The sequence below is a fragment of the Oncorhynchus tshawytscha genome, linkage group LG13, assembly GCF_018296145.1.
Source record: "Oncorhynchus tshawytscha isolate Ot180627B linkage group LG13, Otsh_v2.0, whole genome shotgun sequence".
NCBI classification, from domain to species: Eukaryota; Metazoa; Chordata; class Actinopteri; order Salmoniformes; family Salmonidae; genus Oncorhynchus; species Oncorhynchus tshawytscha.
In genome coordinates, this window is record NC_056441.1 from 38,192,582 (window position 1) to 38,331,669 (window position 139,088).

The window sequence follows — 139,088 nt, forward strand, 5'->3', positions numbered from 1 at the left end:
TAGGGCAGCACTTCTATTTGTCTCAGTTTTAGGACTACCGATTTCCAGAGTTTCTCATTTCACGGAGTGAATAGCAGGCTCATCCTACTATTAGTACTGTCATGCCTCCGAACAAAGACAACAAATAATTTATGTACTTGCCCACATATCTGCTGGGCAAGTACATGAATTCTTGGAGAAGCAGAAAGTTTTCTATAAGGAAATGATACTTCAGCCGGAAAATAACTTTACAAGCTTCATATAGATGATCATGGAGTCGACCAACAAACGGCTGGACGACCTGACTAAAGATGTACAAGACATTAAAACAGGTTCACACAGAAGGATGTGGATGTATTGAAGACCACACAGGATACACTTTCCAGAAACTGTTCCTCTATGCGGAATGAAATCACCACAGTCAGGGAGGGCCTCCAGAACATGTCTGGGAAGGCTGATTACCCGGATGGACAATCGAGGAGAAATAATCTTGTAATAGATGGTATCCAGGAGAGCCAAAGTGAGACGTGGGCTGAATCAGAGGGCAAAGTTCAAAAGCTGTTTTCTGGGGAGCTACAATTGGATCAACAGGTTGAGCTGGAATGTGTTCACCGGTCTGGGAAACCAGGGGTCACAGGTGGTGCCAATGGTGATGCCAATGGAACCAGAACCAGGCCAATGGTAGTGAAATTCCTCCGGTTCAAGGATAAGCTTACAGTCCTTGAAAAAGGCAAATGCCTTAAAGGGTCCTTCGTCTTTATCAATGAGGATTTCTCAGATGCAGTCCGTCAAAGAAGGAAGGAACTAATACCAGCTATGAAGGCTGCAAGGGAACAAGGTGACATGTAGCATATTTGAGGTATGACAACCTGATTGTTCACCCTCCCTCCCAAGGAGTTCGGAGGAGCGACAGACACAAGAAATTCCAGTCCCCCCCCCAATTACCAGACCAAAGAAAGGTCTGGTAATTGCTCACTTGAATATATGCAGTTTAAGGAACAAAATTAATGAAATATGCTGTCTAGTGCAGTCAAACAATATTAATGTATTGGCAATATCAGAGACTCACATGGACTCTCCTTTTGAAGTCTGTGGATACAATTTGTTCAGGAGGGACAGAAATAGATCTGGGGGTGGAGTTGCAGTTTACATCCAGAGTCATATTCCAGCAATACAACGTACGGACTTAATGTTGAATGGATTAGAGACACTAGGGGTACAGGTGCATTGACCACATTTGAAACCTATACTAGTTGGTTGCTGCTATAGCCCACTAAATGCTGATGTGAAATATCTTGATGTAATTTGCAAAATGTTGGATAGGGTGTCTGATGAAAATAGGGAAATGTATTTTTGGGGAGATATGAATATTGATTTTTGTTTTTAACCTCAACTGTCCAATGAGAAAGAAACATATTTCTGTTGCCAATGTATGTAACCTGACCCAAGTTGTGACATTACCAACCAGAACGTTCACTAATAGGTCCGGTATCACATCATCAACTTGTATCGATCCAATTTTTACTAACATGGCTGAACATTGTTCTAAAGCTGTATCAGTGGCACTAGGTTCACTATTGTGATCATAACTTGGTTGCACTCATTAGGAAACCTAAAATACCAAAGGCTAAGGTAATCTACCGAAGGTCCTACAGAGGGTTCAATCAGGACTCATTTGTGGATGAGATTAAGAATGTGCAATGGTTAGAAGTGTGTAGTAAGGATGATCCTGAAATGTCACTAAGTTTGTTTATGAGTATAGCTGATAAGCAGGCCCCTTCAAGAAAATGCACTTTGAGCTGAGATGATGAGCTGAGAAATTGAATGATTCAACATTACAATGGCAAAAAAAGTAGCAGATAAATCTGGCACACTTTTGATAAGCAAAGTTATTGTAAATGAAGAAATCTTGTGACCAAGCTGAAGGAAAGAAGGAGGGATTCTATCAGCACAACATTGATGAAGTAAAGGTTGATGGGAAAAAAACTGTGGAGAACGTTGAACACTATTATGGGTAGGAATTATAACATGTCCACTTCTTTTGTTGAATCCAGAGGGTATATTTATTTCAAAACCACATGACATCGCAAACTACTTTAGTTAATATTTTACAGGCAAAGTGGACAAGTTGAGGAATGCTATGATTCCAAGTGATGGCTCCATGTCATATACCCTTATAGAATATTGTATCATGAAGGAGGGGCAATGCATGTTAGAATTTCATCAAGTAGAAAGAGAAAGAGGTATTTTAATTGTCTGTATTATCTACTAGTTGAATGTTTGTGAAGTGTTGATTTGTGGTTGTTTGTAATTTCTTGTTAATTGGTGTTGGACCCCAGGAAGATTAGCTAGCGTTACGGAGTTAGCTAATGGGGATCCTAATATAAACAAATTACAAAATGGCTACATGTGCACCACCAAGTCAGAACAGCAGGCAGAATTAAGAGGGGAAAATAGACCAAATTATTAGGGTGAGGCACATGGGCTACTAACCTGTTGCACCCTCTACTACCACTGTGATTATTATTATTTGACCCTGCTGGTCATCTATGAACGTTTGAACATCTTGGCCATGTATTGTTATAATCTCCACCTGGCACAGCCAGAAGAGGACTGGTCACCCCTCAGAGCCTGGTTCCTCTCTAGGTTTCTTCCTAGGGAGTTTTTCCTAGGCACTGTGCTTCTACATCGGTATTGCTTGCTGTTTGGGGTTTTAGGCTGGGTTTCTGTACAGCACTTTGTGACATCAGCTGATTATAAATACATTTGATTGATTGATTGATTGATGGCCTAGGGTAGTGTAGCAGTCTAAACTCAATCACATATATTGCTGCAGCATGGGTTCCCATCTTTCCCACTGTCTCTTCTCTAGCCAATAAGGCATAAAAAAAGACCACAAATATAACTTTTTTTAAAAGAGGGGGGGAGGGGACTATGGACTTGGATCAAAAATGAAACACAGAGACATTTTATCTTGGTGTTCAACCCTGGTCCATTCGTCACTGTCCTTGGCTGTTTGTCTTTCCATTACACACCATCTCTGACGACATATGTAGGGCAGAGTGCAGACGGTGATAAACGGACAGTGATAAACTGAATGAGAGATACAGGCGCTCAGCTACAGTAACATGGGTCTAAAGGTACAGATAAAGCGTGCTTATTCATTTATATAGCGCTTGTGAAGTGCTCATTCTTAGGATGTCATAGCGCTGCATCCGTATTCAACTGATCTGGGAGAGTCATACCAGACTGTATGCGGGCGTTTACCTCATGCTCTGTTCACTATTATTCTAGGTTATTTAGCAAAAACAACATTTTCTACCTGCAACTGAACTAGACAATTGTTTCTGGTGACTTTCAAAAGGCAAGATAGAGTGATATGATACCCTTCTGTAATAAATAGAAAAACCCTGTAGAAAATGAACGAAAATGAATTATTTAGGCTTTACTATTATTAGTTCAAGGCTATAATCTGCCATTTAAGAAATAAATGTTGAAACATACAGGCTGGCAGAAACGCTCAGCATTTCACCAACACATCAACAACAGCACTTCAACAGCATGCCTATAAATGTAGCAATTAAGCTGTATAAATATTAGACTATACAGTCATTCTACAGTGCCTTTGAATTCACTTTCAGAAACACGAGTTTGGCCAGTCTTTGGTTTGAGGATCACGCCGTGAGCTATACAAGCCTAGTTTGTTCATTTAGCCTAGCAGATGATCTTGTATTCCCATGCCGTAATCACAGTCCACACAAATCTATTTTGTAACAACAATATCATGTAATAAAATAGAATCAATTAGAAAATAATAGTTTCCCAAATGACAAAAGTTACAAGTGCCTATAGGCTTATACTGATGATATGCAGATGCTGTGTTAAACAACACCTTTTTAACAGTTGAACTTTCGCACGGTTCCAAACTTAGACTATCCTCTTCCTTTAACAATAGCCCGTATAGAAATCGAAATTGATCGGTTCGACTGCATGCTCTCAGATTTTTTTTAAACGAGGGACATCCATTTTCATCTTAGAAAAGGTACGATTTTCTCCAGGTATCCCTCATTAAAATTATAAATAGTGTTCAGTCCATAAAGGGAATCCTAATAAAATACACACACAATATGTATATATAATTAACCTGCATCACTGCGGTTTACAGCCCTAATCCAATAATTGCGTCACTTGATAACAATGATAACAATAATCAACAATACATTCCTCATTGCACTGTGTGGTTGTAGTTTAGGCATAATAATGTTATTCTCTAAAAACGTAGACCCGAATCAATAGTGGAGCTTTGCGTGCCCGAATTTGCGTGCCCGAATGCACTTTGACAGGCAAATATTTATAGCCCTACTATTTAGCTAATGAGTGGCCTAATTTCGAGCTAATATTTAGCTTCTTTGGCTACACAACTCTAACCTCTTTTTCAGCTATTCCCGTGCGCAATATGCTATAGCAGGGTGTCGAACTCATTCCGTGGGGGGCCTAGTGTCTGCAGCTTTCTGTTGTTTCTTTCAATTGAGCCCTAGATAACCAGGTATTACATGGTTGCAGAGGACAGACAGTGATGAGCACAGTGAAAAAGAAAATTCAAACGAAAAATGGAAATTGAAAGCAAACCACTTCAAATCAAATCAAAGTGTATTTGTCACGTGCGCCGAATACCACAGGTGTAGGTAGACATTACAGTGAAATGCTTACTTACAGGCTCTAACCAATAGTGCAAAAAAAGGTGTTAGGTGAACAATGGGTAAGTAAAGAAATAAAAACAACAGTAAAAAGACAGTGAAATTACAGTAGCGAGGCTATAAAAGTAGCGAGACACCGGTTAGTGAGGCTGATTGAGGTGGTATGTACATGTAGATATGGTTAAAGTGACCATGCATATATGATAAACAGAGAGTAGCAGCAGTGTAAAAAAAAAGGGGTTGGGGGGGGCATTTGATGACCTTATGGCTTGGGGGTAGAATCTGTTGAGAAGCCTTTTTGTCCTCGCAACGAGGCAAGCAATTACATGATGTAAAAGATGCACAGGCTCAACAGCTTTTGTTGTTGAATTTTAAATTTAATTGAAATAGGCCTATGAGTGTCTATATTATTTTTCATTAAGCTACATGTAGTCTACATTGAAGTGTTATTTGCAGTTGTCACTATGACAACGAACACACCTTGGAGCACTGAATGGTCTGTATTACTACATTATCAATAGGCCTACAGCGTGCAGTAGGATGCGTTGATCAGTTGATTGACAGGTGTAGGCTACTGTAGAACGGTAAACGTTTCTCTGGTGTGGATGCTCACCAACGTTTTATAGTTATGTATAATGTATTGGTATAGTTATCGTCCTTAAAGATTCAATTGGTAAATGCCTCCCTCTAGTGGACAACATGAATATGGTATGAATACAGCAGTGGTTCTCACCACGGATTGATTTGACCGCAACATTGATAGCCTAATAAAAAGTGATGCAATATTTCCTGCTATTTTGTTTTAATGATCATGTTGGAGGGGCAGGGTTACATGTTTTTGTTTCAAACACACGGGGAGGGCCAGTTAAAAATACATTTTCCATCCATTTCCATTTCAAATTAATTCAATTAAATCCAGTAGCCCTCAATATAAATAAGATTCACTCCCTAAATCTCCTCTTATGTAATCATGGAAAGTGTGCATGTTCAAGATAGCATGCAAAGGTTGCAGATCTGAGGAGATGTTCATAATTGCTATAATCTTGAACAGCATTGATCAATTTGCACTATGTCATTTTTATGTAATCTTAACTGCAATCCAGATCACTAGGCTGTGCTATTAAATGAAGCACTGCGATAACACATTGAGTTGCTGCATACTAGTGGTTGAGTGTTGGGCCAGTAACCGAAAGGGTTGCTGTCCCTTACCCTTTCCCTTACATACAAAATATCTGATATTGTATTCCCATTTGAACTTCGTTGTGCTTTTAAATGTTTGCAAGCGCAGCGATAACACATCTAGATGACAACAAAACCAAAAATAAATCATTGTTTTTCCATTGTAATTTGGTTGTGCTTTTATCCGGTTCTTTTTGTTCTGTTAATTATTTTTGGCCACCCATCCCATGAGAGTCAATGTCATTCCAGTTCACCTGAAAGTTCACCTGAGCACTGCTTGCTATGAATTATATCTGATATGGTATTTGCATGTTTAGGTAAACATACAAATAATGTCCCGGTTGGAACGCTGACAAGTAGAACGCATAAAAAACCCAAATCTGATTGGGTGGGCTTCCCAGTGTCTACACGGCTGCAATAGACTTCCTCACGGCTCATTATGCATTATGTTCTAGCCTTTTGGGGGCCTTAAGCTCTCAGTATAGTGATGTAAGTCTTTAGATGTTGTACATGTGAAATTGTGTAATTCCATCTTTATCCGCAAAGCTATATTCCATTTTGTGTGACTTGAGTGGTTTGTGCTGCACAGGCTGGACGGAGAACTACTAACTTCCTGTATTTCAACAAATTTTGCAATGGTGCAGAGACGACAAACAAACTCTCCCTCAATGTAAGCAAGATAAAGAAGATGATCGTGGACTACAGGAAAAGGTGGGCCAAACAGGCCCCCATTAGCATTGACGGGGCTGTAGTGGAGCTGGTCGAGAGTTTCAAGTTCCTTGGTCTCCACATCACCAACAAACTATCATGGTCCAAACACACCAAGACAGTCGCGAAGAGGGCACAACAACATATTTATCCCCTCAGGAGACAGAAAAGATTTGTCATGGGTCCCCAGATCCTCAAAAACTTCTACAGTTGCACCATCGAGAGCATCCTAAATGGTTGCATCACAGCCTGGTATGGTAACTGCTCGGCATCTGCCAGTAAGGCGCTACAGAGTGTAGTGCGTATGGCCCAGTACATCACTGGGGCCAAGCTTCCTGCCATCCAGGACCTACAGTTGAAGTCTGAAGTTTACATGCACCTTAGCCAATACATTTAAACTCTGTTTCACAATTCCTGACATTTAATCCCAGTAAAAATTCCCTGTTTTAGGTCAGTAAGGATCATCAATTTATTTTAAGAATTTGAAATGTCAGAATAATAGAACAGAGAATGATTTATTTCAGCTTTTATTTATTTCACCACATTCCCAGTGGGTCAGAAGGTTACATACACTCAATTAGTATTTGGTAGCATTGCTTTTAAATTGTTTAACTTGGGTCAAACTTTTTGGGTAGCATTCCACAAGCGTCCCACAATAAGTTGGGTGAATTTTGGCCCATTCCTCTTGACAGAGCTGGTGTATCTGAGTCAGGTTTGTAGGCCTCTTTGCTCACACACGCTTTTTCAGTTCTGCCCACAAATTGTCTATAGGATTCAGGTCAGGGCTTTGTGATGGCCACTCCAATACCTTGACTTTGTTGTCCTTAAGCCATTTTGCCACAACTTTGGAAGTATGCTTGGGGTCATTGTCCATTTGGAAGATTCATTTGCGACCAAGCTTTAACTGATGTCTTGAGATGCTGCTTCCATATATCTACATAATTTGATGCCATCTATTTTGTGAAGTGCACCAGACCCTCCTGCAGCAAAGCACCCCCACAACATGATACTGCCACTTCCGTGCTTCACGGTTGGGATGGTTTTCTTCAGCTTGCAAGCCTCCCCCTTTTTCCTCCAAACATAACGATGGTCATTATGGCCAAACAGTTCTATTTTTGTTTCATCAGACCAGAGGACATTTTTCCAAAAGGTACGATCTTTGTCCCCATGTGCAGTTGCAAACCGTAGTCTGTCTTTTTATGGCGATTTTGGAGCCGTGGCTTCTTCCTTGCTGAGTGGACTTTCAGGTTATGTTGATATAGGAATCGTTTTACTGTGGCAATAGATACTTTTGTACCTGTTTCCTCCAACATCGGTCCTTTGCTGTTGTTCTGGGATTGATTTGCACTTTTCGCACCAAGGTATGATCATCTCCACCCTGATCTGTCTTGTGATTGTCTCCAACCCCCACCAGGTGTTTCCCATTACCTCGTGTATTTATACCTGCATTTTCTGTTTGTCTGTTGCCAGTTCGTCTTGTCCCGTCTAGTCCTACCAGCATGTTCCCGTGTTTCCTGTGCTCTAGTTTTTGCGTTTTCTAGTCTTCCCAGCTCTGACCTTTCTGCCTGTCCTGACCCTGTTGTCCTGTACCTGCCTGATTCTGATTTGGATTACGACTCTTTGCCTGCCTTGACCTATAGATTACCTGCCCCTTGTATTGTAACAAACTCTGAGACTCTTACTATCTGCCACCTGTGTCTGCACCTGAATCTTAGCCTCCCATCTTAGCCTCACGGAGCCACCTTTGGAAGACATGAGGAGTTACTGCAAAGCCTTATGGATGAACTCCATACCCTGGCAGAATGCCATGACCATGTGTTCACTACATTACTGGAGCAATTCCGCAGATTCCCAACTAGGCAGCAAACCACAACAGTAATCCCCCCCCTCAGACTCTCAGCAACCCGCCACCAACCCCGGTGTCCCCAGAACCTCGCTTACCTCCTCTGGAGCGCTACGCTGGAGAGTCTGGAACCTGTCGGGCGTTTCTCTCCCAGTGCTCCCTCATCTTCGAGCTGCAGCCTTCTTCGTTCCCCTTGGACCGCTTGAAGATAGCGTACTTGATAACGCTGATGTCCTGGAGAGCCCTCGTCTGGGCTACGCCGGTGTGGGTGCAACAGTCCACTGTTTGCCTCAGTCTGGAGAATGTGTTAGATTCTCCGTTGTCCGGGAGAGAGGCTGCTCGTAAGCTGCTCCAACTATGTCAAGCCTCCAGTGGATTTTCACGTTGGCGACTGAGAGTGTCTGGAATCCGGAAGCCCTGTTTGACACGTTCCTTCACGGATTATCGGAGCTCGCAGCCTGGGAGCTGCCCATACACCTCGACTCACTCACAGCCTTCACCATCCAGATCGATGGGCGGCTATGGGAACGTAGGAAGGAGAGGGGGTCTGATCCCTGTCGCCCTCAAATTCCAGCTCGCCTCCGAGGAATCCTGGAAATCCGCAAAGTCTTCATTTCCGAGAGAATCCAGTGTCATCCTCGGAAATCACTGAGGACTGTCGACTCGCCTCCTCCGGAGCCCATGCAACTTGGCAGGGCTATATTGTCTCCTGCTGATCGCTTACGCAGACTGAATAGCAGTCTGTATTGTGGAGCTCCAGGACATTTCCTATCTACCTGCCCATTAAAAGACCAAGCTCATCAGTAGATATGAGTACACTGTTGAGTTGTATGGGGAGTTTCCAAACTCTCACTACTCGTAACCCCCTCTATGCTACCCTGTTGTGGGGAGACCAGTCCAAATCCATCCTGGTACTCATTGACTCGGACACTACCCTGGTGTCGGAGCTGGGTATCTCCACTCAACCCCTTTCCATCCCAATGGACGTCAGAGCACTAGATGGGCGAACTATTGGCAGAGTCACCCACAATACGGTTCCTATCAACCTGAAAGTGTCAGGCAACCACAGTAAGGCTATGCAGTTTCTGCTCCTCGAGTCTCCTATGTACCCATGGTTTTGGGGTTTTCATGGCTCTAGAGGCACAACCCCCTAACCAAGTGGGTTACGGGTTCCATCATGGGTTGGAGTCCATTTTGCCATGCACATAGTCTGAAGTCGGGCGCAACCTGTCCCGGGACGTTTCCTGGCGGGCTTGGGTAAAGCCTCGGATCTCTCCGCTGTTCCCGCGGAGTACTAGGACTTACAGGAGGTTTTCAACTCTGCCCGCCCCACATCTCTTCCTCCGCATTGGCCCTACAACTGTGCAATCAACCTTCTCACCGGCACCACACCGCCTCGGGGGGTGACATTATTCCCTGTCGGGTCCGGAGACCAAAGCGATGGAGGGGTACATTGAGGACTCCCTCGCTGCAGGGATTATACGTCCAACTGCCTCCCCCACCGGTAAAGGGTTCTTCTTTGTGGAGAAGAAAGACAAGACCCTGTGTCCGTGTATCAACTACCGGGGCCTTAATGACATTATGGTTCAAAACCGTTACCCGCTACCACTCATCAGCTTGGCTTTTGAGCTTCTCCAGCGGGCCGTCATCTTCTTGGACCTTCAGAATACATACCATCTGGTTCAGATACGGGAAGGAGGCGAGTGGTGGCTAGCGGGTACTACGAGTACTTGGTGATGCCGTTTGGACTGACCAAAGCTCCTGCAGTGTTCCAGGCCCTGGTCAATGACGTGCTCTGTGACATGTTGAACCAATTTGTGTTTGTCTACCTCGACTACATGCTCATTTATTCCCTGCCAGCTCAAGAGAACGTCCTCCATGTCCGACAGGTCCTCCAGCATCTCCTGGAGAACCAGCTTTTCGTGAAAGTGGCAAAATTTGAGTTCCATCGCTCCACCATCTCCTTCCTAGGATACATCATCGCTGCAGGGAATATTGATGGAACCTGACAAGGTGTGAGCAGTGGTGGATTGGCCTCAACTCACATCCAGAGTTTAGCTGCAACGTTTCCTGGGGTTTGCTCATTTCTACCGCTGTTTCATCCGGGGTTACAGCAACCTTGCTTTCCCCTCTCTGCACTCACCTCTCCTAAGGTTCCGTTCATATGGTCTCCAGCAGCTGATTGGCGTTCTCAGACCTCAAGCAGCGATTGACTACAGCTCCCATCTTAATCTATCCGGACCCGTACTGTCAGTTCATGGTGGAGGTCGACGCCTCAGACGTCAGAGTGGGGGCTGTCCTGTTCCAGCATTCTGCCCCGGACCAGTAGCTGCATCCCTGCGCCTTCCTTTCACATCGTCTTAACCCCGCTGAGAGGAAATGTGATGTGGGAAATCGAGAATTACTTGCATTTAAGATGGCGTTGGTGGAGTGGAGGCATTGGTTAGAAGGGGCAGAACATCAATTCTTGGTGTGGGCAGACCATGTCATCTACAAGACCCTACTAGGTAAAGTCCCCCCTTATCTCAGCTCGCTTGTCACCATAGCATCTCCCACCTGTAGCACACGCTCCAGCAGGTATATCTCTCTAGTCACCCCCAAAACCAATTCTTTCTTTGGCCGCCTCTCCTTCCAGTTCTTTGCTGCCAATGACTGGAACGAACTACAAAAATCTCTGAAACTGGAAACACTTATCTCCCTCACTAGCTTTAAGCACCAACTGTCAGAGCAGCTCACAGATTACTGCACCTGTACATAGCCCACCTATAATTTAGCCCAAACAACTACCTCTTTCCCTACTGCATTTATTTTGTTCATGTATTTATTTTGCTCCTTTGCACCCCATTATTTTTATTTCTACTTTGCACATTCTTCCACTGCAAATCTACCATTCCAGTGTTTTACTTGCTATATTGTATTTACTTTGCCACCATGGCCTTTTTTTGCCTTTACCTCCCTTATCTCACCTCATTTGCTCACATTGTATATAGACTTGTTTATACTGTATTATTGACTGTATGTTTGTTTTACTCCATGTGTAACTCTGTGTCGTTGTATGTGTCGAACTGCTTTGCTTTATCTTGGCCAGGTCGCAATTGTAAATGAGAACTTGTTCTCAACTTGCCTACCTGGTTAAATAAAGGTGAAATAAAAATAAAAATAAATAAGAACCTGGAATATTTCCGCAGCACCCAGCACCTCAACTCCAGGCAGGCGAGATGGGCCCTGTTATTCACTCGTTTCCATTTCACTATGTCCTACCGCCCGGGGTCCAAGAATGTGAAACCTGACACACTCTCACATCTGTACAGCCCTGCTCTTCCCAGAGCAAGAGGAAGAGGTCAGTGTACCATCTTCCCAGATGTTTTCAGTACCTGGAAGAGAATCCGGGCCACTCTTCTCAAGACCACCTCCAGGTATCGACAACAGGCGGACCGCCAACGGACCCCTGCTTCCCACTACCATCAGTGACCTTCAATTTGGAAAGTCGCCAAACCCTCCCCTAACCCGGATGACGCTAGGCCAATTGTGCGCCGCCCTATGGGACTCCCAATCACAGCCTGGGATCGAACCTGGGTCTGTAGTCATGCCTCTAGCACTGAGATGTATTGCCTGAGACCGCTCCACCACTCGGAAGCTAGAAAGATGCTTGAGTTTCCGACTTGGATGACCTTTTAAACCGATTTTCCCAGTCGGAGCTAGTTTATTTCCGAGTTCCCAGTTTTCTTGAGCGTGCTGAAGTCAGAGGTCGGAGTTATCCGAGTTCCCAGTTGTCTTGAATGCAGCGGGATCCCCAGATTTTTCCCAGTCGGAGTTTAAAAAATATATTTTTAGCTGTCAGTTGTCTCCAACGCACGGATATGAGATTAGGCTATCTAGCCAAAAAGCATGTTAAATTTGTCCGAAAATCTGGCTATCAGTCGTTTGGCTTTTGCTTGTGTCTATTTTAGCGACGTGTGCATCTGCATGCATGTGGATTTCCTTAATTAAGATGCTCGGCTAACTCATCGCAAGTGTGAGCTTTGCGACACAAAATCGGGAGTCTGTGTATTGGTTTGAGTTATGGGCCTAATCATATAATTACACATAGTATTGAATTAACGGGGATTCTATGTGGGCCTAGTCATAAAAATGTGTAAAAACGCAACAATTGTACTGAGTTACAGACGTTTATTTCCTAGTGAGCAGGGTTGAAAGTAAGGAGGTAAGGTCCTGTACAACTTCCCAGCAAAATAAAGTGGGGGTAAACCATACAGGTAAAACATGAACCCCACAATAATTAAATAAAGGTAAAAACTGTAGGCTATTACACCACTTTTTTTATCCCTACTATGACAGCGGCAATGATAATGAAAATGAGCGAATGGATTTGAAAACGGGTGGCATAGCCTGAACTCCAAAATCTGATGTGGTTCGATAAAAACACTGAAACGTTGCCAAGGCAGAGATGGGTGGCCGAGACCCGCGCGGATGTACAGGCCTACATTCTGGCCTAATAAATAATCACCAATGTCATCAGGCGTTTTGTGTAACAGGATGTCTCTTCACATTCACTGTTTGGAGGCTGGAAATATGTTGCCAGTGGAAGAACGTGCGCGGGTAGCCTAGTAAAAGAGCCCTTTCAAGTGATTATTTGACAATTACAGTACATATACCTTCGTTGACTGGAAACGTTTTGTATTTGGTGAAGCCGGCTATATTGTGGTAGGGTTATTTCTGTGAATACCCACCATAACGATGCACAAATCAGAGTGTCCAATCAATGCACAGACCCCTTGATGTTATGTCCCAAAGCTACTCTAGGGCGTGTCACTCACCTGTGTGCGACTGCGCATGCCGGAGAGAAAGTGAAGGGCGAGGATCAGCTGTCCGGTTGATGTCTGCAGGTTCTGAGGACCTTGCAGTGTTTTTCATGTCAAGATTCGTGACAAGTGAAACTTTGAATTTGGTGACTTGCCATTTATGTTTGGAATAGACGTAAAGATGGCGAAAAAGAGTAGTTCCAATAAGGCATTCAAAAGCTTGTTTTCTAAAAGCGAAGCCAAATTGACCGTGAAGAAGGAGAAAGATGAACGAGGAGGAAAAAAGTTCCAACTCTTCAAATTCAAGAAAAATACGAAACACGGCAAAGCTGAAGAGAAGCAAGTGGACTTCAGGTAGGCAGCTATATGCCAAATACTGGAAAAGTTCCAGGCTTCTTGTTGCAACAATGTGTCTTAGTTTTCTATTTGAACTGATGGTCGTGATACCATTAGAATGTTCTACTGTAGTCCACGGACTTTGAATAGCGCACTTTATTTATGTTGTGCGTGACTTGAAATGAATTCACACACTTTTGTTCTATTTGTGCATGCATCATCTCTTAACAGTGGGAACAGTTAAGCTAGTCTAACAATTAGGCAACAAATAGGCTCTCTGATTCAGAAGATACCGTTGCAAAAACAACAAGATGATCTACACCACACTGGATGGAAGTAGCAACCTGTATTAAGCATGCATCGAGAATCTGATTGAAACCATACACACACTGCAGGGCGTTACACGCTAGACAGGATGCAAGAGCCACCGCTTCAAACTATGCACATTGTATGCTCGTCTGAGGGTAGCCCGAACATTCAATATCTATGTTTCTGTCAACCATACAACATTCTCAATGGCTTTATTTAGGTATACCATATGGTAATGAAATTCCTTGACATTCAAGGTATACTAGAGTATGCACGTATGAATGAGCAGCAGATACTTTGACCCTAATTTACTGGTTGAACATGAGCAAACCGGTGAATGAGTAGCATAGCACATGACATAACAATCATGTGGTTTGTCCTTTTGGAAAGCAGCTGTTGACATCTGATTTTATAGGCTCCAATACACCAGTTCACCTTAATTGAAGCGTGCCAACTATACACCTCAATGCCTGGATCAACAGCAAGAGTAAACTTCTCCTTTTCATATAATATTTCATTCAAAGGCAGGAGGTTCAAACCAGTAAAACACGAGTTAGAGGTTTATTCAATGTTTGTTTTGGTGTTCACTTATTCCAGGCTATCAAGGGTAGTTGGCATGTTTGTGACTATTTAGTATAGGGTAGGGTGTCCACCCACCCTGCCCAGTGTGGGTGAAAATGTGCTTTGGTGATGATATGTAACTTCCTGAAGTTATAAAATACAATTTACCAAGACAAATATGATTACCATTTAAATCACTGAACACAACATGCACTTATTCATGGTTGTATCTGCCCAAGGCATCTAATTGAGCCAGGTGTCTTAATTCCTTAATGCACACAGCTTTTGCTCATTTGCATAGTTAATAATTTAATTCCAGCATTCACTTCCAGCATTTTAATACATTTCTTAATTTCCTTCACAGTGTTATCATTTACACACTCACGATTATTTTGTCTTAGTATGCCATAATACATTTTTTAACCAAAAATCCTTGACAGAATAATTATTCTCCTTTAACAAAAAAAAAAATATATATATATATATATATATATATATAAAAATTTAACGAGGCAAGTGAGTTAGGAACAAATCCTTATTTACAATGACGCCAAACCCAGATGATGCTGGGATTCAGCCTGGTTTCGAACCAGGGAGTGTAGTGAAGCATCTTGCACTGAGATGCAGTACCTTAGATCACCGTGCCACTTTGGAGACCTGTGCTTTTTCGGCGGTTCTTACTTTTGCCACTAGATGGTGATCGGACGATTATTAGGGGTCTGTAATCCCGAAGTTGTTGGATGTTTTTGTGGTTAGCTAGCAGTTCTCCGCTGTTAGCAGCCAATGTTAGCAGCCAATGGCTAGCATTTTCTTACTGGAAAAAAAAAAAATTATAATTGTTCCCATAATACTTTCGAGTCATTACCAAATAATTTAACTTAACAAATCAAGCATTAAACCTAGTAAACAATTCATTTAGACCCAGCGTTTTATTTGAAACAAGGGATTATTTGCTGATGTGATGCAATTTTCCCAATTTATTATTATTATTTTTTTGACCACGTTTTTTTTTCTCTTGCCTTTGTTGATTTATTCACCCTAATTCTGGCCATTGGACCATTGGTTTTCTTAGAGGATTATCGTCACAATTAACATTATTTTAGTTTTTGATTGGACACCCTATATATAGGGCATTCTAGTTAAATCACCTTTATTTCTTCAATAGGGAGTGGTGAAGGAAAAGGTTTGAGTACACGTCTCCATGAAAATGTAAACTCACTGTCTGAATCTCTTCAATGGTAGATAATCGTTGTAAAAAAATACATAAATAAAACTGACATTTATCCCGTATGTCAGTGTGGTTTGGCATGAGAATCCAACTCATAGAACTACATGAAAGACCTTTACAATAGCCAGTCAGCATTGCCAAAACCAAACAGGTTAAAATACTTCCACATATGGAGTACTTCATGGGAGTGTGGAGTGTGAACTGAATTTATCGCGTTGTGTGACGAGGCAACCTGCACCCAGCATAACCCTTTGTGCCAATTTTTAAAGATCAAATCGGCCTTGACACAACTCGAGACGCATCCCACTCCGTTCAGTCCTTGTGCATTAGCGTAGCTTATTCACAGCCATCCTTCTTCTAGCCAGAATTTGAGCTACAGTATCTGTATCTGAGGACTGTCTAAGGACTTATTTGTGTCTTAGCTAAGCGAAGGGACACGAAGAGGAACCTGTCATTCCAGGTGTCTTTCCTCTGCATTTCCTCTACATGTGATTGTTCCCGGGGGCATCTATGCTTGATGTCACTGTTGGCATCGTCTTAGTAAAAGTTATAATAGCATTCAGTTGAAGTGAAGCGAATTATGTATCTGACAAATATGTAGCTAGTGACGTTTATTTGAAACATTTACCGTTTTTAGAAAAAAAATTGTCTGCATATTAAGAATGTGCTGTCATATCGAGACATAAGATTACATTTTTTTTTTTAATCTTCAATTATTATTCTAATATCTGCCAGATTACAAATTCAGTGCAATATGATTCCTCTCTCTTAGATGTGAGTTTGGGCCTGGATTGTTGAGCGTTATTACTCAGCACAGGTGTCCCCGCCATACATTAGGCAGTATATACTTTTTGCTCTGTTGGTTTCATGATGCATCAACTGAAACCCAATATGAGAACGGTCATCCTACTTCAGCGTACAGTTTTCTCCACATGCAACTTCCTCTACGCTCCCCTCTTCATTTAGCAATGATTTAGCTTCATAGCTAAATCAATAGTGAAAACAACAACGCGTCACAATAACAGCGTCTTACCTTCTCCCATCTCTGCATGTTGCGTTACCTACTATTGTTTATGTTTAGCCTATTGTCAATAGTAGTTTACTCTATAAAATGTGCGTGTTTTACAACACTATTTATTGAAAAACAACTCAAACGTTGTGCAATAAGGTCTACAGCACCTTTACCAAGGTGTGGCCCAGGTCTCTCACATACTGTACACAATAACTAGGATCTACACAGGTATGCTTCATCCCTCAGGCTCTGGTTAAAACTCCCTAGACTCTAACAGCACTCTATAATATACATGCATGCTTGCACATGTGGGTCAATACCAATCTCCCCCTAGTTCTAGTTTCAGTTGTCAACCTTAATTAGGCAATATACGGTGCATTCGGAAAGTATTCAGACCCTTTGACGTTTCCCACATTTTCTTTTACAATACAACCTTATTCTAAAATGGATAAAATTGTGACGAAGTGAAAAGTCTTCTTTTTTTTCATGAAAGTGTCTTGGAGGTACCAAACTTTCTTTAACAATTATGGAGGCCACCGTGTTCTTGGGGACCTTCAATGCTGCAGTCATTACCCTTCCCCAGATCTGTGCCTCTACATAATCCTGTCTCGGAGCTCTATGAACAATTCCTTCGAGCTCATGGCTTGTTTGTTTTTTCTCTCTAACATGCACTGTGGACAGGTGTGATCCTTTCCAAGTCATGTCCAATAAATTAATGTCCAATCAAGTTGTAGAAACATCTCGAGGATGATCAATGGAAACAGGATGCACCTGCGCTCAATTTTGAGTCTCATAGCAAAGGGTCTGAATATTTATGTAAGTCGGGTATTTCTGTTTTTAATTTTGAATCAATCTGCAAACATGTCTAAACTGTTTTTCTTTTGTCATTTTGAGGTATTGTGTGTAGATTGATGAGGGGGGAAAAAATGTATTTCATCAATTTTAGAATAAGGCTGTAACATAACACAATTTGGAAAAATCAAAGGGGTCTGAATACTTTCCGAATGCACTATATGCGTGTGATTGTATTAACATTTCCACTTGGCATAACTCATCATTCGCGCAGCACTTTGACAATCTCAAATTGAACTTCTGACGAATAGTCCCTAAAGTGAGCCTTACAGTATATTAAATCATTTGAATAGGAAAAACCGGGTGGCCTGGCTAGCTGTGAATGACAGCCAACATCTCTATGCAAATCCAGCTCTGTTAAAGCACCCTGTCTAGTTGCACTGAGACGCTCCTCACTTTCTCCCTCCCTCTATATATTTCTGCTTGTGAATCTGAAGGAGGCACCTGTCACCTGCTCTTTAGGAATGCCCGGTTGAACTGCATCCAAATCATGTCTTAGATAAGAAGCTGCGTAAGTCTATGAGCCTTTTTCTATGAAGTCTTTGAAGCCTGACACAAGCAAGACGTTGAGCTTCTGTCCGTGTGTACACATGTCGCTAGTGAAGGATCTCGGAAGAGGACGTGACCTGTTCACAATGCATCAGCACTCCTCCCTCTGGGCTAGAGGGACACAATGTTTGTCTTCTCTGTGTGATGATGGATGGACAGAATGATTGACAGGCCGAGCACTTTAGATGACAGAGTAGATACCCGGAAGTGAGTTGCTGGGGTTTGTTTGTGTGTGTAGAAGCCACTGGACCGGTCTGATTCTCTTTTTTTAATAGCACCTGACAGTCTCTCCTAAACAGCAAACTTATACTGTATTTTTAGGGAGTAATGCTGTTCCCCTGAGGTAAAAATATGGAATTTGACCATTCCGTTGGATCATCCACCTCACGATCATTCAACCTCACTCCCTTCACATGCAATGCTTCGTCGTGACATTGTCGATGTCCGTCTATTGTAACAAAGAGATAGATAGATACGTTTTTCTGTAGCTTCATTTGCTTGCAGCTTACCTCAACCCTTTTTCATTTAGCAAAGTAAAGACATTCTACCTGTGTTGAAAGAGGCTTTTGTGGCGCTCCTTCTTTGGAGAGCTCTGCTGTGATGACAGCTGGTTATGGAGGAAGCCACTCTGTTTACAGCCACACACTGGACCCACTGGCAGCGTTATTGAGGAAGGGGCCATTTGTCATTCACTGTAATAATTATGTCAGTAGAAACGGGGGAAAAAAGAAACCCGATTCCGAGAGATTGTGCAGTACTGTGTTGATTTTTCTTTTTGCATGCTAAAGGGACATTTTGTCCGACTTCGGTGTTTTTGATTTTGTATCGGTGTATTCAAACTTCTGAGACCTTTCCGTACAAACTCCAACTCCACTTTATAGCGATTGTCAGGGTTTAGATTTTGGTTGGATCCTACAATCGCACGATAACAAGGTTATCACTTCAACCTTATGATTCCAATCATTCACCATGCACAGTTTCAAAGACAATGCAGAACTGCAGGGACACCCTTGTTGATGAGAACTTTTGCACAGGCAGAGGATAACTTTACATGCAGCTTTTCCAAGGAGAACATGCAGTGCTGTTAAGCCTGCTGTGCATTGGAAATATTCTGCATTCTCTACTTGTCGGATGAATTGATTTATGTACAGCATTAAAATGTTTCGTTTGTGCATTGACGTATACTTCAGTTGGAATGTGTAGACGCTATTTTCTCAAAAGTATGTAACCATGTGCTCAAGTGCTCAAGTGTGGATATGAACGATGCTCTCCAACTGTACTTCCAGTTTATGAGCCAGAACTATGCTGCTGATTAAAAACATGTCAGGTTTATTTACTCACTCCTCTTTCATACAGAGAAGTGGCTTTGGTATAGCCTGGTCCTAGATATGTTTCTGGCAAGACAGCACAAACAGACCTAGAACCATGCTACCCTTGATACTTTCGGCAACGCATACAAAACAAATAATAAGTAGAGAAGTACATTTCCTGAAAGAATTGTGATGTGCTTGCTAGCTTGATTCAAAGTATGTCTGGTTTTGAAATAAGTAGTGGTAGTGACTGGTTATAGTTTGAAAAGTAGGTATATGGATGGATGGGTTGGTTGGTTGATAGGATCGCCTGAACATGTGAAAGTTGGCTTGGTGTCTCTAGCTTGAACGACTGATAATTACTGTTAGTGGGCTCATTTATGCAAATTTGAATAGTTAATAATATTTTGAATCTGTTAGTAGTTTTAATGTGTGTTGCTGAAATGGTTTAAAAGAAGTAGCATTTGAAATGGAAGTGTTCATATGATTGGCATTGAATCCATGAAGTTGTGTGTAAATGAAAAGTTTTAGAAATTTGAAGTCAGGATAGGTTTTTAAGTCAGAACATTTTTACATTTGTTCTTTTTTTTTTTTACCACTGTACTCCTTTGGTTCTCATTCAAACCTATGTTAATTTATGCTCATTTAAAATGGTTCTAGTTCCAAAAGTATAAATAGTACCGAAAGGCTCTATGCAAGCAATATATGTTGAGTCAGTGTGCACATTTCGGCATCGGTTTAGAGTTGATCACCTAAGCGCTTCAAGAGGAGTAGCACGGTCAAATGATCCCCCAATGCAAGTCTATGGCCCTTTTTATTGTCATTGAAATGCATGGCAATGGTGGCTTATTTTAAAAATCTAGTACAAAAAGTATAGATGCTATCCAAAACATTTTCTCAAGCATTCTAAGTTGGAACGGTCTGCACAATTTAAACATTTTGTTTTGTGTTTCTAGCTTATACGGTTACAGTGCTGTTGCGTTTGCTCTAATATGAACATGTCTGCCCATTTTTAACTGATTAAAGGATGGAGGAATGAAAGAATCTATGAGTGTTTCCATCATCCTGCAGTTGGGTTTAGACTAGAGTTTCTACCTGGAATGGTTAGAAAGCAGTGTGAATATCTACCTCTCATGGTTGCCATTGACTGATGTAAATATTGCATATTTTAATTTGTTATATCAGTCTTTGACAAGCATTCTAAACACCCCAACGTGGGATGGTGTTGATAGCATGCCTTAAATGGTGAGAGGATCCATTTATTTACATTCTTTTTCTACCATTCAAGTCTATTGACTTGCATTTAGTTTTATGTAGATATGGTTGAAGTACGAAAAGTATAAATACTTTTCAAACATTTTCTCAAGCAACCTGAATACGGTCAGTCTGCACATTTTTAAAGTTGATTTAGCGTTAAATAGCTCAAGTGGTTTAAGTGCTAAAGCGAGTGGAATAATTGTAATAAGAAGTATATAAGAAATCTAGAAGTGTGCTTTGCCTTCAGCAAGCACAACAAATCAGGATGTGTTTGTGTGTTCACCAGTGCTGCTGAGACCAATGGATCTGGTGGTGATGCCCAGGGGAGGGATGCTGAAGACTGGCCTGATGTTAATCACACTAAGAAGACCAGATCTCTGACTGCTCCCAGGTCAAAGGTCAGTTGGACTCCTTGACCCCCGTCAGTTCTTTTGGAGATAACTGGGAACGTTTTTTTTTTATACCTTTTACTTATACAGGTTTTTCTCATTGAGATGACATCTCTTTTCCAAGAGAGACCTGGTCCAATAGCTGCAGGGGGAACAACATTTCAGACAAAACAACTTACATACACTAACACAACAATAAACAAAACTATAAACACACATACAGTACAACAAAAACATCTGTTTGGTCTTAGTGGTATGTATTTGGAAACAGTTTCAAATAGTAGGCTATATTTTCGTAAAATATTTTATAACTTTCCAGTGCTGAGCGATTAACTGACATTTTAGTTTTTTTTAATCAGTTATTAAACAACTAATTGACAGACGTCAGATCAATTGCTTGAATTTCATTTAGTTCAGGGTTTTTTTGTGAGCCAATGCCCTGTGCCCTTTTTATCTAGAGAGAAATCAAATAATTCACAAGAGAAATCAAGTCAAGAACTATGTGGGATGCTGGGCTGATGGTAGTTTTCATTGAGCAAATATTCAACCTAGTTCAGCGCAGAAACTTGGTAATTAACTACAATGTCCATAATCCTTTGTGGATTTTTCCGGCTCAGACAGAGACGGATCAGAGGATAAGGCGAAGCGAGAGGTTTCGCTCTCACCAAGATCATTCCAAAAACAAGTATGCCTTATCTACTTTGAGATTTAGTAAAATGATTTTGTCAGACAGCTCTGCAGCATACTTAGGCAGGCTAGCTAAATGGGATGACTCAAAACAGTACAGTATGGGCCTCTGGCAGTCTCTATGGGGGTGCCGCAGGGTTCAATTCTTGGGCCGACTCTCTTCTCTGTATACATCAATGATGTCGCTCTTGCTGCTGGTGAGTCTCTGATCCACCTCTACGCAGACGACACCATTCTGTATACTTCTGGCTCTTCTTTGGACACTGTGTTAACTAACCTCCAGAGGAGCTTCAATGCCATACAACTCTCCTTCCGTGGCCTCCAACTGCTCTTCAATACAAGTAAAACTAAATGCATGCTCTTCAACCGATCGCTGCCCGCACCTGCCCGCCCATCCAACATCACTACTCTGGACGGTTCTGACTTAGAATATGTGGACAACTACAAATACCTAGGTGTCTGGTTAGACTGTAAACTCTCCTTCCAGACTCACATCAAACATCTCCAATCCAAAGTTAAATCTAGAATTGGCTTCCTATTTCACAACAAAGTATCCTTCACTCATGCTGCCAAACACCCTCGTAAAACTGACCATCCTACCGATCCTCGACATCGGCGATGTCATTTACAAAATAGCCTCCAATACCCTACTCAATAAATTGGATGCAGTCTATCACAGTGCCATCCATTTTGTCACCAAAGACCCATATACTACCCACCACTGCGACCTGTACACTCTCATTGGCTGGCCCACACTTCATACTCGTCGCCAAACCCACTGGCTCCAGGTCATCTACAAGACCCTGCTAGGTAAAGTCCCACCTTATCTCAGCTCGTTGTTCACCATAGCAGCACCCACCTGTAGCACGCGCTCCAGCAGGTATATCTCTCTGGTCACCCCAAAAAACAATTATTCATTTGGCTGCCTCTCCTTCCAGTTCTCTGCTGCCAATGACTGGAACGAACTACAAAAATCTCTGAAACTGGAAACACTTATCTCCCTCACTAGCTTTAAGCACCAGCTGTCAGAGCAGCTCACAGATTACTGCACCTGTACATAGCCCATCTATAATTTAGCCCAAACAACTATCTCTTCCCCTACTGTATTTATTTATTTATTTTGCTCCTTTGCACCCCATTATTTCTATCTCTACTTTGCACATTCTTCCACTGCAAATCTACCATTCCAGTATTTTACTTTCTATATTGTATTTACTTTGCCACCATGGCCTTTTTGTTGCCTTTACCCCCCCTTATGTCACATCATTTGCTCACATTGTATATAGACTTATTTTTCTACTGTATTATTGACTGTATGTTTGTTTTACTCCATGTGTAACTCTGTGTTGTTGTATGTGTCGAACTGCTTTGCTTTATCTTGGCCAGGTCGCAATTGTAAATGAGAACTTGTTCTCAACTTGCCTACCTGGTGGGGTAAAAAAAGGGTAAAAAATGGAGAGCACAAAATGTTAGGTGGGCTGGCTGGCTGCTACTGCCTGGACAGAGATGATTACTTTAAGGAATACAAAATAGTCATCAAATAAAAACAAAGTCATATACACAATTGAAATACTTTATTATTTCATAGTCACTTCCTACCTTTTCTATTGACGTCTACCCAATGTGTACCTGACCGACACAATGGTATGTGTTTTAGCAATGGAATGTTCAACATTTTTGGCTTTGGAATTGCAATTAAAAGCTCTAAAATCATTGTAATGTCATTATTTCATAATGTATTTCATGTTTTTAAAAAATGTTCAAACCGAAAACCGTGATTATTTTTAATTATCAAACCCAAACCTAACTTCTAAATCAAATTTTATTGGTTACACACATAATTAGAAGATGTTATTGCGGGTGTAGTGAAATGCTTGTTTCTAGCTCCAACAGTGCAGTAATATCTAACAATTCACAACAACACACACATCTAAAAGTAAAATAATGGAATTAAGAAAAAGATACATATTAGGAAGAGCAATGTCAGAGTGGCATTGATTAAAAATACAGTAGAATAGACTACAGTGTGTATATACATATGAGATGAGTAAAGTAGTATGTAAACAGTATTAAAGTGACTAGTGTTCCATTATTAAAGTGGACATTTGGTCTCTAGTCATTGTCCACAGTGCTCAAAGAATCACACAGAGTTACAAATTCTATAAAAAGTATGTTTTTTTTGTGTGCAATGCCTTTACTTTTCAGCTTTCATGTGTATGGTATCCATTTTAATGTGCTTTACTGTAGTATGACTATAGCTCACTCCTAACTGGTCAGTGTCTGTTTGAGAATGCCTAATCTCATAAGGGCAACTTCTGCTTTTGTTGGTGTTAATGTGGTGTCTGTCATTTTTAATTGAGAAACCGTTGGGGTATTTTTCTTAGTTTTCTCAAGGCTTTTCAGAGCAGGAATATACTCTGGGGCTTGTTTGTGTTAGAAAATGCATATTGTCTTTTAAAGTTTAGTGTGTGTGTGGCCCTTTTTCTAACAGTAGCATGCCAGTCGGTGTCCCCCTCCTCTCCCTCTGGCAGTTCTCAGTGCAAACCATGGCCAAATAGTATACACCCACCCATGCAGACTCCTCACATTGTGATCTGTGTAGCACTTATTTAAAAAGGCTTAAGTAACTTGGGTAAACTATGACGTCATCAGGATCTGCTATTCCACAATAAAGGTTATTTTCAAATAATTTCCTATAAATAGTCTACTTTTTGAAACTATTTTCATACTTGTTTCCAAATACAGTATTTCAAATTCCCCTAGGACCAAACAGTGTAAATGTTTGTATTTAAATATTTGTATTTGAAAATACAATGTGTATTTCATTTTTTTTTCAAACATGGCAATACTCTCTACATGTATTTCCAAAATGTATAAAGTCTGCATATAAAATAGATGAGACAATGGACTGCTAGGGTGAGTTTCCATTGAATACAGTGTTCAATAGATATGTTGAAGTGTTTACATTACCCATTTAGGAAAATTGAGTGTTCATAAATGGGCAATAATTGACTAATATTTGCCACATTTGGGTAATTCTCATGTGCCAACTTATCGCCATGGTCATACGTGCACTCCTGTAGATCTGAAGTAATTGGATTGTTAAACTTGCCAGGCAACTAGAAAAGCAAGGTGAAGCAATTCATGTATTCTTGAAAGTCTGGACAATCCATTTTTTATTTATTTTGCAAGCAGGAGGCGTTTAGAATTAAGTGTGGAGTGGTGCTTTATAGTTATACAGTGACATCAGGTGTAACGAGTGAGTTGAGAGTCGGGCAGCAAGTTCAGGGAGTGAGTGTTTTAGTTGTAAACAATGAACACGTAACACAAACAACGCACCGATATGAAAACAGAGTCAATAACTCCTGAGGAAAGAACCAAGGGGAGTGACAGATATAGGGAAGATAATTAAGGAGGTGATGGAGTCCAGGTGAGTGTCATGAGGCGCAGGTGCGGGGATAATCAGCAGCCTGATGACCTAGAGGCCGGAGAGGGAGTATACGTGACAGTAACCCCTCCCTGACGAGCGGCTCCCACCGGAAGACAACGTCAAAGGGGACGAACCCGGGGATCAGGAGGTGACCGGTCACGACAAGCTGATGCTCGAGAACCTGTCGAGTCAGCTTGTGCGCGGGAACCAAACAGATCGTTTGAGGCATGAAAGCCCGACGATCCGGCTGAGGCAGGGAAGCCTGACGATCTGGTTGAGGCATGAGAGCCTGTAGCAGTTCCCGGACCCGACGTCATGACTCTGACACAAACATTTTTATTTAAATAAAAACACTCCCTGATGCTTCCCTTAGGTGAGGTGTTATTCTGTAACGAGTGCGCTGAGAGTCGGGAAGCAAGTTTAGGGAGTGAGTGTTTTAATAAATAAAAGACAATGAAAACGAAACACAAACAACGCACCAAAATGAAAACAGAGTCTATAACACCTTAGGAAAGAACCAATGGGAGTGACAGATATAGGGAAGATAATTAAGGAGGCGATGGAGTCCAGGGGAGTGTCATGAGGCCCTAGGTGCGCCAGACGATGGTGACAGGTGTGCGGGATAATCAGCAGCCTGATGACCTAGAGGCCGGAAAGGGAGTATACTTGACATCAGGTGCCCCGCTTACCTTCAAAAGTATTTGTCAATCATCATTTATTAGAAAAACACAGTTTCCATTATATTTTTTCTCAATAAAGAACGTTTGACAAAATAAAAATCCACCCATTCGAACATCATTTTTTTTTGCAATCTTTAGACAATGACTCATATCTGCTATTTCCATTGCGACATTACTTTTGTCGAATAAACCTTGGTCAATGGAAACCTGCCTAGTGACACACTATATATACAAAAGTATATGGATTAGTGGATTCGACTAGTTCAGCCACACCTGTTGCTGACAGGTATATTAAAAATATAGAGCACACAGCCATGCAATCTCCATAGACAAGAATTGTCAGTAGAATGGCCTTACTGAAGAGCTCAATTCAACGTGGCACCGTCACATGATGCCACCTTTCCAACAAGTCAGTTCGTCAAATTTCTGCTCTGTTAAAGCTGCCCTGATCAACTGTAAGTGCTGTTATTGTGAAGTGGGAACATCTCGGAGCGACAACAGCTCAGCCGCAAAGTGGTTGGCCACACAAGCTCACAGAATGTGACTGCCAAGTGCTGAAATGCGTAGCTCATAAAAATCGTCTGTCACTACTGAGTTCCAAACGGCCTCTGGACACAACATCAGCACAATAACAGTTCTTCAGGAGCTTTATGAAATGGGTTTCCATGGTCTAGCAGCCACACACAAGCCTAAGATCACCATGTGCTATGCCAAGCATTGGCTGGAGTGGTGTAAAGCTCGCTGCCTTTGGACTCTGGAGCAATGAATCACGCCTCACCATCTGGAAGTCTGACGGACAAATCTGGGTTTGGTGGATGCCAGGAGAACCCCACCTGCCCCAATGCATAGTGCCAACTGCAAAGTTTGGTGGAGGAGGAATAATGGTCTGGGGCTGTTTTTCATGATTCAGTTTATGCCCCTTAGTTCCAGAGAAGGAAAATCTTAACGCTACAGCATACAATGACATTTTAGATGATTCTGTGCTTCCAACTTTGTGGCAACAGTTTGGGTATGGACCTTTCCTGTTTCAGCATGACAATGCCCCCATGTACAAGGCGAGGTCCATACAGAAATGGTTTGTTGATCGGTGTAGAAGAACTTGACTGGCCTACACAGAGCCCTGACCTCAACCCCATCGAATACCTTTGGGATGAATTGGAACGCCGACTGCGAGCCAAACCTAATTGCCCAACATCAGTGCCCGACCTCACTAATGCTCTTGTGGCTGAATGGAAGCAAGTCCCCACAGCAATGTTCCAACATCGAGTGGAAAGCCTTCCCAGAAGATTGGAGGCTGTTTATAGCAGCAAAGGGGGGACCAGCTCCATATTAATGCCCATGATTTTGGAATGAGATGTTCGACGAGCAGGTGTCTACATACTTTTGGCCATATAGTGTATAATAGGTTAGTCCTTCCCTTGCCCAATAGAGGGAGCCAGAGTTACCATGCATGAGGTTTGCAGGCACCAAGCATACAATAGGTTTTGTTGTCAGTCATCATCAGTGATTCATTGTTCCTCAGAAGAGAGGTTAAACCTCAATTAAATTATGAAAACGAAAAACGTATTATATTTCTAGCACATTAGTGAACACTTCTCCAAAGTGTTCTAGAGAGTCTGGAGACATGGGAACTTTTTATATTTGGTGTAAACACTGTTTTCTGCTAGTGTTTGTGTGCATGTCTGAAAGCGTGTGGGTGTGTGTGTGTGTGTATTGCATTAGACTGAGACTTACCCAGAAAGACTCACAGCTGTAAACAATGCCAAAGGGGATGTATTGACTCAGGGGGTTGAATACTTATTTAATCAAGATATTTTAGTGTTCATTATTCTTTTTTTATACAAAATGTTTTTTTTAAATCCACTTTGACATTAGAGTATTTTGTGTAGATTGTTGACAAAGAAAATACAATTAAATCCCACTTTGATTTCACTTTAATACAACAAAATCTGGAAAAAGGCTACGGGTTTGAATACTTTCTGAAGGCAACTCATATGTATAGCCAAGACAGCTGCTATGGTAACATGGCATAACAACTATCATACATTAGTAGTTATCAAGACAGCATAAACAGATCTGGGACCAGGCTATAACATTTGTACCACCAGCACCCACCACCAGCATCAACCTTGGAGGGAGGGGCACACAAGTTAAGCTGCTTCTCTGCCAGTCGATGTTCACTTGTTTGCCCACATGTAAAAATACTACAGTTTACTATAGAATTCTGTAGTATATTGTAGAATAGTATACTACACATTGTAGTATCCCTCGATCATGTGTATTAATACTTACTATATAGAATGTTGCAGTATACGGTAGAATACTATAGTAAATACTACAGTATTATCTGCAACAACAAAAAAACTAGTAATTACTACAGTAATGTATGTCTGCAAAAACAGTACTTTTTTAAAACTTTATTAAATACTATAGTATTTCATTAGCAAATACCCTGCCCATTCCCCAATTTATGCCACCCTACAGAAACCTACATGCCTAGTATTTTTTTTTTTTACCTTTATTTAACTAGGCAAGTCAGTTAAGAACAAATTCTTATTTTCAATGATGGCCTAGGAACAGTGGGTTAACTGCCTGTTCAGGGGCAGAACGACAGATTTGTACCTTGTCAGCTCAGGGATTCGAACTTGCAGCCTTTCGGTTACTAGTCCAACGCTCTAACCACTAGGCTACCCTGACCATATTGTGTTCCATATAGGTTATAACAAGAGCTCTGATCTCTGTTCATATCCCAGTCCTATCTATCTAAAGCTTATGGAAAATTTGCTCCTTTAGTATTTCTCCAGTAGATTTCCTCAAGGAGAAAGACTCTACTTCTATATTCAGTATACTACAATGAATACTACAGTAAAGACTATAGTAAATACTATAGCATATAAATATAGTAGGACTATATATATAAATATAGAATATAGAATATAAATATAGAAATATAGAAGGCCTGCAGGCCTTCTTCAGTGATGACCCTTTAGCACATAAAAAAGGGGATCATGAATGTAAGGGAATTGTTGTCAACCTGTTGGCAAAGTTATATTTTTAATCCCTTTCACTCTCACATTTTGAGAAGACGTAACAATTTGATATCTGATAGTCCATAACTAAAATAATATGATTATGTATGCCTGTAGTAAAATGGAACCAGTTATACCTCCAACCAGAGCCTTCATAAGTCATATGATTTATCAAAGGAGTTATACATTCATTCATCCATTCAACAGCCAGAAGGCTCACAATGTTTTGTAGGAATCATATCACAGATAAACATACACCTAATGGGTTATCTAGCCAACTAATAATAATAGCTACCCTCTCTCTTTCTTCTGGCTGTCAGGATAGAAGCTACAAATCCAATAATTTTAGCTCTAATACCTAATAACAAATACTCTTCAAATGGTAAATTAGAGAATTTTATTTTGTACAGTCATCAAAGAAAACACAAACACAAAAAAGACGACAATCTAAATCAAGTCCTTTTTGTGTGACTGATTGACTGCAGCTTGAACAATAGTCAACAGGCTAGCTACCATTAGTTAGCTCACAGACTTTGGTAGCTAGCAATTTAACTAACATTATCTGAGGAGACACAATAGTGGCCTAGAAATACAATGACATTGCTAAAGTAGGCAAGTAATTAGTAGAAAACAACTTTGCCATCGTTATCATGTTGTCAAATTTACTATTTACGTTTGTAAAAAAAAAGGCTAACATTAGCTAGTTAAAAGCCGGTCCTGTCACTCAATCTTAGATAGCTAAAGTTATGCTCCATCTAAAGTCAATCTGACTATTACAGTGATGACAAAATGATTTGCCTCCTTTTAGAAATTTTATTGTTTTTTCCAAGTAACTATAATGCACTTTAGACTAAATCTTCATCAGAACATTGCAGCTCAGAGAATGTCATTGAGTAGCTAGTAGAACGTTCATTCGGGCATCTGTCCTCAAGAGAACATTCAAAACAATAACAAATCATGCAACTGTGGAAATGGGAGAACCATCTCACTCCATCAATCAGGCCTTCATGGTAGAGTGGCCATGACGGAAGCCACTCCTCAATAAAAATCACATGACAGCCCGCTTGAAGTTTACCAAAAAGCACCTTACGATTCTCAGACCATGAGAAACAAGATTCTCTGGTCTGATGAATCCAAGATTGAACTCTTTGGCCTGAATGCCAAGAGTCACATCTGGAGGAAACCTGGAACTATACCTGTGGTGGAAGAATCATGGTGTGGGGATGTTTTTCAGCAGCAGGGACTGGGAGACTATTCAGGATCAAGGTAAAGATGAACGGCGCAAAGTACAGCGAGATCCTTGATGAAAACCTGCTCAGGACCTCCAGACTGGGGTGAAGATTCACCTTCCAACAGGACAACGACCTTTAGCACACAGCCAAGACAACGCAGCAGTGCCTTCGGGACAAGTCCCTGAATGTCCTTGAGTGGCCCAGATTTGAACCCGATCGAACATCTCTGGAGAGACTTGAAAATAGCTGTGCAACGGCGCTACTCATCCAACTTGACAGAGCTTGAGAGGATCTGCAGAGAATAATGTGAGAAACTCCCCAAATACAGGTGTGCCAAGCTTGTAACGTCATACCCAAGAAAACTCAAGGCTGTAATCCCTGCCAAAGGTGCTTCAACAAAGTACTGAGTAAAGGGTCTGAATACTTATGTAAATATTTTAAAAAATGTAATTGTATATTTTTGCAAAGTTTAACATAACAATGTGGGAAAAAGTTAAAGGGTCTGAATACTTTCCGAATGCAGGGATGAGATACCGAATGTCATTTTTGGTGAGTTTGGACATTTACAAGCGAATGTGAACGAGACATTGTGCAAATTAACTAAGTTTTGGATGCATCCTTGTCTGAAGGAAGAACAGTACTGGCTCTGAAGCAGCATGTGTACACGCTGTGCCTGTGTGGAGTCTGGGGTCGCTAGGGCAATGGGCCTGCCTGCTCTTCTTGAAGAAAAGGGGGGAGAAGAAGATGGGCCGAGAACAGACAAGAGAAAAACACAAGGAAATCAAGATAGTGGCATTAATTACAAATAATTAACCCAATCCACCTTTGACTTCTCAAACATGGCAGAAAGCTAACACAATATGGTGCCCCGTCACCTTGTTTTTTTCAGCCACTTACTTAGATAACGCCACCCAAAAGTTTAACTTGCTAGTTACTGCAGAATTCAGCATTTTTCATGCAGAAAAATAAATAAAACGCTTAATATCTTGCTGCGTTTTGTAAACGCAGATGTAAAATGCTTCTTATTGTCATTTCTGCTCTGCATTACACATTTTGTGCTTCAGTTGCGCTTCTCCACCCAGATGAGAATTCACAAACGGTATTCTATCAGCAGACCGCACTCTGACTGTGTAGCTACTTTTCTCCGGTACTCTTCTTGGTGTAAACAACCTACTTTTCTCTGTAAAATACAAGATTAACTTTAAGCAAAACATTAGGAAATGTAGCTGGCTGTGTGACTGGCTCAGCTGTTCTGGGGAACTACGTTAAACTTCATAATGTAAAATAATGTGAAATGAAGAACGCGATCTGCTTTATCTCGTATTGCACAAGTTGACTGTATGCATTTACATAAACATGAGCTACAAATATTAAAATGTATTGAACAACTTCAAAGAAATAGTTTCAACGATATTAATGGTATTGAAAAACCATCCCGTGGCTATTTCCAAATACCCCGGTATACCTCCCAAGCCCATAACATTCAACATCATATTTATTCAGATAAATTCAGTTATCATATTTGCATTTCACATTTTCTTATACCTGTGGGCTACCACAAAAAAAGGGGGGACGAATCTGAGAAATGCATAATCTAACTAACAATTCCAAAAAAACTACTGTCTTATACACAGTGTAAGGGGATAAAGAATATGTACATAAGGATATATGAATGAGTGATGGTACAGAGCAGCATAGGCAAGATACAGTAGATGATATCGAGTACAGTATATACATATGAGATAAGTATGTAAACCAAGTGGCATAGTTAAAGTGGCTAGTGATACATGTATTACATAAGGATGCAGTCGATGATATAGAGTACAGTATCAACGTATGCATATGAGATGAACAATGTAGGGTAAGTAACATTATATAAGGTAGCATTGTTTAAAGTGGCTAGTGATATATTTACATCATTTCCCATCAATTCCCATGATTAAAGTGGCTGGAGTAGAGTCAGTGTCATTGACAGTGTGTTGGCAGTAGCCACTCAATGTTAGTGGTGGCTGTTTAACAGTCTGATGGCCTTGAGATAGAAGCTGTTTTTCAGTCTCTCGGTCCCAGCTTTGATGCACCTGTACTGACCTCGCCTTCTGGATGACAGCGGGGTGAACAGGCAGTGGCTCGGGTGGTTGATGTCCTTGATGATCTTTATGGCCTTCCTGTAGCATCGGGTGGTGTAGGTGTCCTGGAGGGCAGGTAGTTTGCCCCCGGTGATGCGTTGTGCAGACCTCACTACCCTCTGGAGAGCCTTACGGTTGAGGGCGGTGCAGTTGCCATACCAGGCGGTGATACAGCCCGCCAGGATGCTCTCGATTGTGCATCTGTAGAAGTTTGTGAGTGCTTTTGGTGACAAGCCGAATTTCTTCAGCCTCCTGAGGTTGAAGAGGCGCTGCTGCGCCTTCCTCACGATGCTGTCTGTGTGAGTGGACCAATTCAGTTTGTCTGTGATGTGTATGCCGAGGAACTTAAAACTTGCTACCCTCTCCACTACTGTTCCATCGATGTGGATGGGGGTGTTCCCTCTGCTGTTTCCTGAAGTCCACAATCATCTCCTTAGTTTTGTTGACGTTGAGTGTGAGGTTATTTTCCTGACACCACACTCCGAGGGCCCTCACCTCCTCCCTGTAGGCCGTCTCGTCGTTGTTGGTAATCAAGCCTACCACTGTTGTGTCGTCCGCAAACTTGATGATTGAGTTGGAGGCGTGCATGGCCACGCAGTCGTGGGTGAACAGGGAGTACAGGAGGGCTCAGAACGCACCCTTGTGGGGCCCCAGTGTTGAGGATCAGCGGGGAGGAGATGTTGTTGCCTACCCTCACCACCTGGGGGCGGCCCGTCAGGAAGTCCAGTACCCAGTTGCACAGGGCGGGGATCAAGCCTACCACTGTTGTGTCGTCCGCAAACTTGATGATTGAGTTGAGGCGTGCATGGCCACGCAGTCGTGGGTGAACAGGGAGTACAGGAGAGGGCTCAGAACGCACCCTTGTGGGGCCCCAGTGTTGAGGATCAGCGGGGAGGAGATGTTGTTGCCTACCCTCACCACCTGGGGGCGGCCCGTCAGGAAGTCCAGTACCCAGTTGCACAAGCATTTCGCTACACTCGCATTAACATCTGCTAACCATGTGTATGTGACAAATAAAATTTGATTTGAATGCCGAGCTGTAGTCGATGAACAGCATTCTCACATAGGTATTCCTCTTGTCCAGATGGGTTAGGGCAGTGTGCAGTGTGGTTGAGATTGCATCGTCTGTGGACCTATTTGGGCGGTAAGCAAATTGGAGTGGGTCAAGTGTGTCAGGTAGGGTGGAGGTGATGTGGTCCTTGACTAGTCTCTCAAAGCACTTCATGATGACGGATGTGAGTGCTACGGGGCGGTAGTCGTTTAGCTCAGTTACCTTAGCTTTCTTGGGAACAGGAACAATGGTGGCCCTCTTGAAGCATGTGGGAACAGCAGACTGGTATAGGGATTGATTGAATATGTCCGTAAACACACCGGCCAGCTGGTCTGCGCATGCTCTGAGGGCGCGGCTGGGGATGCCGTCTGGGCCTGCAGCCTTGCGAGGGTTAACACGTTTAAATGTCTTACTCACTTCGGCTGCAGTGAAGGAGATAATGAGGAGATAATGAGCAGCATCAAAAGTTGTGTAAGATTTTGTATGCAAGGAAAATAAACAAACTTTTTTTTCCACATTTAGTGTGTGTGTGTGTGTGTGTCTTTGTGTCATAACACATAGTTGCTCCATCCATATACTGTAGATTGACTCAGGTTTCACTACCATTGTCATCTTCTGCGTTTCGCTCAGAGGAATTCTTTTCAACTCTGCCCAGATTCAAGTCTGACAGACTGCCTAATGGAAAGCTTTGCATTCCATTCTCCATTGTCATCAAGGTTCAACAAAGGCACACTCACCAGAATAACATACCTATGTCTTATCAAACATAATCATAGGAAAACGGTGTCCAGACAGATAGGATATGGTTTGTATTAGTAGCTACCAAACACTTTGTGGCTCTCCTCCCAATCATTCACACCTCATCCCCACTATCTGACACACCACTGGGGATCGAAATCATTCTCCTATTACCACACTCAGGTTTAAGTATCTCTGGAATTGATGTTGTTTAAACTAAGGGTGGAGTACACTTTGAAGTATGCCTTGGAAGGGTGTCTCCGTGCTCCCCTTTTCACTGAAGTGTAGACAGATGAACGCCGATGAACAAACACTGGCAGGATGCTATAACTTCTGTTCTATACATACCAGCGATTCTTACCTTTTTGTTGTCAGTGGAGCGTTGTAAGCTCTGAGTAATTGGGGTTTGGTTCTTATGAAATCGAGAGATTATTCGCATGCAAATCATACAGTGAGCCTATTGGCTCTACGAAACAGTTGATAGCTTCGGAATGAACATTTCATACTCCAAGTAATGTTCGGTCTCTCTTTTCTCTCCCCAATCTCTTTCTCCCTCCCATCTTTTTCTGCCTCTATCGTTCTCTTTTAGCATGTTGTCCCCCCTCTCCCTCCCCCTGTCTCACTCACTATCCCTCCCTCTGCCTTTCCGTCTATCGCTCGCAAACAGGCCAAGGACCTCAGCTACTCAGAGATGGACCTCCGTGCCAAGCCCAAGAGGTTCGGCACTTTCACCTTCGGTTTGAAGAGGAGTAAGAAGAAGAGTGACAGGGATCTATCCCAGAGTGTCGTGGTCCTCCACAGCCCCAATCCAGAGGTCAAAGGGCAAGAGGAGGAGGAGGCTTTGGACCTCAGCCTCTGGGATATCGGCCAGGGCGGCACTCTGAACAAGAGCGTAAGGTTCGCTATGTCTCAGCGTGACATAAACAATACGACACGGGTCACCTCCTATCCTCCTGCCACTGTCCCCAACGTATCGCAGGCCCAGGAGCCCCTGATGGACAGTCCGAAGACTGTCACCAACCAATCAAAATCCCAGGAATCCCTGATGGATAAGATTATTCCTTTTGAAGTGGGTCAGGCTACAGGAAAAGCCCCTTTAGCTATGCCTGAGATGGTGTGGGATGAGACCTCAGAGGAAGAGGAGAGCCCGGATGTTCAGTGTGACAACCCTTATGCCTCAACAGACCATACTGACACAACTTATATGGATGTTGATCGCTTTAACCCAACTCCTCCCTCTTTCCCATCTATCCCACCACCCTGCTATCCATCTCGCCCACCTACACCCTTTTGCTCTCCTCCTACTACAGTTTACACCACAAACCAGAGAGATGACATTTCCCACTCCCCATTACCCAGCTCTGACCCTGTGAGTAGTGGTCTTTCTGATTCTGTCTTTCATGTTACTGAATTCTCACTTACCAAAGCTGAGTCCTGTGTTACCTTCTCCATTGGCCAACCTGTTGTTGCTGAAAATATCAGCACTGTTACCCCTAATACTGATCCCGCTCCCATTGCTTTGGACCCCAATAGAGAAACCTCTGTGACTGAAACAGACACACCTGTCCCTGTGGTTAAAACCGAGACCTTTGCGCTCAACCCTGATACTTTGGCGGACGACACTGACACCCCTATTCTCATCACTGTCAGCTCTTCTCTTATCACGATCAACTCTGTTACTGATGTGGACACCCTTGCTGACACTGTTACTACCATTGGCACCACCTCCATCAATGACACCTCTGTCTCTACCACGGGTACATCTATGCCTGAAACGGTCAACTCCGTCACCTCTGAAGAGGTCAGCACCGCTATTCCTCATCTTGGCCCCTCTCCCGCTGAAATGGTCATCCCCGTTCCAAGCACTGACAAATCTACAGCTGAAATGCTAGCCTCCATTGCAAGCACGGTCTACTCCATTACCGGCACTGTCCCCAACACTGACACGTCCTCTGCCAACAAAGAGGCATATGGAACTCTGTATGAATCGCTATTTCCTCAAAGTTTCACATCGGAACACAAATCTGCCATATCAGACCCTCACTCTACTGAGGGAGGTCTTGACACCAACCTAAACATGATTTATGACACTGACCCACACCTGTCCTTGGATAACCCCTTTGACTTATTTATACCTGAACCAGTTAAACAGGAGTCTGAAACTGTCATTGATCACACTGAAGCTAGTGTCAGTGGCACCACCCAATCAACTCCATTACGGTTTGCCACTGACGCCGCTGTCGCCGACATGGACATACCTGCCACTGTAGACTCCAAAATGGATGCCAGCCATCCTGACACAGACACCACTGCTTCCCCTAAAACTAACCTCACTGTTAGTGACTCAAAACCAGTATTTGAAGATTTTTATGACCCAGACATGGAGACATCTGACATTACGATCGACTCTCCACCTCATAATATGGACACTTCTCTTGAAAGAAAGGATCCCGCTGTTCCTCAAATAGACACTCCCGACCCTAACACAGATATCTCCCTCACTGAGCCTGAGAATTCCAGTTCTCTTGAGTCCACACAGGGGGAATCCTTTGTCACAAAACCAGTCAACATTGACGCTTCCGGCTCCTCTACAATCTCTGAAACGATGGCAACTGCGACCGGTCAAGAAGCAGAAGTAGAGATTATGGAAGCTGAAAATATTCTGAACTGTGAAAAATCAAATGACGTGTCCACAATTGCTACTGAGGAAGTTCATGAAGCAGAGATGATGAAAGAGGCCAACATCATAGATTCTAATAGACAGATTGAGGAACATATGCCCTGTGATGCAGACGTTGTCAGGGCAAGCTCACATTATGTGACCATACCAGAGAACAGCAGTGCCATGGAGGTCACTATATCAATGGTCCATTACAGCATCCTGGACGATGACATGGAGGAGAGTGGAGATGAAAAGGTAAAAGCGGAGGAAGAGAAAGGCACGGGCAGACAGTGGAGGAATGGTAATGAAACCACCAAAATGGGATGGAGTGTGGCGTCGCAGAAAGAAACTGAAGAAATGTTCGAAACGAGGGATAGAGGTCAAGAGAGTGAAGCCCACAAAGAGAAGAGAAACATTGAGTGCCAAGACGAGAGTGACCCGGCGAGCCTAGTGCAGGTGGAGGAGAGAAAAGCGAGAGAAGTCTGGCCACTGGTGAAGGAAAAGAGGGAGGAGGGGGTGGAACCAGCCCTGCCGGTTCAGCAGGTGCACACGCTCATGGAATGTGAGTCGCCAGCCCTACCTTTCACCACAGAGCAGCATGGAGAGGAGGGGTCAGGGAGTAACCGGAGTGTGGTTACGCATGCTTGCCTGGGAACAGAGGCCTGCACTTGTACAAATGCACAGACCCCATGCCAGGAAGAGCCACAGGAGGGAGTGAACGAGTCCCGCAGCGCTGAGCATAAACACTCTAACAACAGAGGGCGAGAGGACACACTCAAAACACACAACACACTCACACACATTGCCGACGGAGAGGAGAGGATTTTAGACACACATACAACAGAGATAGTGGACTTAGTCACTCGTACTGTCGAGGACACGGGTGCACCGAGCACACCCTCTTTCACTGACCAGAAAACAAACGTAGACACTGTCGCACACAGTGCAGATGGTGAGAACAGACTCCCACTTGACACAGACAGAGAAGAGACATCGACAGACACATTCGCACAAAGCGCTGAGTCCGAGTCCAACACATACACTGCAAAGGGAGAACACAAAGGGACACTCAGTACTGAGTGGATAGACAGCATTTTTACTCAGGACACAGACGGAGCCAGTGGAGAGCCAGTGTCAGAGCAGGTGGCAGTGAATCCTCCAGTCTCAGGAGACCGAATCCTCGAGAGACTTCGGAAGAGAGCCAGCGGTCTTGTCACTGAGGACACAGAGAGACCCGGTGCAGAGGCAGAGCAGGTGGAAGTGAAGCTGTCAGTCACTGCAGACACATTCCTCAACTCACAGAAGAACAGAGTCAACTGCCTCAGCCAGCCAGAAGGGTAAGTGATTCCATTTCATCTGATGTCCTTACTCTGATTTCTAACTTTTCTTGATGTGTGTGTTTTGAAATGGAGGCAGTTTCATGTGATCGTTTTATACTAAATGAGTGAGTGTGTGCGCAGATTGAACACGTGTGTCTGAGTGTGAGGGGAACGTGGAGACTCGACAACAATAGGACTGAATAATTGATCTGTCATTTCTGCTGTGCAGTAAAATTGTATGTGTATGGTATGGTAGTAGGTGGAATAGAGGACAAGATGGTGATGTCCGTTTTCTCTGCAATGTGTCTGGAATGTTGTTTATTGGAAATGCAAACACTTATCTTATACTGTTGTGATTTATGGTAACAAGCTATAATAACGAATTGAATTTACAGTTGAAGTCAGAAGTTTACATACACCTGAGCCAAATACATTTAAACTCAGTTTTTCACAATTCCTGACATTTTATCAGAGTAAAAGTTCCCTGTCTTAGGTCAGTTAGAATCACCACTTTACTTTAAGAATGTGAGATGGCAGAATAATAGTAGAGAGAATGATTTATTTCAGCTTTTATTTCTTTCATCACATTCCCAGTGGGTCAGAAGGTTACATGCACTCAATTAGTATTTGGTAGCATTGCCTTTAAGTTGTTTAACTTGGGTCAAACGTTTTGGGTAGCCTTCCACAAGCTTCTCACAATAAGTTGGGTGAATGTTGGCCTATTCCTCCTGACAGAGCTGGTGTAACTGAATCAGGTTTGTAGGCCTCCTTGCTCGCACATGCTTTTTCAGTTCAGCCCACAAATTTTTTATGGGATTGAGGTCAGGGCTTTGTGATGGCCACTCCAATACCTTGACTTTGTTGGCCATTTTGCCACAACTTTGGAAGTATGCTTGGAATCATTGTTAATTTGGAAGACCCATTTGCGACCAAGTTTTAACTTCTTGACTGATGTCTTGAGATGTTTCTTCAATATATCCACATAATTTTACTTCCTCATGATGCCATCTATTTTGTGAAGTGCACCAGTCCCTCCTGCAGCAAAGCACGTTTGGGATGGTGTTCTTTGGCTTGCAAGCTTCCCCCTATTTCCTCCAAACATAACGTTGGTCATTATGGCCAAACTGTTCTATTATTGTTTCATCAGACCAGAGAACATTTCTCTAAAAAGTACAATCTTTATCCCCATGTGCAGTTGCAAACCTGGCTTTTTTACGGTGGTTTGGAGCAGTGGCTTCTTCCTTGCTGAGCGGCCTTTCAGGTTATGTTGATATAGAACTTGTTTTACTGTGGATATAGATACCTTTGTACCTGTTTCCTCCAGCATCTTCACAAGGTCCTTTGCTGTTGTTCTAGGATTGACAGAACGCATCTCCTTCCTGAGCGGTATGACGGCTGCGAGGTCCCATGGTGTTTATATTTGCGTACTATTATTTGTACAGAAGAATGTGATACTTTCAGGTGTTTGGAAATTGCTCCCAAGGATGAACCAGACTTGTGGAGGTCTACATGTTCTTTTCTGAGGTCTTGGCTGATTTGTTTTGATTTTCCCATGATGTCAAGCAAAGAGGCACTGAGTTTGAAGGTAGGCCTTGAAATACATCCACAGGTACACCTCCAATTTACTCAAATGATGTCAATTAGCCTATCAGAAGCTTCTAAAGCCATGACATCATTTTCTGGAATTTTCCAAGCTATTTAAAGGCACAGTCAACTTAGTGTTTTTAAACTTCTGACCCACTGGAATTGTGATATAGTGAAATAATCTGTCTGTAAACAATTGTTAGACAAATTACTTGTGTCACGCACAAAGTAGATGTCTTAACTGACTTGCCAAAACTATAGTTTGTTAACAAGAAATTAGTGGATTCGTTTAAAATCGTGTTTTAATGACTCCAATCTAAGTGTATGTAAAACTTCCGACTTCAACTGTATACAGAACTTTCCGACCTATGTACAGACAGACAGGCATGACCAAGGTCTACTTTAGCGTCCTGATACATGACATGTGGCTCTAAGTAACTAAGTAACTTGGCCACCTGAACCATAAACATTACGTAATCATTTCTCAGGTGAAACAACTACAATATTTACCAGGTATTTAATTTACCTGTTCATTTTTTTATCTGTCACCTTCTGGAATATTTCTTATTTGTGGACATTTCTTCATTGACAATGGCATCCTTTTTTGTTGTTGTCTCCAAGCCAGACTGTGGAAGTGCTGATTAGCCTCACCCGTCCGACCACGTATTTGTGGTGACTGCTCTCTGCACCCTCTCAGTGGGATGGGCTATGAGGAGTCATAGTAAAAGAACTTCTGGTGGCTTTAAAACATTGTGTGTGTGTGTGTGTGTGTGTGTGTGTGTGTGTGTGTGTGTGTGTGTGTGTGTGTGTGTGTGTGTGTGTGTGTGTGTGTGTGTGTGTGTGTGTGTGTGTGAGAGAACACTCTTTGTGTAGCCAAGCATGAAATACATAAGAACGTAGCCTATTGTTTTCATTCTTTAAGATAGGTACACTATGTTTATTGTTTCCGCCTACATGGTCTACCTGATTGTCAGGCCTTTTGTACGATCATGGAATCTTGGACCTATGCCTTTTTTCTTGGAACACCGTAAAGTACCCAGTAGACCCACACAGGAAAGTTTATATAGCCAAGCCACACTGTTATCTGTTCATCTGAAAACATACAGTACAGCAGGGACATTTTCCACATGGCATTATTCTTTGGAAGTACTGTATGTGTATATATATATATATATATATATATACTTTTCTTAAAATGAAATGTTGATAAAAGTTATAAGGAAAGAAGTGGAGGGCCCTCAACTACGTGAGTCAAGGTGCAACCAAAACATTTTATCGTCATTGAAATGGAAACGGCGCAAGGCTTGCTCACCATTTTTCACTATGAAAAACTTCTAAAATGTATTTAGTCATTTTAAAATAATCGGAAAACTAAGGATCTCAATAAATAACACAAAGATACAGTACCAGTCAAAAGTTTGGCCACACACATTCAAGGATATTTCTTTATTTTGACTGTTTTCTACATTGCAGAATAATAGTGAAGATGTCAAAACTATGAAATTACACAAATGGAATCATGTAGTAACCAAAAAAGTGTTAAAACAAATCAGAATACATTTTATATTTTATATTCTTCTAGGCAGAGTTGTAAAGAAAAAAGCCATATCACAGACTGGCCAATAAAAGATTAAGATGGGCAGAAGAACACAGACACTGGACAGAGGAACTCTGCCTTGAAGGCCAGCATCCCGGAGTCGCCTCTTCACTATTGACGTTGAGAAGGGTGTTTTGGGGGTACTATTTAATGAAGCTGCCAGTTGAGGACTTGTGAGGCGTCTGTATCTCAAACTGTATCTCAAAATTAGACTTTTAAAATGATAAACTTGGATTAGCTAACACAACATGCCATTGGAACACAGGAGTGAGGGTTGCTGATAATGGGCTTCTGTATGCCTATGTAGATATTCCATAAAAAACTCTGCAGTTTCCAGCTACAATAGTCATTTGCAACATTAATAATGTCTACACTGGATCAATTAGATGTTATTTTAATGGACAAAAAAGTAGCTTTTCTTTCAAAAACAAGGACACTTCTTGTTTGAGGAAGTGGAAAAGGGGGAGGAGGGGGTGGAGGAGAAAGAAGGGGATGAAGAGGGAGCTGAGGCGAAGAAGAGACTACATAAGTGACCTCAAACTTTTGAACGGTAGTGTATGCTGAGCACTTGTTGACTGCTTTTCCTTCACTCTGCGGTCCAACTCATCCCAAACCATCTCAATTGGGTTGAGGTCGGGTGATTGTGGAGGCCAGGTCATCTGATGCAGCACTCCATCACTCTCCTTCTTGGTTAAATAGCCCTTACACAGCCTGGAGGTGTGTTGGATCATTGTCCTGTTGAAAAACAAATTATAGTCCAAACCAGATGGGATGGCGTATCGCTGCAGAATGCTGTGGTAGCCATGCTGGTTAAGTGTGCCTTGAATTCAAAATAAATCACTGACTGTGTCACCAGCAAAACACAATTACACCTCCTCCATGCTTCACGGTGGGAACCACATGTGCGGAGATCATCCGTTCACCTACTCTTATGTCTCACGGCGGTTGAAAACACAAATTTCACATTTGGACTCATCAGAACAGTGGACAGATTTCCACCGGTCTAATGTCCGTTGCTCTTGTTTTTTGGCCAAAGCAAGTCTCTTTGTTGGTGTCCTTTGGTAGTGGTTTCTTTGCAGTAATTTTACCATGAAGGGCTGATTCATGCAGTCTCCTCTGAACAGTTGATGTTGAGATGTGTATGTTACCTGAACTCTGAAGGATTTATTTGGGCTGCAATCTGAGGTGCAGTTAACTCTAATGAAGCTATCCTCTGCTGAGGTAACTCTGGGTCTTCCTTTCATGTGGCGGTCGTCATGAGAGCCAGTTTCATCATAGCGCTTGATGGTTATTGTGACTGCACTTGAAGAAATGTTCAAAGTTCTTGACATTTTCCGCATTGACTGACCTTCATGTCTTAAAGTAATGATGGACTGTCATTTCTCTTTGCTTATTTGAGCTGTTCTTGCCATTAATATAGGCTTTCTTCAGTATACCAAACCTACCTTGTCACAACACAACTGATTGGTTCAAACGCATTAAGAGGGAAAGAAATTCCTCACGGCCTTTTAACAAGGCACACCTGTTAATTGAAATGCATTCCAGGTGACTACCTCGTGAAAATAGTAAAAATAAAGAAAAACCCTGGAATGAGTAGGTGTGTCCAAACTTTTGACTGGTACTGAATGTCAAATCAGACAATGCCAAATTCCAGTCTGAAGGATGCTTCAGAATTAATTTCTCTGTCATTAGGTGCGTGTTTGGTCACACTAACTTCTTATTAGTATCAGAGAGGGAAACCAATGCATGTACGTGTTTCTTAGAGTTGTACATTGCAGGAATGGGGTCAAAATATTTAACCGTTCAAACACTGAAGACAAATTCATATAAAGACAACATAATCACATGCCACATATTTCCAGGCTCTAGCATTTTGCCCCATTCTAAATGGGTTTAGACATGACACTTCTGACTGAGTATAGAGAGATATGCCCTGGAAGAGGTGGTCTTCACTGATATATCCCTTAAACCAAGTACACTACACTTTGAAAAAGATTTGAAATAACAATGTAACTGGGAGTTAAAAAGGTTAGGTAGTCAAATGCTTCTGGGTCAAATGCTTCTGCAGTTTAAATACTTCTGGGTCAAAGTTATACAATTCATTTAGAAGTGCATGAATTTAAATATTCAATGCTTTCGACCAATTATGTTACTTAATAACGATGATAGCACCTTGAATCTCTCAATCAAAATCCGAGAAGATTACAACAAATGTTGACTAAGATGGCAACCACCTCACTCTCTCCTATTTAATCAGAGAATACAGATACTATTAAAATTTATAACATTAAAATTATCGACAGCAAGAATTAATTGATCTAGTCAAGGAACAATTGAGGCCTGGGCAAATATATTTGACTCTGTAAAGAACAGCTAAAGCCCCACACATACAAAACCAGTTTATTTTATTTATTTATACAGTGGGGAGAACAAGTATTTGATACACTGCCGATTTTGCAGGTTTTCCTACTTACAAAGCATGTAGAGGTCTGTAATTTTTATCATAGGTACACTTCAACTGTGAGAGATGGAATCTAAAACAAAAATTCAGAAAATCACATTGTATGATTTTTAAGTAATTACTTTGCATTTTATTGCATGACAGAAGTATTTGATCACCTACCAACCAGTAAGAATTCCGGCTCTCACGGACCTGTTAGTTTTTCTTTAAGAAGCCCTCCTGTTCTCCACTCATTACCTGTATTAACTGTACCTGTTTGAACTCGTTACCTGTGTAAAAGACACCTGTCCACACACTCAATCAAACAGACTCCAACCTCTCCACAATGGCCAAGACCAGAGAGCTGTGTAAGGACATCAGGGATAAAATTGTAGACCTGCACAAGGCTGGGATGGGCTACAGGACAATAGGCAGGCAGCTTCTCCCCACTGTATGTACTGTTGAAGTTGCAAGTTTACATACACTTAGGTTGGAGTCATTAAACTCATTTTTCAACCACTCCCCAATTTTCTTGTTAACAAACCATAGTTTTGGCAAGTCGGTTAGAACATCTACTTTGTGCATGACACGTCATTTTTCCAACAATTGTTTACAGACAGACTGTTTCACTTATATTTTACTGTATCACAATTCCAGTGGGTCAGAAGTTTACATAAACTAAGTTGACTGTGCCTTTTAAACAGCTTGGAAAATGACAGGAAATTACAGTGGGACAAAAAGGTATTTAGTCAGCCACCAATTGTGCAAGTTCTCCCACTTAAAAAGATGAGTGAGGCCTGTAATTTTCATCATAGGTACACTTCAACTATGACAGACAAAATGAGAAAAAAAATCCAGAAAATCACATTGTAGGATTTTTTATGAATTTATTTGCAAATTATGGCTTAAGGACAACAAAGTCAAGGTATTGGCGTGGCCATCACAAAGCCCTGACCTCAATCCTATAGAAAATGTGTGGGCAGAACTGAAAAAGCATGTGCGAGCATGGAGGCTTACAAAACTGACTCAGTTACACCAGCTCTGTCAGGAGGAATGGGCCAAAATTCACCCAACTTATTGTGGGAAGCTTGTGAAATGCTACCTAAAACATTTGACCCAAGTTAAACAATTTAAAGGCAATGCTACCAAATACTAATTGAGTGTATGTACATTTCTGACCCACTGGGAATGTGATGAAAGAAATATAAGCTGAAATAAATCATTCTCTGTACTATTATTCTGACATTTCACATTCTTAAAATAAAGTGGTGATCCTAACTGACCTAAGACAGGGGATTTTTACTAGGATTAAATGTCAGGAATTGTGAAAAACTGAGTTTAAATGTATTTGGCTAAGGTGTATGTAAACTTCCAACTTCAACTGTGTGTGCGTGTGCGTGTGTGTACGTACGTACATACATACATTCATGCATACATACACTGTTCGTTCAGAAAGTATTCAGACCCCTTGACTTCCACATTTTGTTACGTTACAGCCTTATTTTCTCATCAATCTACACACAGTACCCCATAATGACAGTGAAAACTGTTTTTTTATGTTTGCAAATAATAATTAACTGTCAGGGAGGTGACCAAGAACAGAGCTCCAGAGTTCCTCTGTCCTTCTGGAAGGTTCTCCCATCTCTACAGCACTCCACCAATCAGGCCTTTACGGCCAGACAGAAGCCACTGCTCAGTAAAAGGCACATGACAGCCCGCTTGGTGTTTGCCAAAAGGCCCCTAAAGACTCTCAGACCATGAGAAACAAGATTCTCTGGTCTGATGATACCAAGATCGAACTCTTTGGAATGAATTCCAAGCGTCACGTCTGGAGGAAACCTGGCACTACCCCTATGGTGAAGCATGGTGGTGGCCGCATCATGCTGTGGGGATGTTTTTCAGCGGCAGGAACTGGGAGGTTAGTCAGGATTGAGGGAAATATGAACAGAGCAAAGTACAGAGATCCTTGAAGAAAACCTGTTCCAGAGCGCTCAGGACCTCAGACTGGCGTGAAGGTTCACCTTCCAACAGGACAACAACCCTAAGCGCACAACCAAGACAACACAAGAGTGGCTTCAGGACAAGTCTCTGAATGTCCTTGAGTGGCTCAGCCAGAGCCTGGACTTGAACCTGATTGACATCTCTGGAGAGACCTGAAAATGCCTGACTGCGCTTGAGAGGATATGCAGAGAAGACTGGGAGAAACTCCCCAAAGACAGGTGTGCCAAGCTTGTAGCGTCATACCCAAGAAGACTAAGCTGCAATCACATCCAAAGGTGCTTCAACAAAGGGTCTGAATAATTATGTCAATCTTTTATTTCAGTTTTTTTTTACATGTCATACATTTGTTTCTTTCAAGGTCGAGGGGTGGGAGGGGGACTGAAAAGCAACTTTGGTTGCTGTGTAGGATGGGAAGGGATGGGGAATGCATCAGGGTTATTTTTTTATATGCATTTCTTAAAAATAAAAATGTAACCCCCCTCTGAATAGAAAAATGTCCAAACCAAATCAAAAGTTAGTCAAACATGCCACATAGGTTCTTGAAGCCTCTAAAAACCATGTGGGAAACTGTTTAGGGTGAAAAACCCTTCAGCATTGCAGTTCTTGACACACTCAAACCAGTGCCCCTGGCACCTACTACCTATTTCCATTCAAATGCATTAAATATTTTCTCTTGCCCATTCATCCTCTGAATGGCACACATATACAACATATGTCTCAGTTGTCTCGTAGGTTTAACAATCTTTTAACCTGTCTAATGCCCTTCATCTACACTGATTGAAGTGGATTTAACAGGTGACATCAATAAGGGATCATAGCTTTCAACTGGACTCACCTGGTCAGTCTATGTCATGGAGAGAGCTGCTGTTTAGTACACTCAGTGTAGACCAGGACCATAGTGTTTTTTAGCAGATCTTGTATTATTCTTCAGAATTTATCAAAGGGCCAGTATGAAATTAAGAATGGGGCCGGATCGGGCCCGCAGGCCACCAGTTGAATAGCCCTTCTGTAAGTAGTGTTGTCTTTTTGTTGTTGTCTTTCCCAGCGGTGCAGCGATCTAAGGCACTGCATCTCAGTGCTAGAGGCATCATTACAGACCCTGGTTTGATCCCGGGCTGTATCACAACCGGCTGTCATCGGGATTCCCATAGGACGGCGCACAATTGGTCGGGTTAGGGGAGGGTTTGGCCGGGGCAGGGAGTCATTGTAAAATAAGAATTTGTCCTTAACTGACTTACCTAGTTAAATAAAGGTTAAATAAAAAATAAACATATCAGCTGTTGTTTCCTGCTGCCCCACAAGATGGTGGCATATACATATGGTTGAGTTAAGAATGGAGTGGGCCACTTACTTATTACAATATCACTAAGAGATATCTCTATACTATATTTAAGGGTGAAAAATAGAAAGAATCAGCTTGTGTGAATGTAGGCAGTTTCTAGAAAGTCACACAGGAAACAAAATGGTTTGCTAGCCTCTGCTTTAATCAAATCAATTTTTTTTGTCAAATGCACCGAATACCTTGAAATGCTTACCTACAAACCCTTAACCAACAATGCAGTTAAGAAAATACAGTTAAGAAAATATACAAATAAAAAAAGTAACACATTAAAATAACAATAATGAGACTATATACAGGGGGTACTAGTACCGAGTCAGTGTGCAGGGTTACAGATTAGTCGAGGTAATTTGTACATGTAGGTAGGGTGAAGTGACTATGCATAGATAATAAACAGCGAGTAGCAGCAGTGTAAAAACAAAAGGAGGTAGAAGCTGTTATGGAGCCTTTTGCACCTAGACTTGTCCAACATCTCTTTTATGAACCAGGAAGTGCTGTCATAATCTGCCAATAGAGAAAACTTCCACCTCTTGTATGAGATTGGAGCTCTGATGGACAGACATGTTAACACTAGGTGGAAGCTAAGCTAAAGGGAATAACCCTCAATGTGTTAAGTGTTTTGGACTCGGAGGCCACCTTGCTACAGGGATTCGGGAGGGCCAAATGTCTGCTGACACTGTGTCATCTGGTGCTGTCATTGGCGCCATCCATTCTTTGTCTACGAACCTACTTAGATTTTCTATGACATTCCATTTTCTTTCATGAATACCAGGATGGAAGCAATAATCAGAAAAATGCCAAAGGTAGACTTTCAAGAAAAGTCAAAAATTGACAACAAATGCACATTTAAGGACATAGCTTGATTAGCATACTGCGCCCCATACATTATAGTTTTACCCATGGGCAATGATAGGTGTTCACCACATGAGGGCAACACTTTCAAAAGAGATATATCAAACCAACATTTCTTTACCTGTAATTAAAAAAGACCATTTTGGCCTGTGATGAATACCTCCGTTATAGGAGGCACACCCCCGCAGGCCTCGCCACTAAAACATGTTAGAAAAACAGTCAGCCGTGAGTGACAAGTGAAAGAGATTCTCCGGTACTTTGGTATACTTATTAGCCAGTAGATTTGAATGTAGTAATCACGTGCCAAAAGTGGTCCCCGAAATAGATGATATGTGCCCCACGTCATTGCTCTCTCTCTCTGCTGCGTCCACTGAGCCATTGGGCCCGCCCTGTAACCTCATTGGATAACGCTGGGCAGGCCACTTGCTAGCTGTCACTCAAATGCGCAGGGCGGCAACTCATTGGCTAGAACTCGAATTGCTAGGGGTTGGCCCACTTAGGGGAAAATTTAGGGAAAATTGCACGGCACAGCTTTAAGAAAACAATTTCTTTCAAATGAAGGATTTCGTGGCTAATTGAGGTAAAATGGTAATTCCGCTCATAGATTATGCATGTGTAAACTACACATTGACACATCAACCCAAAGCAGGATGTTTAAAAAATACATTTTTAATCGCCAAAATACCGGAGATTGTACATCAGTAATGCCGGCAAAATTAATTATCTTATGGGAACTATACATCCCAGTGTGTTTAGCTACAGGAGTAGCCTGATTTTAACATCTCTTAGTGATTGATGCATTGCTATTAAAATGTAAGAACAAGCAAAGAGTGTGTGTGGATATTCGTATTCTTCCTTAGACCGCAAAGCCTTCCTCCACCTTACCCTTCAGACAGCATAGAGGGGGGAAAAAAAGAGTTACAAAAAAATAAGTTGATGAGTCGTGTACACATTTTAGATGGCGTTTTAGCAGTTCAATGAAATTCTTCTGTTACTGGCTCCTAACAATGCAGTCTAATGTCAAACAATTCTAATGGAGAAAAAGAAAAGAGGAGAAAAGAACTGACGGACAAATCCCATGAACAACCCAAATAGCACTGTAGCAGTATCAAAATGCAATCTATACATATGTACACCAGGGGAATTTACACAAGAGAAACTACACTGAACAAAAATATAAACATAAAGTGTAATATTTCATGAGCTAAAATAAAAGTTTCCAGAAATGTTCCATCCACTCAAAAAAGCTTATTTCTCTTACATTTTGTTCACACATTTGTTCACATGAGCATTTTTCCTTTGACAAAATAATCTACCTACCTGACAGGTGTGGCATATCGAAAAGCTGATTAAACAGAATGATCATTACACAGGTGCACCTTGTACTGGGGACAGTAAAAAGCCACTCTAAAATGTGCAGTTTGTCACACAACACAATGCCATAAATGTCTAAAGTTTTGAGGGAGTGTGCAATAGGCATGCTGACTGCAGGAATGTCCACCAGAGCTGTTGCCAGAGAATGAAATGTTCATTTCTCTACCATAAGCAGCCTCCAACATCATTTTAGAGAATTTGGCGGTACGTCCAACCGGCCTCACAACCGCAGACCATGTGTAAGGCGTTGTGTGGGTGAGCGGTTTGTCAACGGCATGAACAGAGAGCCCCATGGTTGCGGTGGGGTTATGGTATGGGCAGGCTTAAGCTACGGACAACAAACACAATTACATTTTGTCGATTAGCTATTTGAATGCACAGAGATACCGTGATGATATCCAGAGGCCCATTGTCATGTCATTCATCCGCTGCCATCTACTCATGTTTCAGTATGATAATGCACGGCACCATGTCGCAAGGATCTGTACACAATTCATGGAAGCTGAAAATGTCCCAGTTCTTCCATGGCCCATTGAGCATGTTTGGGATGTGAATGATGGCATGGTCTAGTTCCCGCCAATATTCAGCAACTTCACACAGCCATTGAAGAGGAGTGGGATAACATTTCCCTGGCCACAGTCAACAACCTGATTAACTCTATGTGAAAGAGATGTCGCGCTGCATGAAGCAAATGATGGTCAACAGATACTGACTGGTTCTGATCCACGTCCCTACTTCTTAAAAAAGATATATGTGACCAACAGATGCATATCTGTATTCCCAGTAATGTGAAATCTAGAGATTAGGGCCTAATTCATTTATTTCAATGACTGATATCCTTATATGAACTGTAACTCAGTAAAATCTTAGGTGGTGATATATTCCCGACAGGATGCTCTCAATGGTGCATCTGTAGAAGTTCATGAGTGTCTTAGGGGCCATGCCAAATTTCTTCAGCCACAGGAGGTTGTAGAGGCACTGTTGCACTTCTTCACCACAGTGCCGGTGTGGTGAGACCATTTCAGGTCATCAGTGATGTGTACACCAAGGAACTTCAAGCTTTTGATCCTATCTACTGCGTCCCCGTCGATGACGATGCAGGCATGCTCCCTCTTCTGTCTCCTGTAGTCCACAATAAGATCCTTCCTTTTTATTGACGTTGAGGGACAGGTTATTTTCCTGGGATCACTCCGCCAGCACAGCTGTGTCAGCATGTGTGTGTGTGAATTCCCAATTTCTCATGTTGGAGCAGATTATTGTGAGTTTGTGTTGATTTGACGTTTTAAAGGGCCACTGCACTTCCTGATTCGGCCTTATTTTAGATTTGGTTCTTTAAGAAATGCTAGCAGCCATGATTGAATTCAAACGGGAGTTGATTTCGGGGTGTGGTTTGATGCGGGTGTCTCTTGTGTGTGTTCGCAGGTACGAAGAGTTAACCAAATGATTAACCAAGTTAGCTTCAGCCGGCTGATGTGTGACTGTGGCGAAGTTGACCTATTGGCCTTTTAAAATGTAGTCCCATGTACATTGTGTAATTTCCTGATGGTCCCTAACTCGCCCCATAGGGATGTCAAACCAAATTGATCATGGGTATTACGATCAGGTCGCGTGCAGCTGCGCTCTGAACTGATGATTACTTGGGTGCTGCCAGCTGAGGGCATGTGTGCAGGATTCAAATAAACCCAACCCATAGGAAACTGTTATGTTCCCCTTCATTCCATGACATACAATCTTTTCCTATCATCTCACAAATCTTAGTTTTGGACGAGACTGACTTTATGACCAAAATGATCTTATTTACACATGATACTAAACTTTGACACTGGAATAAATATTTGATTCATACCAATGACACATAGGCCGTTTCAAAAAAAATTAAAAACGAGAAGTTGCTTTTTAGGGGCAGTCGCTCTTTAACGCTGCATGTTCCAGCAGGGGTGCGGTGGTATGTGGTAGCTAAGCCCTTCTGTCTTCCCCGGGGCCAGGTGTTGTGATGAGTTGATCTACCTGCTGAAACGGACGGATGGAGTAGTGCCATAGCACACTACCAAGAAAAACACCGGAAAGAAGTTGGATAAAGAAATAGTTTAGAAAAAGAAATGCACTTGCTACGCTGTTGTAGTGATGTGCTGTCAAATCTTTCCAAAATGGTAGTATGAAATCAGGGAGGAGTTGTGAGGATAGATGAACTCCATTTAACGTCGGTAAACATTTGTTGTCAACTCATAAAAGGACTGCTGTTTAGTCTGGAACACATAGATAGGACACTTATATCTGACTTGGCACCCCACTTGTTTCTCTAGTAGTGTGCATATTGTACACTTTATGTTGAATCTGTCTATTTGTACCTGTCCCTGGAGAGAGACCCTACATGTTTGAACAAACCCAACACATTTTTGTTATGGACACGAAATCAAATGCTTCGTCTGATCGTAAGTCTGTGGTTCTCATGGTTCAGTGGGTTAGAGCAGGGGAGTGCAACCCTTTGAGTCCCCAGGACCAGGTTTGATTTGGATTCCCACATGACTAGTCTGTAGATTGTCTGTCTGTAGAGCATCTACAGATGGACTATCCAATTAAAGTGTTACCGCTTCTGCTGAAAGCATATTAATCATACTTCAAAACATAGTAATTATGCAACAGTGACCTATGAGGAATGCATGTCTGGCATCTGTTTTGATTTGAGGTACAGCACCAGTCAAAGGTTCAGACACACCTACTCATTCCAGGGGTTTTCTTTATTTTTACAATTTTCTACATTGTAGAATAATGGTGAAGACGTCAAAACTATGAAATATGGAATCATGTAGTAACCAGAAAAGTGTTAAACAAATCTAAATATATTTTATATTTGAGATTCTTCAAAGTAGCCACCCTTAGCCTTGATGACAGCTTTGCACACTCTTGGAATTCTCTCAACCAGCTTCATGAGGTAGTCACCTGGAATGCATTTCAGTTAACAACAGGTGTGTCTTGTTAAAAGTTATATAATAAGTTATATATATATAATAAGCCAAGAGAAACGACAGTCAATCATTACTTTAAGATATGAAGGTCAGTCAATCCGGAAAATGTCAAGAACTTTGAACGTTTCTTCAAATGCAGTCGCAAAAACCATCAAGTGCTATGATGGAACTGGCTCTCATGAGCACCGCCACAGGAAATGAAAATCCAGAGTTACCTCTGCTGCAGAGGATACGTTCATTAGAGTTACCAGCCTCAAATAAATGCTTCACAGAGTTCAAGTAATAGACACATATCAACATCAACTGTTCAGCGGAGACTGTGTGAATCAGCCCTTCTTGGTCAAATTGCTGCAAAGAAACCACTAATAAAGGACACCAATAATAAGAAGATACTTGTTTGGGCAAAGAAACACGCGCAATGGACTTAGACCGGTGTAAATCTGTCCTTTGTTCTGATGAGTCCAAATTTAGATTTTTGGTTCCAACCGCTGTGTCTTTGTGAGACAGAGTAATTGAATGGATGATCTCTGCATGTGCAGTTCCCACTGTGAAGCATGGAGGAGGATGTGTGATGGTTTGGGGGTGCTTTGCTGGTGACACCGTCAGTGATTTATTTAGAATTCAAGCCACACTTAACCAGCATGGCTACCACAGCATTCTGCAGCGATACGCCATCCCATCTTGGTTTCACTTAGTGGTACTATCATTTGTTTTTCAACAGTACAGTGACCCAACACACCTCCAGGCTGTGTAAGGGCTATTTGACCAAGAAGGAGAGTGATGGAGGGCTGCATCAGATGACCTGGCCTCCACAATCACTTGACCTCAACCCAATTGAGATGGTTTGGGATGAGTTAGACCACAGAGTGAAGGAAAAGCAGCCAACAAGTGCTCGGCATATGTGGAAACTCCTTCAAGACAGTTGGAAAAGCATTCCATGTGATGCTGGTTGAGAGAATGCCAAGAGTGTGCAAAGCTGTCATCAAGGGTGGCTAGAATCTGAAATATATTTTGATTTAACACTTATTTTGGTTACTACATGATTCCATATGTGTTATTTCATAGTTTTGATGTCTTCAGTATTATTCTACAATTTAGAACATTTTGAAAAATAAAGAAAAACCTTTGAATGACTAGGTGTGTCCAAACGTTTGACTGGCACTGTATGAGAGAGCTCAGGTTGTACACCAACAGGTTTGTGGAAAGGTTATCACAACACAGTGCTATTTTCTGATCTTTTGACCTCTAGTGCTTCTTGAAACCCCCCTCCCCCCATTCCTTCCGTGAAGAGTAGGTAGGGCACTTTAGTTCATGCCACCTCCCAACACAGAGAGCTGTAACAGAACAGTAATCACTATAGCTGTTAACGCTTATTTGAGTCATGTGTGGAATAGTACTGAGATTCAAAAGTGACTGGACCTGTAATGCTTTGTTTGGAGTTCATTTTGAAGGCATTTTTGAAGGCGATGGCGAAATAGTGATTCATTTCAAATGAATTTGTCACGTAAACCTGTGACATTCAAGCTCAAAGGTGATTTAACAAATGGTTACATCCACAGTAGTATCACAGTAGGTTTGGCCTGGCATCATTTTAAAACCTGTTGACTTAAAGTAACCTTTAGCTTTCAGCAACTCTTCGTACACATTGTAAACACAAACTAATCTCTGGTTAAACATTGTTGCAATGTGTGTAAGTTTATTATTTTTATTTTTTTGTCCCAGTATACATTTTAGGTTGGACAGTCTGAAAGAAAATTGGCCCACCACACAACGTATAATATATATTGGTCTTAATAGTAATGTACTAACTATACACAAGAAGATGTATACAGTTTTTGGGCCATCATTGTTACATTTCCCAATCAATGACACAAAACCACACTGCTGGTGAAGCATGTAGCCTAGCTTCTGTTAACTTTTTTACAGTACACCCAATTCTGCATACCTAAAGTTCACCTCTATGATTTTCATAGCTCGCCTAGATAATCACCACCTCTTGACTAAACAGTCCTTAACACACTGCCATGATTGGTCAATGACTATTATTAACTTGTGCCATTCTGTTTGTCTCCTACCTGTTAGGTCTCTGGATGCTTCAGCTGTTCTCAGTACTGCTTTAAAAGACTCTGAGGGCTCTGATTCAGAAATTCAGCAGATAGTGGCTTATCTGGAGTCAGACAGCGAGATGAAATTATTCCGTTCCACTCTCATCATAAGACCCTCTCCCACCCACAAGGGCATGGAGGAATCAAAACAGGACTTCCGTAAAGTCTCCCAGGTCACCGACAATGACACCACAGACCACACTGAATACAGTGTGGACTACAGTACAAGCACTATCACTGACCCCAATAGAACTGAAAGTGACCTAGGTCCAGTCGTACCAGAATACAAATGGAGAAACCAGGATGAGGGGGCGCAAACCACTTTTGACCCCACAGGGGTGTCCTGGCGCTCTGACTCTCAGTCGAATGAGTCAAGAGTGTCCACGTACAATGGATTGTACTCCTCCCTGTCCCCCTCCCTCCCTGTGTACAGACAACACCTCACCGGCCCCGGGCCGCCATTCCAGGAACCTGGCCTGTCCTCCCACTCCTCGAACATGCCCGGTTCCCCCGGCAACGGTCACTGGCTGAGCGACAGGAGCGAAGTTCAGCTGAGCCATGAGAGTAGCGAGCCAGAAACAGGCAGGGGGAGGAGGAGGGAGTGGGAAGAGGAGGAGGAGCTAGCCACTGCACCTGCAGGACAGAGAGAGAGAGGGGTAGAGCAAAAGAGTAGGGCGGGAGAGTCCGTGGCAAAGAAGATAAAATCAGGCTGTGATCCACAGTCGCTCCCAGTCTCAAACTTCTCCTCGGCGGGTCAGTCTATTGAAGACGTGGACTACAGCAGAGACAGCAGTGACTTCTTCTCTGGGGTGTACAAGGCCACACTCGTGGAGCTGCTCCCTGACCCCTCCTCCTCAGACCCTTCCCCCTCCTCCTCTCCCTTGACCCCTGACCCAGGCAACCCCTATCACGGTGACATGGAATGCCTGGTGGACACCCTGAAGAGCATGAACCCTATCCCGGTCCAGAGGCAGAGGAGCCTGCGTGGGACGACTGCCCCCTCCATCTTCTCCTCCCTTTCCCCTATCGTGGAGGATGCCCCCTGCTCCACCCCCACCACCACCAAATCTCCCCAGGTGCCCGCTGGGTCTTCGCTGGAGGTCCCTAACAACCGTTACATCCTTCCTGCAGACCTGGGCCTCAAACGGGGCTCCCCCAAAGAGATGCGCTCCCCTCTGGAGTTGATGAAGCTCCAGCAGCTCCAACAGAAGCAGGAGCAGCAGGCTGGGGACCACCATTTGAACCGTGGAAGCCTCAACCTCCCACTCCGAGCCTCGGCTCTTAACAGCATCATCGTGAGGAAGAGCTCCTTGGGCAGTGACTCGTCCTCAGAGCACTCGCCGTCCCCCATACTAAACGGAGGGAGCAACAACCAGTCTCCAAGCCCCTCGCGCCTGGACAACTCATTCCTCTTCTCCAGCTATCGTTCAGCATCGATTGATCAGCCACAGGAGAATGGCAATGCCCATAGCCTAGGCCAGCGGCCCTCTCTTTTCCGTACGAGCTCCCTACCGGACATAGGGCCTAACCAGGACCGCATGAGCTCAGGGGTTGGTATGGGCATGGCCGGTGGGCCTGGGACCAGACTTGGATTTGAATCTGGAGCTGGAACCGGAACTGACCCTTCTACCCCCTTCCGCTACGAACGTTTCTCCTCCCTGATGTCTGGCTCCTTAACCGGAAACAACACCGACACCAACTCTCGAATGAGCAGGCCCCCTCCCCTCCCTAGCTTCACCTCTACCCTCGGAAGCCTCGTCAGTCCCACAAGCTCATCTCTGGACATCCACAGGTCGTTCGACAATTCTAACAACTCCCAGTCCAAGCTCAGCCCGGGACTGGGTGGTATGGGCTCTGTGGGCTCTATTGGTCTGGGTCTGCAGAGGAGCTTCAGTAACGAAGGCCTGAACTCACCACTGTTCAACACGGGGTCTGTCCATGGAGGATCTCACTTCAGTCCAGAGCCAGAGAAGAACCTGGTGCAGAAGTATAGAGCTTTCCCCGACGCCTATGTGAGTACTTTTAGTTGGAAAAGGTTTCAGGAAGATTGTGTGAATACTGGGATCATGGGGATGGTAAAAGGAGTGTGATAGAATTCATGACAAAGAGTCATTTGGGAAGGGGTCTAGTACAGGGGGAATAGGGGCATTTAATAGGACTGCAATTGGATTGGATTTGTCTTGCACACGTATTTCACCATTGGCCTCATGACACATTTTTTTTTAGATGTTTAGTGAGAGATTGTGAGAACACAGTGTGAGAGGAGAAGAATATAGGAGGGATTGGAAAAAATGGAACTCAGCCTAAGTTTTCAGGATGTTTTACACGCCTACCGAGCATTTTTGTCTTTGGTTTACATGGACGTTTTGAAGAACAGATGAGTTTAGGAAGGGATTTACGTGACAATCTGATTTGAGAAAAAGTGCAAATTACCATTGTAGGTTCCTGATTTTTCTACCTTTTCACTTGACGAGTTGCACCGCGGTGACGCTGATGCCCTTTGCGGATGAAAGGGTGAGGGCGGTGAAATGGTACCGGAGGCTGATGAAACGCAATGGATCCCATGGCTAGAAGCATTACATCAGCCACAGTATCCGTGCTCCCGTCTCATGTAGCTACTAGCTCCTCCCATCTTGCATTCGTAATACACATTTTCGGCTCTCTAATAAATACAGTCACAGCAAACAATACAGATGAGCAACAAAAAAAAAACGGGACAAGACAGCATCTCTGACGGGACATGGCAGGAGTTACAACATCCCACAAGGCCACATCCTTATGTTCCCTCTAATGACATTGTCAGGCATATACATCAGCCACACAGGTGCGTGTACATACTGACATTAGGAGATACTGAGCACCGCTCGTCCAGTGGGGAGCTTTATCTTTCACCATTCGACCCGAGACGTTGACACTTATCCTATGCAAACTGTGTTTTGCAGAGTTGGCACAGTGCAAGCGCGTTCTGTTTGTGTGCCGGTCCGGATATCTAATAACCCTGCCTCCCCTCAGGCCACAGGTAGACCTGAGCAGCTCATGTTTCTGTCACTGAGACTATTATTGACCCTTTCACCGTGTGATTTGGCTCCTCAATGGAACTGGCTCTCTGACCTCCATTATATCGGTAGAATCCTTGCATACATCTGATTGTGAGATCCACGTGTGGGACTCAAGTTGACATTAATCTATGATTTATGCAAGAGTTTCTGGGCATGCATAGCCTAGATCTCAGCTAAGAATTCGGGACAGAAGTCACACGGGCAGTTCAGTAACCTGTAATGCTGGTGGCTATCTGACCTACATGAATGCTACGTCACCAGAACAGGTACAATGAGTGGCCTGTTATCATCTGGGTGTTGCCAGGCATGTGTTTTGGAGACTGTTTTCACTGCCCACTGTTGGCTTTTACAGCCTCATCCTGCTTTCCTTTTGCCAACAGAGAGGAAAAGGGAGTGAGTGATAGAGAGAGAAACAAGCAAAGGGAGAGTGAGACATCAAGAGAAGGAGAGCTAGAGATGGGGAGCGTGAAAGGGTGAAAGAGAAAGTCCAACACACGCAGAGACATACCTATCAGAACACAACGGTTGGAGTTTAGGAGGGGGAATTTGAATATACAGGAATTTACATGATCTTAATAAGATGCGTCTATGGCAACAGGCCTTGGACACACTGTACATCTATGTCTGTACATCTATGACATGAATGAAAGCTACCCATCCAGATAGTATTAGGGGCATAATTCATCTTGGCACAGTGTTCTCGGCAGCACTTATCCACCCAGCGATCGAATCCTGCTTGGGCTGACACTCCTCGTCTTTTCATCTTTCGTTTACCTCAACTTTGACCTTTGCTTACTGGTGGATCTGACAGAGCTGAGTCGACATCCTGGCCCAGGAGAGGAGGGAGGGTGGTGGAAGGGGGGAGGGGGGACGATTAAGTCTTCTCTGTCTTCCCCCCCGCTGTTCTGTTCATCTCGCTCTTACACAAGTCTGTGCGCAGTCTGAACGTATCGTGCTGAGACGGCGCGATGTAATCTGTAAGCACATTTCCAGCCTGCGGTGCTTGGCTGGAGGTTGACACTTGGGAGGTGGAGAGGCGTGGGTACATGATGGGCTGTGACAATGCCAGTATCGCAAAACACCAAGCAGACCAAACTCTTTAGTCCTTTAAAAACCTGCTGTGTGTAAAATATTGTGAGCTATAGCTTGGAAAATAAATACATGTGACGCTGGATGACAACACAATGATGTTTGTTTCCAATGTTAGGGCTGTTTTCATAAAGAAGTCACATCTGCTTTGTGTTTTGTTTCCTTGCCACGATACTAAAGAGTATCGCCACACTGGTATCGTCCTGGACCTTTTATTTAACTAGGCAAGTCAGTTAAAAACAAATTCTTATTTACAATGACGGCCTACCAAAAGGCAAAAGGCCTCCTGCGGGGACAGGGGATGGGATTAAAAAATAATCATAAAGTAAATATAGAACTAAACACACTTCACGACAAGAGACAACACTACCTAAAGAGAGGCTTAAGACCACAACATAGCAAGGTGGCAACACATGACATCACAGCGTGGTAGCAACACAACATGACAACAACATGGTAGAAACACAACATGGGAGCAGCACAATATGGTAGCAGCACAAAACATGGTACAAAAATGATTGCACACCGACAACAGCACAAAGGGCAAGAAGGTAGAGACAACAATGCATCACGCAAAGCAGTCAACTGTCAGTAAGAGTGTCCATGATTGAGTCTTTGAATAAATCGATTGAGTTAAAACTGTCCAGTTTGAGTGTTTGTTGCAGCTCGTTCCAGTCTATCAGCAGCAGCGAACTGAAAAGTCAAGTGATCCAGGGATGTGTGCTTTGGGGACCTTTTAACAGAATGTGACTGGCAGAACGGGTGTTGTATGTGGAGGATGAGGGCTGCAGTAGATATCTCAGATAGGGGGGAGTGAGGCCTAAGAGGGTTTTAGAAATTTGCATCAACCAGTGGGTCTTGCGGCAGGTATACTGAGATGACCAGTTTCCAGAGGGGTATAGAATGCAGTGATGTGTCCTATAAGGGGCATTGGTGGCAAATCTGATGGCCGAATGGTAAAGAACATCTAGCCGCTCGAGACATCTAGCACCCTAACCTCCGATCTAAAAATAAATTACGACTCTGTAATCTAGTATGGGCAGGATGGTCATTTGAATTAGAGTTAGTTTGGCAGCTGGGGTGAAAGAGGAGCGATTACAATAGTCTAGATTTAATTTTAGCCTGCAGCTTTGATATGTGCTGAGAGAAGGACAGTGTACCGTCTAGCCATACTCCCAAGTACTTGTATGAGGTGACTACCTCAAGCTCTAAACCCTCAGAGGTAGTAATCACACCTTTGGGGAGAGGGGCATTCTTCTTACCAAACCACATTACCTTTGTTTGGGAGGTGTTCAGGACAAGATTAATGGCAGAGAAAGCTTGTTGGACACTAAGAAAGCTTTGTTGTAGAGCATTTAACACAAAATCCAGGGAGATGCCAGCTGAGTATAAGACTGGATCTGCATATACAGTGGGGCAAAAAAGTATTTAGTCAGCCACCAATTGTGCAAGTTCTCCCACTTAAAAAGATGAGAGAGGCCTGGAATTTTCATCATAGGTAAACTTCAACTATGACAGACAAAATGAGAAAGAAAATCACATTGTAGAATTTTTTATGAATTTATTTGCAAATTATGGTGGAAAATAAGTATTAATCCAGTTATAATATATAAAAAACATGTTTTACTATTTGTGTCGTTATTGCTTGAATTCAGGCTTGGCTGCACAGCTTTCATTGGGGGAAAGAATGCTTCTGTACTCTGCCCGTCCCCTGTACAGCTTTCATTGGGGAAAGAATGCTTCCGTACTCTGCCCGTCCTCTGCACAGCTTTCATTGGGGAAAGAATGCTTCTGTACTCTGCCCGTCCTCTGCACAGCTTTCATTGGGGAAAGAATGCTTCTGTACTCTGCCCGTCCTCTGCACAGCTTTCATTGGGGAAAGAATGCTTCTGTACTCTGCCCGTCCTCTGCACAGCTTTCATTGGGGAAAGAATGCTTCTGTACTCTGCCCGTCCCCGGCTTGTGTGAATTTTTGGTAAAAATGTCACTTTGCCATGTGGACCTATGCCTGGCATTTCAATCAACATCACATACTGATGTCTCACTACTATTGTGTGGGTTATAGTCATTATCTAACTCTTATGCACTGAGATTACAAAACATGAAGAACACTTTCCTAATATTGAGTTGCACCCCCTCTGCCCTGAGGACAGCCTAAATTTGTCGGGGCATGGACTCTACAAGGTGTCAAAAGCGTTCCACAGGGATGCTGCCCCATGTTGACTCCAATGCTTCCCACAATTGTGTCAAGTTGTCTGGATGTCCTTTGGGTGGTGGACTTGAAACAGAAGGGTAACTGAGCGTGAAAAACCGATGCGTCTGGCACCTACTATCAAATCAAATTGTATTTTTCACATCCCCTGAATACAACAGGTATTACAGTGAAATGCTTACTTACAAGCCCTTAAAGCAACAGTGCAGAAAAATAGGTGTTAAGTAAAAATAAAAAAAAGTCACAAGTAATTATAGAGCAGCAGTGAAATAACAAAGGTGAGGCTATATTCAGGGGTACCGGTAGAGAGTCAATGTGTGGGGGAACCAGTTAGTTGAGGTAATACGTACATGTAGGTAGAGTTAAAGTGACTATGCATTGATAATAAACAGAGTGTAGCAGCAGTGTAAAAGAGAGGTTTGGGTAGGTCTTTGATTAGCTGTTCAGGAGTCTTATGGCTCGGGGATAGAAGCTGTTAAGAAGTCTTTTGGACCTAGACTTGGCGCTCCGGTACCTCTTGCCGTACGGTAGCAGAGAGAACAGTCTATGACTAGGGTGGCTGGAGTCTTTCTCTGACACCGCATGGTATAGAGGTCCTAGATGGCAGGAAGCTTGGCCCACTGATATACTGGGCCGTACGCACTACCCTCTGTAGTGCCCTGCGGTTGGAGGCAGAGCAGTTGCAATACCAGGCAGTGAGGGAACCAGTCCGGATGCTCTCGATGGTGCAGCTGTAGAACTGTTTGAGGATCTGAGGATACATGCCAAATATTTTCAGTCTCCTGGGGGGAATAGGCTTTGTCGTACCCTCTCCACGACTGTCTTGGTGTGTTTGGACCATGAGAGTTTGTTGGTGATGTGGACACAAAGGAACTTAAAGCTCTCAACCTGCTCCACTACAGCCCTATCGATGAGAATGGGGGCGTGCTCAGTCCTCCTTTTCCTGTAGTCCACAATCATCTTCTTTGTCTTGATCACGATGAGGGAGAGGTTGTTGTCCTGGCACCACATGGCCAGGTCTCTGACCTCCTCCCTATAGGCTGTCTCATCGTTGTCGGTGATTAGGCCTACCACTGTTGTGTCATCGGCAAACTTAATGATGGTGTTGGAGTCGTGCCTGGCCATGCAGTCATGAGTGAACAGGGAGTGCAGGAGGGGACTGAGCACGTACCCTTGAGGGGCCCCCGTGTTGAGTATCAGCAAGGCTGATGTGTTGTTACCTACCCTTACCACCTGGGGGCAGCCCTTCTGCGAGTCCAGGATCCAGTTGCAGAAGGAGGTGTTTAGTCCCAGGGTCCTTAGCTTAGTGATGAGCTTTGAGGGCACTATGGTGTTGAACGCTGAGCTGTAGTCAATGAATAGCATTCTCACGTAGGTGTTTCTATTGTCCAGGTGGGAAAGAGCAGTGTGGATTGCAATAGAGATTCCATCATCTGTTGATCTTTTGGGGCGGTATGCAAATTGGAGTGGGTCTAGGGTTTCTGTGATAATGGTGTTGATGTCAGCCGTGACCAGCCTATCAAAGCACTTCATGGCTACAGACGTGAGTGCTACATGTCAGTAGTCATTTAGACAGGTTACCTTAGTGTTTGTAATACCAACATGTTGGGTGGTCTGCTTGAAACATGTTGGTATTACAGACTTAGTCAGGGACAGGTTGAAAATGTCAGTGAAGACACGTGCCAGTTGGTCAGCACATGCTCGGAGTACACGTCCTGTCCGTCTGGTCCTGCGGCCTTGTGAATGTTGACCTGTTTAAAGGTATTGCTCAAACCGGCTGTGGAGTGTGTGATCACACAGTCGTCCAGAACAGCTGTGGCTCTCATGCATGTTTCAGTGTTACTTGCCTTGAAGCGAGCATATAAGTAATTTAGCTCATCTGGTAGGCTTGTGTCACTGGGCAGCTCGTGGCTGTGCTTCCCTTTATAGTCTGTAATACTTTGCAAGCCCTGCCACATCCGACAAGCGCCAGAGCCGGTGTAGTACGATTCAATCTTAGTCCTGTATTGCCTGCTTGAAAGTGGCAGCTCTTCCATTTAGCTCAGTGCGGATGTTGCCTGTAAACCATGGCATCTGGTGTGGGTATGTACGTACAGTCACTGTGGGGATGACGTCATCGATGCACTTACTGATGTGGTGTACTCTTACATGCCATCGGAAGAATTCCTGAATATGTTCCAGTCTGTGTTAGCCAAACAGTCCTGTAGCTTAGCATCTGCTTCATCTCACCACTTTTTTATTGACCAGGTCACTGGTGCTCCCTGTTGTAGTTTTTGCTTGTAAGCAGGAATTAGGAGGATATAATTATGGTCTTGATTTGCCAAATGGAGGGAGAGAGAGAACTTTTGTATGCGTCTCTGTGTGTGGAGTTAAGGAGGTCTAGAGTTTTTTTCCCTCTGGTTGAACATTGAACATGCTGGTAGAAATGAGGTAAAATGGATTTAAGTTTCCCTGCATTAAAGTCCCCAGCCAATCGGAGCGCTGCCTCTCGATGAGCGTTTTCCTGTTTGCTTTTGGCTGTATATATTATACTCCGTTCAAAGGCACTGATCTTTTGTCTTGCCCATTCACCTTCTGAATGGCACACATACACACACAAGCCATATCTCAAGGCTTACAAATCCTTCTTTAACCTGCCTCCTCCCCTTCATCTACACTGATTGAAGTGGATTTAACAGGTGACACCAATAAGGGATTATAGAGTTCACCTGGATTCACCTGGACAGTCTGTCATGTAAAGCGCCATCTGCGTTATGAATTATGCAGGTCAATTGTCTTTAGCATGGACTAGTGTCCTTTACAACCATTTTCCTGTCGCAAACTGAAAAGGCACACTCCGCACGTAAACAACCTGGATAAATACCGCAGTACTCAATCACCTTTGACAAAAGGACCTTGGCAGCGCTGTGTCATCAAATGATGATCCCTCTATTGTTGGATGTGCTCACTTCGTCTCTCAGCATTTTCAGTCAGTTTTTTCCTACCCCCAAAGACAACAGAGATACACGTTGTGTGTTTAATGACTGTACACGTTGACTTACGGCTTACACAACGCACCTGCAGCATTTTGAATACGTTCCGGTACCGGACTGTTTTGACTATGGCTCACTGAGTCTGGTAAGGCATCTCCCTCTGCAAGCGAAGATGCATGAAAAAAAAGAGCATGAACCTTTCTTGCCTTATAATCTTCAATTGCACTTAATGACATTATTTCATTCATGTTGGCACGTCTCTTTTAACGCTGCTGCTACTCTCGGTTTATCACATATGCATAGTCACTTTAACTATACATTCATGTACATACTACCTCAATTGGGCCGACCATCCAGTGCCCTCGCACATTGGCTAACCGGGCTATCGCCATTGTTTCCCACCCGCCAACCCCTCTTTTTCCCTGTGAAATGGCAATGGCAAAGCCAAGGTAGTATCGGAGGTCTTTTAAGCTGTGGCTCAATCCTCCCCTCAGCTCATTTTCAAGTGAGCGGGTGGGACACAGTCGACCGGTGTCCCGTTACTGTTTCGAATGCTCAAGCTGAATGAAGTCGAGGGCCACTTTGTTATAGTTCAAGACTCATTTAGCCACAAACGTTTCAGGGTGCCGTGTTAAGGCAGCAAGTCTTACTAGACAGTCATGCCAGGATAAGCAATGTGTGGATTGGAGCAGCAACAGATTCTGTTCATGACCTGAATATGATATGAAAGTCCCGCCTACTTCCTGGATCATGTCCCATGCTATTTTTGAATGGCCTTCAAGATTGTCTTCAAATTTATGAAGATGCGCTCACTTCCAGTTGTATTCAGGGATTCATTTACTTCTGCCTGATGCCTTTCATTAAGGTTTTCGATAGTGGTTTCTTTTCGTAACCAAAAGCCTCCGTAGATGACATTGGGTAGAAGTAAATGAATCCACTAATACGAATCGAATTGTACATATCTTAATTGACCGTATTTTCATGAATTTGATGATATGATTTTGAAGGCCATTCAAAAACAGGATTGGATATGATCCAGGAAGTAGGAAGGACTTTCATACCATATTTGATCTTTGATTATAGAGTGTAAAGCGATCTAGAGGATAAGTTCCTATTTCCTATGAGCTCCTACTGCAAAGAGTCAAGCAGACATTTGATACCCTAATGACTTGCACATAAAGACACGCACACACACACACACACACAAAACAAACACAAACTCTCTACCTGTCCACCCAGAAAGGTGAAGGACTATACAGACCGCAGTGTGGACACATTCTATTGCATTCCAGCTACATGCCACTAGTACATGTCATTGAGAAACAGGTGTAACCAAGGAATGTCAAGGTCTGGTGAGATGAGAACAAATTACACAAGAATGTGTCTTTCTCACTTCCTTCTAGGTTGTTGTGCTTTCAAAATGGCCACTCCCCTCTCCTCGTCTTCCTCAGAACCAGTTCTCCTAGATGGAGGAATACTGAAATTGTCTCTTACTGGCTGAAATAACGTGAAATAGATCAACAGTAGTAAATCACTGCAAAGGGTATTCCCACTTTTGAATGGTTAATTGTGTGGACAAAAATACACACACACACACACACACACACACACACACACACACACACACACACACACACACACAGTAGTTTGTTTTTGTCTGTCTCATGCCTCTCAATGTGAAGTTGATGTTTGCATTCTCTCAGGGAGTAATGGGACATGGGTGGCCTTGTGTGTGTTCATCAGTAATTGCAAAACAGGTTGGTTGACAGGGTGGCTGGGGTTTTTAGATTTAACATTTCTGTAGTTGTTTGGGTACTGTTGCTGCAGTAGTTGAGATATTTTGAGGTTTGGCATGTTAACTATTTAGATTCCAATCTAAATTTAGATTCCAAGTTAACTATTTAGATTCCAGTGTTGTCCAAGACAAGTTAAACATGACATACTGTAGAAAGTCGTGCAATCACTGTAGTGATGCACTGTTACATTAAAAAAAAAAATCATTTAGCAGACGCTTTTATCCAGAGCAACTTACCGCATTCATCTTAAAAGATTGATAGGTGAGATAACTATGTGCTATTTATAGTGGTTTGATAAAGTATGAAATGACTAGATGGCTGTTTTCTCTGTGTGTCTGCAGCTCACCAAGGAGAAAGAACATGGAAAGCTCAACCCTCGGCCAGGAAAGGTGAGTGTCTGTCTGACTGTGAAACAACTTCACCTCTATCCCTCATCTATCATCTTTGTCCTACAGTATACAATGTGTCCTGAAGTAAAGGTCAATGTCCCATTGCAAACAACTACACCTCTATCCCTCATCTATCGTCTTTGTCCTACAGTATACAATGTGTCCTGAAGTAAAGGTCAATGTCCCATTGCAACCTTTTTTTAGATGTAGTGAAGGATGACTGCTCACCAGGTTAGCCACCATATTAGCTGTTTTTCACCAGGTTAGCCGTTAGGATTAATGAGGATAATTCAAAGTGAATTAATGGCTTCACACTTCACCGTACCCCAAAGTGACAGTTAGTTGCCGAAGGCAAGTAATTAAGGATGAGGAGAGGGATCTCATGTAGAGCATGGTAAAGCTGAGGAAATGAGATGAGTACGATTCCATTCAGATTCACTCAGCCAAACATCATTCTCTATTTAGGCTGTTGAACATTTGGATCAATCAATTAGATCTGTGTGGAAGTGGAAAGAAAGCCATTGTCTTTTTTCCAATGCACACTTAGTGGTTTGGACAATATTACTGAAAGCCCAGTTCATTCACTATAGTCCTAACATACTACAAGAGTAGGGGTTCCCAACCGAAGGGTCGCAACCCCAGCATAGGGTCGCCAAAGCTTGCAGTGCTTTATTTGAGAGAAAATCAAATCATAATCAGTGCATAATTTGTAAATCGGAAGGTTCCGGAACAAAAAGTGAACAAAAGAGGGGGGTGACCTGGGCAGCTCTGAGGTACCGGAAGCAGAAAGCATTGCATGCATATCATCGCATTTGCGTAGTGGAATAGAGCTGTAGAGGCGAGGCATTTCAGTAGCCTAGGGTCCGGGGAAAATGTGCTCTTTTTCTAAACTCATTTCATGACTGGAGACTTTGGCAGAATCTTTTTTAATAGTGTACAAATGATCGAAATGACAGGCTACTCTGACAATCTGAGATCAATAAAAACATCAATAGCCCAGGCCTAGGTGTATGCAGTCATATTGTAGGCTACAATATGAACAGGAAATGATGGTCCTAAAAATGCTTTCCAGTTTCATGATTTATTTACCCAATGATGAGCAGCTCACTCACTGGTGATGACCGACGCGTTTATGCCAAAAGCCTATCTCTTTCTTGTTTCACAAAGAGGCAACTCGAATGAACTTTGATCGCTTTTCCTCAAAAACATTGGGCGTACTTGATCGGCATGTTTTAGTTTTATTGTTGGTTATGGTTTCAAGTCTCTCGTTATTAGCCATTCACAATTACTTCCTCTTTGGCAGAAGTTACATCCATGACTTGCCAATGCTTTTGTGCTCCAGTCAAACGATCCTGTGCTCAAACAATTACTGTGGTATTTAAATTACCGTGGTGGGGTTACTAAGTAACACTAGCTACATACCTGCCCTATTTGCCTTTTGCCATTAAGATTATGAAACTAGATAAATGTCAAGCTTGCTCCTACATGCTCCAATTAGCTTTTCTCCGTCAACATGGAATTCGTCATGGCACCGACGGACTTGCTTGACATTTAGCTCCGACAGGTTCTGATTTAAAGAAGCCTGGCTGTGATACACAATAGCATACGGTACCTTGCCTGAACGTTCACATGGCTAACAACACAAAGCGGCTGTAGCTAAGTTGCGTCACACTCTTGTTGCTGTTTGCTGCCTGCAGTGATGGAAGAAAAGAGCTGGCTAGAGTTAGCCTGGTCATGTGATTAGCTTGTTCCTGTAATATACAGTAAGAAGTGGCGGGCGCTCCACAAATGTGAGTCAACTGTGCAAACCAAAAAATGACATCATCGTTGAAAAGAAACGGGGACGCAAACCTCGCTCACCATGTTGTTTTATTTGAGCGACCTATCAAAAGCTTGACATTCCCTTTTTTTACAATGGCCTTGATCAGAACGTTTTAATGTGCGTCAGAGATATTGGCTAAAGCACAAACAGATCTAGCATCCATGCTAGGATAGAGGATGGAGCACGGTACAGTATCCGTGTGCTCTTTTAAGTTGAGCATCTCTAATGAAATGGTGCTGTCTTTTCCAGATGTTCATCTTTGACCAGCCAGGAATGTGTGGCCAGCGGATTGAGGTGCGGAGTGATGTCATTGATGCCACACCCTGGCAACTACAGGAGACTATCTCGATCAGGGTTGTCAGGGGAGGGTAAGTATTCAAATGCACGCACGCACGCTCACTCACTCACTGTTGTAGTTAGAACTGCTCATGGACATTAGACTTGAAGGGATGCACACACCCACACATGGGTATATGACATGCAGGGACACACACACACACACACACACACACACACACACACACAAAAGTTGTGAACAGATCGACAATGGATGTAATCACCTGTTCCAAAGCACCTTATGTGTCCTGTAAAAAAGACAGAGCCACAGAGAGATGGTGTCATTGGTGCCTATATTTTACTGCCTCCAGCAGCAAACAAAACCAAAGGTCACACTTTTTCCTCGTGTCACATGTCACTTCCACATATTTGGCCCAACCTCAAAGCAAGAAACAATATTTAAACTATCCTGTCAAGGTTATTAAAGTATCTCCAATGCTGCCAAATCATGTAGATCTTGAATGCCCCCCTATCACCCGCTGAGATACACAGAACTGAACACCAATGTCTGAAATTGGACACGCTTTAAGCAGTAATCCACATACACACACACACACACACACACACACACACACATCCACATACACACACACACACACACACACACACACACACACACACACACACACACACACACACACACACACACACTAATCCATAGAATTATGATCAAGATAATTGCAGTATGATCTCAACCAAATACCTAGAAGTAATACACACTATAGTCCTTTTATTAATCCAGAGAGGGAATGGACGATTTATTCCAGGAAATGGAGCAAAGTCATGCAGTCCAACACCTGCACTGGGTGCGAGCACTGCAGCGGGAATCTTGTACGTCTCTCACACACATCCCTTTCTCTGTGCTGCTGTGACTTTTTGAGGAGATCTCTGGAGAGGGGACTAAGATCTTGGCATGCTCTATTGCAATATTTGCATATCTGTCTACCTGTCTCTCCCTCTTGTTATAATTTGCCTACTCTAAAAAAATAAATGAAAATAGTCTCTCACAACCTATTACTGTACACTCTCTTAGAATAAAATGTTCTATCCAGACTTGGGTCATCAGTTGAATGGTGTTTCCTCTGACACATCGGTGCGGCCGGCTTCCGGATTAAGCGGGCGGGGTGTTAAGAAGCGCGGTTTGGAGCCTTCAGCGGTCTTAAGGCACTGCATTGCCCCGCTTGAGGCGTCGCTACAGCCCCGCGTTTGTTCCCAGGCTGTGTCACAGCCGGCCGTGACTGGGAAAACCATGAGGCGGCACACAATTGGCCCAGGGTCATCTGGGTTATGGGGAGGGTTTGGCCGGCCGGGATTTCCTTGTCCCATCACGCTCTAGCAACTCCTTGTGGCGGGCCGGGCGCCTGCAAGCTGATTTCGGTTGCCAGTTGTACAGTGTTTCCTCCGACACATTGGTGCGGCTGGCTTCTGGGTTAAGCGAGCAGTGTGTCAAGAAGCAGTGCGACTTGGCGGGGTCGTGTTTTGTAGGATACATGGCTCTTGACCTTTGCCTCTCCTGAGTCCGTACGGGAGTTGCAACGATGGGACAAGACTGTAACTACCAATTGGATATCACGAAAAAGGTGTAAAAGTAAACAAAAATATATTTTTTTAATAATAAAGAAGCATGGTTTGGCGGGTCATGTGGTGGGTCATGTTTCGGAGGACACGTGACCCGACCTTTGTCTCTCCCGAGCCCGTTGGGGAGTTGCAGCGATGAGACAAGATTGGAATTCACGAAATTGTAGCGAAAAAGGGCCCCAAAAAAAGGTACTATCCAGACCCTAAAAGGGTTATTCGACTCTCCTCATGTCTTCCATGTAGAATTATTGATTATGAATGAATCAATATAGGTCATGCATTGTGTTCAAATGAATCTTGTTCAGACCATGGACCCTTACTTTTCATTTTCCTGTCTTTCCATTCCTCTCTGCAGCTGGGTCTTGTACGAGAAGCCCAACTTCAAAGGGGAGAAGATAGCTCTGGACGAGGGGGACATAGAGCTCACCTACCCCTTCGACGCCCCTGAGGAGGGAGGGGAACAACAACAGAAGCAAAATGGAGTGGACGGACAGAAGGAGGGAGGAGAAGAAGTTGTGGAGGCCAAGCCGGCCAGGAGGTTCATCATAGGATCAGTACGAAGAGCAGTCAGGGTAAGAAGAAGAAGTCACAGATTACTATTATGATAAGCCATAGAGCATTGTTTCTCAAACCAGGCCTTTTTGAGTAGCCGCTAATTCCAAAGGCTTTAGGCATGTTAGGTTCTAAATTCTTATACGAATCCAGTCAGACAGGAAGCTCAGGCTAGATTTTTTTACGCGCAAACTGGATGTTGCAGCTGTATAGCACACATACAATTCACACAAGCATGTATTTATGCGTTACGATTAGACAGATTCTTTGTTGCTGGGTAAGAACTGAGTCTGTTCTTCCTATTGGTATTATCATGGCCATTGAGATGGTCCCCTCTAGCCCCGCCTTCCCAGAGGTTTCTTCTCCAACTGTTGTCCTGCCCTCAATGTTGTACTCCACGCCTCTCCCTGCCCCTGCCCAGCCTGACCTTACCAGGAACTGAGACTCAACTGTGGCCCTTCACTTACCTCCTTAGAAATATTAACATAAAACAATAACATATCTGGACATACAGACACTTTCTGTACTTCCCTTGTCGTTGCATTAACACTTTCCAGCTCCAACATCATAGCCAATAACAATTACTACTAATAAGCGGATTATGCAATTATAAATGAACTCATTATGCAACTAAAATGGGCTCAAGCCAAATAGTCTCAAACGGGTTGATGGATGCCACAAGGCAAGAGTTATGTCACTCTGATTAGGTGTGGTTCAGTAGATGTGTTGACAGACTCTGGCACTCTTACGGATTGCTGTCTCGAAATGCCGTCCTCTTTGTTAGAGCCTGTATCACAAATGCCCTTCTCTCTGTGAAACTAGTACCCTCTAGTGTCAAAGTACCATACTTGACATTTCTCTCTGCCCCCGCAGGACTACAGTGTGCCAGAGATCAGTCTGTTCCCAGAGGAGAATGCCGAGGGGAAGAAGGTGACCTTCAGAGACACGTCAGATGACGCCAGGATATTCGGCTTCCCCATCAAAGCCAACTCCATCATCATCAACGCTGGACTGTGAGTAAACAGAGTCGGCTCGGCCAACTACTTTTTTAGGAGGAAAAGGATCAACCTTTTTATGAAAGTAGATGATTATATTTTTTTATATGGTTTGTTTTGTCGAACATAATGACATGGTTTTGTGAGGTCGAGCTTCTGTTATGATATCCCTGTTCTGATTTGGATGTTCTCTCTTCAGATGGCTGGTGTACCCGCAGCCTTTTTTCCAGGGCGTACCACGTGTCCTGGAGGTGGGGGGGTTCCCCAACCCTGCAGCCTGGGGCGTGGAACAACCCTACGTGGGCTCAGTGCACCCGCTCAAAATCGTAAGTATCCCCTCCACCTCCGGAACACCTTTCACCTTTCTAGAATTGCACAGACAATCAGGGCAATGTACACGGTTTAGAATTACATTTAGTAGAATACACATTCCCATGCAACGTCATTTTACAGGGGAACAAGGTAAATGCATTGCATTACAGATGACATTTGTTAAGATTTCATTTAATACATTTTTACAGGGTGAACCGAGAGTGGAGAAACCCAGTGAGCCAAAGGTAAGAGATACAGCAATGCCATGGCCATGATACGGAAATTAAGGAACGAGTCAATCAAACAATCAACTCAATTTAACTACACAAACTACACAAAGCTTTTCCCCTGTTGCTTCCAGCTGGTGCTGTATGACAAGCCTTACTTCACTGGGAAGAAGAGGACGATCTACACCAACATGAGAGACTTCATGACCAGACTGGATAGACAGCAGACTGCCTTCATGTACAGCCCTGGATCCATCCAAGTACAGGGAGGCTGGTGAGTAAAGTGTGTGTGTGTGTGTGTGTGTGTCTTACTTCCTGCATCTCATCCTCTGTCTCCCTGTACTTGTAGCTGGGTTGGCTATGAGAAGGAGGGTTTCCGAGGCCACCAGTATCTGTTGGAGGAGGGAGACTACCACGACTGGAGGGTGTGGGGGGGCTGCGATTCCGAGCTGCGCTCCGTCAGAGTCATACGAGCGGTGAGTGGGCCATACCATCACGTTACACCCCCATCTCTGTCAGGACCTTGTATCCAGCTGCTGCAAGAATGATCATGTCCTAAATGGCATGTTTATCATACACTGGGGAAAGTTGTGCTCGCTTATTGATGTCACTTGTTAAAACCACTTCAATCAGTATAGATGAAGGGTATGAGACGGGTTGACACTGGAACCGCTGGGTGTCGATGGACCCCTCCCTTCAAGCTAATGAGTCATTCTGACTGCAGTGTAACATTGTGACATTTAGAATTTGTATTTTATTTCAAATAACACAGTAGCATTTTCATTAGTTTGTTACTGTAGGCTATATGTAACAAACGCACTCCATGAATAAACTGGATTGAACGCGGATTGAACTATGAAACAGAACGCATATGTGTTTGAACATGGTATAGCAGCTTATTTTTATAACGACAAAATCAAATCAAATACCCCAACCACCAAGAAGCGTGGTCAAACGATGAAAACATCAGTAGCCTAAACATTATAAGCACCAAGTGGCCTTGATCAATAGTGAAATTCGGCACAAAATAAATAATGGCATTATAATAAATGGAAGTGTTGATATGACTGCAAGTCAAAAATAGTCAAATATTGTCAGCGCGTGCTTACGTTGTGTGCGTCTTCACGCAAAGGCATCAGTTGGATTTCGTTTAGCTGTTATCCCTTGTCCTAACAGTTGACGCAATTTTCATAACTTTCATTTGCGTTCAGTGTTCCCCTGTGGATGGGGGCATTGTCATCCTACGGAGGCATAGCCATGGTAGCCAAAACAATTCCATTTTTTATACATGACCCAAAGCATGATGGGATGTTAATTTCTTAATGAACTCAGGAACAACACCTGTGTAGAAGCACCACAAAAAAAGGCAACTCTAAAATGTGCAGTTTTGTCACAACCCAATGCCACAGATGTCTCGAGTTGAGGGAGCGTGCAGTTGGCATGCAGGAATGTCCACCGGAGCTGTTGCCAGAGAATTTCATGTACATTTCTCTACCATAATCCACCTCCAACGTCATTCTAGAGAATTTAGCAGTACGTCCAACCGGCCTCACAACCGCAGACCACATCTAACCACACTAGTCCAGGACCTCCAAAGCCGGCTTCTTCTCCTGCGGGATCATCTGAGACCAGCCACCTGGACAGCTGATGAAACTGAGGAGTATTTATGTCTATGTCTAATAAAGCTAACTCAGTGAAATTGTTAAGTAAATGCGGGATACAAAGAAAATATAAACGCAACAATTTTACGTGTTTCCATTATTTTGGCAGTGACCTGTATTATATCTAGATGACCCAGGCACAGGGACATACTCAGGTTAGGCTTTTGGATTGGGGTTAAGATTAATATCTAGAATTAACTTGTCCCCTGTTGCCATAGAGCAGCGTGGCCATTCACTCAAAAACAAATGTAGTTCCATTGAACTAATCAGTGTGAAATACTTTTGACCAGAAACGGAACAACAGATGGCATCTATTAGGACAGTGAAACACACCACATCAAGACCTCACTGTGTCTGTGGGCGCCAGCGCGCTTACTGTAGCTATTCCTTCCCTGCTGGTTAAGTTCAGGATGTAGCTGGTCCTAGAGACAACTGTGCCTAAAGTCAACTCCTACCTGGAGCCACAGCATGTGACCTCTGACCCCTCTGTCCCCTTGTAGGACCTGACGGAGCCCATGCTGGTGATGTATGAGCAGCCAGACGAGGAGGAGGAGGTGGTGGAGCAGGAGAACACCTTTGAGGTGACCAACGCCATTCCTGACGTGGAGCTGTTTGGTTACCACACCACCACGCGCTCCATACAGGTCCTCAGTGGAGCGTAAGTACACACGCTTGTGACGAGCAGCGTTATAGTCTCACGGGGCATAGTCTCACGGGGTATAGTCTCACGGGGTATAGTCTCACGGGGCATAGTCTCACGGGGCATAGTCTAGTCTCACGGGGCATAGTCTCACGGGGCATAGTCTCACGGGGCATAGTCTCACGGGGTATAGTCTCACGGGGTATAGTCTCACGGGGTATAGTCTCACGGGGTATAGTCTCATGGGGTATAGTCTCACGGGGCATAGTCTCACGGGGTATAGTCTATTGTTATATACAAGGGTGAACGTATAATACATTTATTCCCGGTATTGGACCTCCTGTATTTTTTTATGGGCCTAATCATAAGAATTCCTTATAGAACCTCTATTAATTCAATGGGATCTCTGTGGGTTCTAGTCCTAAAGATTTGTCCTTTTAACTTTTAGAATGTATCACCTTTTTATTGTGGCGTGAACACAGCCAGTCATGATGTCTCATCTGATTTGTCAAACAATCACGTCAAAGGGCTTCTTTAACTAGGATACCCCGCGCATCATATGGCATCATATTTCCAGCCTTCAACCAGTGGTGAATGTAAAGAGACATCCTGTTACACAAAACAGCACAACGGGCAATGACACTGGTGACTGTCATTAGGCCAGGATGTATAAGTCCACTGCCGTCCACACGCGTCTCTGTGTCATTAGCTCATCTCTGCCGTGGCAAAATGTCCGCGCTCTCGTCGACCACATCGCATTTTGGATCGTGCAGTTTTCTTGTCGTTTTCTTTTCATTATTATGATCTAGGCTTATGTTTAACCGGTACAGCGTACCCCCGCTACGTATTTTGCCGGGAAGTTCCACCGGATCGTACCGCCTTACTTTCACCCCTGCTTTATATAGTAATAGCATAGTAATGATGGATATAATGCTTGTGTGTCAGAGGACTGATAAGTTAATAAGAATATGATCATCACTAGAGCCAATATAGATATGGCTCTGGTAATAACTTGATCCTGGCTGATAAGTTAAGAAGAATATGATCATATTTGATAATACCTGGATTTTTTATTGCATTATATGCATAATAAATTAAACACAAGGTCCCTCCAACAGTGATTGGAGGATGTTAGAGTATTAGTGGAGGTTTGACGCCGTTGTTCTCTCCTTCAGATGGATCGCCTACTCTCACGTGGACTTCTCTGGTGACCAGTATATCCTGGAGAAAGGTTTCTACAGTAACTCTGCTGACTGGGGCTCTTCAGACAACCGCATCTGCTCTGTCCAGCCCATCCTACAGGTGAGTAGGAGCCTGGAGACTCTTTTCTACCGGAGTTGACAGTGGAGAGACGGAAACAGACAGGAAAATGAACTGAGAGAACACCCGCTGCTCCTTCAATGTTGCAATGTTTTGATCGCTTTGTCAGCCTGAGGGGAATATGAAAAGAATGTTTGACATTTTGATGTTTACTCCGTGCACTCAGTTGTCGTGTGTCTGTTTCAGGCTCCGAGTGAAAACCAGGGCAACGTCAGAAGAGAGGTGAGACATCTTGTGCAATCGTATATCCTTCTGCAGTCACGCGATCTCTTTTCACTTGAACTATGTCTACGGTAAATGTGACCGATGGTTTAACGCTTTCTTCCTTCGCTGTCTCTGTCCTCCTCAGGTGATGCTGTACACGGAGCCAGATTTCCAGGGTGAATGCCATCTGTGTGACAAGAACCAGGAGTCCCTCTCTGACAAGCTCATCGCCAAGTCCTTCAGGGTGGTGGGAGGAAGGTGGGACGAGACCAACACACACACACAGAGCTAACATTCTGGCAGTAACCAAAGAGAGGAAAGCATGAAGGAGAATTTAGGAGGTTACACAGGCTTAGTGCACTCTTAGAATTAAAGGTGCTATCTAGAACCAAAAATGGTTATTTGGTTGTCCCCATAGGAGAACCCTTTGAGGATCTCCTTTTTGTTCCAGGTAGAATCCTTTTGGGTTCCATAAAGAACCCTTTCCACAGAGGGTTATACATGATCCCAAAAGAGTTCTACCTGGAACCAAAAAGGGTTCCACCTAGAACTAAAGAGTTCTCCAATGGGGACAGACGCAGAATCCTTTAGTAACCCTTTTTTTCTAAGAGTGTGGAGATTCATCTTGTTGTTGTTGCCCCGGATAAACGCCTCATTCATCTTGTCATGGGCTTGATGAGTAGTTGACAAGTAGAATCCGGTGTGCTTCGTCGGCTGCCACAACAAAAATGTGTACTCTTGGGGGTACTCGATGACCAGAGTTGAGAAACAGTGGGATGGAGGACTTATAAGAGATGAGCCATCACGGAATTATTACTCTGACAAGTTTATTGCCAAGTAAGCTGGTGGGAGGAAGGTGGGACAGAACCAACACATGCATGCAGACACACACACCAAGTGTAGTTGACAAAGGTCTGAGAGGGACAAATGGAGAATTAGGAGCAATGGAAGGATACACAGGCTTAGAGGAGATGTAGAGGATGGTATGGAGTGATGAAGGGCCTAGAGATGATAACTGTACTGATGAGCATGTGGGGTTAGTAAATGGGTTTTAAATGGGTTTTGTGTGCACCTCTGTGTCCCAGTTGGGTGGTGTACGAGGGCCGTGAGTATTCAGGGAACCTGTACATCCTGTCAGAAGGAGACTACCCCAACTTCACCAGCATGGGCTGTCCTCCGAACTGTGTCATACGCTCGCTGAAGACTGTCCCACTGGTAAGAACAATCCTCATATACTTGTCCCACTCGTATATAGACTGGCCTTTTCACCTCCCTCTCACCATCACATTTCACTTTGTCTGTCTGTGTCTCACCATTTTATTTTCAATCACTTAATGAATCAATTTGTTCATCATAGTATTTCGGTATGTTTGGCTTAATGCTCCCAGCCTTCTCTCTCTCCCCCTCCTCTTCCCCATACCATTACTCCTCTCAACCCCATAGCCTGACCCACTGTAACACTGCTCCAGGCTATTCAACCTAATGTAGGTGTATATCGGAGGGGTTGGTGGGGGAGGGGGAAGCAGAAGACATCCCGTGTGGACTAATAAAGTCTATCTTAACACTGTATATCTTAATCCCCTTGTTTCCCCAGGTATTCTCAGTGCCCTCCATCTCTCTGTTTGGTCTGGAGTGTTTGGAGGGCAGGGAGATCACAGTGGACACAGAGGTGGTCAATATGCTGGAGGAGGGCTACAACAACCATCTACTCTCTGTCCGAGTCAACCGAGGCTGGTGAGTGTTGCGCGTGTGTGTATTATTCTGAGTGTTGACATTTTGTGATCTTGTTTAACTCTCTCACCCTATACCTCACTTGCGCTCTTTGCAGCTGGGTCCTGTGTGAGCACAGTAACTACAGGGGGCGCCAGTTCCTATTAGAACCCATTGAAATCACCAACTGGCCCAAGTTCAGTCAGCTTCTCACCATTGGCTCAATGTACCCAGTACTACAGGTTCGTATCCCACTCTACTTCTTTACTTCATTCTGGTTATAATATACACTGTAAGAAACATCCTGACTAAATCACTGCCATTGTGAGTCAGTTGAACATTTTCTACATAGGGGCCTAATTTATTATAAGCCTTATAATAAGACATCATAAAATCTCATGCTTTCTTATACAACGTTATGAATCCCTTACGACACTTCTATTTGCTTTGACATCTGACTGTTTCCATTCCCTGCAGAAGCGGCGCTTCTTCCGCATCAAGAGCAAGGAGCGAGGTCACTTCCTGTCCATCCAGGGCGGCGTGGAGGAAATGAAGTCGGGACGCGTGGTGGTGATCGAGCAGGTGGAGGGCATGAGCGACATCTGGTTCTACCAGGAGGGCCTCATCAAGAACAAGGTATTGCTTTGCAAGGAATAAAGTACAAATGTTCTTTATTCTTATGATCATTTTCTTTCACCTTTACTGAGGAACCCCTGGGACTCCCTCGCGCAACCCCATGGGTTCCCGGATTACAGTTCTGAAGAGCTGCATTTTTGCTGTTTAAAAAATACAAATAAATGTGATTTGATACCATCCTGGCACTTGATTGATACATTTATCAATCACAATTATTGATTGATTGACCATAGAGGGCTCACACCTGTTTGTCCAGGTAAACATTAGTCTCTGATTAAAAGGCAAAGATGAGCACTGGCATACACTGTAGCCCTTGAGGACCGGAGTTTCCCACCCCTGGTCTTAGATTCACATATCCATTGACTGTTGAACAATCTGCTAGTCCTATAGTAATCCAAATAAAAATGGAAGCTTATTGTGTCTTTCTACTAAAACAAAGAGAGTTGACCAGAGTTCTACATTTTCTTATGTCCATCTTTCTCTAGTTGGCTCCTACTATGAGCCTGCAGGTGATGGGGAATGTGGAGGCGGGGGCGAAGGTGGTGCTGTGGTCAGAAGCCCGGCAGCCTGTCCAGACCTGGTCAGCCCAGATGAGAGGCACCATCCCCAGCCTTACCTTCCCTGGTATGGTGTTGGACATCAAGGGTGAGACACTACTGTCATCTTAGGAGGGAAATGATAGGAACTACACCCATGATTTGTGCTTTCATGCAACCCACCCCCCATGTTCTCTAAAACAAATTGGGGCACTGGGGAAATGTTTGGTCTTGTGAGCGGAAATTTGAACCGTGTTAGTATTTTGTGCAACTTCCAGTGCATTTACAGTGAACACTGAGGCTGTACCCTTACAGTTTAAGACAGTAGCCAATAGGCTATTGTGGCTATTTGAGCATAATGTGGGCCTACCAACAAAACCAATGTCTACTTGCATGTGACTTTTAATAACGTTTTTACATTATGAAGGGCTTGACATTAATTCATAATTTTTTACTTGGTCTATAACATTATGGGCCAAACAGGTGACTGTAAATTTCATTGTGTTGTGTTGTGTTGTGTTGTATGATGCAAGAAACCACACAATATAAAAGTCATTCTAATTATTAACATACAGAGAATTAGACAGTGTAGGCTGCCCATTGGCTTATTTGCACAAGCCTGTCTCAAAATACAACACTGCCACTTTTAATTAAGCTTTTTACGTGACTAGCTTTTCAAAGACAGCTTGAACTGTAGCCTACACATTTTGTGCTCTTGTAGGAAGCATTAACTCCCCATTGCTGACCTATACTTATCTATACTGAACAAAATTAGACCTTTTCCGTTCATGATTTAGAGAGTACCCTGACTAAAGCTGAGCAGAATTTACAATAAGAAGCATATTAGACCTGTGTTTCCTTTTCTGCGTGAAAAACACAAACGCGACCCCTTTGGCATATGGTTTACATCATTTTTATCCTCATCCAACTATTCAATCCTTGACCACTTGTGCCCTGTGGATGGGGGCATTGTCATCCTATGGTGGCATAGCCATGGTAGCCAAAATAAATACATGTCTGCAAGAACACAGTGGCCTCCATCATTCTTAAATGGAAGAGGTCTGGAACCACCAAAACTCTTCCTAGGGCTGGCTCGCCCGGCCAAACTGTGCAAACCGGGGAGGAGGGCCTTAGTCAGGAAGGTGACCAAGAACCTGATGGTCACTCTGACAGAGCTCCAGAGTTCCTGTGTGGAGATGGTTGTCCTTCTGGAAGGTTCTCCCATCTCTGCAGCACTCCACCAATCAGGCTTTTATGGTAGAGTGGCCAGACAGAAGCCAGTCCACAGTAAAAGGCACATGACAGCCTGCTTGGAGTTTGCCAAAAGGCACTTAAAGGCCTCTCAGACCATGAGGAAACAAAAACGATTTCATCAATTTTAGAATTAGGCTGTAACATAACAAAATGTGGAAATAGTCAAGGGGTCTGAATACTTCCCCGAATGCACTGAACAAAAATATAAATGCAACATATAAAGTTTTGGTTTCATGAGCTGAAATGAAAGATACCAGAATTTTTCCGAAAGCTCAAAGGCTTATTTCTCTCAAATATTGTGAACAAATTTGTTTACATCCCTGTTGGTGAGCATTTCTACTTTGCCAAGATAATCCATCCACCTGACAGTTGTGGGATATCAAGTAGCTGATTAAACAGCATGATCATTACACAGGTGCACCTGGTGCAGTATTGTCACACAACACAATGCCACAGATGTCTCAAGTTTTGAGGGAGCGGCTTGAGCGGCAGCTTAGAGGGAACATTGATACCCCCGTATTTATGGGATGTGATGGGCACATATATAGGAAGTAAAGGCTACTGATAAGATATAGATGTATTAAATAGGCATTGTTGATTCAAGAAATAATCACATCACTTATTGATAAGCATGCTATAAATTAATGATATAATTGTATCTCTCAGGTGGCAAGCAGTACGACAGAGACCATGTGGTGATTTTACCAGAGAGTGAGGAGAGGCCTTGCCAACAGTGGGAGTTGGAGCTGCTATAACCTTCCAATAACCTTCCCTCAACCCACACCCTTCACCCGCTCCTCCAATACAATACATTGCAATATCACCAAGCCCTCAGAACTCCTGCTCTTCAGTCTGTTGAGATGGACATTAGGAAGCACCACATAATTTATCCTTGTCATCACCAGGCAACTTCAAGATGATCTGAGAACGTCTTCATTGTAGTTAAAGGGATTTTCTTTCATTCCGTGAAAAATCCTACGAGGATGATAATTTTTTGCCTCGACGCGAGGGCCGCAGCATACGAACGACTCGACAATAAACAACCAGCGCCTTTTGAATCAACTGGAGAGGATGGGAAGGATAATGCTCCCCTCCCCCCCTCCTCCTCCTTAAATATGTATATTTGGATTATTCTATTTACAGACATTCAACCCTATCAGATTCTTCCTTGACTTGGATGGTATGACCCGGCTTACCCACACACAGTAGTGGACTTAACCATTCACTTGAACTCACCAATGATTATTGGGAAGGTCCAAGTTACATCTACTAAATGGTACATTATCTGTGGCTATATGCAGTATATTAAAGATGGATTCATAAAGGAAGCCACATCTATGCACATTATTTTCTGAATTGACTTAAGATTTTTTTTGTATTTTGTTTGACTATGCAGTGTACTACGTTTTGGGAAAACATTGGATGGGAAGTGTATTCGTGATGCAGTATAATACATACACAATACATATAATAATGTATGATGCAGTATAATGACCCTGTGGGCTTTTATGCAGTTCTTCTCTAATGCTACAAGTATGTTCATCAAGTTGGTGTTTCTATTCCACTATGGTATTACGCCTGTATTTGCATAGATATTAATCATACATTGCCATTCACTGTCAACATACAGGTTGCTCTATTTGTTATATAACATCAAATGCCTTGCTTCTCTGTGCATTCTTTTATACCAAAAATATGTGAATGGAAATAAACGTGTTTTTAAAATATCAAGTTTAAATATGAAATAAAACATATCAATTGTTGAAGTGTTGTTCATCTGAAATGTGTCTTGTTCTTTCGTAGATCTTCAATTATAGATGCTGTCATGTATTCTGTGTCATCCAGTGCTTTCACATGTTATTATAATACAGAACGGTGAGGGGTGAGCAGTGGTACGGTGTCTGACCGTCATCTAGATTGGCTATCAGGATCCACACAGACGTCATCTAGACTGAGCAAGCTGTCCTGAATACCATGGTGATGTGCGTACAAGATACAGGACTGTTAAGAGCGAGACAAGTCAACTGATAGTATAGTATGTGACCCTACTCTGTACAGAACATACTATGCATAAGTACATACTTGTAGATCCAGGTTAAATGCATCGGATTTATTCGACATCAAATCCTTCACAGAATGGCACATCTCAAGCCTGCATTTATACATACAGTACAATGAACTAAATGGCAATAGAGGTAAGACATAATGATACTGGATACATTTTAAAATGGTGACTTTTATATCCGGCAAGCTAAAGTGGAACAATCGTGCATCATATCCGTCCAACTGATACACACCGAAACGTCCCATTGTTGACAGTGGACACACACAGTAAAACCCACATATCTCATTTCACTCTGCTCCAGGAACAGAGTACAGACAATATCCTAGGCACAAGGTGGACACAGTAAGGAAAAGAGAGTGGAACTTTCCAAGTTCCTCACCAAACCAGGTAAGCATTGTATTTGTAATGGAAACCCAGCTGCCTCTTTGTCTAGTAAATGTACTTATCAGTAATAATGTGTAAATGTATGTATCAGTAATAATGTGTAAATGTATGTATCAGTAATAATGTGTAAATGTATGTATCAGTAATAATGTGTAAATGTATGTATCAGTAATAATGTGTAAATGTATGTATCAGTAATAATGTGTAAATGTATGTATCAGTAATAATGTGTAAATGTATGTATCCGTAATGATGTGCAAATGTATGTATCAGAAATAATATGTAAATGTCATTGTAAATCACCAGCTTGTTTCATGTGGCTGTAAATATGCGTCTCTTTACTTTGGAGCCGCCGCCAACGCACCATCCCCTCTGTGTCGCTCTCTCCCTCTGTCTCCCTCTCTCATTTCAAGTCCAATAATCTTTGACTGAGTCACGTGGAAATACAGAGAGAAGTAGAATGTTGTCTCTCTCGCTCTCTGTAATGTTAAACGGGAGGAACAAGGTCAGAGCTGTTGAATGGATATCTGATCCTAGGGGGTTTCACATGTCCTGGGTGTTGCATGGCTTCTTTGTTGGACTCTGTCCATTCTAAACATGAAGGTTTCAGTCCCTCTTGTTTAAGTTAAGAGGCAACGCCAAGATTCAGGCGCTACAAGTTAAGTTAATAAACATATAGGACAGAAGGGTCAAATCAGATGTTTTCTGTTTTAGTATTGTCCTGAATTCACCTGAAATGTATTTGGGCTTCGTTTTACCTGGATTGTCTTCAGAATTTGATACATGTTCTTTCTTCTTTACAATTCTCTCACAAAGGAGAGTCTTTTGATTCGATTCAGTCAAAACCGGACAATTCGTTTCTGTGTTAAAGGTTGAGGAAAACATTCCTTGCCCTGCACAAAACCTCACCCTCATAAGTGTCCAAAGGCGGCGTTTACCTTTGCAAGAAGGAACTTACCCCGGACACCCGGATAACAGATCTGATTGAATAGGCCAGGGTTTCCCATACTTGGTGCACGTTTTGGTTTTAGCTCTGGCACTACACAGCTGATTCACATAGTCAACTCATCATCAAGCTTGGATCATCTGTGGGTCCTGAGGATGGAGTTTGGGAAGCGCTGGAATAGACTCCTAGATTGTGAGCTGGTTTGGTATGTTGAATGGTGAGGTTAGTTATCTTGTGGCTTATCTTGTAGATTCTTCGATTAAACTCAGCTGTTCATAATGCCATTCATGACACCTTCCTTTACCGCAATCAAAGTATTCCCTGCTTAAAGATACCATATGTATATGAAAACAAACCAGCCCTCCTATTACTGTTATGGACCGTTATTAGTTATCATTTTTATGGTCAACTATGTCAAGTCAAATGTATTTTTAAGGCCCTTTTGACATCAGCAGATGTTCAAGGGTCTCTTGGCCTTAACCAGATAGCCCAGATGTCTCCTCAGCTAGGAATGTTAGACATTTCCTAGTTATCTACGCGAGTTGCCATAGATATCTGACGGACCAATGGCAATGACCTGCGTGTGGGTCCTGAGCTCTCATTGGTTCAAAAATAGGATTTTTGCAAGAGGAATTTGAGTGGAAGAGAAGGAGGCGGGTGCAGTAAGGGAAGTATTGTTGTTGTAAGGGCAGTTTAGCTACTTGCTCACCTTTCGTCCTGACTACTGGTTGTCTTTGTCACAGGTAGGAACTAGTACTATTATTATTTATCTGAGTGTGTATATTAGTGACCATATTGCCAAATTACAAAAATGTGAGTGACTTTAGAGTGGTTTCTGTTTTTTGGGCAGGCATCCTTTATGAATTTCAGACTTTTATGTTGTGGGCTAAGTTCAAGTTTTATTGCCACATACACAAGTATAGTGAAATGCAAGCTCTATCAAACAGTGCAGTAATCAATATCAAAATACTATAACAAATACAAATATATATAAAGAAAAGCCAAGAAATAAGAAAGAGGACATTGGTTACACTTTCTATGAACCACCTGTATATAAGGCATATTTGATGCATTTATAGTGCCTTCTACACTACAAAGCATTTTAGACTTAATAAACCTTAATTACAGGTGGTGATTGTGTAAAACACACTTCTATAAAGGCTATCAATGCATTCAAATGTATTTAACAAATGCATTTCATTTGACTTCTGATGGCTCATGGCTCATGATCAAATCTGAGTTTTCAGCAATGACACGTTCCCTCATTCCTCACATGTCTTCATTCATGCATGAAACAGTGGTGTAGTTGTATTAAATGGTCTCTCTCGCTTCCTCTTTCGTAGGTGAAATTCAGACATGGACATGGAGTACTTGCCCTCCTACGTGAGTGTTAGGAATCTCTGTCCCCTTTGTCTATCCATCTTTCATCTCTTCTTTATCTCTCGACATCTCTGCATCTTAGTTTCGTCACTTTTTCATTCGCCTTACCTGTCCTACCGCCTCTTTTTCCTGCACGATGGTTGACGATTGTACGTTTAGAATTCTTACAATCCTCCATTGTGAAAGGGAAGCGTGTGAAACCTTCAGGATAATGCCCGCCCAGGCAAAATGCACATTTGCCTGTTTCACTCCCCTCTCTCTCCCTCACAGTCCTCATCTTGTCACTGTTTTGCTGAGCTCTCTCTCACTCCCCTTTCTCACTCCCCTTTCTCACCCCCCTTTCTCACTCCCCTTTCTCACCCCCCCACCCTCTCATCTGTCTCCTTGTCCTTCCACTTAACTATTTTCTTCACCCTCTTCCATTTTGTCCCCTTTCCAATGCCTTTTCTCTGTCTTACCCTACCCCTCTATCTGTCTATTTCCCCTATCGTCGCCCTCTATCCTCTCCTCCATTGGCCTTGCCCTTCCTCTCTCACTCATTCTTTCGCTGGTCCTCTCCTAGGAGATGTCCTGGGGTACCTTGGGTACTGTAAGGCCCTTCCTTAACTTCCATGCTAAGAGAGATGCTCTGAACATTCAGACAGCTCTGGAACAGAAAGGTACAGCCTCAGTCATCATAACTCATAATGATTATAAAGTATATGGGCTTCAAGGCTCGTTTTGTTCTACCCTTGGGTATTCAAAAATGATTTGCATTATTTTATTTTAAAAATTCTTAACAAGATCTCCTTTCCGGCCTGATTACAGATGCACCTACTCTGATAAAAATCCTGACCAACCGCAGCAATGCTCAAAGACAAATCATCGCTCAGATCTTCAAAACCATCACCGAGAAGGTAACTAGTAACTACAATACTGGGACATGGTTACCCACTTCAAATCCTAAATTCAGCCATTACAGCTAAAAATTCCGAAATGACCATAGTTCAGACACACTGACTATGTGTTGTCCCCCTGAACCAGGAGCTGTCCTCTGGGCTGAAGAAGGCCCTGTCTGGGGAGTTGGAGAATTTGCTGTTGGCCTTGATGATGACCCCACTGCAGTTTGAGGCCTATCGTCTGAGACAATCCATGGAGGTGAGGGATGGTGGGACAGATGGAGACAGGAGAAAGAGGGTGGAAGGGAGGGATAGAGAGAGAGAGAGAGAGAGAGAGAGAGAGAGACTTTTTAAATAAAACAAATACCTTTATTTGTCCAATAATTTACATCACTTTAGTACACTCTTTACTACACTGTAACAGTAATAAACAGTTCAAACCAAGCCACTCCTCGTCGTCCACTGTACATAGAACCCGACACCTCTACAAGGTCCCCCAGATGGTTCACCACAGTAAGCATTATCCAGTGTCAGCTGAGCTCTGTGATCCTTACATCCCACCCGCTGCATCTCATACTTTCTGGTCTTCAACACTGCCATTTTTAACTGCACCAAAAAATCTAGGACATCCTGCTCTGGCCCACTGTAGCCACCCAGTAAGTCTAGGACATCTTGCTCTGGCCCACTGTAGCCACCCAGTAAGTCTAGGACATCCTACTCTGGCCCACTGTACCAACCCAGTAAGTCTAGGACATCCTGCTCTGGCCCACTGTACCAACCCAGTAAGTCTAGGACATCCTGCTCTGGCCCACTGTACCAACCCAGTAAGTCTAGGACATCCTGCTCTGGCCCACTGAAGCCCACCAGTAAATCTAGGACATCCTGTTCTGCCCCACTGTAGCCACCCAGTAAGTCTAGGACATCCTGCTCTGGCCCACTGAAGCCCACCAGTAAATCTAGGACATCCTGCTCTGGCCCATTGTAGCCCCCCAGTAAGTCTAGGACATCCTGCTCTGGCCCATTGTAGCCCCCCAGTAAGTCTAGGACATCCTGCTCTGCCCCACTGTATCCCCCAGTAAGTCTAGGACATCCTGCTCTGCCCCACTGTAGCCCCCCAGTAAGTCTAGGACATCCTGCTCTGCCCCACTGTGGCCCCCAGTAAGTCTAGGACATCCTGCTCTGGCCCACTGTAGCCCCCAGTAAGTCTAGGACATCCTGCTCTGCCCCACTGTGGCCCCCAGTAAATCTAGGACATCCTGCTCTGGCCCACTGTAGCCACCCAGTAAGTCTAGGACATCCTGCTCTGGACCCACTGAAGTACCAACCCAGTAAGTCTAGGACATCCTGCTCTGGCCCACTGTAGCCACCCAGTAAGTCTAGGACATCCTGCTCTGGCCCACTGTAGCCACCCAGTAAGTCTAGGACATCCTGCTCTGGCCCACTGTAGCCACCCAGTAAGTCTAGGACATCCTGCTCTGGCCCACTGTAGCCACCCAGTAAGTCTAGGACATCCTGCTCTGGCCCACTGTACCAACCCAGTAAGTCTAGGACATCCTGCTCTGCCCCAATGTATCCCCGCAGTAAGTCTAGGACATCCTGCTCTGCCCCACTGTAGCCCCCAGTAAGTCTAGGACATCCTGCTCTGGCCCAGTGTAGCCCCCAGTAAGTCTGGGACATCCTTCTCTGGCCCACTGTAGCCCCCAGTAAGTCTAGGACATCCTGCTCTGGCCCACTGTAGCCCCCAGTAAGTCTAGGACATCCTGCTCTGGCCCACTGTAGCCCCCAGTAAGTCTAGGACATTCTGCTCTGGCCCACTGTAGCCCCCAGTAAGTCTAGGACATCCTGCTCTGCCCCACTGTGGCACCCCAGTAAGTCTAGGACATCCTGCTCTGGCCCACTGTAGCTCCCCAGTAAGTCTAGGACATCCTGCACTGGCCCACTGTAGCCCCCCAGTAAGTCTAGGACATCCTGCTCTGGCCCACTGTAGCCCCCGAGTAAGTCTAGGACATCCTGCACTGGCCCACTGTAGCCTCCGAGTAAGTCTAGGACATCCTGCACTGGCCCACTGTAGCCCCCGAGTAAGTCTAGGACATCCTCCACTGGCCCACTGTGGCCCCCCAGTAAGTCTAGGATATCTTGCTCTGCCCCACTGTATCCCCCCAGTAAGTCTAGGACATCCTGCTCTACCCCACTGTAGCCCCCAGTAAGTCTAGGATATCTTGCTCTGGCCCACGGTGGCCCCCAGTAACTCTAGGACATCTTGCTCTGCCCCACTGTCCCAGTAAGTCTAGGATATCTTGTTCTGGCCCACTGTGGCCCCCAGTAAGTCTAGGACATCCTGCTCTGCCCCACTGTATCCCCCAGTAAGTCTAGGACATCTTGCTCTGCCCCACTGCATCCCCCAGTAAGTCTAGGACATCTTGCTCTGCCCCACTGTATCCCCCAGTAAGTCTAGGACATCCTGCTCTGCCCCACTGTATGCCCCCCCCCCAGTAAGTCTAGGACATCCTGCTCTGGCCCACTGTAGCCCCCCAGTAAGTCTAGGATATCTTGCTCTGGCCCACTGTGGCCCCCAGTAAGTCTAGGATATCTTGCTCTGGCCCACTGTCGCCCCCAAGTAAGTCTAGGACGTCCTGCCCTGGCCCACTGTCGCCCCCAAGTAAGTCTCGGATATCTTGCTCTGGCCCATGTCCCCATAACCAACCCTTCCCTCTTCTCCCAGTTCACCTCAAACAATAGAAAAGCCATGCTAACCTCCTCCACATCTCCCTCCCTCTTGACAAACACTGCCACATCATCAGCATAAGCCAGCACTTAACTGAACCCTACCAACTGTCCCCGGAACTGCCATCCCTTACAGCCTCTCCCTCAGCCTACACAGCAGTGGTTATATAGCTAGACAGTAGAGCTGACTCGAGACTGGACACACCTGTCTAATCCCTCTTCTAACTGGGACTGGCTGGCTCAGCCCACCCCCCACATTTACCATAACTGAAGCCCCAGAGGACAATGATCTAAACCCACTACCCAGGCCAAACGCTTTCATGTTCCTAAACAGATAGGCATGCCACACTTTCAAAAATGTTATCTTCATCAATAGAAATGAGTCCAAGATCCTGATCATACATCCCAGTGAAGTCTGTGAGGGAGGGCAGGTGCATGGAACATTGATCAGACATACTGTAAATGTGCAGATGAGCAACATACAGTAATTGAAATGAGAAAGTGTATTTTTATTATATCCAGGGCATTGGCACAGATGAGGAGGGTTTGCTAGAGATTCTGTGCACCAGGTCACCCAAGGCGCTTGCCAACATCACCTCCACCTACAAGGAGCGTAAGTTACAACACTTCAAGGATATTATAAAAGACACCATTATCTATATCGCTGCAATCCCTTCATAACACCGCAATGGCAGAATTGCTCTTCCATCAATACCATTCTAATGAAGTCATCACCAAAGTATTCAGAGGCCAAATAATGTCCCCATAACTTGTGTGTGTTTAGAGTATAATAAGGATCTGGAGACAGACCTGAAGGGTGAGACCAGTGGGGACTTTGCCAAACTCGTCCTGGCCTTACTCAAGGTAAACCTTTGTCCCTCTCCTCTCCCGGACAGAAATCCTCTTCACTGGAGCCTTGTTATAAGACACCAACATGTTACACTTATTAGAACATCCTCTGAAAGATTGTCTGATAAATGACTAAATTGTACATTTTAACCCTTGTGTAGTCTTATCATTCTGTATACTCCCCTTGTCCTAAGGGTAAAAAAATTAACCCGCCTTCAATAAACCCCTAAAATAAAGCAGCTTAATTGAATTTAACCCCCAAATCTATTTTGCATGAAAAGACAACCGGTCATTCATCACAAACTTTGCGAATACCTGGGTTTTACCTCTCCACAATGCAGAAAGACTGCATTTAATCAGTGGACACCACTTGTTTTTATTACAACACACCTGTCATAATTGTTTTCTTTACTAAAGTAGAGGTTTATTATTATTGCTAAAGGTACTGCATAGGTGTAAACTTTTAACAAGATATAGCACTTGTACAGCATAAGAAAGTAGCAGAAATGTACAGAAAGTAGTTTTGAATGCATTTTATTGAAGGGAAACAATAACAGTCTTGAACTTTTTTGGCAATATAGTGATATATTCTTATATACTGTGCAATGAGGAATTCAACTCCCATTTTTTTAACCATTGCCCCCACCCACAAGGTGTATAAACAACAACAATAAATAAGAATAAAATAATAGATACAAAACAAAAATGTGAAGAACATTAATCAATCAACTCTAATTAGCACATGTAGGACAGTATGCAAGTGTGTGTGCATGGACTTTGCAGATGTATTTCTCACAGTGCAGCACATAGTATTTGTTTTACAGCCCTTCTTTGGGGGACAGAATTGGCATCTCCTCCTCTTGCCTGCCCCAGCCGCAGCCTCAGGTGGATAAGGACAAGATTCAGCCCCCTGAACAGCTTTCACAAGCGCTGCAGAGGATGCTCTGCGGGGGAGGTGCTCCCTTCTTTGAATGTGTGGGGTTATAAGTACCTGTCCCAGCTGCTTCAGGAACACCCTCCACTTGTTCCACTTATCAGGCATCCAGGTAGGGTTGATATTGTTTCATATCATGAAGGCATTGCATGAGGACACATCAATGATATAATGGAAGATGACCACCAGGGGCCAGCGGGCAGTCCTTCAGCTGTAAGTTCCAATCATCTTGTCCAGGTTGTCCACACCTCCTTTGTTGTGGTTGTAGGCCAGGATTATGTCTGGCTTCCTCTTCTCACAATCACTGATCTCAGCCGTTTAGTGCAGTGTGCCCAGGACGACCACATTCTTTTTTCTTTTTAGGGCATTAAGATACTAGAGTGGTGGTGGGGGTGAAGGCAAACTTTGATGAGAAAGCCTCTCTCCCCCTTGTTGCAAGGAGTGCAGGGGGGAGCTCAGGTTTGTTTTTTAGTACTGTGCCAACCATGGTGATCTTCCTCTTCAGGTGCTGCTGGTTGTGTGCGTTTTGTTTTTTGTGTGTTTTTGTGGTGTGCAAATGATTTTATAACTGCTCTAAGACAATCTTTGTACCCTGGTGGTGTACAGCTTTCATGGAAATATGAACAAAGGCAATGTTTCACATTTTTTAATGTTGGGGTCACTCTAGGAAAAGCAATCAAATTTCAAGTTGAAAAATATAATTTTCGGGGTTCTCTCTGCTTTTAAACACAGTGGCTGGTCATTTTTGACCCATAAATCTTCTTAGGGCTGCAATCCCGTTAATGGGATCGATATGACAACAGCCAGTGAAAATGCAGGGCGCCAAATTCAAAACAACAGAAATCTCATAATTAAAATTCCTCAAACATACATGTATCTTATACCGTTTTAAAGGTAATCTTGTTGTTAATCCCACCACAGTTTCCGATTTCAAATAGGCTTTACAGCTAAAGCACCACAAACGATTGTTAGGTCAGAGCCAAGCCACAGAAAAACCCTGCCATTTTTCCAGCTGAAGAGAGGAGTCACAAAAAGCACAAATAGAGATAAAATTAATCACTAACCTTTGATCATCTTCATCAGATGACACTCAAAGGACTTCATGTTACACAATACATGTATGTTTTGTTTGATAAAGTTCATATTTATATTTTAAAAAATCTCAGTATAAATTGGCGCATTACGTTCACAAGTTCCAAAAACATCCGGTGATATTGCAGAGAGCCACATCATTTTACAGAAATACTCATTATAAATGTCAATAAATACAATTGTTAGACATGAACATATAGATATACCTCTCCTTAATGCAACCGCTGTGTCAGATTTCAAAAAAACCTTACGGAAAATCCAAACCATGCAATAATCTGAGACGGCGATCAGAAAATAAATAAAATTATCCGCCATGTTGGAGTCAACAGAAATCAGAAATCACATTATAAATATTCCCTTACTTTTGACGATCTTCATCAGAATGCACTCCCAGGAATCGCAGTTCCACAATAATTGCTTGATTTGTTCAATAATGTTCGATAATATTTATGTCTAAGTAGCTACTTTTGTTAGCGCGCTTAGTACCCAAATCCAAACGCTCGTGCAGGTCCATACGAACGTCGGACGAAAAGTTATATTACAGGTTGAAGAAACTTGTCAAACTAAGTATAGAATCAATCTTTAGGATGTTGTTATCTTAAATCTTCAATAAAGTTCCAACCGGAGAATTCCTATGTCTGTAAAGAAGCCATGGAACGCAGGTCGCTATCATGTGAAATGCGCGTGACCAGGAACTGGCTCTCTGCCAGACCACTGACTCAAAGAGCTCCCATCTGGGCTCTACAACACAGTATAAACTTCATTCAAGTTTCTAAAGACGGTTGACATCTAATGGAAGCCCTAGGAAGAGCAACTTTGTCCATATCCCACTGTGTATTCAATAGGGGCTGTGTTGAAAATCGACCAACCTCAGATTTCCCACTTCCTGTTTGGATTTCTTCTCAGGTTTTTGCCTGCCATATGAGTTCTGTTATACTCGCAGACATCATTCAAACTGTTTTAGAAACGTCAGAATGTTTTCTATTCAATACTAATAATACTATGCATATACGATGTATTAGCAACTGGGACTGAGGAGCAGGCCGTTTACTCTGGGCACCTTTCATCCAAGCTACTCAATACTGCCCCTGCAGCCATAAGAAGTTAAGACAACACAAAGGTTAAATAGGCAAATAATAGAATTAAAAATGTTTAAAAATACTGATCTTGATCCCACTCTCTTCCTCTCTATTCCTCTACTGCTTCACACTCAATAGAAGAAAAAGATAGTAGGAATGGTGCAAAGAGACACAGAGGTACGTACAGTGTGTAAAGCACGAGTGTACTACACCATGTATTTTTGAGTGGTGTGTGTGTGTGTGTTTAATCGTATGTGCTTGTGACTGAGCAGGCTCTCGCTGAAGCTATCAATCAGGCGAAGGCAGATCCTGGACCATGGATCACCATTCTGACTACCAGAGACTCTGAACATCTTAATAAAGGTGTGTGTGTGTGTGTGTGTGTGTGTGTGTGTGTGTGTGTGTGTGTGTGGTTTTACTGTGTATGCATGTGTGTGGGCCTTTTTTAGATTGAACTTTATGTAACAGTGTTGTGTTGTGCGTGCAGTGTTCGTCAATTTGGAGAGTGAGAAGCAAGAGACAGTGGATAAAGCAATAGAGAAAGCATTCAGTGGAGATGTGAGACTTGGGCTGAAAACATTGGGTAAAACACTGGAATGTGTGTGGGTGTGCATCCCTGTGTGTGTGTGTGTGTGTGTGTGTGTGTGTGTGTGTGTGTGTGTGTGTGTGTGTGTGTGTGTGTGTGTGTGTGTGTGTGTGTGTGTGTGTGTGTGTGTGTGTGTGTGTGTGTGTGTGTGTCATGTGTTTCATGTGTACATCTATCTTACATCATATGCTTACATCATTACTAATGAAATGGATGTCTGGTGAAAACGTGCCCACAAGCAGCAGAGCACAGAGTGCACTGTACATACAGTAGAGGTATGTGACTATGTGCAGGGACTCACACACAAAGGATCACTAACCTTTCTCTCTGATAACAGTACGTTGCATACAGAGCCCAAACCTCTACCTGGCTCAGAGACTGGAGACCATGAAGGTAAACGTGTTCCCGAACACATGAGTCCGTCTGTCCATCCGTCTTGTCTGTCTTTGGGGGTGTTTGGTTGGTTAAACTCTGTTTGTGCCCTCCAGGCAGCCATAGTCCAGGGGGTGATGGTGTCCCACAGTGAGGAGGATCTGCTGTGTGTGAGAGTGGCTTATCTCAGACAGACGGGCACCTCACTCTATACAGCCCTACAGGTCAGGCACACACATACGTACGCATGGACACACACACACACACACCCATATACAATCATATGTACACTGTATGTGTACCCAGTGGTGTAGTGGGGTCTACAGGCAGGTATACCCACTTTTTTTAAATGGGCATTGCCTATACTCACGTCAGCATCCCCACTGATGCGAATCAAAGTATTGTAGTAGAGGTATACGCCGTATCATATATTATATTATGGGAGACAATTTTAGTGCTCATCAATGCATTCTCTACCAGAACATTGGTTGGCCCTCTTTGATGTCACATAGGTTAATACATTGCTGTGTTTTCCCACTGTACCTAACAGCAATACTAAACTTTAGACATCTGAGTTACCACCCCCGGTCTCGGGGATGGTTAACTCTGGAAATCTATTTGGTCCCTTCTGAGTTAAATCAGCTTTTAGTTTTCTTGCACCTTATTTGTGGAACAATCTTCAAATGTTCTTAAATTTGAGGTTCTGGTGCCTAGAGGGCATTTCAGAAAGCTAATTGAGGATGTTATTACTGATGAATGTGTTACTTTTTTTATGGACACTTTTTCTTCTTCCTGCTTGCATTTTGTATTTTGTATTTTGATGTGTGTATTTTGTGTTTTGATGTGTGTATTTTGTGTAATTCAGGACTCATCTGTGAAAGAGATCTTGGTTTCAATATGACTCCCTGATAAAGTAAAGGTTCAATCAAAAAATATATTATGTAGAACAATAGAAAAATCATGCATAAAGTAGCCTACACAAATGCAGCTCTCAAACCCTTCTTCTCCGTTTTACATCACCCACTATTGACTTCATGTGAACTACAGATGTAGGAGCTTACTTTTTGATTTGATTTGATCACTCATTTGATGTTTTAAAAAGGCTTCTAAAGTTTTGAAATACCATTTTGGAAATTCAGAACCCTACAAAAATAACCATTAATTATAATCCACATAATAATTCACATTTCCTGTCGCTGCAGGATTATTTTCCTGCTGAAGAAAACTAGCTCCAATTAAGATCCTACATCTGTACAATCCCGACGCTGTGTACTACGTTTGGAAACGTCAATAATCATTGCTTTCAAACCGTTTTTTAAAAAACATATGCTGATATGCCTCTTATCTTTCATATCAGAGAGAAATATGATTTCAAATTTTAAAAAAGATTCACTTACTGTAGCAGTTTGCCACAGAGCCACATGGCTGCTGTGCCTCCAGCCGAAGAACGACGCTTCAGCTCAATTTCCTCCCCAGTTGCACTCCCTTTTCTGACGCAAACTTCTCCAATGACGTCATCACGCTAGAGCAGGACTGTCCATCCGTGTTCCTGGAGAGCTACTGTCCTGTAGGTTTTCACTCCATCCCTCATCTAGATTACCTGATTCTAATAATTAGCTGGTTGAGAAGCTGAATCAGGTTAGTTACAACTGGGGTTGGAGTGAAAACCTACAGGAGGGTAGTTCTCCAGGAACAGGGATGGACAGCCCTGCGCTAGAACATCCTAGCATCCCTATTGCATCCCAGAGCAAATCTAAACAGACATTGTCATTTATTATAGGTTATATTAACTAGGTCTTTTATTTAGTTTTCCTCATAACATATTTGATCATTTCTGTTTATTTATACTTGTCTTCATTTCTTGTTATGTATGTATTTTTGTGTTCTTTAATGTCTTCCTCAACTAATTGCTGCACCTGGTCGTTCATCAGAGCCTTCTGTGTTGTTCTCCAGGAGGAGGCTAGTAAATAATTCCACAAAATCACAGTCGATTGTAATGCAATCATCAGGCAGTGAAGTGTAGATGGAAAGTGTGTCAAGTAATATGGAACTGATTTTTATTTCCTTAAGATACATCTGAAATATGTTCAGGTTAATGGCAAAGAGAAATGTTGTTGTCATAAATCATGTCTGATATACGCTACCGTTCAAAAGTTTGGAGTCACTTAGAAATGTCCTTGTTTTTGAAAGAAAAGCATTAGAATTAGAAATTAGAATAATTAGAAAGTAAGTCCAATATGGTCATATATAGTTTGAAAATAGAAGGATGGAGTAATTATGACTTTGTGGCTGTGTTAACTAGTGATGACCGTGCAAGGATGGCCTACCAGTCTCTTAACATCCAATTTGTGAGAGTGAAAACCTGAAAGAAATATAGGACAAAGTATATTTTTTCTCACACAGGTTGCCTTTCCTTCACCGGGCTGGCCATTTGGGAAATTTTGAGCAGAATTAGAGTATGCCCACTTCTCCAGGCACCACCACACCACTGTGTGTACCCACCCACCAGATGTAATGCACATTTAGACTCCCACATGTACACACACTTATCTGCATGCCAGTAGCACACCTGTTTGAGGAATGAAAAACAAAATCTATGTATTTATTTCCTGTAACAAATGCAGTAGAAAGGCATGTCAATGAAAGTACCTATTTACAGTATCTCAACCAAGCAGCACAATCTTTCAATAAAACTAATTACATTTTTTTTTTTAATGTTCCAATGTTTTTCAACAGAAACAATTCAAAGGAGATCACCTACAAGCACTGCTGGCTATCTGCCGATCTGAAGACTAAAGGAATGAGTTTTGTGTACAATTTCACATTAGCTCAGCCTACACATTACTATTCACATTTGTGTATTTACAGTAGACAGATGTAGGATCTTAATTTGAGCCAGTTTGCTACAGCAGGAAAACAATCCTGCATCAACTGGATATGTGAATTGTTATGTAGATTATAATTAATACCAAATATTGGAGCGGTTGATACATTTTCTTAAGGAAAAATCAAGTCTGAAATCAAGTGAAAATTACAAACTTCAGAAGTCTTTTTAAACATTACATTCCCTGCATTGCAGGAAAGTTCTCCTTCAACACGGGGATCAAATTAAGATCCTACATCTGTATTGCTCTATGTCTCATTCCTGCATGGTAATACAAGAAAATCAACCTTTGTCCTATTGCTAATGCTCATAATGCCTAATGTTACAGTAAAGTCACACCTTCAACTCAATTACTTGAAGTGTACTTTAATTTGAAGTGTACTTCCATACATACTTTTATGAAAATTGGATTACAATCAAGTATATTTTCTACAACGTTCATTCCTTCTAACCAGTGTATTTAAAAAACAAGCAGACAAAAATAAGTCTAAAAGGGCAGTGGAGGCAAGTTCCTAAAACCAGAAACAAATATCTGCGCAAAGAATTTGACCCTTTGGTGACTGTTTACAACAAATTTAAGTTTAAGAACAACTTGCTTCTCTCCTAATATGTCCATATGCAAAGTTTAACCTCTAACATGAAACGTCAATGACTGGTGTTCCAGTAGAGAAAAATCCATACTTCCAGATACATATTTGCTTTGCTCATTAGCTTTGGTTTCATTCATAGCAGTGGTTGTAGTAGGAGCAGGAGCAGCAGCTGTAGTAGGAGCAGGAGCAGTGGTTGTAGTAGGAGCAGGAGCAGCGGCTGTAGTAGGAGCAGGAGCAGTGGTTGTAGTAGGAGCAGGAGCAGCAGCTGTAGTAGGAGCAGGAGCAGTGGTTGTAGAAGGAGCAGGAGCAGCGGCTGTAGTGGGAGCAGGAGCAGTGGTTGTAGTAGGAGCAGGAGCAGTGGTTGTAGAAGGAGCAGGAGCAGCGGCTGTGGTAGGAGCAGGAGCAGTGGTTGTAGTAGGAGCAGGAGCAGCGGTTGTAGTAGGAGCAGGAGCAGTGGTTGTAGTAGGAGCAGGAGCAGTGGTTGTAGTAGGAGCGGGAGCAGAGGTTGTAGTAGGAGCAGCGATAGGAGCAGGAGCAGTGGTTGTAGTAGGAGCAGAGGTTGTAGTAGGAGCAGCGGTAGGAACAGGAGGAGTGGTTGTAGTAGGAGCAGGAGCAGTGGTTGTAGAAGGAGCAGGAGCAGCGGCTGTAGTAGGAGCAGGAGCAGTGGTTGTAGTAGGAGCAGGAGCAGCGGTTGTAGGAGCATGAGCAGTGGTTGTAGTAGGAGCGGGAGCAGTGGTTGTAGTAGAAGCAGCGGTTGTAGTAGGAGCAGGAGCAGCGGTTGTAGTAGGAGCAGGAGCAGTGGTTGTAGTAGGAGCAGGAGCAGCGGTTGTAGTAGGAGCAGGAGCAGCGGTTGTAGTAGGAGCAGGAGCAGCAGTTGCAGTAGGAGCAGGAGCAGCAGTTTTAGTTGGAGCAGGAGCAGTGGTTGTAGTAGGAGCAGTGGTTGTAGGAGCAGGAGCTGCGGTTGTAGGAGGAACAGGATCAGCGGTTGTAGTAGGAGCAGGAGCAGCGGTTGTAGTAGGAGCAGGAGCAGCGGTTGTAGTAGGAGCAGGAGCAGCGGTTGTAGTAGGAGCAGGAGCAGCAGTTGCAGTAGGAGCAGGAGCAGCGGTTGTAGTAGGAGCAGGAGCAGCGGTTGTAGTAGGAGCAGGAGCAGCGGTTGTAGTAGGAGCAGGAGCAGCGGTTGTAGTAGGAGCAGGAGCAGCGGTTGTAGTAGGAGCAGGAGCAGCGGTTGTAGTAGGAGCAGGAGCAGCAGTTGCAGTAGGAGCAGGAGCAGCAGTTGTAGTTGGAGCAGGAGCAGTGGTTGTAGTAGGAGCAGTGGTTGTAGGAGCAGGAGCTGCGGTTGTAGGAGGAACAGGATCAGCGGTTGTAGGAGCAGCCGTTGTTGGAGCAGCCATTGCAGGAGCAGCCGTTGTTGGAGCAGCCGTTGTTGGAGCAGCCATTGCAGGAGCAGCCGTTGTTGGAGCAACCATTGCAGGAGCTGCCGTTGCTGGAGCAGCCGTTGCTGGAGCAGCCGTTGTTGGAGCAGCGGTTGTTGGAGCAGGCGTTGTTGGAGCAGGCGTTGTTGGAGCAGGCGTTGTTGGAGCAGCCTTTGTTGGAGCAGCCTTTGTTGGAGCAGCCGTTGTTAGAGCAGAAATTGTTGGAGCAGCCGTTGCGGGAGTAGCGGTTCATTAGTATCCTGAATACAGAGAATGATAGAGAATATATATAATATGATAGAGAATGTAGAGTCTATGTCCTGAACACACCACGTTCCTCTGGTTCCAGGAAGATTGTGTGTGATAGAAGAAACAATTGACTGCAAAGCATTCTTAAAGGGACATTTCACTCATAAATGAAGATTTGTCAGATGTTTTCAGACCTCAAAAGTAGACTTGTGTCAAGATGAAACATTAATTGTGTGGATCTGGCTATAGGCCTCAATCCCAAATTAATGGATTAGCACTGTCTAATTTCCTAGATTTCCTGGTTTTATTCGGTGCTCATCTTTTCCATTCATTTGAAATGGAGGCGCAGACCTGGATCTACACAACCAATGTCATTGGACATAGTTTTGTCTTGACTACTTTAGAGGTCAGAAAAAGTCTAACAAACTTTTATTTGAAAGTGCAATGTCCCTTAAAAGCTTTAATCCTTAGCTGCTCGATCCATTTTTGGACTTATTAATGGATGATATGTACCCATTGATTCTTGAAGAAAATAACTTATAAAGGCCTCATGAGCTTAGGGCTCTATTCAATCTGGATCGCTGAAGCGTTACAGATTGCGCGCTAGAAATGTGAAAGGTAATTTACGATGGAGACGGACAATGTGCAGCGTTTCCAGTGAATGCAGTCTCCGCTAACGCGTTGCCTTTCCATTTCAATCACACTGTAAAGTTGAATTTCTGCGACACGGATCGAATAGAGCCCTTAGTTCAACTGTCGTACCCCATTAGAATCCAAAATGCAAGCTTGTTTTACTCCAATATTTGGTCTCGACCCCGCCCTGTGCAACTGGGTCCTGGACTTCCTGACGGGCCGCCCCCAGGTAGTGAGAGTAGGAAACAACATCTCCACCCTGCTGATCCTCAACACTGGGGCCCCACAAGGGTGTGTTCTCAGCCCTCTCCTGTACTCCCTGTTCACCCATGACTGCATGGCCATGCACGCCTCCAACTCAATCATCAAGTTTGCAGATGACACTACAGTGGTAGGCTTGATTACCAACAACGACGAGACGGCCTACAGGGAGAAGGTGAGGGCCCTTGGAGAGTGGTGTCAGGAAAATAACTTCACACTCAATGTCAACAAAACAAAGGAGATGATCGTGGACTTCAGGAAACAGCAAAGGGAGCAGCCCCCTATCAACATCGACGGGACAGTAGTGGAGAAGGTGGAAAGTTTTAAGTTCCTCGGCGTATACATCACGGACAAACTGAAATGGTTCACCCACACAGACAGCGTGGTGAAGAAGACACAGCAGTGCCTCGAAATTCGGCTTGACACCAAAAACACTCACAAACTTTTACAAATGCACAATCGAGAGCATCCTGTCGGGCTGTATCACCGCCTGGTACGGCAACTGCTCCGCCCACAACCGCTCTCAACCGCCCACAACCGGCTCTCCAGAGGGTAGTGAGGTCTGCATAACGCATCACCGGGGGCAAACTACCTGCCCTCCAGGACACCTACACCACCCGATGTCACAGGAAGGCCAAAAAGATCATCAAGGACAACAACCACCTGAGCCACTGCTTGTTAAACAGCCATCACAAACATTGAGTGGCTGCTGCCAACATACTGACTCATCTCTAACCACTTTAATAATTCAAAATGGGATGTAATGAATTCATCACCAGCCACTATAAACAATGACACTTTATTTTATGTTTACATACCCTACATTACTCATCTCATATGTATATACTGTACTCTATACCATCTACTGCATCTTGCCTATGCCGTTCGGCCATCGCTCATCCATGTATTCATATGTACATATTCTTATTCATTCCTTTACACTTGTGTGTATAAGGTAGTTGTGAAAATGTTAGAGTATTGTTAGATATTACTGCATGGGCGGAACTAGAAGCACAAGCATTTCACTACACTCGCATTAACATCAGGCTAACCATGTGCATGAGACCAATAAAATTTGAATTGATTTGTCTATGTATCCAGATATGCTCCTCAGTGTATCGAGTGCTGTAGAGTCTATGTCCTGAACACACCACGTTCCTCTGGTTCCAGGAAGATTGTGTGTGTGTATGTGTGTATGTGCACGTGTGATTGTTTTTTTTTCCCTGGCAGTTTAGTCCGACATATCCGGTCAGTGTACAAAACAGCAGCGTCAAGGTTCAACACTTATCACTTTGAGTGTTTTACACCACCTTTCCATAACTATTTACTCTACTATTTTTGTTGATGGAAAATCTTCATTTGGGTAAATGTATAAATAAATATCATACTGATAGTTGCTATAACAAACACAGTCCAGGGGCAATGATGTTGCTTAGCAAATTCCTTAGCACCATATCACACAAATGACTTGTAATTTGGGAAATCATTCTTTGAAAGGTCTATTTTTATTACAGAAATTGCCAGATACCAAATCACTTTTTAAAGCAGTCCCATATACCAGTTGAAGTCAGAAGTTTACATACACTTAGGTTGAAGTCATTAAAACTTGTTTTTCAACCACTCCACAAATTTCTTGTTAACAAACTATAGGTTTGGCAAGTCGGTTAGGACATCTACTTTGTGCATGACACAAGTCATTTTTCCAACAATTGCCTACAGACAGATTATTTCACTAATAATTCACTGAATCACAATTCCAGTGAGTCAGAAGTTTACATACACTAAGTTGACTGTGCCTTTAAACAGCTTGGAAAATTCCAGAAAAGGATGTCATGGCTTTAGAAGGCTAATTGACATCATTTGAGTCAAATGGAGGTGTACCTGTGGATGTATTTCAAGGCCTACCTTCAAACTCAGTGCCTCTTTGCTTGACATCATGGGAAAACCAAAAGTCTGGTTCATCCTTGGGAACAATTTCCAAACGCCTGAAGGTACCACGTTCATTTGTACAAACAATAGTACGCAAGTGTAAACACCACGGGACCACGCAGCCATCATACCGCTCAGGAAGGAGACGCATTCTGTCTCCTAGAGATGAACCTACTTTGGTGCAAAAAATGCGACTCAATCCCAGAACAACGGCAAAGGACCTTGCTGGAGGAAACAAGTACAAAACTATCTATATCCACAGTAAAACAAGTCCAATATCGACCTAACCTGAAAGGCCAATCAGCAAGGAAGAAGCCACTGCACCAAAACCACCACAAAAAAGCCTGACTACGGTTTGCAACTGCACATGGGTGACAAAGATCTTACATTTTGGAGAAATGTCCTCTGGTCTGATGAAACAAAAATATAACTGTTTGTCCAAAATGACCATCATTATGTTTGGAGGAAAAAGGGGGAGGCTTGCAATCTAAAGAACACCATCCCAACCTGTGATGCATGGGGGTGGCAGCATCATGTTGTGGGGGTGCTTTGCTGCAGGAGGGACGGGGGGCCTTCACAAAATAGATGGCATCATGAGGGAGGGAAATTATGTGAATATTTGGAAGCAACATCTCAAGACATCAGTCAGGAAGTTAAAGCTTGGTCGTAAATGTGTCTTCCAAATGGGCAATGATCCCAAGCGTACTTCCAAAGTTGTGGCAAAATGGCTTAAGGACAACAAAGTCAAAGTATTGGAGTGGCCATCACAAAGCCCTGACCTCAAATCTATAGAAAATGTGTGGGCAGAACTGAAAAAGCATGTTGGAGCTAGGAGGTCTACAAACCTGGCTCAGTTACACCAGCTCTGTCAGGAGGAATGGGCTAAAATTTACCCAACATATTGTGGGAAGCTTGTGGAAGGCTACCTGAAATGTTTGACCCAAGTTAAAACTTCTTTGGGATAGGGGGCGGTATTTTCACATCCGGATGAAAAGCGTGCCCAAAGTAAATTGCCTGTTCCTCAGGCCCAGAAGCTAGGATATGTATATAATTAGTAGATGTGGATAGAAAACACTCTGGAGTTTCTAAAACTGTTAGAATAATGTCTGTGAGTGTAACAGAACTGATTTGGCAGACAAAATCCTAAGCACAATCCATCCAGGGAAAAGTATTTTGAGCTCATTGTGTTTTCCACTAGGTTTCATTGCGAATCCTGATTTATATGGGCCCTGGTTGCAGTTCCTATGGCGTCCACTAGATGTCAACAGTCTTTAGAAATTGGTTGAGGTTTTTCTTTTGAGGAATGAATAAGTACGGCTGTAAATTGTTTGTGTCATTGTGAAGGGCTGAAGTCTTTTATTGCGTGTACACAGGAGAGTGCTCCGTGGTATTTTTCTTCTGTGTTGAAAACAAATTATCCCGTCTTAAATTTGAACGATTATTTATGTTTTAGGATACCTGAGGAAGGATTAGGAACATTGTTTGAAATGTTTGGACCAATTTTACAGGTAACTTATTAGATACTTTGTAGGCATGTTGGGCGTGTTGAAACCGGTGTATTTCTGAATCAAATGCGCCAAATAAATGGACATTTTTGGGACATAAAAAGTACATTATCGAACAAAAGGACCATTTGTGATGTTTCCGGGACATTTTGGAGTGCCAACAGAAGAAGATCTTCAAAGGTAAGGCATATAGTATATGGCTATTTCTGACGTTTGTGTCGCTACTCCTTGGTTGAAAATGATTTGTTATGCATTTGTGTGATGGATGCTGTCCTCAGATAATCGCATGGTTAGCTTTCGCCGTAAAGCCTTTTTGAAATCTGACACCTTGGCTGGATTAACAACAAGTTAAGCTTTATTTTGATGTATTGAACTTGTGATTTCATGAAAGTTTAATATTTATAGTAATTTCATTTGAATTTGGCGCTCTGCCATTTCACCGGATGTTGGCCAGGTGGGACACTACCGTTCCACTGATCTGCAGACAATATAACAATATAAAGGCAATGCTACCAAATACTTATTGAGTGTATGTAAACTTCTGTGATGAAAATAAATAAAAGCTGAAATAAATAATTCTCTACTATCATTCTGACATTTCACATTCTTAAAATAAAGTTGTGATCCTAACTGACCTAAAACAGGGAATTTGTACTAGGATTAAATGTCAGGAATTGCGAAAAACCGAGTTTAAATGTATTTGGCTAAGGTGTATGTAAACTTCTGACTTTAACTGTATGAGCCATTAACAACCACACCAGACCTAGGCTATCAAAGACCATTAGTCCCATTAACAACTTGTGCCCCTTCTCTATGATGTCTGTTGAATGGACAATCTACTATATCTTATATCTCATACATCATGCATAAAACAACAACATTTATTCTTACTCTTCCTTCACCTCAACCCATGAGTTGTGTCCCGCCACCTGCCAACCCCCATTTTGCGCTACTGCTACTCTCTGTTCATCATATAGGCATAGTCACTTTAACCATATCTGCATGTACATACTACCTCAATCAGCCTGACTAACTGGTGTCTGTATGTAGCCTCGCTACTTTTATAGCCTCGCTACTTTTATAGCCTCGCTACTGTTTTTCACTGTCTTTTAACTGTTGTTTTTATTTCTTTACTTACCTATTGTTCACCTAATACCTTTTTGCACTGTTGGTTAGAGCCTGTAAGTAAGCATTTCACTGTAAGGTCTACACCTGTTGTATTCGGCACACGTGACAAATAAACTTTGATTTGATTTGAGTTATTTTGTTTTGCCTAGACCGTAGACCTTGTTTTCAACATATATATTTTATAGCTTCTTTTTTTTAAACATTTTAGTTCCCGTCAGTATTTGAAACTGCATCCTCTGGATTTGAAACTACATCCTTGTCTGATAGACTTCCCGGTAGTGGCATTGCAGCTTCACTGCACAGATTACCGTCTCACATCTGCTGGATTGTATGGGGTTAAAGTTGAAGTCTAAAGAAGACTTTTTATGACATCACGCTTCCTCTTACCAGATAGTTGATATAGCAGCTGAGGTCAGACATGTTATACAGAAGAGCAACAAAGACTTAGAATTTCTCCCAAATGACTTCCCCATCTCCATCCTGAATTTCACAGTCAAAATTAAACACATCATTCTATATTTAGATCACATATGCCCATAATCCACTGTATATTTAGATCAGGTAGGCCTACAATGCACTTTTGAGATATTGTTCAGTTTGTCTGTGTCGTGGAATAACTCTTTGAGTTATCATTACAGAAAACCGTGACATGTCACAACCACAAACTACTGTAATAGCGCCTCATAAAACATAAATTGGCCCAATAGTTCCATAACAACCTGATAACAGCATGGAAGTATGCTATTGTATGATGTGTTATATTGAAGTGAGAAGACATTTACCGGTAATGGGGAAGGAGATACAGTTTAATAATTGTCTTTTGGAAAGTGTACTCCGTGACAATGCACAACAACAAGACAGCATTGTCGTTGTAGTGTATATTTTCTGTGGAAATGGAGAGTACCACCCACTTACTCCCTCTTTTGTTTCTCTCTTTAGAACTCAATGTGGAGTGTACCACCCACTTACCCCCTCTTTCGTTTCTCTCTTTAGAACTCAATGCACCCTATTTCCTTATTTCTTTATTACACCATGCAGAAGTAGATTAACAAATACACTGTGTGTACAAAATTGAGTTGCATCTGCTTTTGCCTTCAGAACAGACTCAATTCGTCAGGGCATGGACAAGATCCCCTAAGCTTTCCACAGGAACGCTGGCCCACAGTTGTGTCAAGTTGGACAGATGTCATCCAGGAAAGGTTGGCTACTTTGAAGATTCTCAAATATAAAATATATTTTGATTTGTTTATCACTTTTTTGGTTACTACACGATTCCATATGTGTTATTTCACCATTTTGATGTCTTCACTATTATTCCACAATGTAGAAAATTGTAAAAATGAAGAAAAACCCTTGAATGAGTAGGTGTTCTCAAACTTTTGACCGGTTGTGTAGATCATGGAAAGAGCAGGTGTTCCTAATGTTTGTACACTGGGGTATAAAGCCTGGTAAGATGATAAACCTTATCATAGTTAAAGATGATACAACTTTTTATAGTTAGTTTAGCTCCTTTTTGTACCTGAATTGATAAGTGTAGTCACACTGTATGTGATAGATTCTGATAATACTTACATGGTTAATTCATAACTTTATCTTAAATTAGATTAGAATATATTTATTTTTCCTTTGAAGGAACTTTTGGAGTGGACACTTTTTATACATTAACCTTAAAGTGCCCTACAAAGCTCAACAATGGAACTGATATTAAGATTAATAGCAAGAGCAATTCAGATAAACCTATTTACTGTGATAAAAGATAATACTTTAAAAAAATACATGATACATTAATATATAAATATTTAACTGGGTCACATAGCAATACGATTTTTATTTTTATTTGGTTACTGATCAACATTTGTACTATGAGAAAATAAATGATTCACAATTTGGAAAGCTATTTTGTTCAAAGTAACTCACAGCTTGAATGATTACAAAACATTCATATATTTTAGGCATTGCAATATACCCTGTCAACCAGAGTATGTTAATTATGCATCTTGAAATACACAGAGGACACACAAACCTCAAGGTCATTGTAAAAACACATTGTCAGAGAAAAGAGAAAGCTGTACAGCTCATTCTCCTGTGCTCTTCATTCAGTTTCCAACACGCTCTCAGGATTTTGCGGTCAATGTGACTCTTGTCGTCTAGGTGGCGATCATTGCCATAGTGAACGAAGGATCAGGGTGGCTGTCGAACCAAACAGTAGAGTCAGGGAGTAACTGAAGACACGGCTGCCCCCTGCTGGTGTGGTGAGAGTGGTTGGCCATGTGGCTTTTATTTCTGCAGTTGTTGGTCCAATTGTAGAATTCTTTAGGTCAGTTGTTTGTCCAATTGTAGAATTATTTTGGTCAGTTGTTGGTCGTATTGTAGAATTATTTTGGTCAGTTGTTGGTCGTACTGTAGAATTTCTTTGGTCAGTTGTTGGTCGTATTGTAGAATTTTTTGGGTCATTTGTTGATCCCATTGTAGAATTATGTTGCTCAGTTGTTGGTGTTGTTGTAGAATTCTGTTGGTTGAAATGGAATAATTTACATTAGGCTACATGTTAATTCAGCATTGATTCACCCCTGTTTGAAATTGAAATGAATTAGGGACAGTTTGAAATTTGCTGGGGTGGTATAATTTCTTTCATCCCAGCCAAATGTCATCTTCTGCTTGCATGCGTCTCCTCTATCAAGGTGTTTTGGTACTTCCCTAAAGGCAGAAATTCATCTAGCGTGTTAGGGGGTGATGAAACAAGGGAGCTCCGTTCATTTTCAATGAAGGGAAGAGAAGTTGGCGATGCAAGCATGCGTGAGGGCGAGTGAACAGGGTTGGGGAAAGCTGAACTTTTGTCACGTGTTTCCCGTGGCATCGCTTTGCTATTGATCGATCGAAGCCCGCTATAGTTTCCAGACCCTACTGGATTGGCTGTTGACACCTAGCATTACAAGCCTGCCAGCTTGCACCAACATGAAGGTGAAGCTAGCGTATAGTGGATCACTATTGTTATTCACTACGCTTTTCCAAGCGCTTACTATACCGCAGGTCAATATAGTCTGCCAGTCTGACTGTCTATCCTGCCCTCTATCCACCATTAGTTGCACTTAGAGTCACATCTCCCCATCTTTCATCCTTTCTTTCTCTTTTTCCCCCTGCAGACCATTGCTAAGAGTGGAATGCTAATGAGTTTAAAACATGTTCAGCTATTATTACTGAGTTAGGTTTAAGTACATTACCTGTGCCATGGTGGAGGCCAGCAGGGCCAGTGTGCAGAGTCCCAGAACCAGGTACTTCATATTGCAGAGAGGCGAGGTGTCTTATGGGTCAGATACAAGAGGAAACTGCTGTCCTGGGTTAGTCCTGGGTCTACAATCCTGGGTTTGCTATCCTTGGACTGATCTGGCTGTGTAGAGTCTGACTACAGCTGAGGGTGAGCCTGGTCTTATATAACGTCCATCCAGGAAACAACCTTGACCAGCCCACATTACAGAACGGGAGCCGCCCATGAATGCAAAGTTGCCAAAGCCTTGCCCATTAATTCGCAAAGAACATTTCTCTGTATTTCATCTGTAAACATTTGGGGCTAAAGAAGATGTATGATTGTGCAACATCAAAGGATGTCCATGCAAAAAAAAACATTTTTATTTCTCTAAAACAACGTTGGAGGCGGCTTATGGTGGAGAAATTAACATACAATTGTCTGGCAACAGCTCTGGTGAACATTCCTCCAGTCAGCATGCCAATTACACGCTCCATCAAAACTTGAGATAACTGTGGCATTGTGTGGTGTGACAAAACTGCACATTTTAGAGTGGCCTTTTATTGATCCCAGCACAAGGTGCACCTGTGTAATGATCATGCTGTTTAATCAGCATCTTGATTTGACACATTTGTCAGGTGGATGGATTATCTATGTGTACAATACATAGACTTACATAGTATTAGCAGTAATTAAAACAGATAACATTACTCTCTGTAGCATCAGATACAGTTGAAGTCGGAAGTTTACATACACCTTAGCCAAATACATTTAAACTGAGTTTTTCACAATTCCTGACATTTAATCTTAGTAAAAATTCCCTGTTTTAGGTCAGTTAAGATCAGCACTTTATTTTAAGAAGGGAAATTGTGCCACTTCTCTTGCGTTCAGTGCAAGCAGAGTCAGGGTATATGCAGCAGTTTGGGCCGCCTGGCTCGTTGCAAACTGTGTGATGACCATTTCTTCCTAACAAGGACCGTAATTAATTTACCAGAATTTTACACAACTATGACATAGCATTGAGGGTTGTGCAATGTAACCGCAATATTTAGACTTAGGGTTGCCACCCGTTCGATAAAATACGGAACGGTTCCGTATTTCACTGAAAGAATATACTTTTGTTTTCTAAATGAGTTTCCGGATTTGACTATATGACCAAAGGCTTGTATTTTTGTGGGTTTATTATAATTAAGTCTATGATTTGGTAGAGCAGTCTGACTGAGTGGAGTGGTGGTAGGCAGCAGCATGCTCGTAAACATTCATTCAAACAGTGCTTTACTGAGTTTACCAGCAGCTCTTAGCAATGCTTGAAGCACAGCGCTGTTTATGACTTCAAGCCTATCAACTCCTGAGATTAGGCTGGCAATACTAAAGTGCCTATAAGAACATCGAATAGTCAAAGGTATATGAAATACAAATGGTGTAGAGAGAAATAGTCAACGCGTCATAATTCCTATAATAACTACAACCTAAAACTTCTTAACTGGAAATATTGAAGACTCATGTGAAAAGGAAACATCAGCTTTCATATGTTCTCATGTTCTGAGCAAGGAACTTAAACATGAGCTTTTTTACATGGCACATATTGCACTTTTACTTTCTTCTCCAACACTTACTTTCTTCTTCTTGTGATTTTGCATTATTTCAACCAAATTGAACATGCTTCATTATTTGAGACTAAATGTATTTGATTTATGTATTATAATGTGTTAAAAATAAAAGTGTTCATTGTTCATTCAGTATTGTTGCTTTTTTTGTTCCTCCAATTTATTTATTTTTTCACCTTTATTTAACCAGGTAGGCAAGTTGAGAACAAGTTCTCATTTACAATTGCGACCTGGCCAAGATAAAGCAAAGCAGTTCGACACATACAACGGCACAGAGTTACACACGGAGTAAAACAAACATACAGTCAATAATACAGTATAAACAAGTCTATATACGATGTGAGCAAATGAGGTGAGAAGGGAGGTAAAGGCAAAAAAAGGCCATGGTGGCAAAGTAAATACAATATAGCAAGTAAAACACTGGAATGGTAGATTTGCAATGGAAGAATGTGCAAAGTAGAAATAAAAATAATGGGGTGCAAAATAAATAAATAAATAAAATACAGTAGGGAAAGAGGTAGTTGTTTGGGCTAAATTATAGGTGGGCTATGTACAGGTGCAGTAATCTGTGAGCTGCTCTGACAGTTGGTGCTTAAAGCTAGTGAGGGAGATAAGTGTTTCCAGTTTCAGAGATTTTTGTAGTTCGTTCCAGTCATTGGCAGCAGAGAACTGGAAGGAGAGGCAGCCAAAGAAAGAATTGGTTTTGGGGGTGACTAGAGAGATATACCTGCTGGAGCGTGTGCTACAGGTGGGAGATGCTATGGTGACCAGCGAGCTGAGATAAGGGGGGACTTTACCTAGCAGGGTCTTGTAGATGACATGAAGCCAGTGGGTTTGGCGACGAGCATGAAGCGAGGGCCAGCCAACGAGAGCGTACAGGTCGCAATGGTGGGTAGTATATGGGGCTTTGATGACAAAACGGATTGCACTGTGATAGACTGCATCCAATTTGTTGAGTAGGGTATTGGAGGCTATTTTGTAAATGACATCGCCAAAGTCGAGGATTGGTAGGATGGTCAGTTTTACAAGGGTATGTTTGGCAGCATGAGTGAAGGATGCTGTGTTGCGAAATAGGAAGCCAATTCTAGATTTAACTTTGGATTGGAGATGTTTGATATGGGTCTGGAAGGAGAGTTTACAGTCTAACCAGACACCTAAGTATTTGTAGTTGTCCACGTATTCTAAGTCAGAGCCGTCCAGAGTAGTGATGATGGACAGGCGGGCAGGTGCAGGTAGCGATCGGTTGAAGAGCATGCATTTAGTTTTACTTGTATTTAAGAGCAATTGGAGGCCACGGAAGGAGAGTTGTATGGCATTGAAGCTTGCCTGGAGGGTTGTTAACACAGTGTCCAAAGAAGGGCCAGAAGTATACAGAATGGTGTCGTCTGCGTAGAGGTGGATCAGAGACTCACCAGCCGCAAGAGCGACCTCATTGATGTATACAGAGAAGAGAGTCGGTCCAAGAATTGAACCCTATGGCACCCCCATAGAGACTGCCAGAGGTCCGGACAGCAGACCCTCCAATTTGACGCACTGAACTCTATCAGAGAAGTAGTTGGTGAACCAGGCGAGGCAATCATTTGAGAAACCAAGGCTGTCGAGTCTGCCGATGAGGATGTGGTGATTGACAGAGTCGAAAGCCTTGGCCAGATCAATGAATACGGCTGCACAGTAATGTTTCTTATCGATGGCGGTTAAGATATCGTTTAGGACCTTGAGCGTGGCTGAGGTGCACCCATGACCAGCTCTGAAACCAGATTGCATAGCAGAGAAGGTATGGTGAGATTCGAAATGGTCGGTAATCTGTTTGTTGACTTGGCTTTTGAAGACCTTAGAAAGGCATGGTAGGATAGATATAGGTCTGTAGCAGTTTGGGTCAAGAGTGTCCCCCCCTTTGAAGAGGGGGATGACCGCAGCTGCTTTCCAATCTTTGGGAATCTCAGACGACACGAAAGAGAGGTTGAACAGGCTAGTAATAGGGGTGGCAACAATTTCGGCAGATAATTTTAGAAAGAAAGGGTCCAGATTGTCTAGCCCGGCTGATTTGTAGGGGTTCAGATTCTGCAGCTCTTTCAGAACATCAGCTGAATGGATTTGGGAGAAGGAGAAATGGGGAAGGCTTGGGCGAGTTGCTGTGGGGGGTGCAGTGCTGTTGACCGGGGTAGGAGTAGCCAGGTGAAAAGCATGGCCAGCCGTAGAAAAATGCTTATTGAAATTCTCAATTATGGTGGATTTATCAGTGGTGACAGTGTTTCGTATCTTCAGTGCAGTGGGCAGCTGGGAGGAGTGTTCTTATTTTCCATGGACTTTACAGTGTCCCAGAACTTTTGAGTTAGTGTTGCAGGAAGCAAATTTCTGCTTGAAAAAGCTAGCCTTGGCTTTTCTAACTGCCTGTGTATAATGGTTTCTAGCTTCCCTGAACAGCTGCATATCACGGGGGCATCATGTTCGATGCTAATGCAGAACGCCATAGGATGTTTTTGTGTTGGTTAAGGGCAGTCAGGTCTGGGGAGAACCAAGGGCTATATCTGTTCCTGGTTCTAAATTTCTTCAATGGGGCATGTTTATTTAAGATGGTTAGGAAGGCATTTAAAAAAAATATCCAGGCATCCTCTACTGACGGGATGAGATCAATATCCTTCCAGGATACCCCGGCCAGGTCGATTAGAAAGGCCTGCTCGCTGAAGTGTTTCAGGGAGCGTTTGACAGTGATGAGTGGAGGTCGTTTGACCGCTGAGCCATTACGGATGCAGGCAATGAGGCAGTGATCGCTGAGATCTTGGACAGCAGAGGTGTATTTAGAGGGCAAGTTGGTTAGGATGATATCTATGATAATAATAATAATAATAACAATAATATGTATCGGTATCAGCGTTGAAAAACCATAATCGGTCAACCTCTAAAGTGGTCCAGATGTGTTGTACAGCATGAGGCAAATGGTGGTCACACCATATACTGACTGGTTTTCTGATCCATGCCCCTACTTATTTTTTTTTTCTTCTAACAGATACATATCTGTATTCCCAGTCATGTGAAATCCATAGATTAGTGCCTAATTCATATATTTCCATTGACTGTTGCATGTTGCCTTTATATTTTTGTTCAGTTTACTATGATGTCTTACGAGGGTCCTGAACCTCCCTATTTGTAACATTTCTACCGATATTGCCCTAAATTATATTTCCCACTGACTGACCATGTTTTTTTTAGATCCCCTAACAATACAGTGTGGACCTTGGTCAGGGAGGTGACCAAGAACCCGAGGTCACTCTGACAGAGCTACAGAGTTCCTCTGTGGAGATGGGAAAACCTCCAGAAGGACAACGGGTAGGGTTTCAGACGGAAGCCACTCCTCAGTAAAAGACACATGACATCCCGCTTGGAGTTTGCCAAAAGGCACCTAAAGGACTCTCAGACCACAAGAAACAATATTCTCTGGTTTGATGAAATGAAGATTGAACTCTTTGGCCTGAATGCTAAGCGTCATGTGTGGAGGAAACCTGGACAATACCTATGGTGAAGCAAGGTGGTGGCATCATCATGCTGTGTTGATGTTTTTCAGTGGCAGGGACTGGGATACTAGTCAGGATTGTGGCAAAGATGAATGGAGCAAAGTGCAGATGGAAACCTGCTCCAGAGCGCTCAGAACCTCAGACTGGAGCAAAGTTTCCAACATGACACTAAGCACACAGCCGAGACAGTGCTGGAGTGGCTTTGGGACAAGTCTCTGAATGTCCTTGAGTGGCCCAGCCAGACCCCGGACTTGAACCCAATCTAACTCCCTGGAGAGACCTGAAAATAGCTGTGCAGCGATGCACCCCATCCAACCTGACAGAGCTTGAGAGGATCTCCAGAGAAGAATGGGAGAAACTCCCCAAATACAGGTTTGCCAAGCGTGTAGCTTCATACCCAAGAAGATGACCTGTTTTTTCTTTGTCATTAAGTGATATTGCGTGAAGATTGATGATAGGGAAAAAAACTATTCAATCCATTTTAGAATAAGGCTGTAATGTAACAAAGTGGAAAAAGTCAAGTGATCTGAATACTTTCCAAATGCATTGTATGTACATATGGGTAGGGTTAAAGCGACTGGGCAACAGGATATATAATAAACAGTTAACAGCAGTGTATGTGATGAGTCAAAAGAGTTAGTGCAAAAAGGGTCAATGCAGATAGTTAAATAGCTAATCAATAGCTAGCCAGACTAACAATTTAGCAGTCTTATGGCTTGGGGGGGCTGCTGTTCATGGTCCTGTTTGTTCCAGAGTTGGTGCATCGGTTTCCTCTGATGATCTCAATGTTGATGGGACATGGTTCGTCAAGACCTCCAACAGCCGAAGCTAAGTAGTAACGTTAACATGATGCCTTCTAATTGCAGTCGCTGTACTCATAATATACAGGAGAACGATTGCCCTACGGCGAGGATAGTTGACGCAATCGTTAGGAAGGGTAATTTAAGTGTAGGAAAGGATGAAAAGGCGTCTGTGCCACCAGTAAGTACAGATAGTAGTATAAATCCCTTCGCACGGTCCCCGCCGCCGGACAAATTTCTCATGGCTTCTGGAGGGAAATGCCGTATGAATGCTCAACTGGTGTCGCTCATTCAGCCGACCAAAACTTTCAACCGGTTCTCCCCATTAAGCAGCGAGTCGGAGTCTAAGGCCAAGCCTTCTCTGGTCTCTCCTCTTCCCTTTACGGAGCCTGAGACGCCGAAGCCTCCCACCATTAGCTCTGACAAATTGAAAACCCTAGTCATTGGCGACTCCATTACCTGTAGTATTAGACTTAAAACAAATCATCCAGCGATCATACACTGTTTACCAGGGGGCAGGACTACCGACATTAAGGCTAATCTGAAGATGGTGCTGGCTAAAGATAAACGGGCGAGTGTAGAGAGTACAGGGATATTGTTATGCACGTCGGAAGCAAAGACGTTAGGATGAAACAGTCAGAGGTCACCAAGCGCAACATAGCTTCAGCGTGTAAATCAGCTAGAAAGATGTGTCGGCATCGAGTAATTGTCTCTGGCCCCCTCCCAGTTAGGGGGAGTGATGAGCTCTACAGCAGAGTCTCACAACTCAAGCGCTGGTTGAAAATGGTTTTCTGCCCCTCCCAAAAGATAGAATTTGTAGATAAAAGTATTTTTGGGACTCACCCACAAACAGGACCAAGCCTGGCCTGTTGAGGAGTGACAGACTCCATCCTAGCTTGAGGGGTGCTCTCATCTTATATATAAACATAGATAGGGCTCCCTTAGCTCCACAATGAAATATGGTGCAGGCCAGGCAGCTGACTGTTAGCCAGCCTGCCAGCTTAGTGGAGTCTGCCACTAGCACAGTCAGTGTAGTCAGCTCAGCTATCCCCATTGAGACTGTGTCTGTGCCTTGACCTAGGTTGGGGAAAACTAAACATGGCGGTGTTCGCCTAAGCAATCTCACTAGAATAAAGACCTCCTCCATTCCTGCCATTATTGAAAGAGATTGTGATACCTCACATCTCAAAATAGGGCTACTTAATGTTAGATCCCTCACTTCCAAGACCGTTATAGTCAATGAACTAATCACTGATCATAATCTTGATGTGATTGGCCTGACTGAAACATGGCTTAAGCCTGATGAATTTACTGTGTTAAATGAGGCCTCACCCCCTGGTTACACTAGTGACCATATCCCACGCGCATCCCGCAAATGCGGAGGACATTTACGACATTTACGAAAACCCACAACGTTTTCGTCTTTTGAGCTTCTAGTCATGAAATCTTTGCAGCCTACTCAATCACTTTTTATAGCTACTGTTTACAGGCCTCCTGGGCCATATACAGCGTTCCTCACTGAGTTCCCTGAATTCCTATTGGACCTTGTAGTCATAGCAGATAATACTATAATTTTTGGTGACTTTAATATTTACATGGAAAAGTCCACAGACCCACTCCAAAAGGCTGGTCCAACATGTCTCCGGACCTACTCACTGCCACAGTCATACTCTGTGCCCATTTTTGTCCCATGGAATAAATGTTGTGGATCTTAATGTTTTTCCTCAAAATCATGGACTATCGGACCACCTTTTTATTACGTTTGCAATTGCAAATGATCTGCTCAGACCCCAACCAAGGAACATCAAAAGTGCTATAAATTCTCAAACACAAAGATTCCTTGATGCCCTTCCAGACTCCCTCTGCCTACCCAAGGACGTCAGAGGACAAAAATCAGTTAACCACCTAACTGAGGAACTCAATGTAACCTTGCGCAATACCCTAGATGCATTTGTCGTAAGAAACTAGCTCCCTGGTATACAGAAAATACCCGAGCTCTGAAGCAAGCTTCCAGAAAATTGGAACGGAAATGGCGCCACACCAAACTGGAAGTCTTCCGACTAGCTTGGAAAGACAGTACCGTGCAGTATCAAAGAGCCCTCACTGCTGCTCGATCATCCTATTTTTCCAACCTAAAGTAGGAAAAATAAGAACAATCCGAAATGTATTTTTGATACTGTCGCAAAGCTAACTAAAAAGCAGCATTCCCCAAGAGAGGATGGCTTTCACTTCAGCAGTAATAAATTCATTAACTTCTTTGAGGAAAAGATCATGATCATTAGAAAATTATGGACTCCTCTTTAAACCTCCGTATTCCTCCAAAGCTCAGTTGTCCTGAGTCTGCACAACTCTGCCAGGACCTAGGATCAAGGGAGACACTTAAGTGTTTTAGTACTATATCTCTTGACACAATGATGAAAATAATCATGGCCTCTAAACCTTCAAGCTGCATACTGGACCCTATTCCAACTAAACTACTGAAAGAGCTGCTTCCTGTGCTTGGCCCTCCTAAGTTGAACATAATAAATGGCTCTCTATCCACCGGATGTGTACAAAACTCACTAAAAGTGGCAGTAATAAAGCCTCTCTTGAAAAAGCCAAACCTTGACCCAGAAAATATAAAGAACTATATCGAATCTCCTATTCCTCTCAAAAATGTTAGAAAAAGCTGTTGCGCAGCATCTCACTGCCTTCCCGAAGACAAGCAATGTATATGAAATGCTTCAGTCTGGTTTTAGACCCCATCATAGCACTGAGACTGCACTTGTGAAGGTGGTAAATTACATTTTAATGGCGTCAGACCGAGACTCTGCATCTGTCCTCGTGCTCCTAGACCTTAGTGCTGCTTTTGATACCATCGATCTTTTGGAGAGATTGGAAACCCAAATTGGTCTACATGGACAAGTTCTGGCCTGGTTTAGACCTTATATGTCGTACAGATATCAGTTTGTCTCTGTGAATGGTTTGTCCTCTGACAAATCAACTGTAAATTCCGGTGTTCCTCAAGGTTCCGTTTTAGGTCCACTATTGTTTTCACAGTATATTTTACCTATTGGGGATGTCATTCGAAAACATAATGTTAACTTTCACTGCTATGCGGATGACACACAGCTATACATTTCAATGAAACATGGTGAAGCCCCAAAATTGCCCTTGCTGGAAGCCTGTGTTTCAGACAGGAAACTTGTTGGAAGCTTGTGTTTCAGAGCTGCAAACTTTCTACTTTTAAACTCGGACAAAACAGAGATGCTTGTTCTAGGTCCCAAGAAACAAAGAGATCTTCTGTTGAATCTGACAATTAATCTTGATGGTTGTAGTCATCTCAAATAAAACTGTGAAGGACATAGGCCTTACTCTGGACCCTGATCTCTCTTTTGACAAACATATCAAGATTGTTTCAAGGACAGCTTTTTTCCAGAAGCGTAACATTGCTAAGATCATACATTTTCTGTCCAATATTGATGCAGAAAAATGTATCCATGCTTTTGTTACTTCTAGGTTAGACTACTGCAATGCTCTACTTTCCGGCTACCCGGATAAAGCACTAAATAATTTTCAGTTACTGCTAAATACGACTGATAGAATCCTGAGTAGAACCAAAAATGTTGATCATATTACGCCAGTGCTAGCCTCCCTACACTGGCTTCCTGTTAAGGCAAGGGCTGATTTCAAGGTTTTACTGCTAACATACAAAGCTTTACATGGGCTTGCTTCTTCCTATCTTTCAGATTTGGTCCTGCCGTACATACAGTGGGGCAAAAAAGTATTTAGTCAGCCACCAATTGTGCAAGTTCTCCCACTTAAAAAGTGAGAGAGGCCTGTAATTTTCATCATAGGTACACTTCAACTATGAGAGACAAAATTAGAAAAAAAATCCAGAAAATCACATTGTAGGATTTTTAATTAATTTATTTGCAAATGATGGTGGAAAATAAGTATTTGGTCACCTACAAACAAGCAAGATTTCTGGCTCTCACTTCTTCTTTAAGAGGCTCCTCTGTCCTCCACTCGTTACCTGTATTAATGGCATCTGTATGAACTTGTTATCAGTATAAAAGACACCTGTCCACAACCTCAAACAGTCACACTCCAAATTCCACTATGGCCAAGACCAAAGAGCTGTCAAAGGACACCAGAAACAAAATTGTAGACCTGCACCAGGCTGGGAAGTGAGAATCTGCAATAGGCAAGCAGCTTGGTTTGAAGAAATCAACTGTGGGAGCAATTATTAGGAAATGAAGATATACAAGACCACTGATAATCTCCCTCGATCTGGGGCTCCACGCAAGATCTCACCCCGTGGGGTCAAAATGATCACAAGAACGGTGAGCAAAAATCCCAGAACCACACGGGGGGACCTAGTGAATGACCTGCAGAGAGCTGGGACCAAAGTAACAAAGCCTACCATTGGTAACACACTACGCCGCCAGGGACTCAAATCCTGCAGTGCCAGGCGTGTCCCCCTGCTTAAGCCAGTACATGTCCAGGGCCGTCTGAAGTTTGCAAGAGAGCATTTGGATGATCCAGAAGAAGATTGGGAGAATGTCATATGGTCAGATGAAACCAAAATAGAACATTTTGGTAAAAACTCAACTCGTCGTGTTTGGAGGACAAAGAATGCTGAGTTGCATCCAAAGAGCACCATACCTACTGTGAAGCATGGGGGTGGAAACATCATGCTTCGGGGTTGCTTTTCTGCAAAGGGACCAGGACGACTGATCCGTGTAAAGGAAAGAATGAATGGGGCCATGTATCGTGAGATTTTGAGTGAAAACCTCCTTCCATCAGCAAGGGCATTGAAGATGAAACGTGGCTGGGTCTTTCAGCATGACAAACACACCGCCCGGGCAACGAAGGAGTGGCTTCGTAAGAAGCATTTCAAGGTCCTGGAGTGGCTTAGCCAGTCTCCAGATCTCAACCCCATAGAAAATCTTTGGAGGGAGTTTAAAGTCCGTGTTGCCCAGCAACAGCCCCAAAACATCACTGCTCTAGAGGAGATCTGCATGGAGGAATGGGCCAAAATACCAGCAACAGTGTGTGAAAACCTTGTGAAGACTTACAGAAAACGTTTGACCTCTCATTGCCAACAAAGGGTATATAACAAAGTATTGAGATAAACTTTTGTTATTGACCAAATACTTACCATAATACCATAATTTGCAAATAAATTCATTAAAAATCCTACAATGTGATTTTCTGGATTTTTTTTTCTCATTTTGTCTGTCATAGTTGAAGTGTACCTATGATGAGAATTACAGGCGTCTGTCATCTTTTTAAGTGGGAGAACTTGCACAATTGGTGGCTGACTAAATACTTTTTTGCCCCACTGTACCTACACGTACGCTACGGTCACAAGACGCAGGCCTCCTAATTGTCCCTAGAATTTCTAAGCAAACAACTGGAGGCAGGGCTTTCTCCTATAGAGCTCAATTTTTATGGAATGGTCTGCCTACCCATGTGAGAGACACAGAATCGGTCTCAACCTTATAGTCTTTATTGAAGACTCATCTCTTCAGTAGGTCCTATGATTGAGTGTAGTCTGGCCCAGGAGTGTGAAGGTGAACGGAAAGGCACTGGAGCAACGAACCGCCCTTGCTGTCTCTGCCTGGCCGGTTCCCCTCTCTCCACTGGGACTCTCGGCCTCTAACCCTATTACAGGGGCCGAGTCACTGGCTTACTGGTGCTCTTCCATGCCGTTACTAGGAGGGGTGTGTCACTTGAGTGGGTGGAGTCACTGACGTGGTCTTCCTGTCTGGGTTGGCTCCCCGCCTTGGGTTGTGCTGTGGCGGAGATCTTTGTGGGCTATACTCGGCGTTGTCGCAGGATGGTAAGTTGGTGGTTGAAGATATCCCTCTAGTGGTGTGGGGGCTGTGCTTTGGCAAAGTGGGTGGGGTTATATCCTGCCTGTTTGGCCCTGTCCGGGGGTATCATCGGATGGGGCCACAGTGTCTCCTGACCCCTCCTGTCTCAGCCTCCAGTATTTATGCTGCAGTAGTTTATGTGTCGTGGGGCTAGGGTCAGTCTGTTATATCTGGAGTATTTTTCCAGTGTCCTGTGTGAATTTAAGTATGCTCTCTCTAATTCTTTCTTTCTTTCTCTCTCACGGGGGACCTGAGCCCTAGGACCATGCCCCAGGACTACCTGGCATGATGACTCCTTGCTGTTCCCAGTCCACCAGGCCGTGCTGCTGCTCCAGTTTCAACTGTTCTGCCTGCGGCTATAGAACCCTGACCTGTTCACCGGACGTGCTACCTGTACCAGACCTGCTGTTTTCAACTCTCTAGAGACAGCAGGAGCGGTAGAGATACTCTCAATGATCGGCTATGAAAAGCCAACTGACATTTACTCCTGAGGTGCTGACCTGTTGCACCCTCGACAACCACTGTGATTATTATTTTTTGACCATGCTGGTCATTTATGAACATTTGAACATCTTGGCCATGTTCTGTTATAATCTCCACCCGGCACAGCCAGAAGAGGACTGGCCACCCTCATAGCCTGGTTCCTCTCTAGGTTTCTTCCTAGGTTTTGGCCTTTCTAGGGAGTTTTTCCTAGCCACCGTGCTTCTACACCTGCATTGCTTGCTGTTTGGGGTTTTAGGCTGGGTCTCTTTACAGCACTTTGAGATATCAGCTGATGTAAAGAGGGCTATATAAATAAATTTGACTGCCATGCGGTAGCAGAGAGAACAGTCTATGACTTGGGTGGCTGGAGGTTTCTGGAGTCTTTGGTAATTTTTAGGGTCTTCCTCTGACACCGCCTGGTATAGGTCTGGGATGGCAGGAAGCTCGGCCCCAGTGATGTACTGGGCCGTAAGCACTATCCTATGTAGTTTTGTGGTCTGGTGCCAAGTAGTTGGCATACCAAGCGGTAATGCAGCCAGTCAAGATGCTCTCAATGCTGCAGCTGTAAACCTTTTTTGAGTATCTGAGGGCCCATGCCGAATCTTTCCAACCTCCTGAAGGTGAAGAGTTGTTGTCATGACCTCTTCACAACTGCTTTGGTGTGTGTGGACCATGATAATTCCTTTGTGATGTGGACCCCGGGGAACTTGAAGCTCACGACCTGATCCACTTCAGCCCCTGTCAATGTGGATAGTGGCATACTCAGCCCTCCGTTTCCTGTAGTGCACGATCAACTCCTTTGTCTTGCTGACACTGAGGGAGAGGTTGTTGTCTTGGCACCACACTGACAGGTCTCTGACCTTCTCCCTGTAGGAGAGAAGTGTCGTCAGTGATCAGGCCTACGACCGGCAATCTTAATGATGGTGTTGGAGTAGTGCACGGCCATACAATCGAGGGTGAAAAGGGAGTACAGGAAGGGACTAAGTACGCATCCCTGAGAGGCCCCCATGTTTAGGCCAGCCCATCAGGAAGTCCAGGATCCAGTTGCAGAGGGATGTGTTTAATTCCAGGGTCCTTAGCATAGTTATGAGCTTGGAGAGAACTATGGTGTTGAACACTGAGCTGTAGTCAATGAACAGCATTCTCACGTTGGTATTCCCTTTGTTCAGATGTGAAAGGGCAGTGTGAAGTGCAATAAAGATTGCTCATCTGTGGATCTGTTGAGGCGGTATGCAATTTGGAGTTGGTCCAGGCTTTCTGGGATGATGTTGTTGGCGTAAGCCATCACCAGCCTTTCAAAGCGTTTCATGGCTACAGGTGTGAGTGCTATGGGGCGATAGTAATTGGGACAGGTGACATTGGTGTTCTTAGGCACAGGGACTATTGTGGTCTGCTTGAAACATGTAGGTATTACAGACTGGGTCAGTGAGAGGTTGAAAATGGCAGTGTAGATGCTTTCCAGCTGGTCAGCGCATACTCTGAGTACGAGTCCTGGTAATCTGCCTGGCCCTGCAGCCTTGTGAAATTGAACCTGTAAAGCTCTTATTCACATTGGGTATGGAGAGCGTGATCACACAGTCGTCTGAAACAGCTGGTGCTCTCATGCATGGTTCAGTGTTGCTAGCCTCGAAGCGAGCATAGAAGATATTTAGCTCGTCTGGTAGGCTCACGTCCCTGAAATTTTTTATATCATCCAATATTCTCTATCTGCAACTTGTTATGGTACTTGGGCTGCTATAACATTTGGTTTGAACTAACTCTGAGGATTTAGGCATGCTTTTTAAAACATTCTGCCATAAAGGCCCTTCCACTGCCAGTGTTTCACTAGCAGCTATGCTAATGCTGGCTGTGGGGTAATTAAATAAATAATATTTTTGGTCATTTTCTCTCAAGATCAATGGATGAGTCACTTTTTGTTAATAGAAATAACACATATTTCAAAGTCTGGTGTACCGCCCCTTTAAATGGCAGTCATTTTTACCACATAAAATAGGCCAGAATTAGTACTTACTTCAAAATGAAGAAAAAAAACTGAATGGTACTACAATTCAGTACAATGGTACTACTTAACAAGTGTGTCTTTTATTTACAACTACAGTACAATCAAACATTTTTATATATATTTTTTAGCGTGTGCTAGTGATGATGTTTTCAGCCATTTTGCACATGGTGATATGCATGTTCATGGTCTTTTTATAAGGTTGAAGGGACCAGTCATTGGTAGTGGTGAAAATAGGGGAAGGGCTCAGTGCTTGTCATTTTGATCAGTCTGTTGAGAGTTTCAGTCCCAAAGCATCTTCATAGCTCCTTCATACAATGTCCATGCCTAATGAATAGTATACACAGCTCACCTACTACAATTTCCACCTTTATATAGCACTTTCATTATTATCACTTACTATTACTAAGCCTGCACCTGTGAAACTGTACACAGATATGTTTTTTTTTCAGTTGTTAGTGAATGACTGTGAAGTAGAGTACTCTTCCAGTAAAGTGTTCCACAGGGCTCTGTTCTTATTCCTATACCATTTGGATTATTATGGCCATCAGGGGCCCCAGGAGGAGACTGTAAGAGCCCGACAGGGCTGCGGTGCCTCCATGAGGTGTGGGCGACATATGGTTGGCAGCAGTTATGTTGTTCTGCTTTGCTGTGGTATAATCAGTGGTCTGCAGGGACACATTGGTTGTGGTAGTCGTGGCGGTTACTAGAGTTGAGTGTGTGGACTGCGTACCAAGGGTTGTGGCGGCCGTTGTTGTATGGTTGGAGACAGATATGGTAGGAGGTCCCATGGTAACGTTACTGCTGATGTTGTTATTGGAGGTTGTCATTGGAAACGTGGTGTTCTCTGAGGGTTGGTTGCTGACTGGGTTTGATGGGATGGTTTCTGGTACTGTCATAGTGTTTGAAGGGGTAACAGTTGCGCTGGTAGTTATGTTGGTAGCCTGTCAAAGATCAAAGGAGAAAGATATATCCGATAACATATTATTATAACTCATGAAACAAACAACGAGCAAAAAGCTAATTGAAATGCTCTGCAATAATACCCTTATATTCAGTATGTCCTGATACATGAATGGTCATGTATCTAAATGTAATATCAGTCATGTATCTAAATGTAATGCCAGTCATCATATGGCGTAACATACCTCATGCCAATAGTCAATCATCATTTGTAGATATCACGTCTATGTCATTAATTATTACGTCGATTCATTTCAAGAAAAGACGCACTGATGAAAGTGCACTAAACTAATTCCCACATGAGTCATTCATTATTCCGGGCTGTATCATAACCGGACGTAATTGGGAGTCCCATAGTGTGGCACACACAGGCCATTCCCATAGTGCGGCACACATTTGGCCCAGTGTCGTCCGAGTTAGGGTTTGGCCGGGGTAGGCCGTCATTGTAAATAGGAATTTGGTCTTAACTGACTTGCCTAGTTAAATAACGGTTAAATAAATAAAATAAAATCCACTATGGTGATGTGTGAGACAGGGTTGGACTGTGTTAAGACCACTACACACTTCGTGTAAACAGAGCGAAGGAGCGTCGTTTTCCCCTGCATTACCATGTGTGAAAACGATGCTCCGTCGCTGTGTTTGCGTAGTTTGTGTATAGTGGCCTTTAGCCAATGATTGACTCCAATTGTCTGATGCCAGAGACTAAGTCCTCCCACACTGTTTCCGAGAGGTCGACAATGACTCATGGCTATGCCACAAAAAGTCAACCACCCATGACTCTACTTGACTGCACCAGCCACACTTACTTTGCATATGGCTTCAGTTCTCGTGGCTGATAGTTGCAGTCTGTACTCTGTTACATAAGTGTTCCCTGTCTCCTCTGCTTTTCATCTGGTCTAATCTAGTAGTCAGTTTTGTTTTTGCAGATAAGTCCTATCTCTTTGTTCCTCTCACCGGAGCGTTCCCATACACGGACAGACACCAGAGGGAGAGGATAGATTGGTGAGAGGGAATTGTTGTCTTTATTGGTGATTAATAGCATTTAGAGCTATCAATTATTTAGCAATCATGCAGAGGCCTAGATTTGTTCATTCTATCTGCTTGATTAGAATAATGCTTAAATGCTATAGTTACCAAATGCTGTTAATTGTATAAATAACAGAACAAGCACTAGTGTCCAGAGAGTTTTTCTGTGCTGTCTAGCTCTGGGTTGAACACATATCTCTATGGGATGAACACATGTTTACTGCAACCCAGATCATTAGGTAACCTAAATATTGCTGATATGCATGATATTAATAGTGTCATGTTTATTTACAGTGCATTTGGAAAATATTCAGACCCCTTCACCTTTTCCACATTTTGTTACATTACAACCTTATTCTAAAATGGATTAGAATCGGCACTCAGTACTCTATAATGTTTTTAGAAATGTTTGCAAATTTATAAAGAATAAAAAACAGAAACCTTATTTGCATAAGTATTCAGACCCTTTGCTATGAGATTCAAAATTGAGGTCAGGTACATCCTGTTTCCATTGATCATCCTGTTTCTACAACTTGATTGGAGTCCACCTGTGGTAAATTCAATTGATTAGACATGATTTGGAAAGGCACACACCTGTCTATATAAGGTCCCACAGTTGACAGTCCATGTCATAGCAAAAACCAAGCCATGAGGACGAAGGAATTGTCTGTAGAGGCTAAGATCTGGGGAAGGGTACCAAAACATTTCTCCAGCATTGAAGGTCCCCTAGAACACAGTTGCCTCCTTCATTCTTAAATGGAAGAAGTTTGGAATCACCAAGACTCTTCCTCGAGCTGGACACATGGCCAAACTGAGCAATGGGGGGAGAAGCGCATTGGTCAGGGATGTGACCAAGAACACGATGGTGACATTTTGACAGAGCTACAGAGTTCCTCTGTGGAGATGGGAGAACCTTCCAGAAGGACAACTATCTCTGCAGTACTCCACCAATCAGGCCTTTATGGTAGAGTGGCCAGACGGAAACATCTCCTCAGTAAAAGACACAGGACAGCCCGCTCGGAGTTTGCCAAAAGACACCTAAAGGACTCTCAAGACCAAGAGAAACAAGATTCTCTAGTTTGAGGAAACCAAGATTGAACTATTTGGCCTGAATGCCAAGCGTCACGTGTGGAGGAAACCTGGCACCATCACTATGGTGAAGCATGTTGGATGGCAGCATCATGCTATGGGGCTGTTTTTCAGCAGCAGGGACTGGGAGACTAGTCAGGATCGGGGGGAAGATGAACGGAGCAAAGTACAGAGAGATCCTTGATGAAAACCTGCTCCGGAGTGCTCAGGACTTCAGACTGGGGCAAGGGACCCTAAGCACACAGCCAATACAATGCAGGAGTGGCTTCGGGATAAGCCTCTGAATGTCCTTGAGTGGCCCAGCCTGAGCAGGACTTGAACCTGATCAAACATCTCTGGAGAGACTTGAAAATAGCTGTGCAGCCACGCTTCCCATCCAACCTGATAGATCTTGAGTGGATATGCAGAGAAGAATGGGAGAAACTCCCCAAATACAGGTGTGCCAAGCTTGTAGCATCATGCCCAAGAAGACTCGAGACTGTAATCGCTGCCAAAGGTGCTTCAACAAAGTACTGAGTAAAGGGTCTGAATACTTATGTAAATGTGATATTTCAGTTTTTGACTTGTAATAAATTTGCTATGGGGTATTGTGTGTAGATTTTGGCAATGATCATGCTAGCACATACCCGTAGACTGCCAGTCATTGCGTTAACTCTAGTTAGCATTGGCTCGCGAAACTACCATATTTTTTTTCTTTTTTCTTTGTCCTTTATTTAACTAGGCAAGTCAGTTAAAAACAAATTCTTATTTACAATGATGTCCTAGGAACAGTGGGTTAACTGCCTTGTTCAGGGGCAGAACGACAGACTTTTACCTTGTCAGCTCGGGGATTCGATCTAGCAACCATTCGGTTACTGGCCCAACGACATTAAAAGGGTATCCACGAGTTCATCTGACTCTGGGGAAGTAGGTAAAGGGGCCCCCATTGCCAAACATCCCAAAGTGTCATTGAATAAGTAGGGTCAGTAGGACTTAGTATATATGTATGCTGTCCTGTCATGTCATTCATCAACATTACCTATAATAATACATTTTAGGCTACTAAACACATTGGCCCTCTGTATCTCAGTAGGTAGAGCACAGCTCTTGCCAGGACAGGATTCTGGGTTTGATTTCCAGGACAAACCTTACGTAAAATGTATGCTAAGTCACTTTGGATAAAAAAAAATCTGTCATGTAGTATTATTATTATATACTACATTTGGGTTTGTAATATAATACTGTACCCTTCACTGTGATTGAAAATGAAAACAGAACACCTTTGACTAAGCAAAGAAACATCAGCTCGTGGACAGCTCATTTTTGTTTGCTATGTTTTACATAAGCAAAGTCAATGTGAATTTAAAAGGATTATGGTTAGCTACTGCAAACATTCATTCAAATAGACAAGTTCCATATATTTTGCTACGTAATAGAATAGCCCTTGCTTGAATCTGTGTGCCAACCAATGCCTTTAAAGGGGAACAAAGATACAGTACACAGCATCACCTACCTCAATGAAAACCAATGGCAGGAAGGCCAGAGAGGCAAACAGTACAAACTTCCCCATCTCTCTCCCAGTTGGTCTTCTGTGGTTTCCCCCTGGCTTTGTGGCAGAGGCTGACCTTCTCTCTGGCTTTTTATACTGCTACCAGTTTTCCAAAAGTAATAATGTTTCATAGTCACGGACACAGAGGCAATTGGGGACGTCTAACGTCACGATAATCAAGTAGTAATTGGACTGACGCGAGTTCGCTTCATTTAGGGTTTGGATACAGAGAGAGCAGATACTGATATGTGCCTGATATGTAAAACAAAATAAAAAAGTAAGCAAATGAATGATGCGTCGTGAACATAACATGGCATAGCCCAGGGGGATAGCTGAGGTTGAGGACACTAAAGAAGATGAATGTGATTTGACTAGATAAGTAGCATCTCCCCTTCTACACGGTGAAAATCTGTGCCACAGTTTTAGTCAGACCTGGCTCTCTCTCTTGCAGTCATGAAACTTTCTGTGGACTGAAGAGGACATACCAGTATATATGGCTTTATTGTTTTGGTGGTAGTGGAGGTTCGGATGAGACAACTGTTAGATCTGGACTTATACCCCTTTCATACACAGACAAAGTTTCCATAAATGTACCATGCCTGCTTCTTTTAACCTGCTTTTTAGCATATCTGAAAGAAAAAATCCACAAAAATCCACATAAAGGACTAGTCATGATTCCAGCATTTTCACAGACCCTGTAACCAAAACAACAGGTATCAGGTCTGTGTGAATGGTTCCTAGCTTTTTTGCAGATAAATTCATGAACACTTATATTGTTTAACAGTGCCCTAATTTTAGCTGCAAACAGCCCCGATTGGTTTAACAACCCCCCCCACCCCTCCCAATTTGCCAGTTACCCACCGATATGTATTAAATGGGTATATATACCTGCAAGAAAGGGGTAAATAAGAGGCTGTTTGAAAGCGGGTCATATAAACATTGGCGCCTTACATTTTTTTTATAGGTAATATAGCACATCTTCTGTCTGAAACAGATATTAGACTCGGATGTATGTAATACCTGTTTCCAGAGAAGCCGCAGTTCTTCGGGCACACCGCCAGGTGTTACTTATTGTTGTGCCAGGCAGGGAAGCGGCCCCCTACTGTGCAGGCCAACAACCTGTCTGATGTGTTCGACCTCTAAAAAGTCAGCAAACTTCATCACCGACCGACCTTTGTTCTCTTTCTATTCCATGTTTAACCTTAAATCACCTCCATGAAAAACCAACAGTGACTGAGCCTGGATTTGAGAGAGTAGATCAGATAAGCCAGACCACATGAACTGGAATGTGACCACAAAAACAAGTAATTAAAGAGCGGCAGTAAAATAACAATGGCGAGACTATATACAGGGGGTACCGGTACAGAGTCTATATGCCGGGGCACCGGTTAGTTGAGGTAATATGTACATGTAGATAGAGTTATTTAAGTGACTATGCATAGATGATAACAGAGAGTAGCAGTGGTGTAAAAAAGGGGGGGGACAATGCAAATAGTCTGGGTAGCCATTTGATTAGATGTTCAGGAGTCTTATGGCTTGGTGGTAGAAGCTGTTTAGAAGCCTCTTGGACCTAGACTTGGCACTCCGGTACCGCTTGCTGTGCTGTAGCAGAGAGAACAGTCTATGACTAGGGTGGCTGGAGTCTTTGACTATTTTTAGGGCCTTCCTATGACACCACCTGGTATAGAGGTCCTGGATGGCAGGGAGCTTTGCCCCAGTGATGTACTGGGCCGTAAGCACTACCCTCTGTAGTGCCTTGCGGTCGGAGTCCGAGCAGTTACCATACCAGGCAGTGATGTAATCAGTCAGGATGCTCTCAATGGTGCAGCTGTAGAACCTTTTGAGGATCTGAGGACCCATGCCAAATCATTTCAGTCTCCTGTGGGGGAATAGGTTTTGTCGTGCCCTCTTCACGACTGTCTTGGTGTGCTTGGACCATGTTAGTTTGTATTAGAGTTCGACCGATTCTGATTTTTCAACGCCGATACTGATTATTGGAGGACCAAAAAAGACGATGCCGATTAATCGGCCGATTTTTTTATTTTATTTATTTGTAATAGTGACAATTACAACTGAATGAACACTTATTTTAACTTAATATAATACATCAATAAAATCTATTTAGCCTCAAATAAATAATGAAACATGTTCAATTTGGTTTAAATAATGCAAAAACAAAGTGTTGGAGAAGAAAGTAAAAGTGCAATATGTGCCATGTAAAAAAGCTAACGTTTCAGTTCCTTACTCAGAACATGAGAACATATGAAAGCTGGTGGTTCCTTTTAACATGAGTCTTCAATATTCCCAGTTAAGAAGTTTTAGGTTGTCGTTATTATAGGAATTATAGGACTATTTCCCTCTATACCATTTGTATTTCATTAACCTTTGAATAGTGGATGTTCTTATAGACACTTAGTATTGCCAGTGTAAGAGTATAGCTTCCGTCCCTCTCCTCGCTCCTCCCTGGGCTCGAACCAGGAACACAACGACAACAGCCACCCTCAAAGCAGCGTTACCCATGCAGAGCAAGGGGAACAACCACTCCAAGTCTCAGAGCAAGTGACGTTTGAAACGCTATTAGCGCTCACCCTGCTAACTAGCTAGCCATTTCACATCGGTTACACCAGCCTCATCTCGGGAGTTGATAGGCTTGAAGTCATAAACAGCGCAATGCTTGAAGCACAACGAAGAGCTGCTGGCAAAACGCACGAAAGTGCTGTTTGAATGAATGCTTACGAGCCTGCTGCTGCCTACCACCGCTCAGTCAGATACTTGTATGCTTGTATGCTCAGTCAGATTATATGCAATGCAGGACACGCTAGATAAACTAGTAATATCATCAACCATGTGTAGAGTGATTATGATTGATTGATTGTTTTTTATAAGATAAGTGTAATACTAGCTAGCAACTTACCTTGGCTTACTGCAATCGCGTAACAGGCAGTCTCCCTGTGGAGTGCAACAAGAGGCAGGTGGTTATAGCGTTGAACTAGTTAACTGTAAGGTTGCAAGATTGGATCCCCCAAGCTGACAAGGTGAAAATCTGTTGTTCTGACCCTGAACGAGGCAGTTAACCCACCGTTCCTAGGCCGTCATTGAAAATAAGAATTTGTTAAGAATTAACTGACTTGCCAAGTTAAATAAATATTAAATAAAGGTGTAAAAAAAATGGGCCAAATCAGTGTCCAAAAATTTCCAATCAAATCTTGAAATCGGCCCTAATTAATCGGCAGTTGCGATTAATCGGTCGACCTCTCATTTGTAAAGGGGTAAGGCAACAGGATATAAGATAAACAGAGTAGCAGCAGCTTGTACGTGAGTGGGTGTACGGGTGTGTAGAGTCAGTATACATGTGTGTGCATATTATGTGTGTGTGAGCAAATGTTGGCATGAGTGTTTTTGTGTGTGTTGGAGTGACAATGTGTGTGAGTGTGTAGGGCCCTGTGAGTGGGCATAGAGACAGTCCAAAGATTGAAATAAAAGGTCAGTAAAGATACATGGTTCCATACAGGAGTTGCAGTGATGATACAAGACTGTAACTACTACCAATTGGAAACCACGAAATTGGGGAGAAAAAAGGGATAAAAAAAAAAAAAAAATTAAGAAAAAAAATGTAAAAAAAGAAAAAGAAATGAGAGCTTCAAGTCTGAATACGACTGGTAAATAGCTAAAAAAAAATAGCTACACAGACCATGTGTACATGGTAGATAGATAGCTTTTTACCAGTCGTAATTCAGACTTGAAGCTCTCATTTCTTTTTCTTTTTTTACATATTTATTTCGGTTTTTTTTTTACCCCTTTTTCTCCCCAATTTCGTGGTTTCCAATTGGTAGTAGTTACAGTCTTGTATCATCACTGCAACTCCTGTATGGACTCGGGAGAGGCGAAGGTCGAGAGCACAACCCAACCAGCACAACCCAAGCAAGCCGCACTGCTTCTTGACACAACGCACATCCAACCCAGAAGCACCAACGTGTCGGAGGAAACACCATACACCTGGTGACCTGGTCAGCATGCACTGCACCCGGCCCGACACAGGATTCGCTAGTGCGCGATGAGACAAGGATATCCCTGCCGGCCAAGCCCTCCCTAACCCGGACGTCGCTGGGCCCTGCCCCATGGGCCTCCCTATCGTGGCCGGCTGCGATGTCTGGGCTCGAACCCAGAATCTCTGGTGGCACAGCTAGCACTGCGATGCAGTGCCTTAGACCACTGCACCACCCGGGAGGCCCCTCTTCCATGTCATTTCATTGAAATTATGTTGAACCAACGTGGAATAGACGTTGAATTGACGTCTGTGCCCAGTGGGCAAAGCCTTTGTAGGTGAGCCTTATCACCTGTCTTATCATACCACACACATTTCCTGTTATAGGGCACTTTTAAGTCTATCAGAGGGATAAGCCACTGGTCGTACCATAATATTAGTAGCCAATGCTACTGGTAATATGCCACTGATTATACTACAGTAGATTTCCAATCGGTTAGTGTAAATCACAGTTTTATGTTAAAATATACAGTCTTAAAATGTTTGTGTGAATTGACCATTGTATCTAGTACTGTCTGTAGCTATCTCATATATTGGATTCTCTATTTACGGCATGTGAATACCTGTTTTATCATGTCAATAATCAGAATCTACTGTAATTGAAACAATTTCTGCTCTTTGCTCTGGTAGAGAGGAGGGGAGGGATTGGTACATTAAGTTTTGTTTCTTCCATAAATGAAACTTCACCATGTGAAAAAACCCCCAGCAATAAGCAAGAAAATGCCAAACGATAATGCAACAAGTACATTGTTGACTTAATGGAGTCATAAAGATTGGTTGGTTTGTCTTAGATCTGACAGATTAGAGTTAGGTTTCGTTTCATCAAGAACAATCCCTAAAAGTGTGGCGCTAGAGTTCCCTCTACATGGACATGCTGCAGGAACTCACATGAAATATAAACAAATATCACTTGAGGCATTCTCAAAATGTACATGTACCTTTAAGTAATTTAGCAGACACTCGTATTATCCAGAGCAACTTACAATTAGAATGTTATGTATTATTTTAAAAGCATAATATTTTAGAACAACACCACCCACATATTTGACATACACGGACTAGGGTTAGGATTAGGGATCATTTGGGATCATTTTGGGATCATTTTGACCTCGAGAAGAAACAAAAAGCCACAATCATAGCAAAAAGAGTAACTTAATTCTCATCAAAACATCATTAGACATGTGCATAATGTTATCTGTGTTTGTTTTTTTTTGTTAAAAGAGGAGGTTGACATGAAATTAACTGTGACTTGGCAAACTGAACGTCGCTCCTGACCAATAACTCTCATTATTATGCATTAAATATAGTTTCAGGCTTGGATAAGCAGGAATTTCTTCAGGATTTGTCCTCGCTTTTGTAATGTTTCGCACTGATAAGAAACATGTCACCTACAGTAGAGTATAGTCTAAGTACCTGGAAAGTCAACAACTCAAGACTTGTGTCCTTAGCCACAGTTTAGCACTATAATTGTTTGACTGGAAACCAGTGGTGTTAAGGACTACTTAAGTAGTTTTTTAGGGATATGTACTGTACTTTACTTTACTATTTATATTTATGGCAACTTTTACTTTTATTTCACTACATTCCTAACAAAAATAATTTTACTTTTTACTCCATAAATTTCCCCTGACACCCAAAAGTACTTGTTACATTTTGACAGGAAAATGGTCCAATTCACACACTTATCAAGAGAACATCACAGGTCATCCCTACTGCCTCTGATCTGGCCGATTCACTAAACACGAATGCTTCATTTGTAAATTATGTCTGACTGTTGGAGTGTGCCCCTGGCTATCCATAAATAATATTAAAAAAGTAAAAAATTGTCTGGTTTGCTTAATTTAAGGAAGTTGAAATTATTTTTACTTTTGATACTTTTAGACTTTTACGCTAATATTTTACTAGGTGACTTTTATTTTTACTTGAGTCATTTTCTATCAAGGTATCTTCACTTTTACATGACAATTGAGTACTTTTCCCACCACTGCTGGAAACCAATGAGAGTGGTAAGAACTTGCGCCAGAGTAGATGGCTGCCATTTTACGATCCCCTAAACAATTGTGCTATTGTGTGTATTTTCACGTTATTTGTAACTTATTTGGTACATAATGTTTCTGCCACCATGTCTTATGACCAAAAAGAGCTTCTAGATATCAGGACAGAGATTACTCACCCCGTACTGTAGGAATATTTGTTCTTTAACGAGTTGGATGGGAAGGATTTACTTCAGACACCCGACAAGGCCCTCATCCCCGTCATTCGCAGGAGAAAGAGACAGAGATATTGGGGGACGAAGGTCTGGGTGCCTTGTAAAGATCCAACGGTGAGTGGGTAATCTCCCTTTACCATCGGGCCTATTAGCCAATGTACAATCAATGGACAATAAAATAGACCAACTACGATCACGTATATCCTACCAACGGGACATTCAAAACTGTAATATCCTATATTTCACAGAGTCGTGGCTGAACGATGACATGAATAACATACAGCTGGCGGGTTTTACGCTTTTTCGGCAGGATAGAACAGCGGCCTCTGGTAAGACAAGGGTTGGCAGTCTATGTATACTTGTAAACAACAGCTGATGCATGAAATCTAAGGAAGTCTCAAGGTTTTGCTCACCTGAGATAGTGTACCTCATGATAAGCTGTAGACCATACTATTTACCAAGGGAGTTTTCATCTATATTTTTTGTAGCTGTCTTTTTACCAACACAAACCGATGCTGGCACTAAGACCGCATGCAATTTCTACCAGCATGTTAAATGTGCAACCAGAGGGGGAAAAACATTCTAGACCTCCTTTACTCCACACACACAGAGATGCATACAAAGCTCTCCCTCGCCCTCCATTTGGCAAATCTGACCATAATTCTTTCCTCCTGATTGCTGCTTACATACAAAAACTAAAGCAGGAAGCAAAAGTGACTCGGTCAATAAAAAAGTGGTCAGATGAAGCAGATGCTAAGCTACAGGACTGATTTACTAGCACAGACTGGAGTATGTTCTGGGATTCTTCTGATGGCATTGAGGAGTACACCACATCAGTCATTGGCTTCATCAATAAGTGCGTCGATAATGTCGTCCCAAGTGACCGTACGTACATACCCCAACCAGAAGCCATGAATTACAGGCAACATCCACACTGGCTAAAGGGTAGAGTTGCCGCTTTCAAGGAGCAGGACTCTAACCCGGAAGCTTATAAGAAATCCCGCTATGCCCTCCGACGAACAATCAAACAGGCAAAGCTTCAATACAGGACTAAGATTGAATCGTACTACAACGGCTCCTGTCGCTCATCTGATGTGACAGGACTTGCAAACGGTTACAGACTACAAAGGGAAGCACAGCCGCGTGCTGCCCAGTGATACGAGCCTAACAGACAAGCCAAATTGCTTCTATGCTCGCTTCGATGCAAGTAACACTGAAATATGCATGAGAGCACCAACTGTTCCAGACGACTGTATGATCATGCTCTCCATAGCCAATGTGAGTAAGACCTTTAAACAGGTCAACATTCACAAGACCGCAAGGCCAGATGGATTACCAGGACTTGTACTCCGAGCATGTGCTGACCAACTGGGAGTGTCTTCACTAACATTTTCAACCTGTCCCTGACTAAGTCTGTAATATCAACATGTTTCAAGCAGACCACCATAGTCCCTGTGCCCAAGAACACTAAGGTAACATGCCTAAATGACTACCGACCCGTAGCACTCACGTCTGTAGCCACATTGACACCATCATCCCAGAAACCCTAAACCCAGTCTAATTTGCATACTGCCCCAACAGATCCACAGATGATGCAATCTCTTTAATTACCTTGACACCGGTGCCCCCACACATTGACTCTGTGCCGGTACCCCCTGTATATAGCCCCGTTATTGTTCTTTTACTGCTGCTTTTAATTATTTGTTTTTTTTATCTCTTACTTTTTTTAGGTCTTTTCTTAAAACTGCATTGTTGGTCAAATAAAATTTGATTTGATTTTGATTTGATTTATTGCACTCAACACTATCCTTTCCCACCTGGACAAAAGGATGACCTATGTGAGAATGCTATTCATTGACTACAGCTCAGCGTTCAACACCATAGTGCCCTCAAAGCTCATCACTAAGCTAAGGACCCTGGGACTTAACACCTTCCTCTGCAACTGGATCCTGGACTTCCTGAAGGGCTGTCCCCAGGTGGTGAGGGTAGGTAACAACACATCCGCCACGCTGATCCTCAACATGGGGCCAGTCAGGGGTGCGTGCTCAGTCCCCTCCTGTACTCCCTGTTCACTCATGACTGCATGGCCAGGCACGACTCCAACACCATCATTAAGTTTGCAGATGACACATCATTGGTAGGCCTGATCACCGACAACAATGAGACAGCCTATAGGGAGGATGGTCAAAGACCTGGCAGTGTGGTGCTAGGATAACAACCTCTCCCTCAACGTGATCAAGAGAAAGGAGATGATTGTCGACTACAGGAAAAGGAGGACCGAGCACGCCCCCATTCTCATCAATGGGGCTGTAGTGGAGCAGGTAGAAAGCTTCAAGTTCCTTGGTGTCCACATCACCAACAAACTATCATGGTCCAAACACACTAAGATAGTCGTGAAGAGGGAACGACAAAGCCTATTCCCCCTCAGGAGACTGAAAAGATATGGCATGGGTCCTCAGATCCTCAAAAAGTTCTGCAGCTGCACCATCGAAGCCATCACTGCCCGTTATGGCAACTGCTCCGCCTCCGACTGCAAGGCACTACAGAGATAGTGCGTACGGCCAAGCTTCCTGCCATCCAGGAACGCTATACCAGGTGATGTCAGAGGAAGGCCCTAAAAAGTGTCAAAGACTCCAGCCACCCTAGTCATAGACTGTTCTCTCTGCTACCGCATGGCAAGCGGTACCAGAGCGCCAAGTCTAGGTCCAAAAGGCTTCTTAACAGCTTCTACCCCCAAGCCATAAGACTCCTGAACAGCTAATCAAAGGGCTACCCAGACCACTCTTACGCTGCTGCTACTCTCTGTTTATTATCTGTGCATAGTCACTTTAACACTACCTACATGTACATATTACCTCAATTACCTTGACTAACCGGTGCCCCCCGCACATTGACTCTGTACCGGTACCCCCTGTATATGGCCTCACTATTGTTATTTTACTGCTGCTGTTTAATTATTTGTTACTTTTATTTTTTTATATATTTTTTTACTTTTAACTTATCTATTTTTTACTTAACAATTATTTTTTCTTAAAACTGCCTTGTTGGTTAAGGGCTTGTAAAGTAAGCATTTCACTGTAAGATCTACACCTGGCGCATGTGACCAATACAATTTTATTTGGTTTGATTTGAAGACCCTTGTTAACATGCCCAATTATCATGCATATTAAATGAAGAGAGTGGGAGATTAAACTTGGTTCGGTCCATGGAGAAATCATACAACTAATTTCCCTCCATTTCTCACCTGTCGCGGTGGAACACCCAACTGTCCCAAGGACACCGGAGTCAAAGAGGGAAATGCCTTTTTTTCCGGTAACACCCTGTACTCACACCAAGTGTGAAGGCACTGTTGGACAATGCAAAGGCTTTGTAGGAGATCCTTATCATCTGCCTTATCATCCCACACATTTCCTGTTGTAGGCCACTTTTATGTCTATGAGAGAGATAAGCCGAGGTAGAAGATACCATAGTAGAAGCAATAATTGTAGCAATTGAAATAGCCAGTGGTGCTACTACTGATACAGTAGATCTCTAATGGGTTAGTGTAGATCATGGTGCTAATTTGAAATGTCTTCTTTTTGAGTAAATAGGTCAAATTGTAGTAGCCTGTGTTGTCTTTTTGATTATCTGCCCTACACGCTCCCATTTACAGCGTATGAATGGCAGGTTTACCATGTCAATAAAGCTATCAGAATCTAGCCTAATTAAAGCAATGTACTGTTCTTTGCTCTGACGCAGAGAAATGCAGAAAGATTAGAGAGGGGAGGGATTGGTAAACTAAGTTTTGTTTCTTCCATAAACACAACTTCACCTAGTGAAAAAAAACAGAGAAACATGGAAAAATGCCAAATGCAATAACTACATTGTTAATTGAATAGGACCATATTGGCTTGTTGGTCTTAGATGTGGCAGATTGCTCGGAGTAAGTTTCGCTTTACCATGAACAAGCCCTAAAGCTTCCCTAAAGGTGTGGGTAGAGCTCCTTTTTACAAAGATATGTTGCATGAACTCAAGTGAAATACAAAAACAATGTCACTTGAGGCATTCTCAAAATGTGTTCACTCGATGTGATTTGCGTGCACAAGTTCCTGCAAACTGTGAGAGTGGTGGGGCAGGTCAAATGCAAATTCTGCCATTTAAAGTGCTGATTTGCATGGCTAACTATTGTTACTAACAAGGTTTATTTTTTATTTCACTAGGCAAGTCAGTTTATAAGAACAAATTATTATTTACAATGGCGGCCTACCAAAAGGCAAAAGGCCTCCTGCGGGGACAGGGGCTGGGATTAAAAATGAAAGAAAAATATAGGACAAAACACACATCATGACAAGAGAGACACCATAACACTACATAAAGAGAGACCTAAGACAACAACATAGCATGGCAGCAACACATAAACACAGCATGGTAGCAACACAACATGGCAGCAGCACAACATGGTAGCAGCACAAGACATGTTACAAACAATATTGGGCACAGACAACAGCACAAAGGGCAAGAAGGTAGAGACAACAATACATCACACGAAGCAGCCACAACTGTCAAATCAAATCAAAGTTTACTTGTCACGTGTGCCGAATACAACAGGTGTAGACCTTACAGTGAAATGCTTACTTACAGGCTCTAACCAACAGTGCAAAAAGGGTATTAGGTGAACAATAGGTAAGTAAAGAAATAAAAACAACAGTAAAAAAGACAGTGAAAAATAACAGTAGCGAGGCTATACAGTAGCGAGGCTACATACATTCACCGGTTAGTCAGGCTGATTGAGGTAGTGTGTACATGTAGATATGTGACTATGCATATATGATAAACAGAGAGTAGCAGTAGCGTAAAAGAGGGGGGTGGCGGGTGGTGTGTGGCGAGACACAATGCAGATGCCTTTTTGTCAGTAAGAGTGTCCATAATTGAGTCTTTAAATAAAGAGATGGAGATAAAACGGTCCAGTTTGAATGTTTTTTTTTGCAGCTCTTTCCAGTCGCTAGTTGCAGCGAACTGAAAAAAGGAGCAACCCAGGGATGTGTTTGCTTTAGGGACCTTTAACAGAACTTGACTGGCAGAACAGGTGTTGTATGTGGAGGATGAGGGCTGCAGTAGGTACCTCAGATAGGGGGGAGTGAGGCCTAAGAGGGTTTTATAAATAAGCATCAACCAGTGGGTCTTGCGACAGGTATACAGAGATGACCAGTTTACAGAGGAGTATAGAGTGCAGTGATGTGTCCTACAAGGAGCGATGGTTGCAATTCTGATGGCCGAAGGTAATCTGTTTATAGTCATTGTGAACTATTTCTGCGCACTTGCAATGGTTTCTCTATTGTACTTGCAGCCACTCTAGTTAAATCCAAAGAAGTAGAACGTAAAACAACTTCTATTTTATTTTGAGAATGTATTTACAGTTGAAGTCGGAAGTTTACATACACCTTAGCCAAATACATTTAAACTTAGTTTTTCGCAATTCCTGACATTTAATCCAAGTAAAAATTCCCTGGCTTAGGTCAGTTAGGATCACCACCTTATTTTAAGAATGTGAAATGTCAGAATAATAGTTGAGAGAATTATTTATTTCAGATTTTTACTACTTTCATCACATTCCCAATGGGTCAGAAGTTTACATACACTCAATTAGTATTTGGTAGCATTGCCATTGAATTGTTTAACATGGGTCAAATATTTTGGGTAGCATTCCACAAGCGTCCCACAATAAGTTGGGTGAATTTTAGCCCATTCCTCTGACAGACTTGGTGTAACTGACTCAGGTTTGTAGGCCTCCTTGCTCGCACACGCTTTTTCAGTTTTGCCCACAAATTTTCTATAGGATTGAGTAGGGGCTTTGTGATGGCCACTCCAATAATTTGACTTTGTCATTTTGCCACAACTTTGAAAGTATGCTTGGGGTCATTGTCCATTTGGAAGACCCATTTGCGACCAAGCTTTAACTTCCTGACTGATGTCTTGAGCTGTTGCTTCAATATATCCACATGTTTTTTATTCTCATGATGCCATCTATTTTGTGAAGTGCACCAGTCCCTCCTGCAGCAAAGCACCCCCACAACATGATGCTGCCACCCCCGTGCTTCACAGTTGGGAGGGTGTTCTTTGGCTTGCAAGCGTCCCCCTTTTTCCTCCAAACATAGTCATGGTCATTATGGCCAAACATTTCTATTTTTGTTTCAGACCAGAGGACATTTCTCCAAAAGGTATGATCTTTGTCCCAATGTGCAGTTGCAAACTGTAGTCTGGCTTTTTTATGGCAGTTTTGGAGCAGTGGCTTCTTCCTTGCTGAATTGCCTTTCAGGTTATGTTGATATAGGACTCGTTTTACTGTGGATATAGATACTTTTGTACCCGTTTCCTCCAGCATCTTCACAAGGACCTTTGCTGTTGTTCTGGGATTGATTTGCACTTTTTGCACTAAAGTACGTTCATCTCTAGGAGACAGAATGTGTCTCTTTCCTGAGCGGTATGACGGCTGCGTGGTCCCATGGTGTTCATACTTGCGTACTATTGTTTGTACAGATGAACGTGGTACCTTCAGGTGTTTGGAAATTGCTCCCAAGGATGAACCAGACTTGTGGAGGTCTACTTTTTTTCTGAGGTCTCTGCGGAATTCTTTTGATTTTCCCATGATGTCAAGCAAAGAGGCACTAAGTTTGAAAGTGGCCTTGAAATATATCCACAGGTACACCTCCAATTAACTCAAATGATGTCAATTAGCCTATCAGAAGCTTCTAAAGCCATGACCTAATTTTCTGGAATTTTCCAAGCTGTTTATAGGCACAGCCAACTTAGTGTATGTAAACTTCTGACCCACTGGAATTGTGATACAGTGAATTATAAGTGAAATAATCGGTCTGTAAACAATTATTGGAAAAATTACTTGTGTAATGCACAAAGTAGATGTTCTAACTGACTTGCCAAAACTGTAGTTTGTTAACAAGAAATGTGTGGAGTGGTTGAAAAACAAGTTTTAATGACTCTGTATTTACAGTTGAAGTCGGAAGTTTACATACAGTTTTTCAACCACTCCACAAATTTCTTGTTAGCAAACTATAGTAAGGGGATGGGGTGGTGCAAGTCGGTTAGGATATCTACTTTGGTGCTTTAGGTGCCAAGGATTCGGACATGTTGCAGCAGTGTGTAGAAGGGAGATCCCATGATGTGAGAAATGTGCAGGAGGGCATAGTCAGATGGAGTGTACAGTTGGAATAGAGAAAGCACTGTGTGTCAACTGAGGGGATGCCCGTGCAGCTGGGGATCCAAAGTGCCCTGTGAGAGAGGTTGAGATTGCCAGAGTTGTGAGTGGGGCAGAAAGTTTCCTA

General features: G+C 42.9%; 2 protein-coding genes and 1 long non-coding RNA gene across 7 annotated transcripts; 2 read left to right on the forward strand and 1 right to left on the reverse strand.

The window, feature by feature from the left end:
- Positions 1-13,265: 13,265 nt before the first annotated feature.
- On the forward strand, positions 13,266-81,294 carry LOC112242487. Its single transcript, XM_042295711.1, has 22 exons — positions 13,266-13,562; positions 20,909-21,020; positions 34,574-37,983; positions 54,201-56,235; positions 65,693-65,740; positions 67,812-67,930; positions 69,832-70,048; positions 70,902-71,041; positions 71,223-71,349; positions 71,545-71,580; positions 71,697-71,836; positions 71,912-72,038; positions 73,724-73,881; positions 75,039-75,165; positions 75,370-75,405; positions 75,533-75,645; positions 76,473-76,602; positions 76,982-77,121; positions 77,216-77,339; positions 77,575-77,733; positions 78,219-78,378; positions 80,190-81,294. Exons 1-22 carry the CDS (start codon positions 13,369-13,371, stop codon positions 80,276-80,278), a joined length of 7,941 nt encoding a protein of 2,646 aa, XP_042151645.1. The 5' UTR covers positions 13,266-13,368; the 3' UTR covers positions 80,279-81,294.
- A 595-nt stretch (positions 81,295-81,889) lies between these two features.
- anxa14 (annexin A14) lies at positions 81,890-96,046 on the forward strand. 5 transcript variants are annotated; one of them, XR_006078618.1, is made up of 14 exons: positions 81,890-81,975; positions 84,262-84,301; positions 84,861-84,957; positions 85,106-85,194; positions 85,322-85,435; positions 88,423-88,513; positions 88,685-88,764; positions 91,993-92,031; positions 92,127-92,217; positions 92,342-92,437; positions 92,778-92,833; positions 92,929-93,036; positions 95,216-95,323; positions 95,549-96,046. XR_006078618.1 is itself a non-coding variant. In XM_042295714.1 (14 exons), exons 2-13 carry the CDS (start codon positions 84,275-84,277, stop codon positions 95,255-95,257), a joined length of 930 nt encoding a protein of 309 aa, XP_042151648.1. In that variant the 5' UTR covers positions 81,890-81,975; positions 84,262-84,274; the 3' UTR covers positions 95,258-95,302; positions 95,549-96,046. The 5 variants fall into 5 exon arrangements, 4 of the variants coding, with proteins under 4 accessions (XP_042151648.1, XP_042151646.1, XP_042151649.1 ...); XM_042295714.1 differs by having other exon boundaries at positions 95,216-95,302; XM_042295712.1 differs by lacking the exon at positions 95,216-95,323.
- Positions 96,047-105,211: 9,165 nt separating this feature from the next.
- On the reverse strand, positions 105,212-106,827 carry LOC112264883. The gene is made up of 2 exons (XR_002955690.2): positions 106,625-106,827; positions 105,212-105,912 (listed from the first exon to the last, which is right to left on the reverse strand). It is a non-coding gene; the product is annotated as an uncharacterized LOC112264883 (long non-coding RNA).
- Between the last annotated feature and the right edge of the window lie 32,261 nt (positions 106,828-139,088).

Bases quoted from the DNA above. Each gene is read 5' to 3' on its own strand.
- LOC112242487 (XM_042295711.1), top strand. From the start codon at position 13,369: ATGTTTGGAATAGACGTAAAGATGGCGAAAAAGAGTAGTTCCAATAAG. The intron at 21,021-34,573 runs GTCAGTTGGACT...GTTCTCTTTTAG, and splicing joins TGACTGCTCCCAGGTCAAAG to CATGTTGTCCCCCCTCTCCC. The intron at 67,931-69,831 runs GTAAGTATTCAA...TCCTCTCTGCAG, and splicing joins ATCAGGGTTGTCAGGGGAGG to CTGGGTCTTGTACGAGAAGC.
- anxa14 (XM_042295712.1), top strand. From the start codon at position 84,275: ATGGACATGGAGTACTTGCCCTCCTAC. The intron at 85,195-85,321 runs GTAACTAGTAAC...CCCCTGAACCAG, and splicing joins TCAAAACCATCACCGAGAAG to GAGCTGTCCTCTGGGCTGAA. The intron at 88,514-88,684 runs GTAAGTTACAAC...GTGTGTGTTTAG, and splicing joins CACCTCCACCTACAAGGAGC to AGTATAATAAGGATCTGGAG.